Raw genomic sequence first — 115,287 nt, 5'->3', positions numbered from 1 at the left:
AAATTGTTTTAACTTCGCTTTGTTCTGCTACATCAGGCCAAAAATGTCGTAACCCTATTACCTTATTTGATGTCAGCTCATACGCTTACTGAGGCAAACTAAAAATATTCTCGCAAAAATGCACACTACAAAACCAGTCATGTAAAAACAGAACACATACTTTCCTATGATGTATGTTACGTCCTTCAATTCTTTGAACGACATGACTATAGGTACACTGTTAAAGCTACAAAATTCTAATAATAATGAAATATATTCAGTACTTTAATATATGTATAATATAACCGCATAAATTCGAAGTAAGAGAATATACAGAGCAGCCGTAGCACTAACAACTTACCTTTTCTCCTGTAATAATATCCAAATTGCATGCTGAACAGCACGCCCAAAGCAAATATCAAACTAAACCTACACAAATAGGCAATCCAATTTCATCGCGAAACGCCACTTAAAACAAGATGGAACGGAACATCACAACCCTCGGGATAGGGGCACAATGGCCACTCCAATATCAAGTGCAATTAGTAACGTTGATGTTGCATATAATTTATTCCAGCGATTCTTAATAGGAAATGCTTAATACAACAGAGGAATAGTTTATACGCTACAGGCCACGGCATTTTTAGCTCTTTCAAGACAGGCAAAATACAAACAAATTTTCTGAAGAAACCAACGTTTTTTATATCTACTTTTATTACTATTACAGTGCACTTCCTACAATAAACAGTGAGTATGACCTCTAGAATATAGAGCTCATAAAAAAACTGATATTCCTAAATTGAGAAATATCTGAAACATATTTCGGTGTGCAATATACGGACATCACAATCTTAGTTAAGAATAAAACAGCTTCAACTGAACTGAGGTGATTCCACATTATGTCAAATGTTTAGATTACAACTTAAACTAAGAGTACTTTTGCATAAAACAAAGCACTAAAAAAAATTAAATAAGTAAAATAGACAAGTTTGGTTAAAGCTTTGAGCTTATAAAATTAAATAAGCCCGTTTTCCAACTTCACGTGGGCGTTCTTTGGGTGGTCGAACACATTTGAGATTTTTAAATACAAGATGCAGATTGGTTGAAGGCCCGCCAAAAAGAATTGCAACAACAAGACATAGTATAAAAGTCATTGCGGCGTTCGCAATCATAACACACATAAAAGTAAAGTTTTCACTTACTAACTCTTCCCCAAATGTACTTCTTGCACAGCCACGGCGAGTCCTCTTCGCCGTCGACCGACTCCAAGTAAACAGGCATTGTGACGTAACTAGAGGGGTGGTACGTCACCGGTGACGCGACACGATGGCGCTACCTAGCGCGCATCTTAACTCGTGAGAAATAATGGATTGCAAAAACCTAAAGCGAAAGGTCTAGAAGAGCAAAGCAAAGCGTGATGATATCTTACGAAACGACTTCATGTCATAATTGGCTACTTTCTAAAAATGTTACAGAATATCGCTGATAACGTCCTATACGGTCTAAACTTAAGATGTATTAAAACAAACGCCGCAAGGTCAATGTTTAGCGTCGATATTACTTGCTATACAATTATACGAGGATGTTTTCCTATGTTCTTATCAATTCGCTGAAAATAGTAGCACAAAATTGGATCTGTTATGGATAAATTAACTGTAATTACCAGCCTGTCAAAAGCAATACTACAACAAAAAGGCATAGACCTCTTTACCGCCTGTTTTATCTTAGCTAAAGTGTCAAAGGGTCTAACTGCCCGAAACAAACAGTTAAACTATACAGCAGGTAAACACAACGGCTAACTTGGTATAAACGACTGAGAAAGCAGTAATTTTCACCAGCATGCAACATCAGCAGCTGCCTACCACTACGTCGGGCAACAGCGCTACAGTATTCGATGAGCTCTTAACTGCGGCTTGAACGCATTGTTCTCCGGTCCACTCGACAAATTTCCAAAACCCGGTTAAAGCGAGATCATTCGCTGAAAGAGAAAGTTTTCCAGATCAATTGTCGGACACTGGCAAAATCGAAAGTCTTGCGATGACGATCTACATCGCGTCCGCACGATGTCACAATGGAGGGCCCGTGACGTAACAATGGCGCCGGCGACGTGAAAGTGTCAGGATTGTTGTTTTTGGTGTCTTTTGTGCATTCGGATTTCGCGATTCGCGCCGAAGCCACACAATGCACATGAGCAAAGTGGAACACTTGTAACAGCGCGCATTTACGCGCGAAGGTCATTTCTTTCATATAATCCTTCGGCAAAACGCTGTCCTTTAAACGGGATTTAAAGTTTTCATTTCAATCGGGGGAGAAATTTATCGGGATTTAATCGAATTTACGCGACAGCGTTGTAAAATGAAATGCCTAACCTGTATTGTAATAGCTAGAATCATCCAAAATAGCAGATTTGTGTTTTACTGTTAGGCATGTTAAATACTCACATATAAAAACACGTTTAGGTTTGTCGTCAGTGCACAGTTTGAAAAGCCAGTGCACAGTTTGTACCATCAGATTTTTCGGTAGACACAAGGACGCAACAAACTACAAAATGCTGTGAACGCGATGGCTAACATTGGCCTCACTGAACCATGCATATTTAAAAGCTAAAATGAATCTATATTATTTTAGACACATCAACAAATTTCGAGTGATACAACGTGTAATAGAGTAACCGTCAGTCATTGGATCGTTTATGAATCAAAACACCCAGAACAAATCAAATAACGAGAAATCCTAGAATGTAGTTACACCACAGAAAACTTTTATAAGGAACTATTGCTATTGCTTTTTATTGGGTTCAATCTAACATAATTACGATAAATCGGGGCATGATAAAACAATACAGAGCGTTTCCAGTTGCTCTCTATCACCATCACGCGGAAACGCCGAACGCGAGTAAAGACGGTTATTTATAAAGTTTCGGAAATGCAGTGGCGATTCGAGACTCAAAAACCGCATCAAACGAAAGCATTAAAGCTAAGGTGTTCAGACGCCACTAATCCACGTCTACACAACACTAAAAATATACAAAGGGAATACATTTTGCAAAAAAACATCTACAAGAGACAAAATCGTCGGGAAGAAGATTTATTTGCTCGCGGATCTAAACGGTTTGTACAGCGACGGCGGCGCGGCGGGCGACAAAAGCCCGCTGACGCAGACAGCGACATTTCGCACTAAAATTGCCTAAAAACACAACACGGCCGCCTTTGAACAAGGCTAACAAACCGCGGTCGCTTGTAGAAACATGTGGTCGAGGGTCGGGCGCCTTCGGTGCGAAACAAGAAAGCGGTTTCTCGGGCCGCTCCGTTGCCAGGGCAACGCTAAGTGACGCTTAGGCCCCAGCTAGCGATGGTCGAGCCAGGAAACGAAAATGTGTTTTCTGCGCGGCGCCTGAAAAGCTACCGAGACTTGCAGTGGCACCGAGGCCACTTTGCCAGCGATAATCCGGTTTGAAATGGGTGTTTTCGTCGTACTATACCCGCGCTTTATTTCACGAAAGAAGCGGTGTGTAGTATGCGCCCATCCTTTAAAGTCAACGGACCACCTGTCTTTGCCTTTTCAGGTTTTGTGCAGCTTTTTTTCGAATAAAACGCGAAATTATTGGCGGCTGAAAATATATGCCGGAGCAGATTTGCCAAGGCTCGCTGAAAGTATAGATTTCCTACTAACATGTTATGCTTTCCAGATCGTAACGATTTTCCTTAAAACAAACACATTTTAGCGATCCACAATTGAAAAAATATTTTCTAAAAAAAAATCTAAGGAGTTAGAAATCAACCTGTCTATTTAACAACGCAAAATAAACAGTTTTGCCGAAGTACTTAAAACTCTTTGAACAATCGGATATATGCACAGTCCCGACTTTTCTATTCGCGTTATAGAAAAGTCATAAATAGTTTGTAGGTTTTTTATACACTCCCACGCGAGCTCTTAGCTGTAGATGAAACTGCCGCTAGAGTTTCCCATTTTTGTTTGGCGAACCATACCGAAAGTGGCTTTTTGTTGTTGGTAAACCATATCATTAAAGGCGCTAACAATCCAAACACACTGGTTCGCATCTCTTACCATTGATCGGTTTGGCGCGGATTTTAGATTCCACCTTGTTCCGGTCGAATCTTCGCTGTCGGACGACCGCCGCCTTCTTTTTAATGGTGCCGAGGTGAACCGCCTTTGGGAGTTCGTTCATGTGCGGAAACAGGCTGGAGGCCAGGTCAGCCATTGAGGTTGATTGCTATCACGTCGACATACTGTTTTCCTTTCACTTTCGCATCGCCCTTTGTCGTTTAATCGATTTCCTATTTTATTGCCTGGTTAAATTTAAACAGGTCGAAATTAGACGCAGAGTATTGAACATTGGGGGGCAGTAGCTGGTTCTTTTTTAAGCACTGTTTGTTTTAGGCAAATCAAAAACCACTGCAATTGCAACAACTCGGCGTAATTAATGATCACCTATGTCCTATATGTATCGGCAATACACAGTAGTGCATTTTTCTGTATAGCATTTATGCTTATCTTTTGATCTTTTTTATAGCATTCAAAACCTCAAAAAAGTTATCTGTATACTTCTTATTTTGATTACTGTATAATATCATTTTACTACCTTTGTAATTTTTCGGCGTGATATTCGTTCACTTTTGTTATAAACTAAAATTTAACATAACTCTACCACAAATCACTCGTGACTGACACTTTTCATTAACAAAATACTACGTCGATTTTTCAAACGCTATACTGTTTTTCGTGTACATGAAGCTAATGCTACCTTGATTAGCCCTGCTAACTGAACACCCGCTTGCTGGTAACTAAAACATGTACACCTTAGCAGTTAGCAACGATAAGGCCAAGTATAGATGCGCGCGTCAAGAAAATGACATTTCATCGAAGGCGGCAGCGTAATACTTTCTTTACGGTTGCCCGCACTTCTGACAAAGGTGATTTTATTTGGAACCCATCATTAGGCCACGCGCCTGCATAATTTATCATCGGCCGTCGCGGTATTCAGGTATCCATAACACCATCAGTCCATCACGGTAAATATTGGGCAGTATTCAGTTGTGGTTGCCCTTTTGATGTGGCTGGCGCCACCAGAAATGTAATTGAAATTGAATAGACTTGGAGAAACGAACAAGCGTACACTTCGTCTACCTTGCCGGCTGATCTAAACAGTACGTATTCCTGAGTTACAAAAATGTTTTTAAACTATACCTTCTGCTCTGAAATTATGTCTCCTTCTCCCTCTTAATTTAAGGTAAAATATAAATTTATTTTGTATTCTGAACTTAAGCCTTACTGTAAATTGTCCTCGAAAACTACCTTACCTTAATACAGTAATGTCTGTCACTTTGAATAAACTTTCGGGGGTTGGTTTAGTATTCTTGCGGATCTGTATATTCTTTCATAAGTCTAACCAAACCATAAGTCAGAATTTATAAATCTGCTATACTCTGCTTTGTGGTGAAAGAACAATGGCCTATTCTTCAAAAGAGCGATGCAGCAACGTAAGGCTAAGCAAATATCAGAAACGAAAGGCTAGAAATTACTGAGATTTCAATGCTCATTAAAAAGCTAACTGACACCAGTTTTACCGCTCATTTAAGGCAGAGACGCTACCCATCGCCAGTGAACTGATAGGGCGGTTGCCAAGACACAATTGAATTGTTGTACGCGAAGACACATTAAAGGCTGACATTTGCGCATATAGGCTCATTTATTTGCACAGCACCTCGGCCGTAGGTACCAGTCGAGCGACGCGTATTCGAGACACGCCACGAAGTAATCGCGCCGGGCGTTGTGAGAGTTAGACGGCATAAAAAACGGAAGATTCTCTCTGGTCGAACATTAACCAGTATTAACAGGTCGGACGCCAAAGCACCTGTAATGGATTGCAGCCAGAGTAGACAACACTTCAAGTCGAGAGGGCGATCGTCACGTTCTTAAAGATAACAAGGAGAAAAATCAGTGAAAGGGGCTTTAAACTGCATGGTTGGATAACTGGCGGTGATACTGTAGGCTTGCGGGGTTAAGTTGTTGGCTTTGACGGCCCTGGTCAGATTTCCAAATTTAAGGACATGTCGAATACCAGCCTTTTTTAATTGGAAGCCATCACAAAGTTCAAAACGAATATTTTGTAACTGAAAAAGCAAAAACAATAACCTAAAGCAGCGTTTCTTAATCAGATAAATGGTTCACCCCGGGGTCGATAAAATTTTTGCAGGGGTGAACCAACCAAAAGGGGTGAATAAGGGTGAACATTCAGAAATGAATGATAGCTTGCGAGCAGGGCGGATATTCCGGGTGTTCAACCTGTTCAGTGAAATATAGACGAGATAGTTTTATCATATCATGAGACAAGGGTAAATGAAATCTGAAGATAGATGCTAGGGGTGAACAAAACTAAAAAAGTTTAAGAAGAACTGGCCTAAAGGTCAGCGGTCATCAAACATTTTTCATTAAAGGCCGGACTACCGCAAGGAATGGCGGTCGCGGGCCGGATAACTGTAAATATTTGCAGATAGCGGGCCGAATATAAAAATTTGTCTTAACCTTATATGACTTGATTATTTCACAACAAAGCAAGAAAATAAAATTAAGATTGACAGTAGGCGATATGAAATTGTCGTTTAGTGTCAAATTTTAACATATTTCAGCAAAGTTTGAACATTTCGTCATATAAAGTGGTTATAACCGTATTTAGGGATCATTTAAAAATAATGCCTCAGGCCGGAAAAATTTAACCGAAGGACGTGGTTTAATGTTCCCTGACCAAGGCTTTTGTTGAAACTTCTTCAGTCAACTAAGAGTTGACAAAACGAAAGAGAGCTTTTTAACCATATATGAACAAACCAAGGAAACTTTCGAGTCTGAAAGATGTAAGTTAAAGACGTAGAAAAGACCCTAAAGTCAAAACATAATTTGTGCTGTTTTTGTCTATTAAAATTCGCTGCAAAATCTTATCGTGAGAGATCGAAAACAAATAAGGTAAGAGGGTAAACACAAATCTATCTTTGTGCAGATACTCATTCTGGTCTGTAAAACAAGTATAGATGAGAATTTTTATGCAAGTCGATGGAAGAGTAATTGCATTGTGGTCGTTGTTCCATTAATTTATCAAGGTCTAATTGAAAAAAAGTATATATAAATAAATCAATAAGGGAGGCTGTCACGCATGGCTGGGGCGTCTATCGAACAACGGAGCATCCAATGCTCACAGAAACAAATACCCCAGTGGGTGGCGCTGAAGAGCATAAGCAAAGCGATTCTTAACTTCGAGCAATCGCCTAATTAATATTGAAGTTTGACGAATAGCGATTCAGACCTAAGTGGCCACTCAACGGGGTAGCGATAAATTTGAAAAGTCCAATAACCTTAACATTTCAACAGGCTGCCAATTGACAATCGCGCATATTCCGTTAATATGCCGAGCACCATATCGTGTTGTGACTCGAATGATAAACATTCCTGGTTATCAGAAAAGTTGTTTTCAAAAGCGTGCTTGTCCACAATATAAAGACAACTTAAACATTGTTTAACGAGTTGAAGTTGATTTTCTGTGGAAGATAACACATAAGAACAATACACCTTGAACAAATCATTGTGTAGTGAGTTTTATTGATTTTAAATAGATGCAGCAAACATAATGAAGATAATTCAAATAAAATTAAAAATTTTTACCTAAGCAAATTCGACGACACTTTTGTTTGCAATTATATATATTTTAATGACTCTTGGAGATTGCAATATGAGATGGCAATACTACTTTAAACACGGAGGACAATTAAAGTCTCATTCCCACAAGAATGAGTGGTCAGAGCGATAACCTTTTGTCATCGGAGAAAACATCGCTATTATCGACCCTTGTAAATACACGACAAAACGGCAAAAGCTGGGCAGTCACGGCAACAAAAATCAGATTTTACGGACTTTCGGTCGCTTGTCGAAGGTGCCAATATAGCGCGATAGCATCGCCTAAAACCTATTATGATCGTTTAGGCCAATATGGGCCAAACTTACCTGACCAGCGTGAAATAGACTCTGATTTTAGCTTTTTTGTTCAGCACCTCTACGCTTATGACAATTTGAATCAATTGCAACTATTTACGCCAAAATTTCGCTTTACATACACACATGAAAATACACTTCGAGGAATTCAAAACGATTCAACCTGAAGGAAAAGTTTAAGAACATAAGCGCACATTTTAACCACAAAAAGGGGATTATTTTTAACTTTTAAAGAATTGGAAACGAATACCAGGACTTTGGTACAGCCCGACAAACGTAATGGAGAAAACCAAGCAAGTACCCGTTTGTTTCAGGGGTAGGCGGACTCAAGAACCAAAAAAACTCCATATGAATTTACATAAGGTAAAAATGCGCCACGATAACTAGCCGGCGAATAAATACTGCAACGAAAACAAGATATTTCGATAACGCTCGTACTACGCGCCATGCCAAGCCAACGCGTCGCCCGTGGCAACAAAAAAAATTCTGACCGTCATTGGCCACGGGGCATGGAGAGAGGGCCACTCAACAGTACATTGAAGAGCAACGCCGCCCGACCCTAAGCTCAGTCCACTGTTGGTTCGGTTTATGCGCGATTTTCGGCGCCATTGTGCGCCAAGGCGATCCGCTTATCGGGTTTGCTTTTGTAAACTTTGCGCTGCTTTTTCTGCGGCGCGAGTTCGATTGTGGACATGTGCAGCTTTTCGCGATACTCGCCCTAAAATTGTGCGTATTAGCGGGCGAGTGTTTTGCTTATTTTGTTTTTTTTATACACGAAATTAATTATCAACGTATAGGACCTTTTCAGTGGATTATATATTTAACTACTTTCTAAAAGAGAAACAATGTCCATTATGCTGCCATGAGCAGCTTATTATTTTAGGACCTCCTTGAAACACAAGAACATTGTTGTTAAGGGATCAAAAAAATTCCAGCAAAGAAATAAATAAGAAATTTCCGACCAGAATGCATTTGGGTAAAGAAGTAGATGCATGTCCAACGAGTCATAGATTTTATAAGACGAAAAGAATATTTTTAAGAAGAGATTTTTTCAGTAGCATAATTATGTTCCTCGTAAACCCTAGTTGTTACGCATTTCACAATTTTTTTTTTCGTTTTAAATAAAGGCTACCCGTTTAAAACATACCAATCGGATGCTAAAACAACAGACGTTTAAACTTTATTTTCCGTGTTAAGTTTATGTGCTGTCAATTAGGGCGCATGCTTGTATAAATTGGCGACGCCCGAAAGTGAAGGTTCATGCAGTGGTCCTCATGCTTTTATAATTAGCGTCCCCCTTTTAATGCGTCACGGAATGTTGCAATTTAGAGGTCTCTGAAGTCGTATTTAAAAATAGTAATTTTGTGTTAGACTGTTTATTAACTGAAATATCAAGTAATCGTGGGCCTCCTATATGGGTCTGAACAGGTCACTTAAGAAACCCTAGTTTAAATACTTTACATACAAATATGTTTTTTTAACATAAAATGAGGGTATAAAAACCGAGAAAACCTATTTACAAGAACCCCAACAGATTTCAAAAACATTTAACCGTCAATAAATATAAAAATACCTGTGAAGGATATAGGAAGTTAAAAAAACATTGGATTTTTAGGGTTGAACTTAGATGAAATGTAGTGTCGATCTTTAGGCAAAAATCAACAGCATATAGTAAATTCAAACAGAAGGTAGTGTTAGAGTCAATTTCATGAGCCAAAAGTAATCGAAAGCCAAGTTCGGCGACAAGACCCGGACAACGTCGGATGTCTGGAGTCTATTCTCCGCCTTGTGTGCAATACGCCGAAGTGAAACAATGGAAATCGAGCCCTCGAAAACGGCTACAATAAAATTGGACGGGACACTTGACGTGGGCTAATCCCCTCGCCATAAGTTGTGATGACGTAGCACACGGACAAGGGCCTGATTCAGGGCGAGACCGGTCGCTATGGCAACGCGGCTAGCAAAAACAACAAGGTGATGACCGCTCGCTGTTAAAAGGCTGGCGTTTGGATTTCTGGCGACAGCCGTAGTAAGTTTTGCGATTTAACGGTCACAGCAAATATACAAAACCACGAGATTTTTCCCTTGCGTAGGTGAATGTCATTCATCTATTCTATAATACAAACTTTAAAAGAATTAGAAATGAATACTTGGCCTTTGGTACAACTCGACAAACGTAATCGACAAAACCAAGCAAGTAAACTGGCGTTTAATTTTGGCGACAGCCGTACTAAGTGTTGCGATTTAACGGCCACAGCAAATATACAAAACAACGAGATTTTTTCCTTGCGTAGGTGAATGCTGTTTATCTATTCTATACACTGACAATTTACGGCGGTTTACAAGAGCCGAGCGCCTTTCGTATTCGCCTGTCGTTGAACAGCCGGCCTAACCTTTAAATAAGTTGTTATAATCACGATCAAGCAAAATCGGCATAACTTGGTTTTCCAACCTTGGTAAAAAATATTACACTGAGCTGATGACCTACAAGGAGATTTTAGATTAAAAGATACACATACACATGTGTTTAACAACTGTGATCTAGTCCGTCTGAACAACCATGATCTAGCTTTTCTGTGACTGGAGATTATTAGAAAATTAAAATGCAAGTCGTTGGTATCAAAGTGTGTGATTGCGCAGAATAAGAGTGCCTAATTGGATGTAGTGTGATTTAGTATGAAAACTAGTATTGCTCTTAAAACAATATATATATGTAAATATATAAAGGTGTATGATAGTGGTTCTCAGCCTTTTCATGAGTGGTGGACTATCAACACAATGTGGCACCTCGCTAATATTTTAAAAAATGTACGCTTATGGCCCCCTCAAGACTGCTCCGTTTAGCCACACAGGAGACCTTTGTGTGCAATTCATTGATTCAATCGAGCTATTTTTCTCACATATCAGCTTATACGAAGTGTTGCGTTTAAAAAAATGTAAAAAAAAGCCACGACCCGCGATAGTACAGTGAAGTAAGATAATAAAAAATAAATTTCAAACAAAACTTTTAGAAAAGTTATTTTTCGAAGGTGTAATATAGAAAATACAGGTTTTGTTTGCCAGCATTTCCAAGAACAATTGTCGACAAAAAGGCGATAAATCGTGCAAGCCTTCACCATATCAGCTCGCAAAGTGCTTGCACAGCCCAACAGTCAAGATCACTCGTTTTAATAAGGCGATGTCCAGGCTTTGGCCTGAGCGGTGCCATAATAGACCAGATGGGCGGTGGTTGAATGGCCACTTGAGCCATTGTCTTGTGCCAATTGAGGGGACGTGGCACAATGCTACAAGCGCAAGGGTCTACGCGTCTATCTTCTGCGGTGGCGTTATGCTTTCGCCTTTTCGAGCTGGAAAGAAACGCTTTATGACTGACATATTTCTGAATTCCTTTTAACAGTGAAAACACGCTGCCTCCGGTTAAAAACGCCTGCCTTGTTTCGACAACTAAAACAGTAACGTAATCGCAATAAATTGATAGCGTTTGTTTGGCTGAATAAACTAATTCACATTTCCAACAAACTCGACTCGGAGGAGAATTGGAAAGGTTATTACAAATCCTATAAAGTCAAGATATGAAAGCTACAGAATTTTAAAAAGTTCTGAAAAATATATATGATGTCACAATATAGATGAGTTTTAAATCCAGTTTAACTCGATTTAAAAAAAAAACGTGATACTGTTTTCAGACATTTTATTTTTTTCTGCTGTTTTCTGATCAATAAATCTGAATAATGCAAACTTATAGTGAATATAAACATTACTGGTTTCCATCTAAGTAAAAAACAGTTTTCAATTTATTCCCTATGACAAATTAAAAGTTGATTTCAACTTGCTTGACAGAAAACTCTGCCCACACTCGAAGGTTTTTTCAAAAATAAATTAAAACAAGTTTATTTTGAAAATGAAAGACATAGCAACAACATTTTCTGGCGAACAGATTCCATCGAAAGCACGAATCAAGAACTCCAGGAGATTCAGTTGATTTGAAAATGCTTAATGTCAGTTCAAGAGAAACTTTTAAACACTAAGCTAACACTACAACTTACGCAAATGTCCATGCTCTGTGTACATTCCATACTTTATTCTTTGAAACTTTTCGAATGATGCACAAACGTATGACTCTCCATCTTTCAACTCTTCTATATCCTCAATGAGGGTTCCACCTAAGTAATGCAAAAGGTAAGTAAAAAAAATATTACAACCAATCAATTCAGATTTTACACAAAACGTTTACACCGAGTATCTTACATGTTTTCATATATAATAAACAGATATATAAGTAGCTTTTCCGCAACTCTTTTATAAAATATGTTGTTTTTTTTTAAAACATAGTTACGAAATAAATAGTCAAAACCAAATCATACCAAAAAAATCAATTCACAAACAAACCAATGTAATGGAAATAAATGCACAATATGTAAAGTGGTAAAAAACAAAACTAAAAAATTTCAAAATTGACTTCAATACATCTTGCACACTAAAATAAACCAAAAGAGCCTATTGTTTTGTATCCTTAGCTTAGCCTCTCTGTTATAATGAAATTAATTTTCCTTATTATTTCTTTTATATTTAATAATTTTACAAAAACAAAAGCAAATATTGTTGACTTGTTTTTGTGTTTTAATTTAACAATGCATTTCGACTAATCACAGCATGCTGACACAAATCAATAGTGAAGTGATAATTCGATAAAAATCAATTTTAAATGTGAGCAAAATATTCCATGCAGTGACAACTTATTTCCACTTAAAATTAAGAACATAAATATTAAAAAAAAAATAGTAAATAGCAAAAAAAAATTTTATATATAGGTAGCCGTTTTTCATAATAAAATATGTAGCCAGTTTCCAGTTCAAATTAAAACAATTACAATTAAAACACAAAACAACAAACAGAAAATCTGTAAACCAAACTTAAGTGCCCAACAAACCTCGTTAGCTGTATGCTACTGGAGTATATATTTTGTGGCAGAATGCTTTCAAGATAAAAAGTAAGTTAAAGAAGTCAATATGGTAACAAACCTAAATAATACTTTTTTGTAATAATATAATTAAAAATAGTTAATATTTATAGTATTCCTGTACTTTTTTTTTCACTACAAAGCTAAATGATTAGATTTGGATTTACTTTGCTATTATCACAATTTAAACTAGGCCATTACTTAAAGAATGGATCAAAGAATTAAAAGTATTGTGAAAATCTCGTTAAAAACTGGAAATTATTTAAAAAAAATACAGGTCATCAGAAAGATAAGTTCTTTGAAAGGGTCATATTTACTTAACCTTACTATTTTACATACCTATTGGAGTGTATATTTTTCTTACTCCGTATGGCAGGGACATCGATTTTGATAAATCTGACAGAAGTTCTTCATAGTGCAGATAACGATGAGGAGTGATATGCAAAGTTTTACCCTTGAAATATCTGAAATACCACAAACAAACTTTTTAAAATAATTTATTTTGGGCATAATCTCTATGCATTTTGTTTAGTTTGGAATTTGCTGTTACTATGATATATTTTGCAACTTGGTTTCCTTACATTGCACAGTTAAAAATTATGCAACAATAATTTTTTAGAAATAATTTCACGAATCAGTTAACGAAAGTTGTACAATTTACTCTACAAACCACAAAATTATTATTTTAATGGCCTGCAAAACCCTCAAACATACAAAAACAATTAAAATAATTTCACACCTGTCTCCATTCTTGTAAAACATAACAATCCGAGGCCGCCTTAGATCTCTGTACCTGAAAATATGATAATGTTAAAATAATGTCAAACTTTAGACACGTTATTTTTGCTTTTCATTAAGTGAATAATTTTACAAGAACAAAGAGTTAAAAAGTGATTGCATTTGAAAAAATATTGAAATTTATCATGTTTTAAGTTTTCAGTTATATCTTGACCCTGGCCAATCTGCATTCTGTGGCTGGTGGACCTCAGAGATTGTTAAATCAATTTGTGTAAACACCTGAATTAGTACATTGCGCATCTAAATTCAAAAAAAGGTTTATATAATTCTGCTAGAAATCCAAACATCAGGTATGCGAACAAACATGATTGCACACCTAAATGCAAATAGTTTTGTTGGACACATAAGCTTTTTGACAAGTTACATAAAGTGCAGATCAGACCCTACATGTTGTTTATCTTGTTTTTTCAACATTACGGTTGATATTTTACAAAGAAGCAAAAAATATTTGTGCATTTGTATATATTTTTCATGTGCATCTAATTTGGCTACTAACCTGTCATCTGTTAGGTCTTGTAGCTCTTGCGAAATTGCACTTTTGTGAAATGGTTTTCGTGCCATGCTTTGTACCATAACACATCCCCGCATTGCAGCCAACTGCAAATTCAGCAAACCACGCTTGTAGCTAAAATAAGATGTAAACAAAACACATATATTAGTGATTCTTTTGGCACTGATAAAGGCATCTACAATATATTCTATGTAAACTCTGAATTGACATCATAGGCCTAAGGTTTTTGCAAACTACTAAACCAATAATTATGTAGCATGTTAACTGACTGGGACCTAGCCAAATAGCCTTGAAAATCTTTTTTGTAGGTGCATAGTTGAAACATTTATACTTACAATTCAATGACAATTAAACAATTTTTATAGGTTGTCAACTAAATTTTCATTTTAACTATTACTGATTAACCTTTAAACAAAAAAATCAAGGTTAAACATTACTTCATTGATTAATAATAATATTCCTGCGAGGGAAATGAGCGCTGGTCTTGAAGTCTAACCTATTTTTGTCTAGGGGTTTATATTGCTGACATTATTTGGGTTAGGGTGTGAGTTATGGTTTGGGATTGGGGGTAGGTCAAGTATTATTACTATATTTATTCTCTCATATTTCTTTCTTTCTTGCAATTTCAATTTTGAAAAATTATTTAGTTACTGTAGAAAAGTGGTTGGAGTCTAGACCAGTGTCAGGAAAAAACACCTTAATTTTACAAGTTTTAATAAATTGATGCTTCCCTAGCTTTTCTTATAAACAAATTGCAATGAGTTTTATATGCTATCTTATTCTTTTATTACAGCCCAAGGAACTGACATTGATCTTCATTAATTAAACTAAACCTATAAGTCCATGTCAAACCTAACCTAATCTATTGCAATTTGATAACCTGTGCCCTTAGCTTCGTTCAAACTTTTGACTTTGATCGTTTCTTAAAAGATTCGACTAAAGGTTTAAAGCGCGCCGCTGTGTAAACATGTTTCTTGATACGATATAGCTTTGACACTAATGATTTGCACCAAATACATCGTTCAATTCGCATACTTATCTTCTTGTTTATAACTGAGATGAAAAATAAACAAACTATGTGTCGGACTTCTGTGTAGCAACCGCGATAACTTGGTCGCCACCGTGCGGATTTGGATTTAGCGCTGTCACTATTGTATCGACTCGACAACAAATCTTGTTATAACTGTTGTTTATTTAACTTAATATTTTTTCCCTGGTAACATTTTACGCCATTTGAAACCAATAAATAACAGTTGTTTATGTTTCTATGGGGCAAACATGGCGTTTAATTTGTGAACTGCGCTCTTCAGTGCTCAAGTGCCGTAACCATGGGTGAACATCGATTACTATGGGCCTAATGAATAACTTTTGTGTTTCGCACAGTTTAGAGTGTTTAGAACAATGATATTATAGTATTATTGGTCAAAGAACGAATAGTTTTTAACGTGCAGATATTTGTCCTAGCTTTGCAATAAAGTTTACGTTTTAGCTCTTTGTCAGTAGGCTAGTCTAACACAAACAACCAGGGGAACCTGTTGCCAAAGATCTTGTAGTTACCGTACCATGTTAATCGTACTTTTTTATATTTAGGTCATTTCATGTCAATTCATCAGGCCAAAAATTGGTAATAATTTTCGTAGATTCGTAAGGTCCCTATTGTGCTCATATTAAGCCCACCAGAAAAAGTAATTGTCGTATATGTCAGTTTTATTGCATTTTTTATTTGATATGACTTCCAATATGACTTCCAATAAGGGCTACCATATTTTCAGCACCCAAAAAGAGGACATTTGTTTGCCGGCAAGTAAAACGAAAGTAGAATTGTTACTTTTGAGTTCAATGATGTTTTATGCTGCTTTTCGGGATGTTTGGTTGTTTTGGGATTCTCGGGTTAATTTTCGATAGGAAATTTGGTGTTACTTGCTGACTCGATCGCAAATATTGATCTATTAGTTGCGAATTTTGCTGTTGGCGGATACGAAGAGAGTTATAAGTAACGATTTAAAATCCTACGTTTTAAAGTGAATAATCACATGCCTTTAGTTTGTTAATGGGATCTTTTACATGTGTGGTTCGGTTGTAACTTTTCTGGCGCAATGTTTGCAATAACGACCAAGAACAGGGCTGGGCAATTATTTTTAACCGCGGGCCGTATGAGAAACTTAAAATGTTGTGGTGGGTCAAAAGCAGGATCTCAAATACACGTAATATGACGTCATACTCTGACGCTATAAAAAAATAAGCTAATGAACTTCATATTACGTTTTGAGTTGTGCGAAAATGTGCAATTTAAGTCAAAATTTAAGAAAGCCAAAAGGCATCGCGCGAAGACGAAATTGGTACTAAAAAAAAATTAATTTAGAATTAGAGGGGGGGCATGACACATTGAGCACAGATAAAAAATACACATTGCTTGATATATTAACGTTTATGAAGTTGTGGGGCACGTTGACCCAAAATTTAAGATTAAAATAGCCTACGTAAAAATTTCGCACAAAAAAACGTAAAATGTTTTTTTGGCTCTTTAAGTTACCGATGTTACTTGCGGTACAACGGCCATATTGCAAAGACGATATAAATCGGGAGAAACACACAACATGGCATTAACTAAATTTGGTCAAAAATTGTGAATCGGTATAATGTTTAAGAGTTTAGAAAATGATCGGTATATCGTTCATATTTTAAAGACGGAATACATTCGACAGAAGCGTAAAATATATATAAATATTAGACTAAGTTTGTTAAACTTTCGTTGGAGATAGTGCCTCAGTGCATATAAGACGCTATTTGTCTGTAAAGATGCCGACAAATCGCGTGGAACACTCAAGAAAGACAGAAGACATTCGCGCAAATCGCAAAAACAGTTTTCGTTTTAGTAGGCCTGTTATAAACAGGCTTAAAATACAGGTTTTTATACTGTTTGTTTGTTTTAGCATGGTTATAAGTACGTAAAAGTAATAAAGAAAGGGTAAAACATAAGATTTTAAATTCTGCAAAATGCCAAAGCCAATGCTCGAGAGCAACTTAACCAATTCACTCATTTAAAAAACTGCTAACGTGGTTGGATCCACAAGTTTGTGCTAAGTATGCCAAAGTAACGGTTGCAGAGCAAACACTTCTTCCATTTCCGACTACATATTTAGTTGAATGTGGTTTTAGGGACATTACAGATATTTTGACAAAAAAAGAGGAACACTTAGGCCTGTATATTTCAACAGGTGAGACATGACCACCGTGCTATCTGACTCCACTAAATCGAAACTAAAACAAACTGCCATGGCATTTCAAAGTGCATACTGTCAGGTCGCTTATATATTTATTGTACATTCACATAATTCAGCGTAGCTCGCTTTCAATAAAATGGCTTACAGTGCAGTAAAAACACGTGTTGCCAGTAAGGAGCACATCGTTGACTGTAGTTTTTTATCCAGCAGTAGCGTGACACTATATAGCACAAGAGCGACTGCGATGGGGATTAATTGAGTTGAAATGCCGGCTGGATTTGCCAGAACGGCCACGAAAGGAAATGAGTATCGAGGTGAAATATTTAACACTTTACCAGGCGAACACGCTATAATTACAAGCACAAACAGACATGCGTCGTTCCTCTACATCTTTTCCCTCTCCCTGGAAAACGAAAAAGGTCTCGAGCATTTTGTTGGGCCGCGCTTCTTCTTTAAAATCTTTCCAGGATCCGATCACGAATCGACCAGCAAACGCAGAACGTCGTAAATTCGTGCAATATGGAAGCAGCACGAGTTGGGAATCGTGGCGTTCAATAGAGCGAAAAAGGTTTATGAATTACTTGTCTTGGCGGCAAACGGACAATTCCAGGGGTAGCTGATTGTACGACACGATGCAAGTCTGAAATGGTACTTAAAAGGCACAATAAACAACAATGCAAAACACTTTTGAATAGCCTATAATGCAGAAAAAAATTATCGTCTTAAAACGTAGTTCGAATTTCAAATCGCAAAACTGAAGTTAGTTGCTTAGAGTCTTTTGCTCTAGAATACCAATTAAAAGGGGGTAAGGTGTTAATCTCAAAAACGCGAAAACAAATTACATCGCCTAGTCCTCATAAGATGGGTTCCCTAAAGCAGACATAATAACCTTGGCGCAAAAGGTTATTCTAGAAAGTTACCCTCTGCATGCTAGTAACTTCATGTGGGCTATATGACGGTTATCTCACACCGTCTGAAAGGTAAATGAGGCATCAAAGGCCTTAGCAATCATGGGTTTATAATACCCAGAGCATTTTCGCTTGCAGTCACAAATGAGATAAATCTCGCGTTATGTTGGGAATAGGCAACAAGGTTTGGCCTTCTGCTCTGTTTTCCTTCTTATAAATCATAACGGTTAAGTGACGCAGGAATTTCAGACAAAGTGATCAGGTTATTTTGGGTGAGATATAAAACATTAATCACCATAACACGTGACCAGAGACAGTAGCCGCAGTGGCTTTGACACTTTTGAAGTAACGACTTCTGTAAGTGCTGGTTGAGATAGAATCTATCCGTTTATTGGTTTTGAGATTAGATATCAAGAGAGGTGTTTGCAGTCAACCTCGATCGTAATATTTTCACCTTAAAAACTTTACCAAAAAAAGGGCCATAATTTCGCAACAATAACTATAACAGTCTTGCGTAACCACTAATTTAAAGCGTCAAACGATTTTTCTCTGCATTACGGCTAATCAAATATCAAATTGACAAGCAATAACGCTGGCATAAACTTGTCAACAAACGTTTCAACAAATCATAACTGATCGGCGTAGCTTAAAAATACTTACAAGCGAGAAACTGCGCTAGCAAACCAAATTAATACATACTTTCTATACAACCTGACAGTATGCATAAAATTTAAATTAGAAGGGTTTAATTGCTTGTTCATATCACGTCGGGGTCACCAATGTATATTTCAACAGGTGAGACATGACCACCGTGCTATCTGACTCCACTAAATCGAAACTAAAACAAACTGCCATGGCATTTCAAAGTGCATACTGTCAGGTCGCTTATAGATTTATTGTACATTCACATAATTCAGCATAGCTCGCTTTCAATAAAATGACTTACAGCGCAGTAAAAACACGTGTTGCCAGTAAGGAGCGCATCGTTGACTGTAGTTTTTTATCCAGCAGTAGCGTGACACTATATAGCACAAAAGCGACTGCGATGAAAAAAAAAAAATAATTGAGTTGAAATGCCGGCTGGATTTGCCAGAACGACCACGAAAGGAAATGAGTATCGAGGTGAAATATTTAACACTTTACCAGGCGAACACGCTATAATTACAAGCACAAACAGACATGCGTCGTTCCTCTACAGGCCTAAGATTTGCAAACGCGGAGATCTTCCGGCAAAACTGACATGCTTTTTTAAACATGAATCTCATGGTTCACATTAACAATGAAAACGCTTTGTAAATACGTTGTGTAAATTTTATTCAGTAAAATTGCTCTTTGCATTTTTCTATTGCTTTATAATCGTACCCTACTTTTGTAATGTTCACTATGTCGCTATAACGAAGAACGAATTAGCTGCGCAACTTGTGGTTTCTATAGTGGCTTGAAAATGTAAACATTGTTAGTTGGGTGAAATATTTTTTTCTGTTTGTAAATGGTTTTGCGTTTTCTGTTCTTTTTTAAGTGCAAAATAAACTTTACATGAAAGTCACAACAAAGATACACTGTGACTGATTACCAAAATGGTCTATCGTGAGTCCTGTCTGCATTTAAAAGTTGGGCGCTGGTCTAGAATCCTACCACAGTTATGAAATCGTACGCCACAACAGCTATTTTTAATTGTAAATTCAATAAAAAGTCATCGGGTAGTGAGTCTTAACTATTTTTCAGTCGATTGCAATTAATCATAATGGAGTCACCCTGCTGTAAAAGAACAATACGTAGATAGGATTCTAGTCCAGCTCCCAAAAACTTAAATAAGGTGCTGTAACAAATATTAAATTTATAAACATACTTCTGGTCTAGCATATTCCTGAAAGGTTTCACACAAAAATCACAATCCTGTTATTGGACTTTTAATACTTTTGTTTTAAGAGAATGGGTAAACATGATAAAATAACAACAGTTTTCCCAAAACATACACCACAACAGTCCAGACCTAGGCATGTACACTGCTGGAAAGTATGGCAGATCTCGCGGGTGCACAGCCGAAAAAATCCGTGTGACCGGGTGCAACAAAGGGCAAAAAAGTGCACCTCGGGTGCACTTTATGATTTTAGGATGCATTCTGTATTGCATACATTGCACTGTAAACATATTCCGCACAAGCGTTTTACATATTTTGGGTGCAGTTCAAATTTTTTCGGGGTGCACTTTTAAAAGGTTGAAAAAATCTCACGGGTGCACTTGCCATACTTTCCACAGTGGGTTATGTATACACCACTTAGTAATAATATATTAATTTACCTACTTAGTTGACATCCAGATAAATAAGTCTTTCAATTAAACTGTGGGCTCAACAATTTTTTGGTTTCACAAGGCAATATTAGATTTCTTGTCCTGATTTTAACAGGAAAACTGATTATTGATTTATCTACTTTTGGGGTCAATAGCCATGTGCCGCCAAAATATTAACATTTTTTCAATCTGTGAAAACACATTTTGTATCAAACAGAAGGTTCATTCACTCACTATAGGTCTTTAGCTATATTCAACTTAAAATGATTTTGTTGCTGGGTCCGACTGGAGTTGGCAAATCTACTTTGCTAAAACTGCTATCCAACTTTCCAGACCTGAAGCAAAAGCAGTCAACTGGGTTTGAAGAATTGCCCTCGACCATTCCAACGGTGGGCACCAATATCTTAAATCTTAATCTTGGAAAGCGTAACATTGTTGAACTGCGAGAATTAGGTGGCGCCATGGCTCCACTGTGGAAGAGTTACTATACAGACACAACAAAAGTCATTTTTATGATTGATGCATCAAATGCACTTCAGGTCTCTGCTGCTTCAGTTCAAATAAAAGAGATATTATGTCTGTCTTTGCCTACATTAGTGGTACTTAACAAATGCGATGTTGCAACCACTATGAGTATTAGTGAACTGAAGTACCTTTTACAATTAAAACATTTGCTTAAAAATCTCCAATGCCAAGTGACTATTGTGGAGCTGAGTTGTAAGGACAAATCCGGGCTTAATGATGTTTTTAAATGGTTAAAAAAGTCTTAACAAGTTACAATTTGAGATCATTACCAACAGTATAACACACATTCCCACTGTGATTGTTATTTTTTTTAATATAACGTTCATCTTTGAATTTGTTGAAAATGCAGTTTTATTTTTTAGTTTAATTTTATTTTTATACTGCTGTACCTGTATGGCATGCACTTTTGTATGTATGCCACGTTTTTTTAAATTTCTAGGCATTAACATTTTTATTAAAACATCTGAAGTTGTTTACATTTCTTGTTTTCTTTATTCCAAAATTAATTTTAAACATTTTAATTTTATTATTGTCTAGGCCAAGCATCCACATATTTAATTCTAAAAAATTGTGATTCAGTGCTACCTTTTCGTGTTTTTATTTTTTGCTTGAGGGGCACCTTAGCTCCCACTAAGTCCTTGGTTAAAGGAAAATTCATATTTGGGTACTCTACCCTGATCCTAGGACTGTAAAGTCGAGGTGCTTGGTTAAAGTAAAATTCATATTTTGTGATTCTGCCTTAAAAATAAATGGAATACCAAGTCACTTATTGGAATCCAAAAGAATAAACTAACCCAGTGGAGTCTAACTATCGACTTCGCAGCACGCACTACCTGTTGTTGATAACTTCTAAAAATTCATTTTTGACCTTAAATCCCGTTTCAAAGTTGAGACAGTCACTAACAAAACTAACCGAAATAGATACTAAGTTTCGTTTGCTTTAATTACCGCTCAAAAAAATAAGGCGCTGCTTTTTCGCGCAGTACTGTGTGCGTGACAGGCGTTGGACATTTGTTTCACGCAAATCAGGCTTTCTTTTAACTATGACAGAAAGGCGTTGGTGTCGCCGCCGTATTCGTTGTTGGCGGCGTTCAGGGCACGCGCGTTGGCTGCCACGCAGTAGTCGCGCCCGGCGTTGTTGTCCCAGTAGACGGCGGCGTTGCACTCGTAGCGCACGCAGAAGTTGGCCTTGCGCGCGCCGTCCGGCACCTACGGAAAAATGGTAAAAAACAAAAAATATATATTTTTCTAATATCTTTGCCAAAAAACAACAACAGAAAAATAAAGGAAAAAAAGTCCGGTACCGGAAAGTCGAAGTCGAAGATGTCGATGTGCTCGCTCTCTCGACGCCGAAAGAGCCCTTCGAACTCGCGCCAGCTCTTCCACGAGTCGAAGGTGACGCGAACCGCCACTCGCTTTTCGTAGGCCAGGTTCACAACGTACACGGTGCCGATCACCTGCGAGCGGGCGAGGAACGTGTAAGTCAGGGCTACCTAACTGGCGGACCTTTTCAGAGTTGAATCCGGTTCTTATCTGTCTTACTTTGCAATGTGATTTGACGAGTTTTGCTTGGCAAACAGTCGCTGCTGTTCATTGGAAACCCCTTTCTAGTAACGGACATTACTGAATTCTCAGTTGAAGCGAAGGAAATGTGTAAACTATATCGTATTACATTTTGTATGACTGTAAATTATTTCATGGGAGTTATAAAAACGGACTAAGTAAATTTTAAACTTTTGTAACTAGGCCTTTGCTAAAAATAGTTTAGTAGCCCAAGTGCTCTGTATCGGAGACGGGTTCTGGATTTTTGCTTGGCGGCATGACATTTTTTTGGATGACGTCACATACTTAACAAAACTGCACTTTATGAAGTTTATGAGTTCACACGGCGTAACATATGACATAGTATATGCATGGCGTCTTTGGGCTGAATAGATTTTCTTAAAACTGACAAAATATAGTTAAAAAGTTCGCGTTTTTCTATTTACAAGGCAAAAGTTGACGAAAAATATATTTTTGGGAGGCGGCATGGCCAAATTAATAGGGATCACAGCCTAATATATGCCCACATCCAGTTTTTTTTTAAGGTTTGGTTTGGGTGACCGCTAAGTAGTTTTAAGAGACCGCAAGTGTTTCATTTAAATACCATAAAATAGCCATAAACAAAGTGTGCTTGTTGGCTTCTGCTTGTTATGTTTCCACACGTAAAAACTGATCATTATGCGCCATAAATCAGAAATAAACATTGACGAATATCGAAGGTGCACTTCTTTTGTGAATAACCCTTTGATTCAGCTGTTAGCTGTACCTCCACTTATTCTTTTTTCCGGACGTGAACTATTGATCGTAGGCTATATTCGTATTATTGACAAGACATAGCGAGAAACAAGCATTACTTTTCTACTGTAGTTACAAGTCCAAATTTTGGGAAACCGCTGGAGAAATTTGGGGGCATTTAAAAAAAAAAAAACACCTTAAAAAAACACTGCCCACATCTATGATTTGCCTGAAAAATTACTTAACCAAGCAATAGAACGTTTTAATTTAATTGTCAGGTGATTGTTTGAAAATGAATCCGTCCCGGGTCTTTTTGCATAAAATGACTTGTAGCGGACCCTAAAGTTTGATATAAACTGTGGAGGGCAAGAATCGTACTTAAAAGGAAGTGCTAAGCAAGTGCTTCCCAACCAGTGGGTCGCGAACCATTTCTAAATGTTATAGATTTCTATTAAACCGGGAAATTATTGCATTATGATTACGTAACAGTTAGATGTGTTGTGTCGCATTAACTATTTCAGTACGTACTCCAGTAGTAAAGATGCAGGTTTTATGTAACTTTTTATTTGTTTAGTCACATTGTGGGTCGCACAATAAAACTTGAAAAAGGTTGGGAAAGCACTGGTCTAAACTAAGTTTATTTTGCATTTTTGTTCTTTTGCGATTGGCGCACCGCTTAATTTAAAAGGTATTGTATCGTTGTTTTCAAATATACGACATGCGATTTCTTTCCGTGGTATTCCTCACCTGAGACTTGTTGAGCCAAACCAGGTGCAGAGATACGTTTTGGCCCCACAAGGTGCGCATGAAGCTCCGGTAGTTATTGGACGGCTGCGGAAATAGGAGAAAGTATTTTTCATCGGGAGGAACATTCTGGGAAGCTTCGACCGGATAATGTGACGAAATGCTGGAAAAAGAACGCCGGATGACGTTTTCCGCAGCGTCGAATTCTCGAACCTGTAAAAAGACTAAACTGCTGCCGTGTGTCCTTTTGCTCAAAAGACGCCGAACTTCAATTTTTACAGGGGCGCTTACGATTTTTCGCTAAACATGACGTCACAATAATTGGCCGTTTAAAAGAGTTTACAGCGAAGTGGTGAAAGTGTTTAAAAGTGTTTTAAATTCAGGGCAATAATTGACTAACTGTCGGAATTTATGTGGAAATAGTACCTCCAATCGTATTCGCTTTAACAGAAATAAAAAAGTATTTAGCATGAAGATTATTCAATGTTTTAGGACTGAGCATTTTTTTCCCATTCGGGTTTTTTGACAGTGTTCTAGATACGCCTGAAATTTCGCCCATAAATTCGCGCAGGTAAAATGTAATTCCTACATTGTTGCAGTTTGTTATTTGAAATAACTTTTTCAGCCTAGAGTTCAACAATCTGCTTTCCAGCGAAAAAAAAATTACCGGTAAAGGCGTACCGGTAAGGGTTAAGTCATTAATAGTTATCTCTTGGCGCCGTTTTGTTTAATGATACGAAACCGCGATCAACTAAAACGAAAAATAAATTTACCTCTTCCAAGTCTAATCCTCGTGAATCGGCGAACGAGACACTTTTCGTCCTTTTACGCTTTTGGCGTTCGCTTCTGCTGCTGCTGCTGGTATGAACCATAGATTCCGAAACGCTGGAATGCAAGACATCTTCTGCGAGGTTTTCATTCGAGTGCGACGTTTCAAAATCTGTCGGTAGTTCAGCAACGCTCTTGACCAGTGAGGACAATTGTTGCTTTATTGACATTCTCGCCTTGCCAACAACGAATTGGCATTTTGGTTGTCTTTCAAACAGGCGGAACTGATTACGACTGCCAGAATGTTTTGCTAAACATTTTCTTGTCTGGTTTCATTGACATTTCCTTACCAATAAGTCAGCAATTGTTCTTTAACAAAGGTGACAATCACATAATTTTAACTATGCTGCGTTTAATATAGCACTGAAGTGCATTTGTAGGTGAAAAGGAAATTCCGGTGGTAACATGTTTAACATTGCGCTAAAAAAAAACAGTTTTAATGCTTGAAGTAACTCTACAAAAATGAAAATAACGACTACACAAAGCGTTTGCCTTGACTTTTTATGTTCAGTATTTGCGTTCCTGTAATAAATATTTACTGGGTAACTTATGTTGATATTATAGGTAAAATTCAATCATGGTCTTTCAAATACAAAATAGACATTTACTTCAAAAAGCCAGACCACCTTAAAAAGTTATTAAAACTGTTATAAAGGCTGGTTAACCATCAAGCAAAATTAGCTGGTTATATAGCCATCTAGCAAAATAAGTCCAGTGTGCTAAGGGCATATGAAAAAAAGCCACTAGGCCTACATGATTTATTCAGGGAACAACCTTTAATGGCGACGAAAAAGTCTTCAATTACCTGTATTTAAAATCATGCACAGTAAATATACCAAATGTTTAGCAAAATAACGCCCAACAAAGTTAAACCTATATAAGTTTGTTTTTTAAGACTACCAACATGTGTTACGTCGTTCAGGTATTATATACAAAGTGCAATGTTCATATGAATCAAATTATATTGGCCATGCAAACCAAATGTAATCTGCAACTATATACGTACCTGTACCAGGACATGACGTGACCAGGTAATCGTGGTCACATAATAGGCTTCCAATTTTAAGATCATTGCGACTGGCGTCGACTATTAATAAAGGAAACTATTATGCTCCAAATTAAAAGCTAAATTGTGATAAAAATTCCAATAAACGACTATGTTAGCGCTCGCCGCAGTTCTTTTTGCACAGTTAAATATATTTCCTTGGTTTAACGATAATTAAGTTAATAAAGTTCAACAACAAAAAATTGATTCGATCAGCGATTGTAAATCTTAGCAGTTGATCTTAACAGTCCGGCCGGCGATGTCTACAGGCCTTAGAATAGATGTTTTTAAACCTTTTCGCATTGCGGACCCCTGATTCTTCCTTGAAATAATGGCGGAACCGCTCTATGTTAAAACAGCGAAAATTAAAATTATACGGTACAGATTACTTCAGTTTGGTACTCATTCAAATTGGTACTCATATAACTATAAATACGATGGTGGCCCTGATATAAATTAAAGATTAAGCAAAGACGTCGCTGAGGTACAATCAGCTGCACCGCAACGGGTTCATCCATCTGAAGAACTTAGGTTACTGTATACACATCGAACAACGCGGCGTTTATTAGCGGGTGCGTTTAGCTACAGACACTTATAGATAAACCACGAATCCCAATTGTTCGTGGTGTTAGTACGGTTGATCCGAAATGATTCAATGAAACTTCTTTTGTGATGTGAGGTTCCCACCTTCCAGATTCCAGTCTAAGATTTTCAAATTAGATTTTTAAAAGTAGATCAATTCTATGTGATAGATTTTCAAATTAGATTAATTCTGTGTGGAAGTCCAACCGCAGGCTTTTTTAGAGCCGACTGGGATGCCTTTCGTGGCGGATATATGACACTTATGTTCCAGTTTTATCCTTAATTATTGTTTCTCAGGTTTAATTAAGCATTTAGGTGAGGATAACCAATTGTCAAATTTCCCGGCTGGTTTAAATATGCTGAAATATTGTGGATGTTTAAAATATTTTTTTTAGCCAGTAAAAGCCCCAATCGTCCGAATGCTTTTTTAACATTTTAAAACAGAGTGACGTGCATTGTTTTGGTGCCAATCTGCCGACATTTTTGTTTTGTTGATTGTTATTTGTGGTTAGCAAAAGTAGTTTAAATCGCCATATAATTACTAAAAGGTGCAAGCGTAAAAGAGCGATCCTGTCGAATAGTCACTTCCTTTACCCAAAAAAGTGATTCATGCAAGAGAAAAAAATCTCGGTTGAGGAAAAGCTGTGGTTTGACAGTGATAGAGAGGTAGACCAACCTACACGACACGTGATATACGATTTTTGCTGTTACTGTTTCTATCGGCAACTGGCACGAACAAAAATAAAGTTAACCTTTTTGACTGAAAGTCTTCTAAAAGTCCTCATTCGGTCATAAATTTGATGTTATTGTGCAATTTTCGATTTGCACACTAATAAAATGATTAACAGAAGATGGCGCTATTACGCCCAACAATTACCACAGTATGATTCGCATGAATGACATGTTTAGAAACAACCATAGCTGAAGGACAGGGCAACTTGCAAGCTTGCTGCTCAACTATTATTAAAGCAGCCAAGTGAAGCAAAATTGTAATTATTATAAGTAGAGATGCAGAAAAACGGAACTGGTCCAGAATCGTACACCACATTTTCGTTGGGGGATTATCATATTGCTATCATAATTGGCATAGTGTACAAGTTAGCGTTTGGATTCCGGTGGGTCAACAGTTGGTAATATATTTATTCTCTCATATTTATTTATGTCTTGCAATTTCATTTTTGACTACTCGTTTTGTTACTGTAAAAAAGTGGTAAGATTGTAGACCAACGCCCAGACGTTAAACACAATCATAACTGGCTGGTTTGATGCTTAACTATTGAGCTGGACAAATAGTCAGAGGCACTTTCTAAAGCTATCTACTCTTTTAACAAGTAAATCATGATTAGGTAATAAATCATGAAAATATAAAAATGAATTTAATTACATCACAACATTGCTAACCCCGACCATAATCAAAAACTACCCCTGAATCAGCAATGCAAAAGCAGCTGAGCAACTTATTTTGCCCCCTGCAAATGTATTTGCAATTCTAGCTATTTCTCGGTATTTTTTATTGTTTTAAATGAAGCTTCAACGTTTGTAATCAAACATATTTATTTAAAATAGGGTTAATGATTCAATTAAAATTTCCACTTGCCAAAATGCTGGCCTGCTGTCTGCAAATATGCTTGAATAATCAAGTCTTTTGTGGTAATATTAATTTGTAGCCTTCATGGTTTTAAATAGCAAATGATTTTTTGTTTGTACTCATTAATTTCATATTGTACCATTCTATCTGGATTTGCAGTTTAGTTCAACAATAGAAATCAGTAGATATAAACTCTTTACACTGTTTCAACTGAAATTAAATTAGTGTTACAATTGAAATAAACTTGTGTTAATCTCACTTGAATTGCACTGTGAGCTGTTAGTTTTGTATTCTTTCCTAAGCAGTTTCATGGAAAGACTGCTGCTTACCAATCTGGTAAAATTTCAAACTTTCAAATACTTGGCCGCAACAAGAACCATTCGTACTGTTTCAACTTTCAAGCCTTCTGTTTTTCTCAATGATTTGCAAAGATGTCACTGTTGTAAATTGAACAGCAAAAGAATATCGGACATGGCATCCTCAGCAAACACAACAGACCTCGAACCCCTCTTTGCACATTTGGACACTCCGCATTTTAAAAAGCTCTTCTCGCCTGGACTGAAGTTTATCCAAGAGCTCTTCAAGAAAAACAACTTCGAACTTCGCCTATGTGGCGGGGCCGTTAGAGATCTCCTGATGGACAAAGAGCCCAAGGATATTGACTTGGCGACAACGGCTACCCCTCAGGAAATGCTTGAAATGTTTAACAAGGAAGAGATTCGTCTCATCGCTGAAAGTGGGATTGCTCATGGTACAGTGGCCTGCCGTGTGGAGGAAGAAAATTTTGAAATCACAACTTTACGAATAGATGTTTCGACAGACGGTCGGCATGCGGAGGTGGAGTTTACCAAGGATTGGCAGTTGGATGCGTCACGTCGCGACTTGACCTTTAACTCTATGTTTTTGACCTTGGATGGTGATCTAATTGATTACTTTAATGGCAAGGATGACTTAAAGCATTTACGGGTACGCTTTGTGGGTGATGCAGAACAGCGCATTCAGGAGGACTACCTTCGGATATTGAGATATTTCCGATTCTTTGCACGGATATCACCGAGTAATGCAGAGCATTCGCCCGAAACCCTTGCCACAATCCGCAGAAACGCTCATGGTTTATCTCAAATCTCTGGTGAACGGATTTGGGCTGAATTAAGTTTAATCCTGAAAGGTAGGATTGTTGGCGAAATCTTTAGCACAATGAGAGACTGTGGTTTATTTAAATATTTTTCTTTGCCCGAGAGTGGAGACACCTGCCGATTTAAGGAAATTTGCCACCGTTGCAGCCACCTCTCAATGAACTACATCACCCCTCTTGCCTCCCTTTTTCAAACCACGGAAGAACTTTTGATTTTTCGCGAAAGGATTCGTCTGTCCAATGCAGATTTTGACATCCTATTCTTCATAGTGAGCACCATGCCAAAAATAACTGTGGGGCCGGGCAGGTTGGATGCCTACATGGACATACTTGTGCTGTGGTTTAGGCAAGACAAAAGGGTTACTTTCTGGATATACGAGTTGCTGAAATTTGTGGGTGACATTCAGGCACTTAACTATTTTACTAACATAAAAGTTCCTGTCATGCCTTTAAAAGGTGGCGAGATAAAGCAAAAAGCGGGCCTAAAGGGAAAGGATATTTCAAATGCGTTTGCAATTTTATTTAACATGTGGAAGGAGAGTCGATATAGTTTGACAAAAACTGAGTTGCTAAACAGTTTTGACGAAAACACAGATTGGGATGATTTAGAGAAAAAGTTTCCCCACACTGATGACATGCCTCTGAGACTAAAGCGGAAACGAAAATAACTTTGGTTTATCAAAGGAAATCGTTTAAATGTTGGAGTATTAGATGTACAATAACAAATTTTGGTTGAAAATCTCAGCTTAAGCTATCCAAACTACCGATGGTTATTTATGTTAAATTTATTGTTGTAATTTGCTATTGGCAATCTTGGTAGAGGTTAGAGCACATTTTTTCCTTGCAATTTTAGTTCAATTTGTGTAAAACCTTTTTTTAAGTTATTACCTTAAGGAATTAATCTGTGTCAGGAGTTTCTGTTTCTTTCTGTTCCAATTTTATCAAGTTTTTATAATTTGTCAGAATTTGTTTTTAGAAAAAAAGAAATCTAAAAATGTATGTACTGATTACAAATATAAAAATATTTATCCTAAATTAGGCCGATTTTATCATGAAAGACTTGAACCAATTGCGAATCAGTGACCATTTAACGATTAAAAACATTACCTGTATAATGTATTAAATTACATAAATACCTCCTCTTTTAAATTATTTAATATGAGAATATGTTTTTAAGACATTTTGTCATTATAACTAAATAAAAAGTTAGCCAAAAATAAAACAATATATTAAGGAGCCTACTTTGTTTTGTTTTTTTACGGTGACACTTTTTGTTTCAGTTTTTATATTTATAATGATTGTTTTGTGAAGTACAGTCCACGCAATTTTACTAGCAATATTTTTGTTTGCAGACGTCATCTTATTCTTAAATAAAAATCACCCTTTAAGCAAAATGTCGGCTGGATGGTCGAACATAAAGTATAGGCAGGACATGCCGCCCCCTGGTGGCTATGGAACCATTCCATATAAAAGGAACCTGATCAGTCGTGGTCCAAGCGGCTTTGTGATTTGGGGCATTGCCGGCAGCATCTTGCTTGCTGGCATCCGTAACCACAAGAGCCAAAGCAAGCTTTACCAGATGGGTATAGAGGAAGACATGGTCGGTGAAAAGTGTCTCATTCCTCTTCTGGAAGCAGAAAAGGATCGTCATGTGATGCGCAGGTCCAAGGAGCTGATCGAGTCAGAAGCACTCCATTTTGTCGGTTCCGGCCTCAGGCCCGATCACATCCCTGGCAACATCAACGAGGAGTACCACGCCAAACGCTGGCAGCTACCCTCCCTTAACCCCCACTCCCTCCTTCCCAAGTCAATCTACAGGTGGTACCAGAACAGTCAAATTCCAAAGGTCGGACCTTGAATGCGACCATCTGTAATAATTTAATAGAACTAAATTTTTCTATTTCTTGTTTATTGTTGCGGTCATTAATCTAAAAAAAATAAAACAGCCTTTTCTTTTTTGATCTTTCTGGTGATCTGTGTTTAAGTTTTACGAAATCTAAAAACAATTTGTGGTCTTTGAAATATGCCTGTTGAAATGTTGAAATCTTTAACTTAATGTTATATTTTGGCGTGTGTTGTAGACCAGGTTTAAGGTTAATAATAACAATTGCCATGAACCCATTATACACTGTGCCAGCTGTTGCACTTAGCATTTGGTATTTCTTTTTTCGTCGATATGGCGGCAACATTCAAACATACCTCATGAGAAAGAAGAATAACTTTGATGACTCATCGTACTATACCAAAGAAGTCAAGGTGTGTTTAGCATAAGATCCCATCAACATGAAGTTGTTTGTACTAATGAAATGCAGTTAGGCAATTATGTCATTATAGTTGGTTAGAGCCATGGTCCTGGTGAGGCCTGAGGTTGTGCGTTTATACCTCACTGCAGGCTAGTTGTTTTTCTAGCCTGCTTTTCATCATTGATTGACTGATTCAGTTGGTCTTTGCTTTTGGTTTAATATTACTAAAAAATACAATTTAAATAAAAAAATGGCTAAAAAACTTGTATTATGAGCCTTGCACATATCAATTTTAACATTTTTGTGATCTAGTAATAATGGTGTACTTTTTTACTAAAAGAGTGTAGGTCGATCCAAATGATAACTATATTGACACCTCTGTGACATCAGAGTCTTTTATAATTTTACTACTTAAAGCAGTGGTTCTTAACCAGGGTTCAACGAGAACGTCCTCTGAAACACAAATGCTGTTATTTCAAGCTAAATTTGAACCTTCCTCATTTGCCAAGGCGCCATGTAACCTATTTAATTGAAAGTTTGCCAATTTAACCTATATAAATGCAAGTTTGTTATTTGAATACATTCTTAGTTTCAACTGCTGGGAGGAAAAAACGAATACTGAGCGAAAATTTGGGGTTAGACGAATGCTTGCAGAATTACATAGGGGTTTGGCAGGTTACCAAAGGTTAAGAACCACTGACTTAAAGCCAATCCTATTCAAATGAGAAGTTAGCAGATATAATCTAGTTTCATGTGATAAAAAATAAAAATAGATCTAGTAAGCTAAGTGGTATAAGGAATGCCTAATGTTTTGTTTTATATTAGGTTCCAATAATGAGAGGAAATTTTATACGATTGTTGGCCAGACTGACTAGATCTGTAAGTATTATGACTAATTGCAAATTTTAAATAGGCATTAACTGTTATTTTAAATGTTATTTTTTTCTTAACTTGTATAGTTGTTTGGTCGTCTATGGCTGATGGACTACATGTGTTCTGAAGGTGGTATGCGTCATTTTCGACAGACCCACTTTGAAGAAGGCCCAACCTTTTACCCCCTGTCTGCATTGGAAAACAATAACGCCAAACATTTGGATGCCGACAAGGTTTCTAAAAAAGACATAGAACATATGCTTCGAAATGCAAAAAAATCAGGTTAGCAAGTTTCAGTTATATTTATTTTTCGTCAAAAACCAACATTTGGAGGTTACTTTATTAGTTTATTTAAAAAAATACAGTATACCTTCTATTTTTATTAATATTTTACATTTATTAAATTATGTACCCTTCAGACTGTATGTTACAGTTGTTTAAAACAAAACAGAATTGCTTGTACAACATAATTAAGGACTTCGCCTTTACAAGAATTATCAAAAACATGATGCTTGAGTTTTTTAAAGCTCTTGAGTTTAAATATTTTACTTGTTTGCAGGAAAGTTTTACTTTAACACAATTGACGAGTATGTGTCACTGTTTAAGAGTGGAAGTGTGACACCAACGCAGTTAGCAGAAAATGCCATAAATACCCTCAAAGAGATCCAAAGGCTCAATATTGTTGTCAAATACGATTTTGAAAATGTCAGAAAGGTAAAGAAATTATAATTTCATAGTTTCTAAATTCCTTATTACCAGTATGGCAGGAAGCTGGCGACTTGGCGACTATGTCGGCCGAAGAATCAGACAGAAAACCAAGGGAATTGTCCAAAAAAAAAAATCAAAAAAAAAAATTATTAAATTTAGATTTTTTTTTTTGATTTTTTTTTGATCGATTTTTTTAATGATCGATTTTCCAATTGAATTATTTTTTGTGGCATTCTGAAAAAAAGTACGAATCACATTGTTTAGCGGGGAAAAGCCAGTGTTGGGCATATGTTTATTAGTTCAAAAAGTACTAAATTTCGATAGAACTGTTGTGCAGTTATACTTGATTTGGCAAATACTTTAAAAAAAAAGTAATCATAAGTTAAAAAAGTAATCATAAAAGTAGCGATTACTGTTAAATAGACAGGTATGATATCGCATGGGCATAACGAGAATGTACTATATGCCAATATGCCATGCTGTTCCATCTAAGGCTTAAACTATATTTTGGGCTGTTTTAATAACGTGAACGCAAAAAATTTTCGCGCTTCGCCCGACTCTTAACTGTATCTATTCAGCCAAAAGGTAAGCTATGGCATGTTGCACTTCACTATGTGACTCTAATTTCGGCAAACAATTTGTACTAATTTGGATTATGACACACTGTTATTTTATTAAAAATTACTCCCAGTTTAAAACAAAAAAAATTATCCCAATGTTAAGATTTATTTTCTCGCTTTTCAATCTGACTTGCTGCATGTGTGCACATAAGCTCGTCCCAAAACAGCATCTATGTAACAGTGTTAGAGTAAGAAAAACAGACATGTGCACCTCCAGGCTGTACTTCAGCATACCCCATATGTATTTCTTTGTGTCACAAAAAATTTTGCGCCTTCAGCGCAACTTTTTTCTAATTCATTTACTTCTTAATAATCTTGTTTATCGCCTAAACATGGCAAGGTTGATACATTTCTTTGACAGACACATCATTTAAGTTTAGGGACACGACCAAAAAACCGAAGACTTTAGGCCAAAAATGCTTGTCACCAGAAGGCTGGCAAGATTCTGCCAGCCTGCTTATTACAATTGTATTTTGCAGCTTTTGAACATTTTAGGAGTGCTTCTAGATCACATGCTACATCACATATAATAATTCCTTCACGTTTGTAATCAATAAGATGCAAACATAAACAAAAAATACACTGATCTAGATCATTAGTTTCTTAACTTCCGTATCACTATCACGTATTATTTTTTTAAACGAGAAAAAATAAAAAAACGATCCTACAGTATTTACTAAAATTCTAATGTATTTTAATATAGTATCAAATGTATTACTCTTAAGATAACTTACCATAATTTATCAGTAAGTGTATTTAAAAAATATTGCTAATACCCCTGATTACTGGTCTAGATAAAGATAGATTTTATTTTTATTTCCATTAAAATGCTGTTTTTCTGTTTAGATGGCCGCAGCATCGACTATCAGGTACAAAAATGAAACAACGCTGTCATCAATTGATGGCATACTTGTTGTTGTTAAAGATGAATACCCAGTGGTAAGAACTTATTGTAGCGCGGTTTAAAACAATTATTAGAAATAACCCTAACCCAACCCTAAACCTTTTTAAGAAAGAAGTTTGAAAAGCATCAGTGAAAGATTCTAGTTTTGTCTAAAAGAATTCTTCAGTATAAATTAAAATGTTTGTATTTAATAATAAAAGGCGTTTTTTAACATCTCATATTTAGTGCCACACCGGACACAGACTCTTACGTTTTTGCTCTTCTGAGCTGTAAAAATGAAAACCTCCTACTAATGTAACTTAAGACGCAAGTGCAATAACGTTGCATGTCATCAAACTAATTAATAATCTTTACCTACGGTGCAGGCAAATATGACTGTAATATAACTGTTCAGGAGGGTCTAACCTGCTGCAGCGGGACAACGTTTCTGGGCCCCGATAAATGCAAAGAGGACTGTGCCCTGGTCTCCAAGCTGAGACAACTGGGAGCCATTGTGTTCGGTGTGGCGAACATGCACGAGCTGGGAATGGGCACGACCGGCAACAACATGAACAGGCAAGATGTGGTTATTATCCTGTTTTTAGTTTTTTTTTTTTAATGAGCAAGAAAGGTAATATGCGTCTAGGTTGAGAAGTTTGCTCGCAACGCTATTCTACCTGTCTTTTTGTGTTTTGTTTTCATTATAATTAGTGAAGTTTCCAACCGTTGTTTTTTGCTGCATTTATTTCGGTGCTTTATTTCTCATCTGTGTTTAGATAATTTAAATCAATCGGTAGCATTTTTTATCTGTTTCGACACTTTAAACCACCATAAACGATCAGTAGTTATTTTTTTTGTTGCACTGAATATGTGATAATGGATGTCTCCTTGACCCTTGCAAGTTAAATGTCGACCATATTTCCTGATCAGTAACAGCAGAATACTCTAGCAAAGCTAGCAATTTACGTCAGACACTATTAAAAGATATATATATTTCGCCAGAAAACGCATCATCAGTATCTCTGAATTAGCAAACTCAACTGTATAAGTATTAGTAAGATACATTAAAAGATAAATAAAAGAATAAAGTAAAAACGTAAAAAATCATAATATTGTAGTAGCATGCATCCAACATGTATAACCCCAGCTATATGTAAATGGAAATGCTTGTATTGCATCTCCTCAATTATTCATTTCCTGCTGCGGGCCAATTAAACCTGAAGCGTGCATTTCTTATTTTTCTTATTTAATTTAAATTTGTACAAAATAAAACGATTTTTTTCAGAGGCTACGATCGTTGTCACAACCCGTACAACGAGGATTACTTCACTGGGGGAAGTTCGTCTGGATCTGCCGCTGCAGTCGCTTCTGGGATTGTTTCTGTTTCGCTCGGTACAATATTTATTATAATTATTATTGATGGGTTATTCCCAAATTGGAAAAAAAAAACATTTAAGCAGGAAATATTAACAATATAGAATATTGTATATTTTATATTTATGTCCTATATCAATCGTAGCCAAACTGCTGTTCGTCATTTAGTTTTATGCGGCTCTCACGTTTCGGTTGTATTTATGATTTTGAGGATGCCCGCTGTGAATGCTTGTGTGATTATTTTTTTGCATATTTTTACTACTTGAATGCAAGTTTGTTAGACGTTTTGCGAAAAACTTGTCAGACTTTCCAACATATGTCTTAAATCGTGTTAAAAAAACACACCTTTCAACTTTTTGTCTATTTCCATGTCTGAATATAACGTGACCTTCCCTTTGTACTTTGCGTAGTGTGAAAAAAAATGATCAGCAAGATATATTTTAATGTTGTAAAATAAATAAAATACACAAGCAGATACGTGAACAACCACTATGATCTGTTATTTTGTTATGATTGCGAAATGTTCGTTAAACTACCCTTTCTACTTTTTCGTACTTACGCGTAAAGCCCTTTCACCAACATGTACCGACGAATGACGTCGAAAAAAATGTCCGAACATTCGTTGAGTAATACCGCGATACTCGGCGCCGAGTCGAGAATTTAGAGTGTAACCTCATTAACTAGCGTGCCTGACAACAATACTAGTCACTTCGCAGAAGTCTGAAAATTTGTGGTGTATCTAACCCTAATCAACGTTTATTTGGCAGCGGCCATGCAATGTGTATAGACTTATAAATGTATATTAGATGACTGAAACGTGCATAACACAGTGCATATTGCGTGATCATCCAAGTGTTCTTGGTGTTTCTCGACGTGCACCGCTCTGGGCCTGTGTAGCTCAGTTGGTGAAGCGACGATCCCGGTATGACCCGAGGTCGTGAGTTCGAACCTCACTGCAGGCTAGATGTTTTTTTTTTCTGACACTATAATCCCGATTAGGCGGTAAAACCTTTTCGAAAGGCTTCCGGTGTATACATAAGGTTTGTCTAATTTTTGGCAAATTAGAAGGATGATGATCTTCAATATACACTAATATTTCAATTAGGCCTTATTGGACCTCCTAGAACTAGTTCACGGCCCCATAACCCCTGTTCTAATTTGTTATTGACGTTTCATTTAACAGGAACAGACGGCGGAGGTTCGGTTCGAATCCCTGCCGGCTTTTGTGGCGTTGTGGGTCTGAAGCCGACCTACGGGCGAATGTCGACCGGTGGAATGGGGAAATTCGCAAACACCGTTACTCACCCGGGTACGTATGGCGTTGGTAATCGTTACGGAATTCCGATATTAAAACAGCTTTTTTTACTGTCCAGGTGCGTTTTTGCCGCAAAGCGCCTGAAATTGTTGGGTTATTGAATAAAATATAAGTAAATTTTTTGATGTATTTCTAATAACTCTTAAACCTAGTAATACTACTTGTAATACTACAACTATATATATTAATCAATCAAAAATAGCCAGGAAATGTCGCCGGTTTTAAGGAGTGGTGAAAGGTATTTAGCTCGCGATCGCTCTTTATTTATTTTTTGTGTTTTTTTGTTCTTGTATTTTTGGTGTAGATGTGCATTTGTGTTACTAATATTCATCTAGAGACACAATGAAACAACGGCGATAGAAAGAGGCGAGATTAAGCGATCGCCTTATAGACTAACGCTAAATGTTGTAATATAGACCAGTGGTTCTCTAAAATTTCAAAACAAATTTTGCGGACCGGTGGACCTTCAAAAATCAAAATTAACCCAAAAATGTAATCCGACAAAAGCATGCAACTAAAAGTCTTCTTAGCTTTTACATGCAACTAGTCTTAAATTTTAAGACGTAAACGAGCTGTAGCCCACTTTTAAACTGTTGGGCACCACACTTGCAGCATTGTGACGTATGATAGAGTCTAAAATAGACCATTGACTCTGTGTTACGTGACAATGCTGCAAATTACGGAACTGGCGAAGCTCTCAATTTGACAAGCCTTTAACATCTTGCATTTCGCAATTGAGATATAAAATTGTAATATATTGGGCGGACCGGCTGGAAAGTTGACGCGGACAGGCGGTTTAGAACCACTGATATAGAAGGAAACGCCCACTATCCAATAAGACTACAACTTTATCAGTTTTTATAGCCATAGGATTTATGCTCTAAGTTGTATATTTTACGTTCGTATGTTCTCCCCCAGGTCCTATCTGCGGTAATGTGCGAGACGCGGCGGCCATGTTCGCCCTGCTGGCCGGTCCCGACCCCGAGTTCCCCCTCAGTCAGATGCAACCCCCGGTCCAGCTTCCCCGCTTTGAGGTCGACCTGATCGGTTTAAAGATCGGAATCGACCGGCGTTGGTTCAAGGTAGCGCATGCGACTCCCTTTAAACTTTTAAAGCATTGGTTCTTAACCGGTGGGCCACAGAGCATTTGGAAAATTGATAAGTTGGTGAATTTTTTAGTTTTATTCGTTTAATTCTTCAGTTAGTTTTACAGTACACTCTCAAGCTCCGCATTAACAGGTGCGTTATGTGCAGGTTATTATAAAATTAAAATATTCTTCTTTTTTCACATTTTGAAGTTATTTTTGATCTCTTGCCCATTTCAGTTATGTAACCAATTTAGGCAGAAAAAAAGTGAGTCACGGAATATTTTCTAAACGAAAGTGGGCCCATAAAAAAAAACGACCATAAAACGGTTAAGAACCCCTGCTTTAAAGGGTGCGTGCTGTATAAGGAACAGGCCAGGTTGAGTTCGTTTACAAAGTAAGCTTACCACTCTATGCACATGTGAAAAATATCAGCCAATACATTTGCATCACGGCTTTATGGCCATGAAATTTTCCGCCTGCGCGAATCAGTACGGAAAAGTTACCGCGTCTTTCTTTTTTTAGCGCAAACGTAAAACTTTTTTTTTCAACCTTTTCTGATACACGGAACACTTATGCATAAAAATAATTCTGCGGGACACCTAACGAGAGTTTATTATAATACGTGAAAAAAAACATAACAAGTATTTCTTCACTTTCAGTTTTTCTTAGTGCGATATCTGTTTAAGTGTGTTGTATTTAGGCAACAACAACCCAACAATACAGTCCTATTATTACACTTTTTGAGCCCTACTATTTATTGAACAGTCATAAATGAGCAAAACAAAAATTCAACTGGTGATGACTTTCATAAACAAAAACAACTGCAATTGTGTTAAGCCAGTGATTTTCGACCGGTGTTCTATGGAACATTATTCCAAATATTAAATTTCTTGCGAAACACCGGCTGAAAACCACTTACGCAGACTAATTGTTTGTTAAGGCGAACATATCTATAGGAAAGTTTGTGTTTAAGATTCAAACCGGTTACAGTTTTCTACCAGCATTGTAGTTACAGCCAAACCTAGTTTTCCAAAAAGCTAAGGATCGCTTTCACGAAATTCCTTACGAGCAAATTCATGACGTGGGATGTTTATACTTTTATTTTAATAACACAAAACAAAACACATTTTTTTTTTAAATGTAAGGAAATTGTTTTAAAACATCCTGAAGCCTGATTTGTGGACTACATTTCCATTATATATTGATATTCCAGTCATAAAAAAATACCAACTATTTGAAGTTGTCGCGATTATATAGGGGCAATTAAGCTTTTTTCCTTGAAGATAAATAACAAAAGTTTTGCTACTGTTTACACTTCACACGATTGGTCGGCAAACTTTTTTTTTCAGGGCCCAAAATGCCTTTCAAGAGCTATAAAAGGCTTACTACGTGAAACGAATGACGTTTCATCGAACAAAACTTTGTGTAGAGTTAATAAGTCACACGACGCAACATACCATAATATGCAATGCATTGCGTATAAGGGCTTAACAGATTTAATAAAGAATAGCTTTGGGAGGGTGCACAACACAGTTGTCCTATAATGCAAAAACTGAAATATTAGAAATATCTCGCGGCCCACTAAACATTGCTTAAAGGGCAGGCCCACATTTGGGTTGCGGCCCACAGTTGCCGACCGCTGCTTTTCACCATGGGCACTCTTTTGTTGGACTATGCGCGATACTTGAAAGAGAGCACAACCTATGGTTTGTGTTTGTATATTTAAATATAGTTTATTTTCGAGTCATTTTCATATTCCAATTATTCTTGAATAAGTTTTAACGAATCGAAAGTAACTAATAAGTTTGTGTATAAAATGTTTGGAATTATATTGTATGCCATTTTAGGGTTATCACAAAGTCTTAAAAGGCCTAGTAAATCGACATCGTCTTGATAAAGACGTGTCGATACATCATCAATTAATGTACTGTATGATCATCAGTTAAGCCAGTGTTCTTGCAGAAAAAATATATATATATATTCAGAGTAAATGCGACCTTATTTTTGCCAGATTTTGAAGTTTGTTTTTTAAAATTCGACAAGTGTGGCGTTCCTGTTTTTGACCTGTTCCAAGCAGTCCTTCCTCCAATCGTTTAAATCAGTGTTTCTGTTTATACTATATCGCGATCCTAATACTGCCTTAAGTAAAACAGCAAAGCTCTGAGTACCCGACTTTTTTCTCTATACTTTTTGTGAGCTCCAAATCTGCAAAATAGAAGACATTGGAGCTTATTAGTTCGAATTTCAAAAAGAATATCAATGCTTTACTATTACTTGCTAAATTTCCTAAAATTTGTTGAAATCTTGCACAGAACCATTCATAATAAATATGACAATATAAATGTAGTTTAGTTGGCGACCTAACCCATGGTTTAAATCAGGGATTCCCAAACTATGTGTCGCGGCACACTAGTAGAGTATTTTTATTATTAATAGGCATACACGCAAGCATTTTAGACTTAAATACGCACTATGCATTACAAATTAATAATATTTAGACATTTACTGTGTTAAGAGCGATTGTAAAATTCCTCTATTGTTGTTCTGTTAAAAGTGTGCCGCGAAATATTTAAGATTTGTTTCGTGTGCCGCGAGCCAAAAAAAAGTTTCGGAACCACAGGATTAAATACTTGTAACTGCAACAAAGACCGGCACGTTTTAATAAAAAAAACTAACTCTTTCTTTACGATTCCAACCCAGGACTGCACGCCGGACGTATTCGGCTCTTGCATGGCCGCAGTGGGACACTTGGAGCGCTCCGGAGCGGCTGTGGTCGACGTTGAAATCGCCGAGTTGAACGAATGCCTGGTGGCGCATCGCATCACCATCTTGAGCGAGATGGGAGCGTCGGGCGGTCTCTACTTCGACAAGTTTTACGACCAATTGGTGCGCTTTGTGGTTAAATGATACACGCACGACTGGGAGGTTTAGTTGTTTTTTTAATGTAGAGGCAGAAACCGCTGTTAGACATCGGCGTTGAACTTCTTTGAAGCATCCGATAGTCAAACATGTTTTGGCATTACTGGCTACGCGAAAATATTGGGCACATCAGTAATCTTTAATATTGTTCTTGTAAGAATAAAATACGGATGACCCGACAAACCGAAGTGTAATGTATTGCAACTTTTTATGAAAAAATACGAAGTACACATTTAACATTTTCTTAAACTTTGTCCATTTAGATTAAAACGAAATCTAGCCACAAAAAACATGCTTATTTTGGTTACACCCTTTCGACTCGCTCATCAACCTTTATGAGTGCCAAAGTATCTTTTCTTTTTACTCTTAAAAAACGTTTGGTTGGCTAGTAACCTTCATCATTCAAATAAATGTATTTACCGTATTTTGAATTTTTAACTAGCTCTTTATTTTTCATTTTCCAGTTTTCAAAAAATGTTTTGGTTGGCCCTAAAACCACAATTTGTGCAAAAAAATCTTTGTCTTGTATGATAGCCACACACTGAGTTATACCGAGCCCCGCTATTTTTGCGCAGACCTACCAAAACCGCATTCTAATGCAAATGGGCCACCACATCTCGGCGATCGACTACCTGAACGCCAACAAGCAACGCACCCGCATGATGGCAGTAATGAGGCGCCTCTTCGAGGGGGTCGACGCCCTGGTAACCCCGACCGCGGCCCACTGCGCCCCCAAAGCCCACCCCGGCGAGCTCAAGTACGGTGCAACGAACGCGAACCAGGACGTACGCAACATGAGGTAAGCGCGTGACAGAATTTATGGGAGGGGAGATTTTTTGAAAACTGTGGTTTTGGGCGTTTTCGAGTAAGTTCCGGTACCCAAACTATGTTAAGAAATAAAACTGTGGTTTTAACCGTTTTGTAATATGATTGTAACTAAGAGCTAGTTTTTGTTTATAGTACGCCAACCAATGAAGACCTCAATTTTATGACCTTTACCGTTGTGCGAACAATTAAAAAAAATAAACTGTCGGCCGTTTGACTGGTGTCTTTTATAATGGGGAGATTTTTAGGCTAATAAAACATCGGTGTTGGTCGTTTTCGGGTAAAGTACTAGAACGGAACTGTAGGCGTGATTATTTTTTGCTTTGCAAAAAAATTTTTTATATGGGCTGGAAATTTATTTTCGAGACATATCTTGTTTTTGCTCTTATTCTTTTTTGGTTGTGATGGTTTACTTGGTATGTTTCATTTTTTTACTCGTGTGCTTGTGTGCCACTGGTCATCAACAAAACTAGCGACGGACGACGTTAAGACACTAATAAGTAATGAGTAATGACTAATGTCTGTATTAATTTGGCAATCCTCATTAGGGTTATTTTCGCCTTAAAGTGGTTTCAATTAATTAAAACACAACTCACGCTAATGACGTTTACCCATATTCCAAAGGTACGCTGCACTTGGAAACTTCACCGGCATTCCAGCTATTTCAATTCCAGTCGGTTACAATGACAACGGCCTGCCCGTCGGTTTTCAGGTAAAGTTTTCGTACCTTGCAAATACAGTTTGCTATTTCTGTTTGTTGTATTAAACCTGTTTCATATTGAAATGGTTTCGATACGAAATTGTGGTTAGCATTACTTTCGGTACATGTCAGTTTGCGCTTATTCGTTTATTTGTCTGGTTGTAGCTGGGGTTTCCAACCTTTTTACGATGTCGTACCACTTGGACGCTTTGTACTGCCACGCGTACCATTTCTTGCAAAACAATTAGTTTGAACGAATCGTATTTTTAGCTTATAACTAGCATTATTCAACTCTATTTGTAGCTTAAGCTATGCTATCTATTAAAAACAATAATTTACCATAATTAACGCCCACTGTCCCACAGCGTTATACGGCCTTTCATAGCAACTGTGCTTCATGTTGACCATTGACATGACCTGTATTTTGAAGATCGTAATGACACGAAACAACAAGAATAGTTACGTAACAATGAATAGGCTTTTTGGAATTGTAAACAAAAGCAGATAAACAAAACATAGCATTGTGAAATGTTTTTTTTGTTTTAATATAACCTTTGTAGCTTTTTTTAGCTGCTGATTGGTTCAGAAAATTATTCATGCCGCTTTTTACGAGCAAGCAGAGTTTGGGCACTCAACATTCGGCACCTTATTATTTATTTTTTTTGGTCGAAACAAACAAACAAAGAGCTGCCAGCTGTGCACAAAACATGACGTCACCTCTTTTGACCTTTTTGTTTACTAGGTGATGTCGTCATGGTGGCGCGAGGACACCGCCTTCCGAGTTGCTGAGTACGTGGAACGTCACGTGGACCTCCAGCGCCCCCAAGTGTACCATGACCTTTGTCCCCGGATCGCCGAATAGGGGATTCACCTACCCGACCGTTTTAACCCTCAAAAGCTTGTACCACCCTGCTCATATATTATATAAGTTTCTTGATCAAGCTATTGTGATTTCAGGCATTACCCAACCCAAATGATATGTTAACCGCTTTAAAATTAGAATTTTTGAAGAAATGTTAACAAATGCTTTCCTATGCACGGTACACGAGCGAAGTTGACTTTATAAAAGACATTTTGGGGTGACGAACATTTTTATGACTGTGTTTACCCGACCGTTTTAACCCTAAAAAATCTTCTACCACCCTGCTCACATATTATATAAGTTTCTTGATCAAGCTATTGTAATTTCAAACATTGCCCAACCCAAATGGTATGTTTACCGCTTTAAAATTAGCATTTTTAAAGAAATGTTTAAAAATGCCTTCCTATGCACGGTACACGAACGAAATTGACTTTATAAAAGACATTTTTGGTTGACGAACATGTTCAAGGCTGTGTTGATTGCAAACAACCACATAGCAGATGACTGCTTTCATTTTTAATTGAACAAAACAACATTCATTAATAACGATAATGCCTAAAAGAACAACAACAACAACAAAAAACAGTTAGCCTCCAACCGCCCGTACTATTTTGTCGTAAATTTTTATCGTTGTCACTAACGCCATTTAATTGCCCTTTAATAATTTTATGGTTTTATTTTTTACTTCCTGCAGTTAATTATGCAAAAATTGTATAATTATGCAAAATTGTAATTGCGATCATGGTTTATTTTTAAATCAATAGGATCGCCATGTTGCTTCTAACGTACTCTGCTTTTCTATAACTCTGGGACAGGGACGGCGAACAACAAATGTGACCCTTAAAATTATGAAATTATACAGAGAATATATAATTAAATGTATGTTATTCAGGGATAAAGGTCCCTTTAGTAACCTATACAAAAAAAAAGTTTCGCCATTCCTTTTTTCTAAGAAGTCATTTTCATTTCTTATAGCAATTGCTCAATGTCAAGGTGTTCCTAATTTTGTTACGACGTACTAAATATCGCTTTCATATAAATATATGCATACAAATATATTCATACATTACTATTAACGATTTAACAAAGTTGTGCTTGTAATACGCTATTTTAAATTCGTCGACTGCTGTTGTGTCTTCTATACTCACAATTTAAGCGGTTCATTTATGTAAAGCAGGGGTTCTTAAACGTTTTAGGCCGCCCTCACATAAACTATAAAATAGCATTGGAACGAGCAAGAACAACTACCAATCCAACACTTAATGGAATTTGCTTCAGTGAACAAGGCTTGGTTATGAAGTCACCTTTATTCTTTCAAGCCAGCGCGGTCAAGTTATATTTACTTCGGTCAGAAGCAATTCGTTTCATATGGCGGGCCTATGTTGCAGAGGCTGGTCGAGGTTCTACTTGTAATCAGTTTATGAATCTTTATTTAAATAACTTATTTTGATAATATTTTAGTGTCCGATTGACTGGACTGCGAGATCGATTACCTGGAATATCTTCGTATTTGTATAACGTCATTCGAGCCAAATATCTTAAGACTTTGTAATAAAGTTTCGCATTGATAAATTAGGCTAATTAGTAATAAGCACACTTTTTAGATATGAAATCAATCGCCATGTTGCTTAATGATGGCCAGTGAACATTTTTCAAACATAAATTTGGTCCTTTGTTCATAAAGGTTGAACGCCTATGCTTTTGGAGTATACTTACGCCTTATATTATTTTACCATCTGAAAGGCTTTACAAAAATCGTGTAAACAAACTCAACACGGAGCGTAAAAAAGTGATAGGAATTGCTCATCATATTGGCCATATTCTAAGGCTGTATGAAAAAATGCATTCACTAAATAATTTGGCGAAACTTGCATTTTGTAGTCCGTGTCCACTGCGTTTTGGGCTTTGTAAACATAGAAAAATTAAAAATATTACGCAGGGCCTTTAATCTGAAAACGTTCGCTTGCCATAATGCATATAACATATGGACTATTTTTTATTTCATCTATGGCACATAAAATAAGATCGCCGTCCAATAAAATGGGTGACTTTTAACTCCTCTCGTGGAAAGCACAAATTCAAGGAATTGACGAATAATTACGCTTAGGTTAAAATTCACATTTGTGAACATAGACGTAAATCTGTTTTACATGTAACGTCAGTATCCTGATGAAGACGAAACGTCGATATATTATATATTCTGCTGGAAGAGCAACATTCCGTTATATATTATGCCTGGCAACAATAGCTTATTCATAGACGTAAAAGTTGGGATATCAGATGTCAAACAGCGGAAATCAATTAAACTCTACGCACAAACTATCAGTATTTCCGCAAAACGCTTTCTAACATACCTTTACCATCAACGCAGTCTGCTGCTATGCCCTAAAACGGAAACAAACAAGGCAACACAACGGCTTCGCAGTTTATAAAACTCCTGTATTTTTCGCCGCGCGCGCATTTCTAAAATATCTTGGGCAGCTTCACTTCTTTGACGAATCCTGGACTGAGCGGGTTAATGGCTCTCGTCAACTGGCCCATGACCAAGTTGGGTGAGATGGCGCCCGGTTCAGCGCCGGGCATTCCCCGGTGTCGGTCGAACTGCGGGCGTCTGATCTGCTGCTGCTGACCGGGCTTCTAAAGCGACAAAACAGTTCAGGCTGCGAGAAGCGTTTTTAGAAACAAAATTAAAAAAAAGCCTAGGCTATCGTTTGACAAATGCCTTTTTTACACAATTATTATGGCCTATTCGAGTTAAACATTTCGTACAAGCGGCTTTTTGTTATTTAGATTTAAACAGATGACTTGTCTGACGTTTGAGTGTTTTAGTGAAAAAAATGAATTATTGAGATTATGTTCCCCAATTTTGTAGAAATCAAACTAATAACTTACACGTTTGTATTTTGTTGAAAACGACGCTTAAATATAGGTTTGTTTCATTAGTTTTGTCACTGCATCTAAAAGGTCACACTACTAACATAATTATACCATGAACATGCTGTTGCTGCCAGGCATTGTTTCAATTGTACAATTATTGTTCTTCCGGCAAAATTTTTTTGAAGTGCCAACGTTTCGATCACCTATTCAGGCAATCTTATTCAGGGCAATATAACTGCAACTAAAGGCCATTGGCACTGTAATAAAAATTTTGCCGGATGAACAATGTCGAATTGGCATAATTGTACCATGTTCGGAATATGTGTCGTGAGTTGATTCTGTAGCTCGCTGAGCGTCATTTCCCTCGTTACTCCTGAAATAAAAACATACGGATTATACACCAAATAAGACCAATGAGGCTTTGTTTTTATCAAGTATAGCTTTTTTTCACATCACAGTCGGTTACATATCGACATCACAAAAGTCGCATGTTCACTTAATAGTCTACTCGGGTAATAATAAAGCAAAAAAACGGCAACAAGAGTAGGGGACTTCTTATGTCGAATAAAGAGTCATATTTTAAACCGGCAAACATTATCGGATCGAAATCAGACGCGTAGGCTATCTATAGTTTGGGGGCATGATGATTTTTTGAGAGATGGCGTATCAAAGTTATGTCATACCGCGACGTGGCAAAGTTATATTTAAACTTGACGTCATAAAAAGTAACCGTAAGAACACCAAACATTACGTTTTAGACAGGACAGGTGTTACTTTCAATACAAAAGCTATAACGATATAATCGATTTGCTCAAAGCGTAAAACGCCTTTATATGTTGTAAGTTGCCCAAAATTTTAATTCGATTTTGCGATAAGGCGTAGAAAGCCTTTAAGCAAAAATAATTTTATCAATATGGGCTAAGACATTCTAGCAACATAATAAGATTCGCTTAGCTAAAATGGGCAAAAATATAGTTTAAGCGGGGCCATGGCCACGTGGCCCAATAGGTCGAACCAATACCAAATTAGTAAAAAGCATTCAGCCATGCTTGTGATCCTACTGAAAGTGTTTTTCACATTAAAATGTATTTTTTATTGAAAAAACAAAAAAACATTGCTTTTCACGTTTCAATTTTATCAATGGTATAAGCTACTGTATATTGATAATACCGCGCTATTTGGTATGAATTGCGGACGGCCGTACTTTTTTCCTCAAATATGTCGGGTGTCGAAATTATCACGTTATCTAACATACATCTCTAATTTCTGACGCTGTGCCTACAAGAACCTTTGATTTTTTAAATACGCCCTCTTTCAACGGCATTAACAACATTTTGTATAGGCCTACTTAAAGTCAAATTTAACTTCAGTGGTTCTTACTTGGGTCCTGGTAGGATTGTGATATCGGGATTGCGGCGGTGCCTGTGCGATGTATCAGGTTTATGGCGGTTTGCGGCTTGCCTACCGGTGTGTAGGATTCCTTTTGGATTGGTGCTAAAAAAGAGATGCTGTTACGTACATCTTATTGACTATAACAACAACGGGTAAAAGTGTTGCATGATAAATGGCTATTCTTTGAACTGTACCATTATGTGATTTGCCAGCATTTCAAAATCAATTTTTTTTTTGTCTAATGGTGCTAAAGTATAAATATCGGTATAACTTATATCTTAGTATGATAACCTTTTCGAAAAAAAGCTTAACAGCAAATGCAGCTAAGTTAGCAAATCAATTAAGCCCTATGATTCAAACCTTGTGCAAAATAAGTTTGTATATAACTAACAAACGTTTTGCATTTAAGAATCTCTTAAAAGAAATAAAGAATCGATTTAGTGAACATTATAACAAAAAAGCCAGTAAGACAAATATGTTTCACTGCGTGATCAAACTAGACCTTTCTAATTTTTGCAAACGTTCAGCAAAAAAATTTGTAAAAAAGAATAAGAACAATGTCACAAAAAGCAAACGCTAGAGTGACGTTCTATTTGGCATAGTTATTTATTCTCCTCACACTTTTAACCCTTATGTCAGTGGTTCTCAACCGGGGTGCCGCGCCACCCTGGGGTGCCATTTCTAATCCCCAAGGGTGCCGCGACATATTTCTTTAAAATTCTGATTTTTGCATAACTCTTCAACTTTTTGTGTAAGATTATAATGGAATAAATCCAATTAAAACTTCCTACGTTGCGTAGAGTTGATGTGTGTTGTTCCAGTTCCGTTTATTGTGACATTTGAGTAAATTACCTATGGAAAAATCTTATAGGGGTGACACAATATTTATTATTTCTTAGGGGTGCCGCTATCCATAAAAAGGCTGAGAAACACTGCCTTATGTTGTAGATCCAGGGCAACTTACAGCTCTTGACGACCATTCCCAGTCCCCGCAGTTCAGGCTTCAGCTTATTGCGTCTGGGGTGTAACAGGTGAAAGTCCCTCTGCTGCCCTTGTCTTGTCGTCGCCCGGCCTGCTACTGAAAATAATATTAGCGTAATATATATCGTGATTTTATATCTTCATCCGGCCCTTCTATATTGGCATATTATTATATCATGTTATCGAACAGCGTAACGGACTGCTAAAACCTTTTCTACAGTCACAATTAACTGTTAATCTAAAATATAGACAGAACATGAAGAAAAAATGGTGTACAAATCTACTTATGTTATTTAATCCAAACAGACCGTTTAAATAGTCGGGTTATTGAGAACTATAAATTATAGAGTACAGTATAACGAGAAAACAATTTAATAGGTTCACCATTGTTAATCGCTTCGAGCTTATATACATCACATTGCTTTTAATTTTGCATCGGATTTTTAAACACAGTAGAAAAAGTGGAATTTCTGGAAAAAAAAAATTTTTTGCTAGTACGCCGTACCAGTAAAAAAAATGTTATAAAATGTTATTTGTACCCAGACCATGTCCCTTTTTACCAGATCTTCCCTCCATCTCCTAAAATGTATTTAAACTTGGGCTTTAAGTTACACATTTGTTCACTACAACGAATGATCATTTAGGTTTCATAAGATTACATGCTTTAGAGCAGGGGTTCTTAAACTTTTTTTACCGCGGACCCCTAAAATTTTTTTTGGCCTTGCGTGGACCACGGTAGGGAAAAAAAATTAAAAAAATGACGTCATAAATTGACGTCACAATACAAATAAACTTAATAAATCTGCTTATTTCGGTCCAAAAATGTGAAAGTGAAATGGAGTCTAAATGCTTACAGTGCAAATCCGTTTAATTACTAATTAAAGCGTTTTCTTTAAAAAAAATTTAAACTTTTTAAATGTACACTAATATTTCAATTAGGCCTTCGTGGACCCCCTAAAACTAGTTCACAGAACCCCAAGGGGTTCACGGACCCCAGTTTAAGAACCCCTGCTTTAGAGGTATCGTTATGACGTAACTTACTGACTTTTCTCTAAAAAATTTCATGCGTTTCGGTAATAAAATTATTTTACTTTCACCCCCCTGGGGTTAGCTATGCTGGAACGCGATGGTACGTATTCAAAGGCGTCTTGTGGGTTTCAGTCAACACATGATCTTAAAACGTCGAGCTTTTGCTGTTAACTTCAAGCCAACAAGCACCTTCGGTGGTTGCCGGCTTTCCGTTAATGCTGTGCTTCTTCCTGTTCACTCCAGGCCCGCCGCCATGATCGATGGTCGCGTGGCCAAATAAGGACAGCGGCCTCTGCTGGTCTTCTGCGTTTCCAGCGTTGCCAAAGCTCAGGCCGTGTTTTCGCTTTCCCATCATCGACTTGTTGGTGCCGGCCTGTCGTCCCAAGTTCGCACTTGAAACCGCTGCAAAGACCAAACGGTGGGAGGTTTGTTAAAAGGTCAGGAATTTTTTAGTGTTGTCGCGTATTGCGAAGAGGTACGAAACAAACTGCTGAGTATTTTTTTGTGATTGTAGCCTAAAGATCAAGTGTGTTGTAAAACCCTTTAAAAACTAGAACTTGTAGTTCAACTCTGTAATTAAAAGTAAATATACGAAACTTTTTTGTTCACATTTTTTATCAAATTAAAAGATAATTAATAATAATTTTTCAAATCGAAAACTAAACCATATCCATTTTTGGGGTTCGGTATCTTAACTAATTTATTAGCTTTTGTATCACGCCCGTCTTAATAACTTAGAAGCAAGTGAAGTGAAATACAGTCTCTGCTATTTACGGTCGAAAAAAACTATTATGAAAATATTGAAAATAAGTCTTTTAACAAACCGTAAAAAAACATTTTTATACTTTAGCCTACCCCATTTTAATATACATATTGTCCATTTATGTATGTAACATATAATAGTCTTGTTTAACTTAGTTAAGAACTGCGTATCACCGATGAAATTGCCTATTAAGCCAACGGTATCACCAATTACGAAAATGGGATTTTAACGTCGAAAGAAGCTGGGCGTGCATTACTTTTTGTTAGCAAATTTGAAAGTTTTTTATAGTGTATTTTTATGTGTTTATTCTATGTATGTTTCCAGAAAGAACTACACAATAGGACCAAGGTAGTTGTAAGTGACTTAGGCCCAACTGACAAACCGCTTTGGAGCAGACCGTTTTTTTAGACACAAAAAAGACATAAAGCATAAAATACGAAACTAAGCAACACAGATTAATTAATGGTACAACTCTGTTAAATTTGAATCAAAACAAACGAAGACAAACCAGCAGCATTGCCTTCGCCTCCCGCCTGCTGATTGGCCGCCGATATTGCGTTACGCTTGATCGGGCTCATGTCCGTGCCGCGTTCCGCACGAGTGATCCTGGCCATGTAGCGCACCGACGACTCGACCTTGTTCTGAATGTTCCGGATTACTGGGTCGGTGTTAGGTATGAGTTGCTTCACCTCCAATCTCGGGTCGTCGCTTACCGAAGTGTGTATGTCACTGTAATCCGCATGCTGCAAAATACAGGTGGAGCTCCTTGTATTGTTAAATGTGAGTATAGTTTTAAAAAGGACTTAATTTTTTACCACAAACTGAATCAGGTATGCAAATCTGTGATCAACTGTGAACTAGGCCTATTCTTTCTAACCAACGATAGCGGGGCCTTTCGTGAAACACACTGGAAGTCCTCGGGACAAATGGTATTTACCCCGGTTAAAGATGTAGGCCTATTGCAAGTTTAGCAAAGCTAGAATACCTACAGCCAGCGGTAAGCTATGAACTTAAAAATCGGATATAACGAGCGAAGACCTGACATAGATGGACTATTTGATGTTATCTCCTGAAGTATTCTGCTGTTTCCTTATTTTTAAGTTCTGTTTAAAAACGTCAATCGGTTTGCCTGACACATAGGCGTGCATATTGTCGTTTATTGCCAAGAACAGCGAATACCTGTTTGGCCACTTCGCTAATATACACGTTCATGGCGCCGTGGACGTTGGCTCGCATCGAGTCTTCTACCACCTTTAACTTGCATCGAATCTGCGAAAAAAAAGTTTAAATGATTATTAAACGAAACTCTGACTTTATATTAAACAGAATATTATGTTTCGCAATGGTCACATGCGCTTATTTATAGATGAGAATACAGTCCCACGACTACCAGCGTGTTTTGTTTTTGACTGCATGCCTAAAATTCTTACATCGACAAATCTCAAAGCGGTAAAATCTTTAACCGAACAGGTTCCCAGCGGTAGGGTGTACAATATTTGACATTTTATTTTAAAACCCATACTTGATATTTTGACAAAAAACTAAAGCGATCCGATCCGCTACCAAATTACGTCATTATTATGCTAAAATTAAGAAAAATAGATCGAATTGAACCGTTCAAAGGTAAGTTATGAGCCAAAAAACTAGCTTTATGACAATAAAAAGATTAATTATGTATAGGTCGTTATTTTACACTTAGTTTAAAGTATAAATCTCCCCGTTGGTTCCAAAATCATGGCTTGAATACATTTATTAATTCGGCATCGGATCGGCAACGATACCACCCTATAGTATCTGTTCAGTATCAATACTAATATATTTGGTATCGGTATCGACTCCGATCCGATATTATCGTTTATTTCCAGTCGTAGCTAATCCAAACCTGTTCTCCCAAGCTCATGTCCTTCCATTCCTGGCTGTGTTCGGAGCACGACAGGCTCATCTGTGACCGGCTGCCGGTTTTCGCCCGGCCCTGAGAATAAATGTCGTCTCATTAAACGTTGTTGCGAACAAAATGAGCAGAACACCTTGCAGCGCTAAAGGAACAATAATGCCACCTAATGCGCCAAAGGCTGGCGAGCTTAGGCTATAGACTACGCAAAGTGTGTAACCAGTTTTAGAGAAAATATGTTTTTAGTGTCAGCTGTATAATCAGAAATTTCTTTTGAATAACAGAATCTGCCTGAATCAGAATGGTGAAAACAAACGATTTTGGTTGCACATCAATAATAAAGATTGAGTTCAGAACTTAGTAAACCGAAAACCAGTTTGTTTAAATTGATTCATTCGATGCTTTTTATAGCGAAATATATTTATCATATTATAACATTTAAACAAACTGATTTTCGGTTTCTAAGTTCTGTACTTGGTTTTATCCTTATCTTTGATGTGCAACCAGAATCATTTGCTTTCACCATTTTCGCTGCAAAGCATTAGAATTAGTTGAAGGGCAGCACAGTTTTTACGATTTGTCTAATAGCAGTTTTAAGGTTAAAGTGGAATATAGGTTTTACTGCAGTAAAACGTACAGCGCTAAGAACCCATAAAATGGGAACCTTGCGCTAGAATACATAAAAATCGTGAAGCACCTTGGACCCCCAGTCGAACCACCTGTTTTAGAGCAAAACTCCGATATTCTACTCTAGGCCTTTAATTCGTTTTAATAGTAACGAGATTGATAACATTGGCATGTAAATAAATACCCATACCTTATCCAGTTTGTTTTGCACTTGGCTGGGAAGCGAACGTTTTATCGTTTCGTTTGCTTCGTTCATCATCCCAGTTTGACAACCGATCACCGCCTGGATTTTGTTCACGAACCCCGACACGTGCTTGATCATACCTTCCATCTGGTGAAATGGCGTCGTTTAAGCAAGCGCGTTCATAAAAGGTGGCGTTTGATTATTATTGACCATTTTTACTTCAAGGTTGTTTGACAATTTATTTTCTGGAGCATAATCGATAATAATCATATTTAGTCAATTTATGAGGCATTTAGAATATCAGTCGTTAAGAAACAACTGAAACATAAGAGTGGGCTCACCAAATAACAAATAAGTAAATATAGATATAAAGGCAAATTCAACTGATTGTTTTACAGACTGGTTATGGCATTTATAGCGAAATATATTTCTCTTCAATAGTTTAGTAAATGATTGACTTGGGGTATGCTTTAGAAACGTTTAAAGAATGTTTAATTCATTTAAATGTAGTAATTTATTGCGGGTGGGGCGGTATATTTAAATAATCAATAAATCCGGACAATTGAAATTAATTTCGTTTAAAAATTGCTGCGACAAACGATTTAGGTAATATGTGCTTTTGTTTTTATTGCCTACCTCGCTATGAATAGTTTTGATTCCCGCCAGGTTATTTTGCTCTAGAATCTGAGGGTCTTTTCCCATCAGCATTTGTTCAGTCAATTGCTGAACGCTGCTCGTTACCTGCGTGGTAACACCACATTTAAAGAGAAGAACACCATTCCGTCCCGGCCGCAATTGCGCTCTTTGGACACAATATTGACCGCGAAAACGAAGCTATGTAGCTTCGTTTCGAGAAGCGCAAAATTTCAACTGGTCTATTCTGTGTTTAAAGTTAAGCAAAGCCGTAATCTAATAACAAATGGCGATGAAATACCCGACACGAAATCATGTCGTCCCTTGCTTCACGCAGCTCGTCTATCTGCAAAACAGGGTAAAATGTAGCACAAACCGCAAACAAAACAGTGGGGTCAGTGCGAATTATAACAAACTACTACAAAGGAAATAGGAAAATGATTACAATTTACTACAAGGGAGAAAATGTAATCATAACCTTCACGCAGGTAAAAAAGTATTATTTTAAGAAATAAAACCGTCCTAAACCTTTCGCTTCTCGTCGTTTTCTTCCTCGTCGTTTCCTTTCTCGTCGCCTGCTATTTGGTCGGTAGGTGAACCCTTTTATAAAGACAAGTAAATACTATGTATCATTTTATAGAAGATATCGCGAGACATGTTGTTTCGATGTCACAGTAAACCGTAAAATCAGCGATTACATGAGCTCAACGTCTTTCATAACTTGTTGAGCAAATTATCGTCCAATATAGGACATGACTTAAAACATATTTTTGGTTTGAGAAGTATTGCCTTTTGAAGGCAAAACTTAAATATAGCTTAATATAAATGACTTTTGAAGGCTACAGGTTGTTAACGTTTTCAATGTTGTATAGTCAACTTTGGCGGTACACAAAAGCCCTGTATATATATAGAAAAAAAATATTTTTTTAAATCAGCCTCTGAAAGAAAATGAAAGAAACCCCCAAAAAACAAAAAATAAAGCCCTTACAGAAAACATCCGTATGTAGTCGTTCTCGCACGTCAGCCCGTGTTCCAGCTCGGTGACGTCATCGGGCTCCAGCTCGGTCATCATGAGGGCCGTTTCGCTCCAGTTGTCACCCAGCTTCTCCTGCATTTTGCGCGCCGACTGGTAAAGCTGACGACGCTCCTTGGCTACCAGACGTAATAAAATAGAAACCATCTAAATATATTGAATGGGGCTTATGAAGATATCAAATTGTGCATAAAAAGGTGCAGAATTACCTTGAACAATGCTTACAAGGTCACTAAGGCTTTGCAAGCTTATTGCTTTATTTTTTTTTTTTATCTATCGAACCCTTTCTTTTTCCTTGAAATTATGGAGAAAACATGGCTTATTATAATAAAAAAAAATTCTACAATACCAACTCAATCACCGTACACTTAAGATTAAACTAAGTAGAGAACTGAGTTCACAGAAAATAAGTTTATTAGGTGCATCTTGCTTTATATTTTGCTGTGTTTTTAGTACTGATGATACTTTTAGGAGCGAAATATATTTATTATGTAACAAACCAACTGAATTTCGGGTTTCTTTATCTTTGATGTGCAATCAGAATCGTGTGTTTTTCACAATTTGTATTCAGGCAGATTTTGTTATTCGAAAGAACATTTTGAATATCACCAAAAAAACACTGATTGTCCACCGACGACAAACAAATGCAATCGACCGTAACGTGAATATTGTAGGAACGTCGATTGTTTAACACTTTAAACTGTGGCAAACGTTAGGCTTGTAGCTTTACAAAATACTTTTCAAATTTCCTAAAAAAGTATTACGGAAAACCTTTTTTAAATTGCAAAGCCGGAACAGGGTCTGCCTGAACTGTCTGAGACCTGGTAATCACAGATGGGACTGTGTCTTTCGCCACGTCATCTGTTTGCGTGTTCTATGATAAAATTTCACGATGATAAAATGTCCTTTCTTTAAGAACATGTTACATTTCTAAGATTCATATAAGTCACTAAAAAATAATTATTATCTTTAAGTCACTACAGCCTTTAGATGATACTGTTGAGTTTGATGCTAACAGCTATAGTGTTGTATTCACTTGAGTCTATGACTTGACTTAAGTCACTGTTTTTAAATGACTTGACATGGACTTAAGTTATTTAGACAAATGACTGGACTGAAACTTAAGTCATTTAAAAATATATTGTTTACCACACTAATAATGGCAGCTACATAAAAATATATTACTCACTCTAAAAAAGTCCATCAATTTAACTACACATACCTTGGCCATCAAAACCTTGGGAGAATGCTTTGCGATATCGTCTTTCATCTGTATGAAAAGTATTATTAACCACACTGACTGACTATTAAGCAATAGTTTGAACACGCACGTGTACTGTTCTTTGAAAGATGGGTAAAACAAACTCGATTTTATAACTGTACTGTTAATTAATCTTTTTTAACTACTGGCATTACAAAAAGGTAGGTCTTTAAAGAGGCTTGGGTTCCATATTAGTGGGCTTGTCTATATAGAAATGCATTAATCTAAACTCACTTTCTCTTGTGTCCTAAAATATATAAACGTCACGCGGAGGATACTCTTTACACACAAATACGTAAAAAAATATATTCGAAAGAAGCCATGAAAGTTCGATTAGCTTTCTTCTATATTCTTTTTATTTGCATGTGATTACAATTAGAACTATATTGCGCTTTAAACCTGGACTAATAAATTTCGTATATTTTTTTTATCAACAATCCAATATTGCTAATAACGTTTTAACCAGGGGTAAAATAAGTAAATTTTTTTACCGGACATATAAAAATTTTCAGCCCAACGTCGCAAAGTTACGCCACACCGGTACGTCATACACTCTAAAACAACTCATTATAAAAAACCTGGGGTTATCGTTTGATGTCGTGCACGAATATATAGCTGAAATCGTAGTTTATATTATTGAGGAGATGGCGGGATAGCCTAGTGAAAAAGGGGCATGGCCTTTTAAAACAACATTTTTTTACCGTACCGCGTACCTGCACTATTTTACCAAAGCGCCGTTTCGGCAGGAATTTATATAAATGGAAAAGTTTATTAATTAAATATAACCATAAACTTTGACAAAGCTATAAAAGACACAAATCGGCACAAACCTTGGTCACGTTCTCCGTCAAAACCTTGTTTTCCAGTTCTATGCCGGCGAGTTTGCTCTTGAGTATTTCGACTTCCAGCTCTCTTCCCCCGCCGGGGCCGTTGTTAGGGGTGGGGGGAGGCACCAGGCTGGTCATCCTCGTTCCGGAATCCTTGGTGCTGGGAACGTTGGTTGACCTGGAAATAAAACAAAAAGTTCACTTCTGGGAGTGAAAACTGAGTTATATTCTTGAACGTGGTGCGAACAGCGGTCTGTTAATATATATACGTGCAGAACGCTTAAAATGGAATTGTGGCAAAACAATTAACTTGACGAGACAATAAAATATACAAAATGTGTTTTTAATTGTATGCTGTTCGACATGTTTAGGTTCTTACTTCTTACGCTATAATTTCCATTAAGCCAAATAGCAACTGGCAGCGAGTAAATCGTTAATACAGGAATTTCAGCCATGAATTGCGATGCAACCCACCGATCACCACCATGGAAGGTAAATTTATAAAGAAAAAAGTAGTATAGGTTTACATTGAATGGTGAAGCTTCTTCACGCGAAAGCAAATTTTTGCCTAATAACCTAGAAAAAATTGCCTTTTAGTTTTAACTTTATCGGGTATCGGTGTTACAATAAAAAGTTAGGTATCATATACATACCTACAGGCATCATTTATGCCTAATCAAAACAACAACCATTTCAACAAAAAGAAACGCTTACGAGGTGCGCTTGCCAGAGCTGCCCGACTTTTCAACGGTCACCGGTTTGTAGAGCGACTCAGTGGGGCAGTAGGTGCTGTTCTTGCGGAGTGCGTTCTTAAGTTGCTGGATCTGTCGTTGCTGTTCGTCGACCAGTTGTTCCTTTTCCTTCAGCGCCCAGTTGACCACCTCCAGTTTCTGCTTGACCGAGGCAAAGTGCTGCGATTGCAACACGCCGTAATAAAAGAAAGCACAAAACAAAACAGCGATGCACTTCGATGGTTTGCCACCCAAGGCCTATTACTTAAACGTTTGGGTTACCACTTAGGAATAGGATCTTACTATAAATCTATAAAGCAGTGCTTTCCAACCAGTGGGTCGCGAAGCTAAATGTTACACTTTTCTATTAGATCGGGGAATTATTGCATTATCATTACATAACATTTATGTAACGATGTAACAAATACCTTACAATTAGATGTGTTGTGTCGAATTAGTACGTACTACGTACGCCAATAGTAAAGATGCAGATTTTATGTAACTGTTGAATTTTATTTCCAGTTAGTTGCATTTTAAATTTTTGCTAAACAAGAGTTAATGTACATAGTTTATTTTCTCAATAACTTTATTTTCATTCATTTGGTCATATATCATTGTGGGCACATTAAAACTTGCAATAAAACTAGATTGCGAACTGAAAAAGGTTGTGAAGCACTGCTCTAAAGGACCGTAATTTTTTCGCTCTCTGTTTAGGGCCGAACGGTTGTAGTTTTTGGTCGGCATTAGGCATCAAAGTTGTGATTTTTGGATCTTGAGGGTATGCATGGGCGCCCCATTTGTAGGCTTCTTGACATTAAGGCTGTTTATATGGTACGTGTAGCCTCAAGCAATTAATGTGGAATCCCGGTTCATTCTTGTTCGTGAAGCTTCTTCAGATTATTTTATGGTAATATTTGTTAACAATGGAGCATTTATTGTTGGCAATAAATTTCAAACAGGTAAATTTAAACACTTATTTGTAGAACCTAATAGCTATACCTACTATTAGTGTACATTTGAGCAATCTATTTTTCAAAGACATTAGTAGGCTATAGTAAAAAATAAAACGTTTTTCCACTAAATAGTCTTTATATAATTACACATTTTTTGGACCGTAAACGGCAAATTTCTGAAGCCTGTTTGTATCATTACGTAAATTTATGACGTCATCTCTGAAAATTTCTTGCCCACGCTGGTCCATGCGAAGCTAAACATATTTTTAGGGGTCCGAGGTAAAAAAAGTTTGGGAACCCCTGCCTGAAACAATAAGGCCGTTTAAATCCCCTTACTATTAACGAAACATCCTACATGTTTTTTTCTTTTTTTCAACCGCGTATAGTGAAGTATACAATTTTGCAAACAAAGCCATGCAAAGGAAATTACCTGCTCCCGCTCCTTTGCTTTCCCTGCGTCCTGTTTGTTCTGCTGCGCTGCTTTGCTTTCCTTATCGCCTCCTGCGGCCAACCTGTTTTTCTTCATGGTTTCGATTTCCTGAATACAAATGAAACAAAATTGTGGATGATGTTATCCCCGAAAATTGGATTTCAAACTTACTTTTGTAGATTCGTATTAAATTATTCCACCGAGGAATTCTACAAAAGTGTTAAGCTTATTCTGTTAACTTTGTTGCTACTTATATATGAGGAATTCTACAACTTTGTTGCTACTTATAAAGGTATAGCAACAAGGAAAACTGTTAACCTAATGAATTTGCCTCGTTTATAGCTACTTTAGAGAAAGTTGCAATAATAATCATGATAAGCTTTGCTGAACTGTTATGTTTGGTCCCTTATCGTTAAGAAAAACTGATACAGCCGTAAAAGATTTAAGACAATAGCAAATGTTTTTGTACCGATTGAAGCTTTTTATTTTGCTTTCTCTCTGCGAGAATCTCGTCTTTGGTCAGAAAATGATCGTTCTGAAGCTTTTCGTAGTCGCCATACCACTGCTTGACCAACTGCGCAAAACCAAATACAATGATGGTTAGGAACTATACTATTAAAGTCAAGAATTAAATACTAAAACTACCTTGTCAACTTAACCCTTAATACATCGCATAAAACTCAAATCGTCGTGATTTGTTTAAAAAATGCGTAATAAAGACAAAAAACATATATTAAATATTTTATATGCCGAAATTTGACGATAGATGCTTTTAACTTCGTAACAAAGACTGCATTGTGATAAAAGGAGGGTTAACTCCTGATCTGAAGCCTTTGAAACAAACAAATATACGTACCTAAGCACTTTTACGCTGTACACTACCACAACCGAGCACCCTATACTTACGTATAGCCATAAAGCAGGTGTTCTTAAACTGGGGTCCATGGACCCCTTGGGGGTCCGTGAACTGATATTAGGAGGTCCATGAAGGCCTAATTAAAAAACTAGTGTATACTTAAAGTAATTAATTTTTAAAAGAAAACACTTTAATTCAAAATTAAACGGTTTTGTACTGAATGTATAGTTAGACTCCATTTAACTTTCACATGTTTCTGACCGAAATAACAGAGTCATGAAGTCTATTTGTATTGTGACGTCAATTTATGACGTCATTTTGGAGCATTTCTTGTCTACCGGGGTCCATGCAAAGCAAAAAAAAAGTTTAGGGGTCCGCGGTAAAAAAAGTTTAAGAACCCCTGCCATAAAGGTATAATAAAATACATAGCCAATTATTTTTCTGAATTTCTGACTATGTTAATTATACAGCACTCTGAATTAATTCTGATACAGCAAAAGAGTAAAATGTAATGAAAAACAGATCCTCCGGTAATTATATTTCTTCTTCAATGTTTGGGCCACCTATTCAAGTCGCCTTCTTCATCAGGGTGAATGACATCAACCCTCGCAGTACAATGTATGGTTTGCCAACGTAGGAGAAGAAAGATAGTTACCAGATGAACTGTTTTTAATTAATGTTATGCCTGGTAGCAATAGTTGATATAAAAGAGTAAAAACGTTTAAACTGCGCATGTTCGTTTTCATCGCATAAAAAAAATATTCGCCGGAAAAATGTTTTAGCTAAAAGCTCGTTCCTTAAACGAAACACCAGCAGTCCACGAGCAACATATAGCAGTGTTGTAAACAAGTCATTTTGAAATGACTTAAGTCCCAGTCAAGTCGTTTGAAAAATAACTTAAGTCCAAGTCAAGTATTTTTGCAAAAATGACACGTTAAGTCCCAGAGTCAAGTCTCAACTGTTATAGGATTAAAATTGGTAAACTCGTCCGATTATAACAATAATTAAAATAAACAAAACAACGCAAACGCAATATACAGTAATAAAAGTGTTTAATGTGCAAAACTTAATGTGCACGAACGATAAATTTTTGTAAAAAACACTTAATTTAAGTCCAAGTTATTTGACGAAATGAAGTTCAAGTCAAGTCATTTGTTCAAAAGACTTAAGTCAAGTCAAGTCATTTTGGTCAATCGACTTAAGTCAAGTCATTGAAAAACCGTGACTTTAGTGCACTCAAGTTAATTGACAAAAAATGACTCACGTCCAAGTCAAGTCATCTGTCCAAAATACTTATGTTAAATCAAGTCCTTTTGGTAAAACGACTTAAGTCAAGCCACGGCTTTTAAAAACAGTGACTTAAGTGCACTTAATTCAAGTCAATGACGTCATTACAACACTCATATAGAACCAGCGCTCACCATCTTCTGCTGTTTGACGCGCTTATCCAGGTACTCAATATCCTTGTCCTTCTCGTCGAGCTGCAGCAGTATATGCTTGAGGTTCTCCTCGAACTGGTGCGAGTGCGCCATGCCTTCCATGCGTGTCTTCTTCAGCAGGTCGTAGATCTCGGTGGCTGCGTTCTTCAGGTAGGTGAACTCCTTGCCACCGCCTTCTTCGTTTCCCGCTGCTCGAAAATACAGTGTTTAAAAGATAATGAATTGTTTGCGAACTAAATTTGTTATTTGCTATACTTCTAAAGTTATTTCTGACCTAACAGGTCACTTTTTAAAAATAATTTACACTAATATTACCTTGCACGGGCCCACTACTTTACTTTTGGCATAGTTTACGGTTTACAACTGTGAAACAGGAGAACAGTAAATGCCTAGAGCAGCCTTTCTTAACCTGGGTTAAATTTACCCCAGGGAGAAAATTTTCTCGTTTAGGGGAAAAATGAGTTATCAATTAAATTATCCACATCAGTTAGCCGGACAGAAAAATTGTGCCAGCTGTAGGTATTGGTAGCCTATACTTTCCTAGTTCGTATCAACCGATAATTCTAAGCTAGCCTAGTAATCCATCGACTCTTTATTGTTTAATGTCGGTAGCGTTAGGTTTCGCTAATTAATACTTTTTTTAGTTTACTGACAACATCTTTGTCTTTTAGTTACTTCATTTGTCGTATTCAAAAAGCAAGGGCAGCTGTAGCATTGAATATAACTGATGTTTTTTTCTAATAAATGAGCACCATTTTATATATTGGGGGTAAATCTGATATTCATCTTTGTTAAAAGGGTAAAACGTACAAAAAAAGGTTAAGAACCCCTGGCCTAGAGAATACCCGAAGTCCAATACATTGTCGGTAGTCGCCTAAAATATAATTTTGGACGTACGTATATATATCTCGGGTCACTTTAGAACCACGTAGGCGTTTAAGGGTTAAAGTGCTCTGAAAACAAAGTTGTCAATCAGTCTAAACTTCGTCCGTTGTTTTTTTGATATGGCCATTAGCTGGACAGAACCTGTTGTTTTGTTTGACGTGATCTTGCTGTTTATAAGTTTGGCTTCTTGTCATCATTAGCTAGTCTTAAAAAGACCCTTATATTGTGTCCTATACTGTAAATAGGACGAACAATATTTCAAAAAGGACATTGCCGCGTTTTAAAAAAGTGACGGCTGGATTAGTATGATCCAAGTGTATACCGCATTCGTTTCTGTACTGCCGCGGTAGAGAGTTTAGGCTACTTCATCTAGAGTTGGGATTTACTGCTTTTCAACTATATAGAATAATTATGTTATATCGCTAATTCATTTCGAACAGAATTTTTGGTTGATTTTATTCAAAGAACAACGCAGAACTCATACTGTATACTATTGTTAAAATCGGACCTAAATTGAAATGTTTATTGTGCGGGCAGGTATTTAAGAAGATTAGAATTGCGCTGCTAAAATAATGATAAAGCTAGAATTTGCGCGACTGTAAACAACATAAAAAATAATAATATTTCGCGGGCCGCGAACTAAGGTTGCATGGCAGTTTTTAAGGAAGGAATTTTACAAAGTTACGTTACGATATAACGCCGTAAAACAGTTATTCGTAAAAAAAACGTTATTCTCCAGTGAACTTATTAACACATTGCGTTCATTTAAAAAAAAGCTTGAAAAACATTCGATATAAAAGGTAGCGCGTTAGGTACATGAAATAAATTCGCATACTGCTCGAAATTATGGAATTTATAGACTAATTTAGCAGAAATTGCACGGTAAAAATCATACTAAAAAACGTAAAAGATATGTATTTACGCATAGTTAAAGATGACAAGAAATATAGTTTGTTAGACCTTGGCCCAGTAACTCCATTTATCTGTAACCGCCCCTGTTTGTGACCACGTTTTTACAAACTCACTGTGCTTTGGTGCCGACAACAGTCTACTCACGTACTCCGGCGTGGCAAAAGTAATAAACACGTTAATCCACTCTGTTCGACTTTTTATTAAACAACTGATTTTCATTTTAAAGATAAACAGCTTTCATTTTAAAGATAAAACACCAATTTTTAAACTCTATTTCTCTTTATCTAACTATTAAAAAAAAACTTTCTCTGTACAGCATGTGTTGTGCTGTATGGCGCGGCAAAATGCTCAAATTGCTCATATTCATTTGCGCGGCGCTGTGGAGTATTTCGGACAAACATAATAAAGTGGTTGGGAAGGCGGCGCGATTTAGACGTCTCACGTACACGGTAGACTAGGCCGCTGCTTTCGCTGCGAGTTGTCGTCTCCTTCGATAGCTCAGTTGGTAGAGCGGTGGACTGTAGCGGCTTAACACCACAGAAATCCATAGGTCGCTGGTTCGACTCCGGCTCGAAGGATAATTTTTAATTTGACTTATACAAATGTTTTGCCGGGTTTGTCATCCGAAAATAATGGTAAATTAAGTTTTACTACAATATTAAAGGCACGTTTTTATCACAATTACCTACAACTAGACTTTTAATCAAATTACCACTGGTTACACATTTTGTAAAATTTGTTTATCTTGAAGTCAGGTTCGCTAAAATGATCAATGTTACTTCTACTAGAGTTTGTACAACAAACTTCATTTCAGCTCTTTTTTGTATATGGACTTTGATTTAAAGGTAAGAAACAAAATTATAAGTTTCATGTGTTAGAAGAGTTTTAACAGACTTTAGAAATTGAAGTTCGTTAACGACAGTGATCGTGTAAAGACTATAGACCACAATTAAAACGTAAATATTTTGAAGCAAAACTCCGCCTTAATCAAGATTACTGTGTCTGATGTTGGTGTAATTTTTTGTTTTACCTCAATTATAGTCACAGGCTAACCTTAGTAGTGTAAACCTTTTACCGTACGTGGGTGTTTCAATTTTAGCAGTGACTAAAATCGGTCTCTTTAACAAATTCAAAAAGTCCATCACTATATAGCGATTGTTGTCACCACCTATACACGCGCCCTTGATAAGGTTACAGACATCTCATTTCGTTTGGACCAAAATAATCCAAATTTTGATGCTTTGGGTCGCATGAATACAGGTTAACTGAAATGACTGCCATTTTTCCATACCGGTATTTAAAGGACGCGATTACTTTTAAGACGAGATCTTGAAACGTCCGAGTTCGCATGCGGCCGACATGCTATTGTTCAACCTTTAACGCAACGACCAAAAAGTACTGGAGTCGCCTGTGAATCGTAGTAGTTCTGTTTATTGTTTTGGGTTGAGTGTAACCCACAAAGCCCACTGTAACAGCCCTTAAGGTTGTGTTAGGAACTTGAAGACCTAAAATATCGCCTATCAACCTAAACCGGGCTGCGGAGTCGGGGTCGGACTCGTGACTCGAGTAAGATTATACGTGAAACTACCCGAGCCCCGAGATTGACGTAGCCATGGACAATTCGAAACTGATAAGGTCGCAAATTGTAAACTATTAAGGTGAAATTGCATAATGCATATGGTGTAAAATTTCCCAGCAATGTATTGTGGGTGGGTCCAATACATGACATCCTTATAAGTTGATGAATATTATTTTAGTTACGTAAACAAATATAGAAAGAGTCGGAGCCGAACACGGAACTTGACATATTCGCACAATTGACCGGAGCCCTGACCTAACCGACTTGCTTGGAACATTCGTTGCCTTAATTTGCACTTATCCTTATGGTACACGGGCTTCCCAATTTTTCTACAGAGGTTTGTCACTGTTAGCGTTTAACCGACTATGGTCACACAACGCCTGGCTGTTTAACCACTTTACCTTGGCTGTGGCGGCGCCGAAACTCGTCGTCGAGTACGTCTTGCTTGAGCTGCATGCTCAAGTTCGTCTTCTGACGCTCCAGGAAGGCGGTGTCGTCACCGTGACGTTGCAGCTGCCGGATCTTTTCTTCCAGCGCTGAGACGCGCTTAAAGTTCTGCTCGATCTGGTCCAGCGAGTCCCTATATACGAACGAGGAGAACATTTTAGTCAGGATTGTCTCCTTGTATATGGATTAGCAATAGGCGATGTTGTGGTTAACGCAATTTTTGTAGAAATTAGAACGGTGGTTTACTCAGTAGATGATCTGTAAAGATTCAAAACTGTAACTTTTTGGAGAACGTTAAAAAGCTTGGCTTGTTTTGACCAGCTTTCACTGAGCCGCCCGGCAGAGCTTACGGCCGAGGTCGGGAGTTCAAACCTCACCGCAAGCTTGTGGTTTTTCTAACCGGCCTTGCTTGCAAAACAATCATGATTAGACCAGCTGATTTCGGTACTAACCTTTCGGAAGGCACGCCCTACAAATGTATGTAACTTCATACCATTATTAGCATAACGTTGTTAAAATTACGTGACAGTGTCGAAATTAAACTATTAAAAGGAACCCAAATAATAAAAGCTTGATATTTTTTTCTAACATTTTTTTTTACGTTTAAAAGTATAAACACGACGTAGTTTTACGCACAGAAAATGTTTAATTAAAAATAAATAAACTTAAGTTCATTAAAAAGATAAACAAGTGAGGAAACAAGGGTAATAAACAGTTTACGCATGATATACAGCAAGGCTCTTACTTTACGGCCTCAGCATCTGGTATTGGAGATTTGCTCGTAGGTTCATCGTCTTCCTGAAAAAAATCCGACAGTTTATTTTTCGATATCGGGTTTTAAAGATGGAATGTCCCATTATTCGGATTAAGCGCGATTTTCGATGCAAAGTGCCGAATCGATACTTATCCAAACTGATGTAGTATTGGCGCCGATTTCACGGCGAATTTCCAAAGCCTTTAGAACAGTGGTTCTCAACCGGGGGTCCGCGGACCCCTGGGGGTCCGCAAAACGTTTTAAGGGGGTCCACAAAAACTTATAAATATACTATTACCAATTTAATAAACGCTAAGAAATAACTAACGCTTGGTAACGTGCTTAATCACAATCTTGGTAAGTGATAAAATCACCATGTAACATGTTGTAAATCGCATCGAGTGTGACAAAAACAATTCCATTGTGATGTAACACAATAGATTGTAAAATGGAAGGCAGAGGAATAACAACAGTTCATATGTACTGGATTTTGATTTATTCTATCATTCTCAAAGATTTCGTCTAGCATTGTCAAAAACACTACCACGCATTTTAAGACTTGCTTCGGCGATGCAGCAGCAGAAATCACTTAAACGTGTCATAAAGTAAATTGGTGTTGTGTGTTACTTTACTCAACACAAGGTGCACTAGACCAGTGGTTCTCAACCTTTTTTAGCTTACGGACCGGTGAAATTTCAAAACAAATTTTGCGGACCGGTAGACCTTTAAAAATCAAAATCAATCCAAAATGTAATTACGACAAAAGTATGCAACTTAAAAGCAAAGACTGGAAACTTCAATTAAATTAGCAATTTTCTGCTGTCTTTCTTATATCATACGTTGTATACGAAAGTTTTTCACGTACAACTATCTTAAAGTAGAAGACTTCAACCACGTGTAGCCTACTTATAAACAGTTGGGCACAACACTGCTCATTGTAACGTACGGTCCAAGGTAGACAATTAACTTTATGTTACGCCACAATGCTGCAAATTACGGAACTGTCGAAGTTTAATTTGGTGAACAAGCTTTTAACACCTTGCATTTTGCAATTGAGATATAACATTGTAAATATTTGGCGGACCGGCAGAAAAGTAGACGCGGACCGGCACCGGTCCGCGGACCGGCGGTTGAGAACCACTGCACTAGACAGACATACTGATTTACTAAAAAGAACTAAACGCAGATATCACACCAGAAATATGTTAGGGGTCCGCGACCATTTGAAAGCATCAAAAAGGGGTCACCAGTAGAAAAAGGTTGAGAACCACTGCTTTAGACACAGTTTTGCGATCAAACCCAAGTTTTTCTATCTTTGAGAGCGATTTTCTTTACAATTTGAAACATTTTTACGATAAATACGAAAAATGAAACATCCCCATTTATAGGAGTTACAAACTTTTAATAACGTCTGGCCGCAAAAAATAGACCAAATTCTTCTGACTTTCGATCTTAGAGCAATAACTGTGTGTAAAACAATAACACCAAAACCAAAGTGGGTTTCGTTTTTAGTTGTCTATTTTCTACACGAATTCAGATATGTTCTTTATTTGCTTATATGTTGTGACACAATATTCCAGACCTAAGAATTTAAGTATAAGAGATCCTACCAAGTCTTCCATGTGATTTTCATCCATCCAGGTTTGCAAGGATTCAAGAAGCTCCTTTTTTCTCTCGCCTCCCTGACTTTCGTTCAAAAAGCGCAGCTCGTCGTTGCGCTGCAGCGTCATCTTGCGGAACTTTTCGAGCAGAATCGAAACGTTGATTCTGATCTGCTCGTAAATGTGCTTTTTTATTTGCGCCCGATTTCGTGTGTGTTTACAACCCTTAATGACTTTGCATTGACTAAAGCTATAAATAGGCAAATAAAGCAGCTATACTTGTTTCTGCATGAAACAAAAATAAATATTCAAGCTAGATAAATTTTAATAGAACAAATCAAAATTTTAATCAAAAAACAAGGCCAAAACGTATGATAAAATCGACATATTTTGCTGTTTACAGACGTTTCGGTTATAGCTCAAGACATGATCAGCTTAGAACATAGTGAAAATAAAACAAATAAAACACACAAAAAGAAAAGGGGCAATAACTAATAGGAAAATTAAGCGATGTTACAAATTATTTAGAACCACTATAAGTAATAAAAAGGCATAAATGTGCTGATGTCGATGTTGAGATCCGGTTTAAAATATTGGAACAACAGAGGCTCCAGCAAATGCAGTCGATATCTATCTGCCATGCCCTAACCCAATATTTCCGGTTATTGTAATTTACCAGAAGAGTGGAGTTTGCAAGCAATTGTGCACAGACCTCGATTTAAACGAGGATTAATGGTCTTTAATACACGTCTTCATGTTGCATTACGTTTGCCCTATTTTTCCTTTTCTGGTATACTGCCGGAGTCTACTCCGGTTTATTTGCCGAAAACGATAATAACGTTTGGATACAGCGCAATATGTTTTTTTTATCGAATTATATGGCATTGGTATTTTAAAAGCCGCGTGTATTACAAGGCAAATTGAAATTCTAGCACAATTGACATTTAATTATTTAGACTCGTTCATAATTTTGAACAATTCGTAATAAACGTCATTGAATACAACGTTGACAAACCATATCATCTTCGATGTTGAATAGATTGTCTTCGATATCTTTGACGAGGTAACCAGCTTCCTTGGCTTCTTCGAGCGGCGACGACTCGTAGTCTTTGACCGCCTGTGACAAAGGACAAGTCAGAGTTAGCAATCTGTTATTTTCGTCACTCTTTTAACTACGTTTTTTATTGATCTCTAAAACTGACGCAAAGAGTACAATATTTATAAATTTTTGGGTGGCTATGGCCCCGTGGCTACGCCTATGACAGCCACACATCCGATCCTTTTTTACCAAGGTTTTATAGCTGGGACGTCACAATTGAGGCATGCCTCAAATCATAGCTAAATCGTCCATCATGTTTTCCGAGAGAATTAGCGAAAGAAAAGGGCACGCATAATGCAGTGTATAGCACTTCTGTGATCTGAAGAGAGGCGCGGCTTGGCGCTGCCTCGCTTAGCGTATTTCAACTATTTTGACGGCGTAAACGCTTGATATGAATAACGCAACAGAAATAGAAGAAAAAATAAAGCACGATTTAGGTATAGAAACGTAGATTTAACTTTTGCTTGATATATCTTTTGCTTTGTTCATCATGCCTGGTTACCTCATGTAGAAATACTACCAGCAGCAAAAACATGTTACCATTAAAGTAAATAGAATATATATTTGTTAATCCCGGCCAGTTTGCTTTCAATTGGGATTAAAGAATATTTCTACTTGTACCCACGTCTAACCAGAAAAAGGCAATGACTACTCGAAACGCGCAGTTAGATGGGGATTTCCAAACAGGTTTTTTTACATGCCAACATATCCAGACTAGTCTACTTTATTTAACTTGGGCAAATAATAATATATAGGTCACTAGATCTTGACACAAACCTAAGTGTCTACCCATAAGTACACCACGACTTCCCAGATTACCTGTGCCCTCTTAACTTGATTTGAACTTCATGCCAGCCTTTGACAGTGTTTCTCGCTACGAAAATCGCGACATGTGCATTTTATTTTGTTCTAAATCGGCTTTTCTACTTGCATATCGAAAGAAACAAACAAGTAGGCCTACAATCATTTAGATTAGACAATTGTTTATCAAAGTTGGACACACGTTAACATTAATGATTCAGTTGTCGCAGACAATAACATATTTCATGAAACGCAATATGTCTGTTGTATTGGTGGATCCTGGAGAGGGGGCACCACACCATGGCCCCCACCCCAAACTACCTAGTTGACAACTTTTACTACGTAAAATTTTTTCACATAAAAGTTTGGCTACCTACTATTTTTTATTTAGTTGCCTAGTAGTTTCAGAGTTTGTTGTCAAGATAAACCAATAGCAAACAACCACTGCCACCTTGATGTTGGAGTTTTATACTTGGGACACGCCGCAACCCACAACGGCACAACATGCATTTATTGTTTAGTTTTGATAGTGATAAAGTACTTTTTCTCGCTTTGTGCGAGCATCTATCCGTTTTATGTTTTCGTCTGTATTATTTTTATAGAACACACTTATTTAAATCTAACACTTAATGCAAATTTGATTTCCCATTAGGCTACTGGCAAACACTAAAACTCTCGACCAGGAGCCCGGGAATCCTACATTACATCACAACAGCATTTATAATTTGGACGATTTTAAAAGGCCACAGGCCTAATTCGTACGGTCATCAATTTACCTTGTTAACGCGATCCTGAATCTCCTTGACTTTGTTCAGTCGGGTCGTGACCAGCGAACTGCGCCTCACTTTTTTTTCTAAGGGAATGGCCCCGTTCGCAAACTGGGCGAATTCAGCCGGGTTAAACTGCCTGCTGGCCGTCCTGGAACCCCGCCGCTTCAGCAAATGCTCGGTGGCCATTAGGGAGCCCCTCCTACCGCCCTGCTCCGCGTCTGGCCGCAGCATTCGCATGGACTTCTTTTTTTCGGACGTCTTTTCTCGCGGCGCCCTCTTACCGCCTCCCACCGGCTGCTTGTTCCTTATGTTCTTGCCATGCTTTGACGTTTCTTCTCCCGAAACTCCGAGACGCCACATCGGCGCCACACCGTAGCAAACCTTAAAAGCAAATTTCAACTGAAAAAAAAAACGACTGTTTCAGTCGTTTTAAAAGGCAAAGCAGGCGTGGGATTTTCTCTTGTGACGTAACAGTATATTCTTAGCAACATTGCAAGGTATGCTAAACATAATATTTAGTATGTTTTTAACCAAATCACAGCTGTTCAAACGGCAACCATTGGTTAAAACTTGCTGTACATTAACAAATTAGCTAACGAGCGTTCAAAGCGGAAATGCGTGGCGCGCGTTGTCAAAGTTACGCAAACGCAACGTTCGGTATGCGTCGTTACGTCAGACGGTGCCTTTCTCAAAAAACGCAAACATCTGTACGTGGGTTCTCTCTGCTAAAATGGCTGGTGGCGCAACCAATAAACTGGTAGCAGAACGTGTGAAAGAATGCGGCGTTTGCTCTTGGTGGATACACTACAGTTTTGCATTGTTGTTTAAACTAGTTGCGTTCGTACAGCTGTTTGTTTAATGCAGAAAGTTTCAGAGCGCACTAAAACCACAAGCTGTTTGTTTAAATATTGACACTAATTGTGTTGTTAGACTTGAAGTCACTTTCAGAATCATTTTAGAGTGGCAGTTGAACGAATGTGAACTTAAACGTGGGCTAATACTAAATTGGTCGAGAACTATGATAATTAGGACTATTTCAGGTTGTTCAAATTTTTAAGAAGAACAGTTGCAATATTGTTTCAAAATTAATCTTTATGAAGAAAGGCTTACTTAAGTTTTGTTTAACTTATTGTTATGGGACATAACTTACAGTGATGAAACTGTTGGATTATAATTGTAATTATTATTTTAAATACTGTATAATAAAAATCCCAAAAACATTGTTTAAGTTATATCCTTGCATAATATATTATAATGCATATAAGGCAAATAAGTTTAATCTTTAGGTTTGTCTTATAACAGGGAAGTCTCTGTTACTATTGGTGCTCTTAGTGGGAGATTTTACATTAAAATTGTTTATCCATTATAAATTGTTGCAACAATGTCTTACCCAGGCGGTCCACCAGGTGGTTACCCCCAACAGCCGCCAATGGGATATCCACAGCAACCAGGTAAGCATTTAGTTTTATACTTAACAGTTTTCAGATTAAATAATTGAATAAAGCTTTATAATACAATCAAGTTTGTGTCAAACTATATACCAAAACTTGGAAAGCACCATTGTCAAAAGCGTCGCGATTAATTTTTGACTACCAAATTGAGAAATTTTGACCTATAAAATTATTTTTTTTACAATTTTTGATGTAAACATAATATTTTTAACAAAACGTTGACCTATGGGAAATAAATTGATTAATTAATGCATTGTTTTGTAAAGTACTGCATTTTAATGTCTTGGAATTGTCATTTACTTGATTTTAAAGTTTTACTGATGATCCATTGAATGCAAATTGGTTATTATGCAAAATTCTTGAAAATGCTGAGTTGGTATTTTTGGCATATCAAGAATACAAACACCTATAAAACTGTTTAGGAAAAAAGACGCTTCTAGTTAATTTGGAGAGTTATTGTAAAGTACACAATAAATTCTGTTCTGTACAATTCCAAAATTAGACATACTCAACTATATGAAGCAAAAACAAAGTTTGAGCTGAGCATAATGCAATAAACTAGACCTGCGAGCTGCGGCTGAGTTCTGCTTGCTTAATTCTTGTGTATAACCTATGTTGCTCTAATGAAAAAATAATGCCAGCTTAAATATTGTTGTTTGTAATTCAAAACTGAATTTTTATAAAACCTAAACTCAACGACAATTTCTAAAAGCTCACTTAAGTTTGTGTTAGTTTATCTTTTGAAATTTGTGCATTTTGTTGTATATAATTCAAGAAATTTTGACTTAATCTGTAAATTTTAAGTCAAAACATATCACCCTAGTTATATAAATTTAGTTGAAATATTTTAAATACACTTGTAATGAGATCCAATTTTCATTTATTTAAATTTATTTGTTAAATTTATTTAAATAAATATTTAATGGTAACTGACAGCAATATAATTTTGTCAAATTCAGGTATGGCCCCTTCTGCCCCACCACACCCTGGAATGGCCCCAGCAAACTACCCAGTTGGCCCATCAGCACCAGGAATGCCTCAACCATACCCTGGTGCTCCCCCACCCTATGGTGCCCCACCCCCTGCTCCAATGGGGATGCCCCACGCTAATTACCCTCAGCAACCAGGATACCCAACACAGCCCCATGGAGCCTATCCCCATCAGCCCCACTTGGGTGGACCAGCCCCACATGTTTCAGGCGCTTACCCAGCGGGTGCTGGAATGGCAGCTGGTTATGCAATGGGCATGCATGGCGGAAAACATGGTATGGCTATTGTTGTAATTTACTTTCTTTCTCTTTAAAACTGCATATATAATTACATATATATATGTATGTAATCGAAGGAGAAAAAATTCTAATTGTATTAACAATTTCACTGTACTAGTGCAAAATAGTTAATATTAATCATTACAGAGTGGTATTTCAATGTTTCTTCAAAAACATTCAGGTTATAGGTACTAATATTTTAATAAGTAATTCAATTCAAAATTTTATACCACAGGGACAGCACAACCCTACTACAGTTATGTAAATTATAATTCTATTATTTCATATTCTCAATGACATAACTTATTTCAAAAGGAATTTATGTTATAGTGACACATTTTTCATTTCCCTGCCCTGTAGCCTTATACCTGTTAATTATTTTTTCTTGGTTCTACATGCAAGTCAACTTAAATTCTAGTCAAAATTAACATTAGGTCATTTTCTACATAATTTAGATAATAAATTTACATAATTTATCTTATTTTAATTAATATATACAAGTAAAATAAATTTCATCGCAGATCATCAAGTGAAGTTGGTAGACATATTGATTCAAAGCAATATTTTGCATACTAAACACAACTCAACTTTTTGACCAAACAAGCGTTTTTTGATGCAATTTACTAACAAAATCAATTAGGCGAAGTCAATCAAGACTTCAGTCTATTTATTTGTTTAAATTGTGTAGGTCAAGTCAATTAAAATTCTAACTGAAGTTTATAATTGTTTGTTTTTGGTGTACTAATTTTTAGGCAAACACAAAAAACATCACAAACACCACAAGCATGGCCACTCAAGCAGCTCTTCAAGTTCATCTTCATCTAGTAGCAGCGACGATGAATATGTAAATTATCATAATATTTATATAAATATATGTCTGATTGTCTTTATATGTGTCATACTGTTTTTGTTGACTGTTGAAAATTTTATGCTAAAAATCTATTAAGGTTAAATAGTTGAGAGCAAGATTTTTATAACAGGATTTAAAAAAAGGCAGTGCTTGCATGTAGAGCAGGGCTTCTCAAACTTTTTAGCTTGTCAGACCTTAAAAAATTCAAACTTATTCATAGCACACTTTCTCCAAAAAGTTTTATAGCACACTTTCTACAAAAATTTTTTTATAAATTGAGAATCGCCCTTGATTCATGGCAATTTTTTTTTAGAATAGTGTGAATTCCGAGTGTCACATGCTTAGGTGCATGTCAGTTGTTAATAAAGAGATTTTTTATTAAACATCTCTATGTACTTTAGGTGGCCATTTAGTTTAATAGTTTAAGCCAAATTTATTTTTATCAACTATTGCAAAAAAATTATACAATGTCTGCACAATTGCATTATTAGGAACATTTTTTAATATTAAGTTACACAAATATATCTACGCACAAAACATGTATGTCGCTTCAGCAATTGAACTTTTAAATGGCAAATAACAATATAGAGTTTAAGGATAATTCCCTGTCATAAATTGTGTTCTGTTGTTTTGAGCATGTTTTTGTGATAAATGATTTTTTGCCTTATTTAGAACTACCAATTTAACTTATATTTGGATACAGTTTTGCTACCAATGATGGATCCAAATAGGGCACTGGAATAGTGGATTCTTGGTGATGTATTGGTCAATACTGAAAAACATATGAAATTGTGCCAAATCTGTGTGCCTTTAAAACATTATCTGAAATTAGTTACAAATAATTGACACTAGATGAGATTAAGTTTTACCATTAACAAACCCAATTTTTTTTCTACTATTGGTCACCCCTTAGAAAATTAACAAATTGCCTGATAGTAGACAATTGGTTACTTCCAATCATGTTAAAAAAAGCAATACATATTTTAGTTTGATAACTTCCTTATTGTTACTTGATTTTTAGTTTTTTTACCTTTGTTACCTGTATTTTAAATTATTTTTTCGATTGACTGACTTACTCCCCCCTAGTAGAACACTTTAGATATCCAAGAGGGGCCTTGTAAACTGGAGAACAGCACTACTCATAAATTTTAGCTTAGTGCGGTAACATGAAATCCTAAAGCAAAAAATCAGCAAAGCTTGCAAAGCAGTATAGTGTTCACCTTAAACAATTTTTTTTTAAATAATAAAGACTTCTAGAAAAAAGTTACCTACCACATTATGATGGAGCAAATTGGCTAATATATTGTATAAACTAACTACTGTGTATTGGAAAATAGTGACTCGCTTATGCTTTACTGAATAATCCAGGTAATTTAATATAATATTGTTAATACTTTAGCACGGTTGTTCAAAGACTTTTTGCTTAAGAACAGCAAGGTTACCGGATTTAAGGGGTAAACTGTTTTTGAAGATATCTATTCCGGTATATCTACCGAGACCAAACGGAGTTAGCCAGCGCATTGGTGACAACAGGTGTGATCTTTAATTCCTATTATTTTCTCAGAAACATCTTCCAAAACACCAGAGGAAGCAAATGAAGAAAATGAAAAAGCAAATGAAACATGGACATGGTTATAAGCACTATTGAAGTGTTATGATGTAAGTATTTGACTCTGATTTCTGTAATTTTTATTTCTCTTGTTAGCTCTTCTTGCCTCCAATATAATTTGCTATGAAACAATGTCAACTTGGTACACTTTTATATATATATTTTTTTTACAACTAAAATCTTTTTTACAATACTAAAATATAGATTACTTGGTAGATATATATTATGATATATATTACACTGTTAACTTCTTTTTGATTAGTTGTGTACTTTTCAATAAAATCATTAATATAAAATTTTCTGTAAACTCGTATATAATTATCTACTGAATTAACTACATGTGACCTAAAAAAACCTTTTATACCGGTATAAGTAACTTTTTCACAGAATTTTATTTTTTTAGACATGTTCTGTCGTTGAACTCTTCAACATTCTGCTGCATCCACATTATTTTGTGCGAGTGCACTAAGAATCCAAATGACAGAAATATCAATTTGTTTCACTTTGTTATTGCAAAAAAAGCAAAAAAAGTGAAATATTTGTGTATATAAATGTATTGCATGCACTACCATATAACTTTTTAGCTATGTGTATTTCAATTATATATCCATATCCATATATATATATATATTTTTTTTTTTTTTCTAATCAAGTTTCTGTAATAGCAATTTTTGATTTGCTCGTCAAATGAGTTTCAGTTAAAATATTTTGTATTTTTACCATATTTTTTGTTAAAGTTACACACAAAAAAGATTTAGTTCTTGATTATAAGATTTACCTTTGCATTAAGGTATCCCATGCAACTAAATTCTGTATTATTGTTTAGTTAAACAAGTGGCATTTTAAATGCCATAATCCGTTTATATAAGTCACGGCATGTCAACACGGCATGTTTTCTGTTTTAATTCATTAGGAATTGTGTAAGTTGTTCGATGATAATTAAACGTGTAGTCATATTTCAGTTGTTTCTTGTTTTTATCATCAAAAATGAAAATGGAATTGTTAAGGGCATCAGATGTGCCCTTAAATAATGTAGCGTTAAGCAAAGGACTTGAGTTTCCGTCATTAATATGTCCGTTAAGCGAATTATTTTATTTTATAAAACTCTTAGACAAAAGTTTTCAAGCGTTCGCGAACATGAAACGCGAACTTACGCGAATTGCCTTTTTTCTTTCGTGGGAAAATTGCGCAAGACGCCAGTGCGCAACGACTCGTGTCTCCTTTTTCGCGTTGCATTATGGGTCAGTTGTGCGCTGATCAGTTGAATGTGATGGACGTAGCAACAACATACCGGTACATGATTTTGAAAAGCGTCACAAACAGACATGCACACATGTAAGGCACCAGTTCCAAGTCGAACGCCTAGTTCAGGGCCTGCTCTTGGCGACTGGCGGACAATTTTCTCAGTTTTAAGGCCGAAAAGTGCGTTTGAGAGGGAAGTTTAACCAGTTGGATTACGATGAGCAAGCTTTCGTTTCGGCCTAGGGCGCTGGACGCCACGAAGCCTATGCCCATTTATTGGAAAGAGGAATTATCAGATTTGCAGGATTATTCAGTTCTTAACAGGGCGGTGCCTCAAATGCCATCGGGGATGGAAAAAGAAGAGGAATCGGTGGGTCGCTTTTTATTATTTTTCTTTGTTTAAAAAAAAATTGCGCGTAGTATCCGCTGGGTGGCGATAGAGGTTACGGACGTTAGCTCTCACTTCGGCGGGAAATCGGCCTAAAGTCTTGTGGGGCGTTTGATAGAAAACCGCCGCAAACTGGCGAAAATTGCACAACTCCAGTTTTTAACATTACACAACGTTACTTTAGTACATAAAGAGTTCCTGGCGCTGGTCTAGAATCCTACCACAGTTCTAAAATCAACGTACAAAATTTGAGTTAGGGTGCGGGTCCAGATTGGAAACTTTGGATATTGCGCGGGGGAGATGTTTTGCAGCTGAAAAAATGCGCGGCTGAAAATAAAATTTCGACTTGAACTTGCGCGGCTGAAAATAAACCATCAGGCTACCGAAAGTTGTAAATTGCGAATTTATATTAAACTTACAGCGTTCATAGAATACTTCAATCACTGCGCAATTTGTGGTTGGTGTGCTGGCGCAGTGCGCAGGTAAATATTTAAAAAGTTGGATAGTGTAGCATTCAATATGCAATATTACTCGATATTGCCTAATTTGACGTCACTAAACACGTGACCGTTGTCCACTGATGCGTGACCAAATCGCCGAACTGTGCGTTTTTAGCGTTTCGCAGGTGATTCTATATGATGCATTATATTTTACGCGTCTTATAAACTAGCGTTAATAAATGTTATGCAACTTCAGTATGCGGCCCGCCAATTTTTTTTGTGCTTGTTAAGTTTCATACAGAAGTTTGCGCGGCTGAAGTTTTGCGCGTTTGCTCGAGTCAGATTTGCGCGGCTGAACACATTTTCTATAAAATGCGCGGCTGTGACCGCGGCTGAAAGTGCTACTGCGCGGGGGATAAATCCCCCGCGCAGGCCAAACTTTCCAACCTGGGTGCGGGTTAGCGTTCGGGTGTGGGTGGGTCAAGTATTATTATATTCTTTGTTTAATAATAATACTTGACCCACCTCAACCCAAACGCTAACCTGCACCCTAACCCAAATGGTGTTTCGTTGTGGTAGGATTCTAGACCAGCGCCGAGTTCCTATTATATATCACATTTTTATGATACTAAAATCCCTACCACCAAGTTCACCTTTTAGAAAAACGTTTTGCAGGTTTTTGAATACAACTAAAAAAGAAAATTATAATTTTAAGATTTTTTATAATAAAGTTATATGTAACAACAAATTATGTGAAGTTTAAAATTGTTTTACCTGACAGTGAAAATGGCAGTTTAATGTTGCAAAACTATTTTGTTTCAATCTTTAAATCCGGGAGCTAATGCAAGTCATATACATCCTCCCTCTGTACCATGTTGTTCTACACCCTGATTGCAGTTCCATAATTTTTGGACGCTAACTTTTTTTTGAGTAAAATGTTTTGCGACTTAAATGAGAGAATGCTTTTTTAAAAATATTTCTCGTTGAATGACATCGCTGTTAAGCATTCCTCACCGAAGATGTTTGGCCGCAAAGTATTGGGATGCAATTATGTTAAAAAAAGTAAATAAATGAAAAATGTTCGAGGCAACACAAAAGCTAGGCAACACAAAACCAAGCTTCCGTACCAAAAATCTTCATCTAAAGTTTCCCAACCTTTTGTACTATCGCCCCCTTTGGTTCAACAGATTCTTGTAACACATTTAAAGAGGAAATAAGGCTCTTGGTCCAAAAAACAACAGAAAATCTGTAGCTTGCAGAGTGTTTTACATAGTATAATTTTTAAACAATGTTTTTTATAAACGCCCATTAACACGGGTTTGTCACCCACACTTAATCAACAAAAGACTCGCACCTCCGTAACCTTCCACGTTGGGAAACACTACTCTATTTTCAATGATTGCTAGTATAGCAAGTGCCCCAAGCAAGATCAAATATATTCACATGTTTATAAAACCGGAATCAGCAATTTTAGTCTCTTAGTGTGCTTAAACAATTTCCACTAACATTTTTGTTGTTATTTTTGTTTTGATCATTAAAAAATTCCACACTTCATATACCTTTTCTGCATTTTGACAACATTGTAGAAGTGGTAAAACAAATTACAAAAATGTGTGCTTAATTGATGTACACAAAACGAAGTACACAAAGCCAGTATCATAAAATTGCAAGTAGAAAAAAAAATAATAATAATATGATTACAAGCGTAATTGCAGTGGTTTGTAAAGATTTTGAGGTCTTTATAATCTACATTGACAGGCCGGTTTCAACCCAACACCCATGACCTGTGCAACTAAATCTTTTGTTTTGTCCTGCACAAACATCTTTGCACCTATACACCTTATAACGTCATACAATAACACATGAATAAGCATCTTTAACCCTTGGACCACATGCCTGGATGGCCACATACGAAAACATTTGGCGTTTATCTACCAATCTACATCGTTAGTCAATTTCAGTCTGCCAATTTTTTTTTAATAATTAATTTAAACTGCCTTTCTATTTTTGGTCTATTTACACAGTTTTAAAATGACAAATTAGCTTGTTTATTTCAATGCATGAATGTTACAAGGGACGTGACAGTGTTTTACACAATGTGCGAAAAAATGTACACACAAAAACGTGCTATTTTTGTTCATCGAAATATTGAATGAGTAGGGCCATAGGCGCCAAACTTTTGAAAAATCCAAAAATTTTGTCGTCTACCTGTATTGTTTTTTAATTTACTGCAAGTTTTTTTTTACATAGCATTCCTCGCTGCGTTATCTTTAAAGTAGTGAAAGACATTTTTGTTTTATGTCCGTTGCAAGCTTGTGCATATTGAATGACCGAGCGTCGCAGCGTGCTTTAAGATTTAGGAATTGTTAAATCACATTAAACAGTATGTAAAATGGAGTTTGACAACCTTTTTCTGGACTCATGTCTATGCTAAACCTAAAATGTCTCTATGGGCCCATATTAAATTATAACTGACAAAAACGACTCTAATAAAATAAAAAAAAAAGCCAATTCATTAATATATTGGAAGTTGTCAACACTTTGATGGTTGTAGTTTCAGGGTACCAAGATGCATTAATTAAGGTTGCGCAAAGCGCAAAAAAATTTTATTACGTTTTCAAAATACCTAAAACAATATAAGTTAAAGCACTTTATATATGTGCGATTGGAAACTGTCCCACGCTGTAAGTTTCGCACATTATTTTGGTGAACCTAAACTGTGCAACTGGGATGGCTTATCTTCATTATAATTTTTGTGAAAATTGCACACTATTTACAAGTGTGGCTTGGTCAAATTCCAGGGCGTTTTAATGGATACGACATCATAGCATAGCGATTGTAATGGCGTCATAAATAATAAAAAAAAATCATCAGGAACAGCCAATTAACGGCCAGCAAAAGCGAATGTTTAGACGCAAAGCGAACACGTGCTTCGTCGAAACTCTTGCCAGGTGCCAGCTGCGAAACCGCTTAGTGCGCAATTGTTAACTTCAGGGGGAAAACGCAAACAAGACCATGAAATATATGTGATTCATTTTTGGAGATCCATGTTCGGGACTACGCTAAATTATAAGCACGTCTTTCGCCACCTGCAATACTAAACGAAGATCGTTTTTCCTAGGTGTTATTTGATTAGCACAACACCTGCGCCGAGCTGTGTGCCAAGTTAGCTAAAATACAAGCACTTCTTACACCAGGGGCCGGCAACTTTTTTCTATTAGCGGGCCTAAACCAAACTCAGAAAGATATTTGCGGGTTGTACAAAATGTTAACTAATAATTGTGTTATCGAAATGTTAGAACAACTGTGAATCAGCCGGGCCTCGGATCTATTTTGCTCTTAAAAATGTGTTTAATTACATTAAAGGAGACAGGAAAGTGTTAGAGCAAAGCGCGAAAAAAAAGCTTTTGTTTGGTTTAATATTAGAGTCCACTTGTCATCATCCATACTAATAATGAAAAGTGTAATAAAACTACTTTGAAGAAACGCCACTTCAATAGTTAATCTAGTTGAGTGTTTTTAAGCTTTTAAAGTGAGGGCACACCTGGCGAGTGTATAGGCGTGATTTTTTTTTTTTTTTTGGTAAACCGGCATTTTTTTGAAATTTCTTGCAAGTTTTTAATTGTAGAAAATATATAATAAAAAAAATGTTTAAAAATGTATGTCCAATATTTTTGAATACGTTTTCAGTTTGTCTGCGACACACTTGGCAGCCTTCCACGGGGCAACTGTAAAGAAGATTTAGTTCAAAAGACAGCATCAAAACGTAAACAAACCAGACGACGGACGTAGAAAGATAATTCGCGCGAAACATAAAATTACAGCGGGTCATAGCTCATAGGTTGCCGACCCCTGTCTAACACCAACGTCCAACATCTGATATCAACGCAGCAAACTCAACGTTTTTAGCGAGAAAAAAGTGGAGACCGCTTGATTTGTTGTTATTAGTTGTTGATCGCACACTTGCTGATCAACCAACACGACGAATAACGAAAGGCGAAAGAGAAAAATATCCCGTATTTTTGGTCGACAAAAACAAGAGTCGGCGTTTTGCGTTTGTTTTTGGTTTCACATTAGCTTAAGCCGCGTGACCCACAAAGCTTCGGGCGGTGAGTTGTACCCTGACAAAAACCAACAAAAAATGATAATATCACTTACAAAAAGGGGGGGGGGGGGCGAACCCCCACAACCCTGCTAAAAGTGCAAAATCCAAACCCTGATGTATATAAGAAGTCAAATTATTTGAATATTGTCAACTAATCTTTGTTTTTATTCGGTGGATGCTAAAATCCATAACAGTTTGCTCCAGTACAAACAAGATAGTTTGTCCATTTCCCCTGATATTTTTTGCAAGGTGACATCGAAATATATTTAATGAAGGTTTTTCAATTGTAATTGACAAAGTGTCACATGCTCAGAAAATGTCAAGGACAACTAATTGGCTGATTTTTTGAAGCGCGTCCAGGTTTAATTAGTGTTCTATTTGTCCCATTTACAGGAACATCATCTACAAAGAGCTATCTCCGTGCAGCAAGTCTATGGCGACACCAAAGTGATGGTTATTCCAGTTCCAGAGGCAGAGGTGTCATTAGAATGTTACAACAATTTCTACAGAAAGTCTTTTCGCATGCCCAAACATTACATTCACAATCAAGGTATTAAATATTTAATAATGGTAAAATGTTGGATTTCACTCTTTATGTTGTCAAAAGAGAGAGGAGATGTAAGGTTGAGATTGCATTTGGCTGTCACCAATGTAGGTGTAGTACGCTCCAAGCGAGTGCTGTTTGCCAATGTTTCCCCTGCTTGCCTGACTGGTGAGCGCTATATCTATGCAAAAATGGTTGTTCTTGTTCTTATCAAACCTACTGGACTTATATTAAATGCCCAAAACTACAATTATTACATAATTCTATGTGAGAACAACATATGTAGCCTGAACCCACCGACATACAACAAAAAAGAAGGTTAAACCAGTTGTGAAAAACAATTAGGTAGGTAGGATGAAAATTTGCAGATGGCGTGTCACAACCCCTTTGGCGAGTGCAAATTTTAATTTAATAATAATTCTGGGAAGTAGACAAAATGGAGTGGCCAGCTTTATGGCAAGGGATTGGCAAAGAATAGCTTTCAGTCAGATTGACCAGTGACCACACATATACTTGTTATAAAATGTATGTGCGGTGCCTGTGTTTTTGGGCGAATGAGTGTCAGTCAAATGGCATTGTGCGAGCAACTAACAGGTAATGGCAGTAAATTTCTTCAATGCAATTAGGTTGCAATTTAAGCATCCCATCCTACCTTTAAATAACATTCCATGCTGGCCTTCGACAAAATGTGCTAAGGGGTTACTCACCGTCAACTTTAGGCCACTATTAAGAGAGGTAATGTGCAGCGTAATTGTCAAGTAATAGTAGCGGATCACTGGCAGTAGTAACTTTGTATTTTTTGCAGCACAACTTTGACTGCATAACAAATACCGTTTGTAGTAAAGTAGAAATAAAGCACAACAATAGTTTTTTAAATGTAGAATTGCTGAAAGATCATTGTATTTCATTCCATTCCCCAATATGGGCAAAAAGTTTTCGCAACATGTATAATCTCTATTCTATTTTTGTTAACCATTAGGAAGATTAGTTTTTATCACAATCTACATAATTAATGGTTATATTATGATTATATAATCCCCATTCCACTACCATAAATAAAAGTTACATACATAATGAAAATATTCTAAGATTCAATATTCTGGATTCCTTACTCTTAGATCAGTGGTTCTCAACCTTATATGCGTTGTGGCCCCCTTTGATATGCTCTCAACCCTCGTGGCCCCCCTTCCCACTAAAATGCCCAGAATTGTATCTGCGTTTTTTCACTTGTTTTGCTTCTTCACCTTAATAACAAATACACCCATCAAAGTAAATGTAATTGACAAATCAGTCATTTTACTTTAAATTAAGATACACCAAGACGATTTTCTTAATTTTTTTTATTGCCCGCCACATCAAAATTATTTGCCCGCCAGATTAAACACACATTACGACGGACGGCGCTGGTCTAGAATCCTACCACAGATATTAAATCAACGCACATTGTTTGGGTTAGTGTGTGAGTTAGCGTTTGGGTTAGGGTGGGTCAAGTATTATTATATTTATTGAATAATAATAATACTTGACCCACCCTAACCCAAATATTGTTCGTTGAGGTAGGATTCTAGACCAGCGCCCGAAGGCCTTCTTGCTGAATAGTGGATACAAATCTCAGATAGAGACCAAAACTTAATTATTGCAATTTGGATTCAAATTTTAGGATCTGATTTTGAGTAATAATTATTGAACGACGTGCCAGAAAAATGCGTTAAACTTATAATACGCTACGGGTACAATTATAAATTAACTGGCAAGTATTTAAAAATAATGACACTTTGGTAGTTGGGTTTTGTAATACTACGACCTAGCTAGAGAGTGATGCCCGTGGCCCCCAGGGGCATAAGGGCCACGGTTGACAAACCCTGTTTTAGACTTTCTTGTCTGAGTCAAATCAGTCATTTAGATGTTCTAGTCCAGTGGTTCTTAATCTTTTATGCCTCGTGGCCCCCTTCAAAAGGCTTTTATCCTTGTGGCCCCCTCGATTATAAAAAGCCAGAATTTGTGGCAGGCATCATTCTTTCTTCGAGAATGCTTTTTATAACGGTGATTTTTGAGTTTTGAGGGTAGTAATGACTAGGGATGTTCAAAGTAGAATCCCAAGGTATTCTAGAATAATAGGTTTCGAATCTAGAATAACGAATCCAGAATAGCGAATCCTAGTATATTTTTATTAAATTATTTATCCTCAATTTTGTTTGGGGAAGGGATTAATCTTAATCTACCCTACAGGGCCCACAATCACAGCAATAAATCGCCCAAACAATTTGCTAACATGTGTACATTATAAAAAAATCTCCCATATGTTTAGCATTCTTAACAACTGTCATCTGAAGCCGTTCTGTAAACTGTAATATTTAAACTGTCCAGGTTGTTGCCAAAACTTTTTGCCAATAGTGAGTACAATGCAACACTGCACACAGAAGTCTTAAGCAATTCGGTCCTGTTTTTGAAAGTATTGTTGAGTCTTCTTAGTGCTTCTTTTTTGACTAGTCAAATGATGTACTGCAAAGAATACAAAGTTACTATTGATATAACGAATTCTTGACAATTACGTTGTGCATAACTGCATAACTTCGCTGAATATTGGCCTAAAGTTGACCTTAAGTAACCCCATAGCGCATTTTGTGGGCGGCCAGCACGTTTTGCAACGTAATATTACTTTTGCAACTTAACACATTTAGGGAATTTGCGAACTCCACACCAGACATTACATGTTAGCCTCTCGCCCAATAACGCTTGATTGACACTTAATTATTAGACGAACGTTATCGCGAGACGCGGTAATTGGTCGCCCAAAAAACGCTGACACTGCACTACCAGGTTACATTTAAAGCAAGCACTATAAATTGGTCGCCGCAGCGACAGGCCAACTTACCACACGCGTTTGTACAATTAGGCGCGACGGTCGGCGGTAAAACGTTAAATTATATCGTTTCCAATTACCCGAAATAAACGGCAGAATTGGATTCGAATCTCATCTGGATTCGAATCCAAGGATTCGATATTCTACTTTGAGCATCCCTAGTAATGACGCATTTGACATCACCACCGAGCAGTTCAGACACTTGCGCATAATTATGGCCGTCTCGTCTCGTCTAAGTTATGTGAAGCCAAAAGAGACGTAACTCTCGCACCATTTGCGAATTTTCGACTTTTAATAACACAAAACCTTGTTTAAGCTTTGTGTAAAAACGTATTCTCAATAGTAAACCTCTGAAAGTATGTGCAATTCAACTACTCGTCGTTCTTTTAAGCTTGCTTTGACCACTTAACACAATTAATTTTACAACAAAATTTATCAATGGAACAACAACAAATCTATCTCTATGAGACAAAATGGTATATCGTTATTTGACGTTTGTGAAAAAAAATTTTCAACTCGCTTGTACTAGTTTTGCTATAATTCTAGTTTGCGGTTTACAAAAGTAATTAAAATGCTGGTTAAGCGTTCCAAAAAACTAAATAAACTAGAAAAAAATAAGTGACGTAACAAATGCAATTAGGCGAAAGACAAAGAATTGTAAGTTTGAGGTCAACTATTGCAAAACTTCTCGCGAACAGAAGGTACCAACATGTAAGAAAAAATGCTTTACAATAGGTCAAAGAAGGTTTAACACTACAAGTTTGAGTTTAACTAAAAAATTAAAAATAGTGACACGGTTTTGCAATACCACGACGTTGAGAAACCCTGCTCTAGATTCAGAAGAGATTTTGCACTGTTCAAATAACATTACCAAAGCTCACTAAAAATAGTGGTTTTAAAATATCACATATATATATACATTGAGGAAAGAAACTACCAGCAACCGAGATCACACCCACCATCAACATGTTTTGTGTATTGTTGACAAGATTGCTGGGGCGTATGCAGAAATCCAAAGGGGGAAGGGATCCCAGATTTTCCCTGGATTTTCAACTTAGAACTGCTTGTGTGTAATTCAGGCAAAATAATGAACCAAGACAGTGAAATATGTGTGATTGATTTATCAGCAGTGCAGTTTCCTACGGAACCATAGGCACCAAACGTAGGTGTGCAGAGCGTTTTTCGACACCCTGGATTTCTTGCAAGGTGTCAAAACGCCCTGGATTTGGACCAAGTCGCACTTGTAATAATGTGCAATTTACACTTCAAAAAAAAAAATTTTAATAAAAATACACCATACCAATTGCAAAATTTAGGTTCACCAAAATAATGTGCGAAACAGGCTGAATGTTTTTTTATTGGCGGGACATATTATTTTGACAGCGAGAGACAGTTTCCGTTCGCACATAGACAAACTGCTTAACTCGCAAAATAATACGACACGCCAATGTAAAACATCCAGCCTGCAACGTTTTTACAAACTGGTCAGGAGGCCGTTTCCCGTATATCTTTTAGGTATTTTAACAACGTAAATGCATTTTTTGCGCTTTGGGCGAGTTTTATTAATGCATCTGCTTACCCTAAATCTACAACAACCAAAGTTTCGACAACTTTGAGTATCTTAATGAGTTCAAAGGTTTTTTTGCAATTTTAATACTGGCCCGCTGAGACATTTTGGATTTAGCATTGACACGAGTCTAGAAAAAGGTTGCCGAACTCCATTTACACACGGCGATGTGTGACGTAACAATTCCTAAATCTTCAACAAGTGGTGACGCTTGTTTGGTCAATGCCAAAGCAAGCTTCCAATCGCAGCCAACACAAATAAATTTGTCGTTTAAGTACTTTAATGATTCCGCAAAGATGAAGCCTATGTAAAAAATCTTGCTGGCAATTAAAAAATAATACAGGTAGACCACAGCAAATCGTGCTTGCCAGGTTTTTATGTATGTTACCACTTTGTCGGCAAGTATAAACACTTTACCATTCAGTAGTGAGAATAAATAATCGCGGACGTATTACATTGTTTCACTTCAATAAATACTGTTATGTTTTGCTAGTGATTCCTGAAAAGTAAGCATTTTGTACTGATTTTAAAAAAACGCCCTGGATTTTTGAAAGTTCGGCGCCTATGCATGGAACATATGTTGCATATTATGCAGTTTAAAACTTTGGCACCTGAAACTGGCCCACCTATTTTCCACGTTTGTCACAAAATCTTTTTTAGTAAAAGCATTAAATTATTATTTTGTCGTTGTATATACTTGTACAGGGCTCTTAAAATATACACAAACCCAATCAAATTTGTAAAAATCATGGCAGGATCTTGCACATCATAAACTTTGTGGCCCCTTTAACTTTGCCAACATTCACCTGACACCATACATTTTTAAACGGAAAGGTCAGTTAGGAGTAAGGCTCTCTACCTGGTGGCCAGGTTGCTTTATATTTATATTATCTTTACTAGTTGTTGGTTTTCAGCAACCACATATCCGTACAACTTAGTTTTCGTTCAATCAAGTCTTAAAGTTGTAGAAAAGCTTTAAAAATGTCACAATATAATGTGAAAACCAAGCATTTTTTGTCTTAATATTAAGCAACCACGATATGAGTGATCCTAGTGCAGGGGTGGCTAACACTATTTTGTACTTTTATCTAATGAAAAGCCAATGACAATTGATCACAATATGTCACTATATACAATGCTTGTGAAATATTTATATGCTACAGTGTGTTAAAAACAGCCATGTAGCATAAATTTTGAAAAAGTTGCTTTGATTTGGAACCCTAATAGTTTGAAATAGTAATAGAGCTTAGCATAAGTGATATTTTGTAATAGGCCTTATTGTATAGCCTAATGTGTTTGAGATATACACTAACCTTATGCTAAATTTTGTCCATTTTTATTTTAAACTACTTTTGTACATTACAATATGGCCAAACTGCAAGTATCTATCACAGTTCACAAAATGCTTTTGTTGAACCATAGCACAAGCACTGAATTCAATATTGGAACAAGAACAGCCCGACTACGATTTGGACAGTGAGGATGAACGGTGGCTTAAAGACAGCAAGAAAAGAACTGGCCTGGAAATAGCACCTTTGCAGTTTGAAGAAATGTTCGACCGATTGGAAAAATCATCTGGCAATCAGGTAATTAAAAGCCAACAGTTTACTCCACTATAAATGTCCAATATCATGCAGTTGTAGTTTCAGAAGCTGCCCGTTATTAGAGTTGATGTCATCTGATATCTAAATAGGAATTTGTATCAAGTGAACACTTTAATAAAACATATTTTAATTTTTCAGGACAAAAAAATTATGACAGAAGTAGATTTTTTTATTGGTATAGAACAAAAAATATATTGAAAAAGGGAAGGTTTTTTAGCTAAACTGTTGAAGTAAGTTTCCTCAAAAAGTTTTTGCAAAAAATACAAAAATATATTTTTATAATTCAGGGAAACTGAAAAGTACAGTAGGTAGGTCCATACCTTAATTTTTGGAGTATATATTGATCAAGCCATATTCAGTCTTCTGTTATGGCTAACTCGGATGAACTGTGTCAACCCACCATTTCCAAAGAGTATATATCAGTGATTCCCAAACTTTTTTTCTTGCGTACCATTTTGAGCTATTGTACAGTGTTCATGTACCACCCAATTAGGCCTACATCCGACTACAATATTTCAAACTATAACTATTTAGCATATAGATAAGAAAATGAGCATTTAGCTGTATTAAAGTTTAACAAATGTCATTCCAGGAAGACATAAAAGCCATAAATTATACAAAACACAGCAAATAGTTTTAATGCAATGTATGTGAGAACCAGCGCACCTCCGTGTAATAGAGAAAACAGGTGTAATTGGAACTAAGATTCTCCCAAAGACGTTTAAACAACCGAGTATAAAGGCCAGATGTTTTGACGAAATTTACTAGTTTGATCACTTGGTTCAAGCATAATAACATATTTCATACAAATACACATTGTGGAAGAGTTTCTCCATTGTGTTCAATAGCTATAAACCCGTACTTTAGGACTAGGTGACCCTGACTGCACTTTCGTTTAAACATGTTCCTAAATTTTTAACAAAAAACGACATTACAAATTACCCAATCTGAAAGTTTTAAAAGTTGAAAGTTTTTGCAAATTTATCAGTATGCTGAAGTTAGTCGCGTACCACCTGAAAGACTCTTGCGTACCACTGGTGGTATGCGTACCACAGTATGGGAACCACTGGTGATATAGTTCACATCAAAGTGCAATCTCATAAATTTCATGATAGTCATGCTGTGACCTGGAAGTTGCCTGATCCATATATTTCTTTAGATTTATAGCACCCAATTTAAAACAACCTGTAATGGCTTAACATAAGTAAAGTCAACAATAAACTATGTAGATCAACTTTAGTGAAGTTTTGCTTTTTTCACAAGGATCTTTGGCTAAGTTTTTATACTTTACCTGACAGCTTGTAACCTTACAAGAAGCCAAGTTATTGTTGAAAGAAGATGATGACCTGATTAAAGCTGTACACGACTATTGGTTGAACAAACGGACAAAAAAGAAGGGGACGCTCTTATTTCAAGTAAGTATCTATATTTGCAAATGGAATTTTTTTTATGGAAGAATATACTCAACAGGGATTATTTCACTATGTTAACTTTAATGTTTTTCATCTATATTTTTATTGTTAAAATTTATTTTCCAGGTTCGGCAGGAACGGCGTGATGGCTCATCCAGTAATGACAGTTATGTTGCTTTTCGGCGAAGGACAGAAAAGATGCAAACAAGAAAGGTAAATTACGTAATTGTAATTTTTTTTGTTTTGGTGTAAAACTATTTTACACAAATATATGTGCCCAATAAACTTAATATGTTACTAGATTAAAAGTGTGATTAAAGTATTTTTTTAGTTTTTTGAAAAATCGAAGTTCGGAATTACTGAATATAGTTTTTCCATTTGTCAACTATAAACTACCAGTGGATGCTTTAAATAGGTTATTTGAGTTATTTCTATTTTTACGTTCATGTTACTTGTTTAAATTGTTTATTTTTTGAATGAAAGTTTTGAGTTCGCTTTTTAACACTTAGTAAACATGGGGCCACTGTAACACAACAGTTGTTAATTGCAACTCAGAACCGGAAAAATGACGAGGCTTCGTACGAAAAAATGCTGAAGTTACGGAGAGACTTGAGTCGCGCAGTTACTGTTCTTGCTTTGGTAAAACGAAGGGAGAAAAGCAAGCGAGAGTTGTTGCATTTAACGCTGGAGGTCTTTGAGAAAAGGTGAAACTCCTCAATGTTTGTAAACACTTTACCAACCAAGTCTTTTGGCCCTCTTGATGTTTTATGTTTGTTTTTAGTTATACCAGGTCCAATTTATAACTAGAAAAACAAAACACAGGAGTATGTTGTAAAGCTTGACAACATGTTGTATTTTGCCCATTAAAGCCTCAACGGTTAATTTTTAATGACACATTTCTGAGGGTGTTTTTATTTGTAGTTTAACTCAGATTGGAAACTTTGGATATTGTGTGGGGGGACAATTTTGCGGCCCAAAATTGTACGACTGTAATAAAATTTCTGCTAAAATATGTGCGGCTGTAATAACACTATTTTTTTTATTTGCATAACTGAAAACGAAGTGCTATACTTAAAACCGTTAGGTTAGGGTGACAAAAGTTTTGCGGCTGAACACATTTTGTGGCGATTTTACACAAAATGCGTAGCTGAGTGGGTAGCTGCGCTGGGGATTAGCGACCTCACTTTGTAACTTCTAGGTTTAACTAGTATCTTGTCACATCTCTAGAGGAACACCAATGCATCTAATAATTTTCAACCTTACAGCCACAATTAAAAAACGTTGTGACATTTACTTATTTATATTCCAGGTTTCAAATGAAGGACTGGGATGGCAAAACCCTTCGCTCGGTTAAGAAGGAAATGGCAGCCCAGAAGGCACGCGCCCAGTTTTTTGTCCCCGGTTATAAGCGTAAGCGAAGGAAGAGTGAAATGATGTCTGGTCTGCACAAGCCCAACAGCACTTCCACTGTTCCATCCATTTCAAAGGGTGAAATCAAGCGGTATGTATCCGCTGTTTTATGGATGTGTTCTTTAAAGCCCACAAAATATTGCATATTTTGGCACCTTCGTAAATAATGTTAGAGGGTAGCTAGATAGAACACTACAACACATACAGAAGGCCATTTCTCCCCTTTTTGAAGGGCAGAGTAAAATTAGGAAGCAGTTGATGTTGAAACTCTAATGCATATTACTCTGCCACTATTGGGATTATGTTTTTGCGGTGTAAGACTTTTGTTTTATTTCAGTTGCAAATTGTTCACCAAGAGCTTTCTTATACAAAGTAGGTCACTTTTAGAAAATGATCCAAAAGAACCACAAAGGTTAAAAAAGATCTGAAACAACTTTATTAAAATACAGAATACTGAGGTAACACCAAAAACGGCAATATTGGTTCTGCTAAAAATTCAAACTCAAAGAAACTGCAAAAAGGCTTGCATATAAAATAACAAACACACACAAAAAGTACAGAATTACTCTATATTCCAGATAAAAAATATATAATGGTTACTACAATGATTTGAATAAAAAAAAACAGCCTGGTTTAATGTTTTAATCATGTTTGAAAGTATTTTATTCCAATGTATAACCTAAAATAGTATTGCTGGTTACAATAATGTGCTTTGATCTCCGTAGTCATTTTTATGACTTTTGATGTTGTTGGCAGCGATTCCTCATCATTGCCTAAAAAGACGAAAAAGAAACACTCGCGACAAATCGCCTTGTTTAATAAACTGGCGTCCTCCTCAGCAGTGTCTGGCAATCACCCGCAAGCAAACTTGACAAAGTTGACGAAGTTGACAACCAGCAGTCGTCAAAAACAACCAACCACCGTACGTTCTGCAAATATAATTTTTGGTTTTAAAACATTGTATTTTTTTATTGCTAAAAAAATTATGTCATTAGTTCTTAATTTTCTAGATTTAATTAGTATATAATATATATGCTTACCTATGATCTAAAATAACCCTAGAAGATTTATAGCTTAATTTGAAAGAACATCGACTTTTTAGTGTTATTTATATTAGTTACTTTAGCACTGTCCAATATGCTGTAGTAATATTGTAAAAGTTATGAAAAAAGTTGAGATTACTCGAATGTTGACTAGTTTTTCCATTATACTTTCTTAGTTGTCACCTAAAAAAGTTATTCAGCATCATTTTCTTTTTTATAGACCTTGGCTTCTGTCCGAATGTCAAGTTCGTTAAACAAGTCTCAATCGACGAGCACCCCGACGTACCAAGAAGTGGTTGACACCATGACGCAGTACGAGTTCCGTTCTTCAAGTGATGACGACGTAAAAGAACAAGTTAGTTTTGTCTTGTACAGATATTTGTTATTCAATTTGAAGAATATTATGTTTAACGTTTAATATATCAATGTATATATAAAAAAGTGAACTTAATGAAGTATGTCAATCACAAATCCCATGTGTAGTATACGCATTTTTACTTAAAACGTTGTTTTTGTTTACTTTACGTATATAAAAAATATGCACATAACATGCATAGGCAAAGTTATATTTCTAAGAGCCATCTTAAAAATGTCCGTCAGGAATGTAAATATAGTAATCATGTACCATCTGTATTTAGATCGTGTCAACCTTCACTTTACAAAGGTTAAAGCGATGTGGTTGCTAGATATGGCCTAGTTTATTGCAAAAAACTTTATATTATAAATGTCGAAACACCAATGAAATATGTCTTCGTGTTTTTTATCTGTTTTAGCCTGGCAGCGCAGCACCTTCCGACTCTTACGATTCTTTCAGAAGAAAACCAGGATGTGTTTATTATTCAGTAAGTTTATGCTGTCTAAGCACCACAAATAAAAAATACAATTGTATCGTATATAGTGGATTGTTACTATTTTCTTTTCACCCCTGTGATGATTTTCTTGCCTTGATTACCTGAGAGCCAAAACTGATTTAATGAGTCTGAGGGGTCTTTTAAAAAAGAAAAGTTAATTTTTTATACATAATATCGTCTAAATGTTTATCTAATAAAATGACATTTTTCAAGCCTCAGGAAAACAACATGGTTGGAGATTGGCCTTGGATGACTGATCCCAAACATCGGTATAACCTCACCACACTAAGAGTTCCAGAAAAGTGTGTCGGTTTTGCGCGGAGAAGGTAGGTTTACATTTTTGTATTTTGAAGCAAACACCTTATAAGCTGCTTAGTTTTTTTATTTATGTACTTAACATGATTTGGCACGAATGTCTATTTAATAAAATTAGCTGTGATTTACACTTTTTAAATATTATTCTTTAGGACTCGTGTGACAATGCTTATTTGGCGCTTAAAATATATATCTGTCTTTCTTTTGAACTACGATTAGTTTATACAACAAAACATGAAAATTGGCACTTGGTTCTCAGCCGTTGTTGTGTGCCCCCTTCTTAATACCTTGAGCCCTTCTCCGATAATGTTTTTCAAAAGTATTTGACATAACGTATTATATGCTTGTGTCCCCATCTCACACAGACTTCTCCGGTACAAACAGGGGCGGGCGGCGATTGTCATCATTAGGAAACCCTGGTCTTAACTAATGTTATTTACGGTAGTACCTGGTCTAAACTAATGTTATTTTATTTCATAGGATGGGCAGGGGTGGTAGGATACACCTTGACCGAGCCTTACATCCGTACGACCGAGATATACAAAAACTAGATCTCGGTTCGGGACATGAACATCAACCTCCTAACCAACATCTAAGAGACATTTTACAAGGTATTACAAACATGAAACAAATTTTGTATAGACAACATACGTTATAATAGCTACTGCCTTTAGATGTATCCTAAACTGTTTTAATATGTCAGGTATTAGTCATAGTTTTATTCGCTTGTTTGATTCGCTTGTTTGATTTAAATAATGTTTTTAGATTTCGGTAAACTTTGTGCCAGGTGAACTGTATAATATGTGCGTTGGCAATTCTGACATATGCCACTCCCTATGACTCATGGTGGGCCCAAAATAGTAACATCTTCGTTCAAAAGGAGAATTATTACTCTCTTTTATCTGAATATACACAGTGTATGTGTCGCCTTTGTCTCGTGAGTTTGATACAACGGGTCGTAAAGCTATCGAAGTGATTAGAAAACCCTGGAATAAAACCACTGCCCTTAGAGGTGTTAAACTACAAAACTTGATTGCCTGATGAAGTGTAATTGTGGTAAACTGTGACACAGTTTTAGTTTACATGGCAACTTTTCTAATAGCGTTTGTTTTCTTACGTCAGACTTGATTACGATCACAAAATCATCCCGATTTTATCTAGGAATGCCATTGCGCCCATTTCTGGTTGAATTAAAAATATCCCCACTTTTCTGCACATGAAAAAGAAACATACGAAAAAAATAAAATGTCGTTTATCCGGGCAAATTTTGTTTTAACAACAGAAACCTTCCTGTTAAAAATGCGCAATTCCCAAAATAAAGTGACACTGCGATCCTTTCAATATGGTAACGAGAAGCCTTCCATTGCTTAAAAAATGATTGAATCACTTTCCTACATACAAGTGTAATTTTACCCACGCGTTCCTTTCATAGATTAACTAAAGCTCCGAAACGTTTGTGGTTTACTGATTGTTTGTAGACAAATATTGGCATTTTGAATCAAAGAAGTCTCTGGCCCAACACTTGACAATGGCAAATGACAACAATTGACCTGGGATTTTCTATTCTTATACGTTGTTTTTCTGACTTGTTTTTATAAACGTTGCAATGTGATTGGGATGTTATTTGCAGCCTTCAAGTATTTTGTTAAGATGTTATTGAAAATAAAATTTTTACTTCTGTGAAGTTAGCTTAATCAATTGTGCTTGTGCAGAAATTAAAAAGAATCGTTGGAGGCACTTTCAGCCTTCAAACAGCCCTGCCCCAAAACTTCTGCCAAAAGAGGAGGAATATGAAAGTGATTGCGACTCCATTATTCACTGGAATTCACCTTTGTATCAAAACGATTTTCCAGGTAAAAACCCTTCTTTTTTTTAATTTATTAGGATTAGCGAGAAATTAGTTGAGTTTTTTGCTCAACTTTCGCCTTATGTTTGATGCAGATCCAACCATGCATAAGGAGACCAAGATCACGTCACATTCGACGTCACGAAGAAATTCCAGGTAAAAAACTTCCCCTGATCACTCCTTTCAACTTATCCGCAGGATTATGAAAATATATTTGGGACACAGTTTATTACGAAATCTTTTTAAGCCATTCGTCGTCGTTAAAAGAACCATATTTACGATTGTGCTGTTATAAAATCCTAGCGCTGTTATGCTAATGATTCACGTTTGGAAGCCACCTTTCTAGTTTCGAACGAGTAGCTAGACCGAAACCCAACGTAAATTCTCAAGAGCATCCCACAATTTCAAGGGCTAAGTGGAACTTGAAAATATACCAAGCGTCGCCTAATCACCCGGCTTTAATGCGTTGTTAAATTTTATGCATGGTAGCCTCTTATTTGTTTTTCAATCCTCTATTACAAAAATAATGTTAAGTTAAAACACATCCCTTTAAAAATAACAATGTAAACCTATCAAATACAGCGTAAAAGTATATAGCGACATTTATAGGGGTTTGTACGGCAATGTATTACTAAGTATTGCTCTTGCATCGTAATGACTACGATGATATTATATAAAAAAAACAATTCAAATTTGAAATATAAAATTTTGAAAACAAAACACCTAACGAACAACCTTTCTTTTGCTGTGATTTGGCAAAGATTGTAAATTTTCTAATTTGGATAGCATTCAGCCATTTTTTTCTTAACGTTGTCAACACCGAATTGGATTCGGAAACCACTTTATAAAAAAGCTCCAAACTCCAGTAGACATTTTTTAATAGCAAAAGCAGTCCCAACATTTCTGAAATCAATTCTATTTTACTTCAATCGCCAGGTTCTCGTCGCCAAAACACAAGAGGGCGGTAACGAGTAGATCGATCGAGCTCGACAAGTCGTCGGTGGCCTTCGCCATGTCGGCCCTGGTCACCGTGGCCACCAACACCACCACTGTGTCCCCGCGCAACAGCATAGGTAACTATTGTCACTCGTTTGTGACGTCACATTCAGTGTGCGTCGTTTAACATACGTCCCTGGCCGTATTAATCGTTTGGTTGGCCACTGCTGGCGTGAAAGCCGTGTTGTTGTAGGCAAGTGTTCAATGACTAGTTATTTATGTTTTGGTTCACACGCCACTTTTAGGACGTGTGCACTCATGTTTGCTTCTGGACACCCGACGACATATGACGTTTTACTGTGATAACATGATAAAAATTTAAAAAAGTTTATCCAAGCGAAGGCTTCGGGCGACCTGTTCTTTGAAATAAACAATGTATCATAACAGTTTCTGCCATATGTAAACACTATCACGAATTGGTGAAACACCCCGTCCTCCAGTCTACATAACTCTCTTAGCTGTCATGCTGGTCTTTTCTAAATATTCTCTTAATACCCATGTAACCAAATTTACAGAAGGCTTTTCAAAATTACAAAGAGAAAGCCGAAATCTGAAGCATTACTATTTTTAAAGGACCATTTAGCAATCATGTTAAACTGTCACCTGTATCACAAACGGCCGAGCCAAGTAACATTACTCGAACGTACGAGCCACGTAAGACATAACTAAAACAACTCTTCCTCCCTCCCGCCCAAAAAGGTGTATCACGTCTCACATCGAGCGGTCGTCTAGCCTCGAGCAAGCATCCCAAGTCGGCCTCCCTCTCAACCAATAGCGCGTCGCACCAGCACAAGTGCGTCACCTGCGGCGGCATCGTGCCCCTCTCCGCCACGCTCACCAACTCGCGCACCAGAATGACGTCATCCAACGACGGCGGCGTCCAGCAGAGGGCGCTCACCCTGTCCGTGACGTCACACCAGCCACCGAGGACCACTGTATTACCGAGCGGCGCGAACGCGTCGGCCGGCGCCAAATCGTCAAGCGGAGGCGCTGGTAGTCAGGGTGCCGGCGTCCCGGCGCTCATTAAAATCAGCAGCTCCGGTTCCGTGGTGGGTGGCACCGTGATCTACCCCCACCAGCAGCAGGGCGCCCGGGCCACCACTGCTGATGACGTAAGCAAGGGCGCCGAGCAGAACGCGTCGTCGCAAGTAGAGCGCAAGCTCGTGTCGGCCCATCGCGCCCAGAGGGGCTCGGTGAACTTGAACGTGAACTTCGCCCTTCCCGCCAACGTTCTTATTAAGAGCGAAGCGGCCAGCGGCGCCGGGGGAGGGGGTGTCGGCGTCAGGGCCACCCATTCGGCGCCCAATTCCCCCCGCGGCCCGGCCGTCGTCCACATGCTCCCGTCCGCCACCGACAAAAAGTCTTCAACCGCCAGCAACGCGAAAACCATCAGCCTGAACCTCGCCAACCTTATGACGTCAGCCACTTCGCTGCCGGTGACGTCATCGAGCTTGAACACCGGCAAGATCACTATCGGCGGAAACGTGTTGAAGAAGCTGGGCAGTTCCATTTACCCGATCCCAGGTTCGGCGCCGACGCCCAAGGCCTCGTCAGCGGTGGTGGCGTCGACCCCGACGGCGCCGCCGGGTTCCGAAAAGGGCGGCGCCAAGAAAGCGCAGCGCTCATCCGGCGCCACCGACGATGGCGTCAACCACACGGTGCAGATCGACATCGGGAATTCCCCGCAAGTGGTGGCGCCCGGACAGAACGCGATAGAGCGGATCGCGGTCACCGTGCCCACCAATAAGAACGCCAAGGCCTCGTCGCGGCCCATGGAGGTCACGTGAAGGTGAACTCCGGGCGTGACGTCATCGGGTCTAATATCGTTCGAGCGCTGAAGCTAGGGAGAGTTAGAGGAATGTTTGAGGGCAATTCCGAAAGTAGTAGTTGTCGCCGATCGACGCTGTTATTACGTCACCAGAAGCACCACGCAGCATGGTACATTGTATGACGTAATGATTTGTAATTTCCCATCTTTATCATGTCGGAATGATTGCGATTATGTCGTAATTCCATTTAAGTAGCTTACGGAGTTATTTTTAACAGTTGGGCCGCCAACTAGCTGGGAATTCCCCCCTCTCGCAGTGCTTTTCAATTCCGCGCATTTAACTAGGAAAGAATGGCCTTTGAGTTAATTTTAATCGTAGATTTATTCAACTTACTTCTTTTTCGATAAAAGCACGACAAAACTACGCGGTGAAGTAACAGTAACTATACTGCCGTAACTAGTTTTAGAACTTCACTTTGGTGCTTCTGAACCCTTTTCGACCACTCCAAAATAAAAACAATAACCGCTAGAACCCCAATACGTTTGGTTTTCTACAGACTCGCGTTCATTTAAAATATATATTGGAAAAATGTATATATTTATACATATAAGGTTTAAAGGCACTGTAACACCTGCATGTGCTCCCCATTCCCAGCCCTTTTATCCCGGCGGCCCTCACAACGCTAACATAGAAGTAATTCGAAAAAATAATATCGCCCGTCATTTGTTATTCGATTCCAATGCGGCCCGCGTTGCACTTCTGCAAACCTTTGTCACGATTCGTCTCCCCACCGTGTTTTTTCGGCTTGTCCGTGTCTTATGCAATCACTATACACCTACCCCGCACCCTCCTATACCGTTCGTAAGTACCATTTTTGTCACCCCCCTAAATCGCCCCTCACTTGATCCGCGCGCAATGACGCGCCCCTTGTAGTGACGTCATACGTGTCTTTGTATGGTTTCAAGGTCGACGACGTCACGACAGCTAGAAAATAAAGAAAAATCGAAAAGCTGTTTTTCTTTTGCGAAACCAGACAGGAATATGGACAAGAGAGTGGAGCGTTTGTCAATTTTTTTTAATAGCAAAACAGTTGTAGCAGTTTTCGAATGTCTTGGCAAAACTGAAATTTTGTTATATAAATTTTGGTAAAAAATGCGGTTACTCCGATACTACAATAAGAATACAGGAAGGGCAAATAGTTAGCATAGCATTCGTTGACCAAATGCACGACTGGGCATATTGCTATTGCTGTCCTAAGTCAAAGCCATTTAAACCCCCGGGAATTAATCTAAACCACTTTTGACAAGCAGTGTGCTTGCTGAAGTTTAATTAGTTGCAGATTGCACCCTGCCCCCTTTTTAACAATATGAAGATATTCCTAGTGACGATTTTATTAATAATTATTAGGAGCAATGCAAACCGAATATTTGAAAAAGAAGATATCTCCTCGCCCTAATGCACGTTAGTGACGACAATGACTTCGAATGGTAGCAAAACAGTATAGACTTTTTTTTTTTTTTTTTTTTTTTTTATTAGGAGCATTTATTTTATTACTAACAAATTATTGGTTTAAAATCTCACCAGCCACGGTGAAACCGTTGGGCACATCCACAAAAAGTTATCAAAAATAGGGTTTCCTTGGCATTTTGCTATGTTCCTACCTTGATGTTACCCATGGCAGCGTTTTTGTGATCTAATAATTGTCCAGTGTAAGTAAGTAATGTTTATTTTCCCTTGGCGCTGAAATTAAAATACACCAAATATAAAAAGAAACAAATTTATGCGCGATACGGCCGAAGCAGCGATGGGTCCAAGTGGTTTTCCAGTCAGCTGCACGGTAAGGTAAAAGTAAAACGTGAAGGTAATTAGTATGACGTTGGGTTGCAGACAAATAAAAAAAAAAACGCAAAATATTTTTTTGCCACTATGCCTCCTAATTTGTGTGTTGCTAAAAGTCTTATGTTAATGACAAATTGGACACACAGCTTTAAGGTAGTAGTCGAATAACAAATGCTATTATCAAAAATAAGAAGAAAGTGATCAGGTTTGATGCAGCCCAACCACGAAAATAAATCCGTCTCGTACCAAACTGGAATACTTACTTGGGTTGCGAAAGTATTAGATATTTTCTTGAGGTTAGCACTTATGAAATGTCGGTAGGTCTACACGTTTTGGGAAGGTCTATTACTGTCGGTTAGCCGTTGGGTTATGGACATCCTTTACACTTACAGCAGGACAACCTAGTCAAAGTCGGTTTAATGTCGAGTCAGACGTGTTGTGCAGTGCTAAATTCGGATCCTACTAGACAGCAGACTGTAAATCAAAATAGCATAGACTTGAATATTCCCACCTACGTTTTGTGGGTAGACAAGTCATACATCCATAGGCAGATTCCCGAATATCCACTCTATTTTAGTTTTGTGGATGGGAAGAATACAAATTATACAGGACATAGATTCTAAAAGAAAACATACGAGTTTACCTTAGTTTTTAAATTCAAGAATTTACAAAGAATCTCACAATTCCGAACCCCCTGCCTCTGGGTCCCCTGAACCGGTGGTAGATACGGCCCTAAATTAAAAATATAACTCCCTGTCACCTTTAGATATCAAAACGTGTAGACGCGATTAGGGTTGTTTAAATTTAAATCCCAAGGCATTCTATAGTAATGGGTTTCCAATCTAGAATAACGAATCCAGAATATCGAATCCTAGCATATTTTCAGTGATGTCACGTTTTAACGTTACTTTGTGACGTTATTTCCGAAAAAAGTGCCCTGCCCCTAACAGAAATTTCAGTGTTGTAAACAAGACATTTTGAAATAACATAAGTCCCAGTCAAGTCATTTGTAAAATAACTTAAGTCCAAGTCAAGTCCCAGTCCAAGTCATCGGTTGCCCAAGTCAAGTCCCAGTCAAGTCATCTTTTGAGCAAGTCAACTTCAAAAACCGGCAAACTCCTCCGATTATTATGAGCAACTCAAGTAAAAAATAACATAAAAGCAGCATATTACAAGCAAATTCTTTTATGTGCAAAGATTGGGATAAATAACGCAATTTTATAAATAATTGTGCACTCAAGTCAAGTCATTAACTTAAGTCATCACAACGCTGAAAAATGCTATATCCGCGCCTGTCTATGTTCTATTTGAAAATTTAAAAAATATGAAACATTATAAAGACCAGGTTGTTGCCCAAACTTTTTTTTTTTTTGGGGGGGGGCTAAATATTAAGTGCAATGCAACACAATAAACCTTGTTTTACATGCTGCAAAGAATACAAAGTTTTTAAAGTTCTCTACAAAGTTCCAATTACCAGTAATGCGTTACTATTACTTGACAATTACGCTGCGCATAACCTCGCTGAATATTGGCCTAAAGTTGACCGGAGTAAACCCCGTACTGTACTTTCCGCGTTTTTCGATGAAATGCTACTTTTATGCTGAAATATCTGTACCTCTGGCACGACACATTAGCTGCGCGTTCAATAACACATGATTGACACTTATAAGACGAGGTAATCGGTAAGTAATTTGATTACCAAGAAACGCTTTCACCGCACTACATGGCTAGATTTAAAGGAAGGACAGGAATTATTTCGTCAGCACTATAGGCTTTAATCCAAACTTGCCAACAGTGTACAAGTACAATTTAAACTCAACCATCCGCTATACAACGAATGAAGTAAAGTATTTCCAATTACCCGTTACAAACGACAATATTGGATCCGAATCCGATTCAGGTTCGAATCTAAGTATCCGATATTCTTCTTTGAACATCCCTATGGTCGTTCGTGTCTATATTCTACGTTTTTGTGCAACTTCCACCTCAATTACATTGGCTGGCAAGGCTTTTCAATTTTATTATTATGATCAATCACGTTTGCCTAGAGATTGCACATGAAAAAAGCCGAAAAAATAGATGTAGTAGTTTATCAGATATAAAACAACCAACAATCAAATAATCACGCATATTAAAAACATGAATTGAAGACAATCGTTAGCGAACTTTTAATCATATCATACTGTTGTAGTTATAAGGTGGAATGATTCTAAATTTGCATGCAATATATAAAATATAGTGTGTTACGGCCTAATTTGTTAGGACTGTAACGCATTATACGGAGGTAAAACCAACAAGTTACGACTCAGGTCTTAGAAAACTTAAAACAAAAGTTATATGGTTAGTTTGATATCTTAACAATGAATTTTACGCTATAGTATTTGTGCGTTATGCACAAAGTTGTACAAACGTCGAAAAGGTACTCAAGTTTGAATATATAAGTATTAAGTACATAATACTTTTCGGTCCCTAAGTTACAGATACAGTTTCCGGATATAATCATAAAAAAGAACAAAAATAAATAGTAACACAGTTCTAAAAAAAAGGTCACCAAGAGTGAGAGAGACCGATCACATTGCACTGGGAATTGTTAGAAGCAAAAACATGAAATTATAATTTAAAAATCAACACAGGTCGAGTTCGTCCACTGATTGGTCGTTAACGTGCGCGTCATTTATCTTGTCGTCCAATCGGAACGCGTCTTTTTGTTTACTGACGCCGTTTGAATGCGAATTGCCGATAGCACTCATATAGGGCAGGTCCTCCTTGTTACGGGACTTCCCCGGCGCGCTGTCGTCACCGTCCTCCGAGAAACTTGATGACGTACGATTGCGTGACGTCACGCTGTCGGATTTATACCGCATCGAGTCGGTGCTGACGGTTGAGTTCGACCTTTCGGAAGACAACTTTGAACTTGATCTCGAGCCCCATCGAGTGGTTTTCTTGCCCAAAAGTTCGGCACGGGCCGAGGCCAATTTGACCTTGGATGACCTCGAGTCAGATTTGGGGGCGTGTGATTGGCCGATTTCCTCCAATCCGGTGAGATGCGTGCGGGGCGGGTTAAGAGTGGGCGACACGGATTCGATGGAGTCCAGGTGGTTTAAGCTCGTCTGTAAGAAAAGTTACGAACGTACAAAGTCAATAACAATGGATTTTCCACCTGCTGCGTTGCAAAACAATCGCTACTGTTTTATACTAATATCAAATGCACGACTCGCAACTTTCAACTATTAAACAAAATTTTCAATATCAAAACTATCATTTCGTCTAAAATTACAACAGTTAACCAGAGTTTTTATAAACAATCAATCTGATATATTCCGTCCCAATATACAACGGTTACCAAAGTTTAAATTAAAAAAAAACGAACATCATTCGTTTCTATTTACAACGGTAAACCCATTTTTTAATCAAAAAACCCTAAGTTTATTAGTCTCAATTTTCAACGCCAGCCCAAAATACACAGGCATTACAGTACAAACCATCAGTACAGCGCTACACTGCTAATGGATAAAACTACCACCAACCGAGCTGTTGTTATTCGGGATACTAAGATCCGGGGGCTTTTCCTTTCTTTCGCTGTTCTGGTTCCGCTCCAGTGCGCTCGGGGAGTGGTCGCGAACCGGCGCCGTCTTGGTGCCGAACAATTCGCCCCTAAGTGATGTCAGTTCGGTGTTGCGATAACCGACCCTCTGCAAAGACGCAAACAAATTCCCTTCTCTGAATTGAGCGAACGCAAGTATACAGATTGCAAAAAAAAATATTCTAAGTGAGGTATACAATACCAAAATAGAGGTTTGTCAAAATATTAGGTGTTAAGTGTCGAGTTTTCGCCGATTTTACGGCAATTGTAAAAGCAAAAATCGTCGGTATGGCAGACACATCCATTCAAACGTTTTGGTTTGCACAGACCATCGTTAGTGTGCTGTAGCAAAATTAATCCAACATGGATAGTTACAAGAATTGAACACGACTATCTTTAAGGTAGACAAACACATAGAGACCCACGTTGTAATTAAACCAAATGCGCAGTAATATCTACAATGGATTAGGGTTAATAATATATCTACAATGGATTTGCACAGACCATCGTTAGTGTGCTGTAGCAAAATTAACCCAACATGGACAGTTACAAGAATTGAACACGACTATCTTTAAGGTAGACAAACACATAGAGACCCACGTTGTAATTAAACCAAATGCGCAGTAATATCTACCATGGATTAGGGCGAAACACCGTCCTAAATTGTCCAAAAAAAAACGTATGGATTGGGTTAGAGAAGTAGAACGTCCTAACTCCTAAGCCTAAGGTAATAAACTATTTCCACACAGGATAGATTAAAGGTAATGAAGTACAGGCTTTTTTGAAACCTATTAATTTGATACTTTTAAAGTCATTTTCCGCCTTTATTTTCCTTTTTTATAATAGACAGTGAAATATTCGAAGTAAGTTTGAATATGCAATAAAAAAGAAAAAAAAGTACGCAAATTTAAAATAGAACCCCCCTGGCCGGGTTGTCGTACCTGAATCGCCTTGCTGGGCGAGCTATCGGTGGATGACGTCATCTTTCCGGCTTTCGTCATCACCGAGTCGTGGCTTTGAAGCGAGGAAAACGACGAGGCGGCGTCGGATCGGTAAAGCGAGGCCTCGGAGGTTTTGGATGGCAGAACTAAAAGCGGGACGCGTGGTCTGCTCTCGCCTTCAATAAACGGAAAGGGTTCAAGGAAATGCGTTAGTCAAGTCAAGAGTTGTGGTTCTCAACCGGGGTGACGCGGCGCCCTGGTGTGCCATTTCTAATGCTCAAGGGTACCGCTAGGCATGTGTCGGATTTTGCTCAATTGGTAAGCTTTTTAATACAACTATATGTGTACGATTAGAGACCTTTATATCAAATGGCATTTTCCTCCAGGTTTAAGTTGATTGAGTTGTTCCAGATCCATTTGTAGGGACATTTCAGTAAAATACTCAACAAAATTCCAGTCGGGGTGCCAAAAATCTATTTATTATTTTCTAGGGGCACCGTTAACCATAAAAGGTTGAGAATCACTGCTCTAGAGCGCACGGAAATGAAATAGGCTTAGTGCGATTAAGGTACCACCGATGCTTCTTGAAGAATGGACTTGAGAAACAAGCGTCCAGATGCAAATGGCAGTCCTCAAAAATCTAAGTTTGCAGAATAGTCCTATTTTTTATTTGTCATAGGTTACCGGAAAAAAAACTTTAAATAAACATGTCTTTTCCTTGGTGAAAAGCAGATTTTACCCTGTGCGACAAAGATCTGATCTTGTAACTGTTGTTAATAGATAAAGTGGATGGCAGATCGAGTCGCGAGGGTGGGAGAAAATGGATAATTCGCGTGTAATGTTGTATTAAATTTAAGGAAACGTCACATACAAATTTTTCTTAACCCGTTCAGCATTTCGCAACTACGAAAGTGGGTTCGTGTTGAGCGCAAGCACACAAATACACGTAAATTTCTTCTTCGCGTGTCAGCGCGTCTCAAACGGTATATCAATGCGCTCTGCTAGTTTCTCATGTTTCAAAACTTACTTCCGACTCCGGAATCGACCGAACTGAGGCGGCTCTGGCGCGTCTTGTTGATCATAATCGGGTTGGAGTGGAACCTAAAAATAATCGCGTTTTAAGTTAACCTTCTTGCAGCTCGTAAGTTCCACTAAACGTAAGAAAATAGGATTCGTCGAAATTCAAAAAGCAACGTATCTAAACCCTTATATCAACCGCAGCTGCGGATAAACCGAAAAAAAAAAATATATATATATCAACCGCAGCTGCGGATAAACCGGGGGTCGGTGAGGAAAACAATTAAAACGTTTGACACTGGCTTTATAATATGACACTTCATGACGATTCAAAATGTTAAACTTTATCACCAAGTCTTAAAACAGACGAACATTACGGGAACAAAGATTAAGAGATATAAAATATGACGTCAATTTAAATAATATTGAACAAAAAAGATTTATAAAAGTGTGCGAGTCAGGCTACATTCGCCAAAATTCAACAACAAAATAAAATAAAACAAAAGCCACCCAAACGGGCGAATAGGAAAAAAAAAAACACCAAATATTTCTTACATGACTTTGGCGCCGAGCCGTTCGACGAGCAACGAGTGTATGTTTCTGAGGGTGAGGCGCAGATCGGACGTTCCCATGCCAAAGTAGTAGCGCAGCTGGGCGATGTCCTTGTTGAACAGAAAGACGCCGTACTCAAAAAGGAAGCGGTCCTTGTTTCCTTTCACGAACAGCGGAAACCTTTGGCAAAAAAATACGCACGTTCGTTATGAAGGCATAGGCGCTTGATGTTAGGGAGAAGTTTAGGCCTATAGGCGTGCTTGTGCTTTAATTTGTTTTGTTCGTATATCATTTTCCAGTTCGTATATAATTTTCCCTATAATCTCCATTACCATAAGTACTGACGGTGCCGCTTTGTCGAATAAGATTCTAAGCAAAAGCGTGAAAGAACGGTGTATAAAAAGTGAGTTCAGTTAAATTTCTAGTTTCGCGATGTCTGATTGCAAAAATGTCCTTAAAAATAAAATCTCTAAAACAAAAGGCGCAACATGGCAGCAAAATCGCACACCACTGCCCCCCTTACTACGATGAAAACTCACATGCGCTCTTTATCGCTGAGCTTGTCGGTGACGTGGTCCAGGATCAAGAGGTTGGCCCCCTTGTGGGTGATGGGGTAGCGCAGGGGCACGAGCAGAAACTGCGACACCATGGTGAGAAGTTGCGCGGTGAAGTTGAGCGCCACCGATGTCTGGGTGTCTTCTTTGCCTGGCAAAGCGGAAAAACAAATTTACAAAATAAATAAAGGTATGGTTTCGATAATTAAAATGAATCCGAAAGCCGAAAAGGTCGAGTAAAGTGACATCATCTTGATAAAGACGTTTTGATACGTACTTGTGTCATCATCAGTTAATGCGACCGAAATATGTCCAAACCTCACTCATATAGCGAAATTGAGTTTCTAATCGTTACAGGCATTAAGGTCGTTTTTTACAAAAATATGTATAGAAATGTTGGATTTTTGGTTTTTATGGTGTATGTAATGACTTAATACCAATTCAGACGAGAAGTAGTCCGTGGTTTGAGGCCATTTGGCCACAATACAGAGATCTGTATAAACGTGGTCAGAAATGATGGGTATTATCGAGTGTGGGTACACCCGGTTAATACGAGGCTATGATAAAGCAAATACTTACTTTAGGAATGTGGTATCGCCTTTCTATAAAGTCGGATACCACTCTCCAGCTAAATGAACCACTAAATACGGAGAGCAGCATGCGGTATTTATATCATGAATGATACATATGCATAGTTCCAATTCGTTTGTTGCTATTGTACCATTTAACCCATTTTGTTCATATGTTTTCCATTTATGTCCTTACAATGGAAACTATTCTTATCTCAATGGTTGAATCAAACTATTATGCCTTGGCATTAGCTAAATAGTGAACCGCCCTGTTTTGCACTGGTATATTTTAGCCATTGTACCGAAAAGTATTTCAAGTTTGACCTGTATTATAACTTATTATTTTAGTAATGTCCGAAACGTTTTGATGTGGGTTTAACTATTCATATCGTGTACGTTATACCAAAAAAAAAGGTTAAGTTAGGTCTGTTTTTTGTTTGTTTGTTCGGATGTAATCAGTTGGTTATCAATTTCTATCTAAAGTCAAAGCACATGTTTTATTTACAACGTCGGTCTCGTTTCACGTGGCTTAATCGAGTTGAAATTGATTTTTGTCTTGCTTCTCACTGTTTTGAAATGTTAAATGTTGCGGCACTATAAGCTGTGAAGTTCGTATGCACTGACAATGCTAGCCCTAATATGGCTGTTTGCAACAAACCGTTTAAATCGCCACACACTAAGTCTGATAACGACGGTTGAGTTACAGTTGACACTAGTTTAATCAAAGAGGGAAACAGTCTGGAAGAGCAATCATATTACTGCCTGTTTTCCTGTGACTGGTATACGGCCTAAAACAATAGACTATGGAGGCCAGTTTGCACGTGGTAACACAAACAAGTGGCAGGCTTACTGTGTAAATGCTCAGCGTCGGGCAGGATAGCACCGCAGATGGAGAAAACGTCGATTTGGTTTTCGTTTCTGTGAAGAAAAACAGGAAATACTTGGTTGGGACTGTAATCACCAGAAAGCAGTTCAGTTTAGATGGCCAGAGTGACAACTGCCAACATTTTTTTCTCAAAAAGTTAATGCTCAAAACACACATTTTATGAAAGCTGAAAAAACTCGCAACTAATTTAGAGTTTAAAAATTGTTTGACGCCAAACTAACTTATACCAGTGTTAATACCACATAACTTGAATGACAATTTTCTATTGTCGCAATGCACACCATAAAACTCGTACAATGTACTAGGTGATATATTTACATCAAACCTAAAATACAAAAATATGTTCCAACACCCTAAGCCAGGGATGGCCAATCAGTCAGAGACCAAGAGCTAAACTTCTTACTCTGTTAACTGCAAAGAGCCACACCTTACACATAAAAATAAATATCACCTTGTTTCTTTTTTTAATTACAAACACTAGTATACTTAAATTTGATATAAATGTTGCAAACTAACAGGATTGCAAATGGCTTTTTATTCACACCACAGGACTTCTTAAATAAAGACCATCACTGTCACAGTTTTAAATCCGTTGACTTGACAAAAGGAATAAAATCTGAGCAGGGTTGGATCCCGTAATTTTTTTTGAAAGGGGCGTGGTGAAAACTTCAAGCCATAAAAAAGGTGCGCAAGTAAAGCAGGCTAAGACATATTAGAAATTTCAAGGTGTTCCGCAAAAAGGCAAACTTCTTTAGTAAGGTAGTTCAGAAAGGAAAAAGGCACATAAATTTATATGCAACAGCCTAAAAACACATGCAACAGCTTCAAAACTTAAAAGTAACAGTCGCATAAAACTGGCTGAAGAGCTGCATGCAGCATGTGAGCCTGGTTTGATCACCTCTGCTCTTAAGCGGTCAACTTGCCTTTGCTTCATAGGAACTTTAACGATGGGAAAAATGTCGGAAAGCTGTGACAGTATGTTTTTCCTCCGGACGCCGAGCTGGGATCCAAGATGGGTCACGGACTCCCTGGATGAAATGTAGTTGCTGAAGGCATCACGATGTTGCAAAACTTCCCCTTCAAGCTCTTCTTTATTTGCATCAAGTGCAGCCTCTAAACAGCAAAACCAAAATCATTTTGAAATTAGCAACTGAAAATAGGATCAATATAAATCCCCTTCGGCCCACAAAACCAACTCTTTTTAATTGATCTAGGGTGGAGTAGGATTTGAAATGATGTTCATCTTTGATTGGTGAGTGAATAAGGAGAGTTATTTACTACAAACTGTATAAGCACATCAACATTGCCAGCATCAACCCTCCAAAACTAATTCATCTTTTTACTACACTGTTGCAATTTTTGTCGTTTATGTCAGAACTTTATTTTTTATGAAGGCCCAACAGATTTGTTTATTGCAAACAACCATTCACGTATACAACTTTACCTAAGTTTAATAAAATGACCAACAAATGAAATATTTATTTAAAGGTTCTGGTAGGCCATATATATACAGAATTTATAAATCAAAATACACCGTGTAGATGTTCACGATTACTCAAAAAAGGACAAAAGGTAAAACACTATTTAAGACCATCTATAGTTTGTTGACACCTAAGATAATAAACTTTGTTAAAATTGCCAATAATTTGCTTCATTGTACTACTTAAAACAACCAGCATCACAAGAAACACTGTTGGAGAACTAAAAAGCATTTATATACTTACTTGCATCATTTAAATGGTCTAGTCTTTTACTTGCTTGGACTCTTTCACTGGCTAAAATCTCTTTTTCCCGCTTGAGTAAAGCCTTAAGGTGAACAACCTTGTTTTGCATGTTTTCAAGGTCAACATTCTGTTAAAAACAACGTCTGAAGCAATATAAGAACAAAAAACTCTATAACAAATAGAGACATATATCAAATATATAAGCCAGAGTTTGTATCAAATAATATTGAAATATATAATAATGAAAATATAAATAAATACCAGCTGATTGGACGCTTTTCTTTGTTCGTTTAATATGACAATTCTTCTGTGATGGTCTGCAATTAATTGCTGCTTCTGTATCATGGACCGCCGATAAACGAGAAGCCTAAATAGAAAGACGACGTTAAAGTCAAGTTTCACTTAGTATAATATTTATAGGTAATAGTTAAAACATTTAAGCAGTAATAACTGGTTGTGAGGTAGACATGGTGTTTGACATACATTAGGATCTATACATGGCATTGTAGTAACATTTATTCATAACTGAAATGCACATCAGCTGAATGTATGGCAGTGCTGTCTTAGTTGGTCATCACCAAGCCATAACAGAGGTAGCAAGACTGACATTGTTTTTAGCAACCATGACTCAACATTGAACTCTTAACAGAGAACTTCACACACATATTTTACTCTATAAAGTCTACCAAGGATAGTATAGCAGCAATATTTATACTCTATAAAGGATAGCTTTAAATTACTAACTCAGTAATTAACCATTGCATACCAAACACTACATTTATTGTTGAACATATTGAAAATATTTGTCTTACTTGTGCAAAGCAGTCACACTGTATGACTTTGCTGCATCGCCCATGTCAGCCAACACTTGAAGTTCAAAGTCACTGGCAATGGTTACAGAATGATTGCTTGCATAAAACATACCACGTATGCCGATAACCACAGAGTTGGAATGAAAAGTCACTTTTTCATTAAACAGCTAAATAAAAAGAGACAAATTATATAAATACCATTCTGTTCATAGACATAAATAAATGTAACATGGAAATTAGTTAAATAGCTGAAGAAGGTCATAGAGTAGAAATAAATATTATCAAAAAGTACTCCATTTCCAAACTTCATTTTAAATCATATAATTTTTTTTTACAAATGTAAAGACCATTGCTTGATTTACCTCATCTCCAATGCATCGTAGCTGTGTTACAACCAAATTCCAATGCAACGCAGGAAGGTAGTGGTCCCCTTGACCAATCCATAAACGCACATCAAATTCTGCTCAAAATTATTAATAAAACATACACCAGAGTTTACCAAATAAAAGTTAAGTAAAATTGCTTTGCATATTTTTTATCTATAAGTTGCAAAATGATCTGTATATATTTATTAGGCTTTTCTTGCTGAAAAGATAATTTTATAACTTGTGCTGAAATATATTTAAAGTGTTACGCTTTATTTATTTTTATATAAAACTGAAATCAGTAACCGCAGTTGTAACAAAACTATATTTACTCCTCTGACCACAAAAAAAATATATTATTTGCTTTTTTTAATGTTGCATATCTTGAAAATACTTTTGAAATTTTGTTTAATTTACCCCAGATTCAATGCAAAAATAGACGTTTAAATATTGGGAATATATAAAGAAAAAATCCCCAGGGCCAATATTCACTTTATCAAAGCATGCTATGGTAATCACAGCAGCATATTGATCATACCAGGATTCACAATGCAGTGGGACAAAAATCCATACAAAATCTCTTGTCATTGTATTAAACTTGCTAAGGAAGTCAACCTTTATTTAATATTTTTTACATAATGGTGTGTACCTGAAATTTTGATATTTGGCTTCATTGTAATTTTGAAACAACTCCAAGTTGGGTTCTCACTGTAGTGTATCTTTTCACTCATGAAAACATTCTCTGCAAGCAAATCCAAAAACACAAATTTAAACATATTTTAAAGTTTAAAAAGGTGTGTTTATACTAGGGTTGGGCATTTGACCGGTCAAATAAAATCCGGTCACATTATCAAAAATGTATACACATTATCAAAATGCAATTGAAGTTTAAAATAAATCTTGATTTTACCTTTAAATAAAAATATGAACGTTTTGGCAGTGGCTCAAGTACAATGGTTTGTAAAACAAAAACAATTATTTCTTGACTATCAATAAAAATTTTTGCAAAACCATGCCCATCTTGCAAGCACTACTATAGCAGTATTGTAGTAATTTGTACCATTACTACAACCACCAAGTTAAGCCAACAAGTTTGTTAACGAAATTTAACAACAAGTAAATGCATCAATAAAAAAATATTTTTACTCCTCGTCACAACTTTTGTCACTATCTGAATTTTCTAAATCATCACCAGGGTCCACTGAAGTCCAAGGATTTGGTTCTTCTAAATTTCTAAGTAGCCTGAAATTGTGGTATACCCCAACTGGTGTTTTCTTTTATGACAAACGCGATTCATCATATACATGCATTTATTCTAAACTAAACAACATAAATCTACTTTGCTATTACAAACACTTAGTTATTAACCAAAGAACATGTGTTTGCATCAGGTAAACCCTACGATTTTATATTTTATTATTAAACTTATATCACAAAACAACCCTTAAAAAATTTACAACATTGCAATCCAATATGAGTATTTGACCGGTTAAATAAAGTGCGGTCAATTGGCTGTATTTGACCGGCCAATTGACAGGCTTGCCAACCCTAGATTATACACACTCGACACATATAATAATCTGATAACTTTATCTTCTCTTTAAGATCTGAATATAAGTGATTAAACTTATGCACAGCAAATTTAAGCAGTCTTTTTAAAACACAGTTCAAAGCCACAAAAAAGATTAATAACGCAAACAATACCTTCAAATCCTTGGCCAGCAGATGTACTTATTGTGAAGTAAATAAGTGGGTCAGCTTGTTTTATATTGGATGAAGTAGCATCAGTCAATGGTAAAGCAATTGTCAGATTCCTTATACCAAGAAGTGTTACATTTCGTAGGCGACGCTAAAAATAATATTTAGCATAGGCTTTGTTGCACTGAATATGTAAATAATAGAAATCACCTTGACCCTTGCAGGATAAATGTCGAACTTAATTCCTGATCAGTAACAGCAAAATACTCTAGCAAAGCTAGCAATTCAGGTCAGACACAATAAACAGATCTTAAAAGATATATACTTTGTTTTGTTTAATTTTTAATGTTTCTGACTTATTCTTATACTGTTGCGTTTGTTTTTATTTGATATACTAACGATGCCTTGATTGACGAAATATATATATATCAATAAGTAGCAAATATTGTCCCAAAATTCGAAAAAACTATATTAAACATAAGCAGCCTCGAAGTTCGCAATTTGCAAAATTATGAATTTTTTTCAGTTTCTTTTCTAAACGTGTAATTTTTATGTTATGCATAGGGCGGCATACAAGCATATTTAATACCTATCGCAACGTGGAACTGAATAAATCAGTATAAAAAGTGAAATACTGGAAGGTAGACCTTGCGCCTACCTAAGAATTGCTTGGCACCCCCTAGGACCCAAAGTTGTACGGCTTTTTAAAGCAACTGTGATCCTTATTGACAACGGACATGACCTGTATTTCGAAGATCGTATAATGGTACAAAACAATGGGAATAGTTACGTAACAATGAATAGGCTTCAGGATTTTTTTTGTAAAACAACAAATAAACAAAATCTAAAAGTTGTGAATCCAGGTTTTTAAAAACGAAAAACTACTCGTGTACCACCTGAACAACCTTGGTGGTACGCGTACCACAGGTTGGGAACCACTGTGTTAAACCATTGGCTACTGTGTAAACCAGTCTGGAAAGTATGCCATATTTCGACGAGACCTTGCGGGTGCACAGCTAAAAAAATCCGGGTGAACAGGTGTAACAAAGGTAAAAAAGTGAACCTCTGGTGCATTTTCAAATTTTCGGTGCACTCTGTATTGCATACATCACACTGTAAACGTATGCCGCACAAGCGTTTTACATATTTCGGGTGCAGATTTTTTTGGGGGTGCACTTTTAAAAGGTAGAAAAAAACTTGCGGGTGCACTTGCCATACTTTCCACATTTGAGTGTAAAGTATCTGAAGTGCACTTGCACTTGTTCAACAAACCAAAACCGCACCCCAATTTTCCCAAACGTTTTACTAGCGAGGTGCACAGTCACTTCAAATTTATTACTGGTGCACCAGACCTCGTTGACATTTGCAAAACTTTCCAAAATTATTGGTATTTAAGGTCACTTCAGTTGAAGTTTTCTATGGCAATTGTAGAAAAAAAGTACACACCTGTTGTAGAACTATTGGTTTTTGGCTCGACCGAAATACAAGTCCATTATCTGCTTGGGTTTCATGCTTCATTTTCTGATTAAACTGCTAAGTTTTACTAAACACTTCACATCTTGTAACAAGTATTCTGTTGGGAATGATACAGATTTAACACCATGACATCTGTTATTCAAAGCTTGTCTAAGCCAAAAGCATTTTCCAATAACAACAGTAACTTTATATTATCCGCAACGATAACTTATTTAAGGTTTACGTTGCATTCCAATTTTAAACTTAGAACAACAACGAATTGTAATCTTAACATAACTGTTATATTTTATAGATACACCTTGACATTTCTATGAAATAACAACACTATTGTAACTTAAAAATCGTGTTTACTTTGCAAAGTAGCCGTTTAACCAACAGGCTTTTTGGGAAATACGTTTCTTGGGAAAATTGTAGCAAAGTACAGTTGTGGTAAACCCGGGTTAAAAATATAGATCCTACTAGTGGCCAAATTCGACGACGAAAATAAATATCGCCGGCGGATTTAAGCACACTTCAAATAAAAAGCATTTGATTTAAAATTTCTAAACTGTCACCTGCAAAACCTTTGTTCCAGAAGTGCTTTGTTTTAACAATTACCCAGCAGTCCTACAAACCATTTAATCGGTGTTTAACACAGGTATTTAATTTAAGTATTCACTGTATTTAATTTAAGTATTTCACTGAGATATTTCATCCCCCCGAAATCTTGCAAAGAGAATCCATACCTTAATCATAATCCATTTTCTCTTGCAATCCATTATTTGAAAAACATACGACCAAAAATGTTCACTTTATTATCTAATTCTAATGAAATATTTTTTTAGCTTTATTATTCAAAGCTATGGGTTTCCCCCGATAAAAGCGTGAGCTACGGTATATCAAGCATGAGCTGGCATGTTACGCAACACACGTCATTTGTCCGTTTTCGCAACATCCGTATGCCGTGACTCGTGAGCGTAAGCGTTTTAAAATTCCGCTGTAATTTTTCACTTCATCGATTTATTTGTCATAAAGAACTTCGTTTATGTTTTTGCGAATATATGCCTTTGGTAAGACAAAGTTGTGCAATAAAAAAACTGTTGTTTAGTGAAAGGCATATGTGTATAACAACTGTGATCTAGCCCTTTTGAAGCTGC

General features: G+C 37.0%; 10 protein-coding genes and 1 non-coding gene across 12 annotated transcripts; 7 read left to right on the top strand and 4 right to left on the bottom strand.

Moving 5' to 3' along the window:
* Positions 1–12,800: 12,800 nt before the first annotated feature.
* On the bottom strand, positions 12,801–14,657 carry LOC146145377 (uncharacterized). Its single transcript, XM_083389420.1, has 5 exons — positions 14,585–14,657; positions 14,235–14,363; positions 13,680–13,733; positions 13,280–13,404; positions 12,801–12,955 (listed from the first exon to the last, which is right to left on the bottom strand). The coding sequence occupies exons 2-5, from the start codon at positions 14,324–14,326 to the stop codon at positions 12,915–12,917; spliced, it is 312 nt and encodes a 103-aa protein (XP_083245546.1). The 5' UTR covers positions 14,327–14,363; positions 14,585–14,657; the 3' UTR covers positions 12,801–12,914.
* Positions 14,658–20,898: 6,241 nt separating this feature from the next.
* On the top strand, positions 20,899–21,931 carry LOC146145376 (ADP-ribosylation factor-like protein 16). Its single transcript, XM_083390096.1, has one exon. The coding sequence runs from the start codon at positions 20,937–20,939 to the stop codon at positions 21,441–21,443; it is 507 nt and encodes a 168-aa protein (XP_083246222.1). The 5' UTR covers positions 20,899–20,936; the 3' UTR covers positions 21,444–21,931.
* Positions 21,932–22,239: 308 nt separating this feature from the next.
* LOC146145375 (protein phosphatase 1 regulatory subunit 3B-like) lies at positions 22,240–25,217 on the bottom strand. Its single transcript, XM_083390543.1, has 4 exons — positions 24,993–25,217; positions 24,223–24,432; positions 22,503–22,655; positions 22,240–22,407 (listed from the first exon to the last, which is right to left on the bottom strand). Exons 1-4 carry the CDS (start codon positions 25,215–25,217, stop codon positions 22,240–22,242), a joined length of 756 nt encoding a protein of 251 aa, XP_083246669.1.
* Positions 25,218–28,317: 3,100 nt separating this feature from the next.
* On the top strand, positions 28,318–30,750 carry LOC146145374 (CCA tRNA nucleotidyltransferase 1, mitochondrial-like). The gene has a single exon (XM_083389388.1). It carries the CDS (start codon positions 28,572–28,574, stop codon positions 30,063–30,065), a length of 1,494 nt encoding a protein of 497 aa, XP_083245514.1. The 5' UTR covers positions 28,318–28,571; the 3' UTR covers positions 30,066–30,750.
* Positions 30,751–30,753: 3 nt separating this feature from the next.
* Positions 30,754–31,479, top strand: LOC146145373 (NADH dehydrogenase [ubiquinone] 1 alpha subcomplex subunit 13-like). Its single transcript, XM_083389389.1, has one exon. It carries the CDS (start codon positions 30,791–30,793, stop codon positions 31,253–31,255), a length of 465 nt encoding a protein of 154 aa, XP_083245515.1. The 5' UTR covers positions 30,754–30,790; the 3' UTR covers positions 31,256–31,479.
* On the top strand, positions 31,453–44,759 carry LOC146145372 (uncharacterized). Its single transcript, XM_083389387.1, has 13 exons — positions 31,453–31,653; positions 32,466–32,519; positions 32,600–32,795; positions 33,073–33,227; positions 34,688–34,780; positions 35,140–35,300; positions 36,010–36,116; positions 37,282–37,407; positions 38,332–38,495; positions 41,202–41,387; positions 41,996–42,219; positions 42,870–42,957; positions 43,688–44,759. Exons 1-13 carry the CDS (start codon positions 31,453–31,455, stop codon positions 43,805–43,807), a joined length of 1,875 nt encoding a protein of 624 aa, XP_083245513.1. The 3' UTR covers positions 43,808–44,759.
* A 1,511-nt stretch (positions 44,760–46,270) lies between these two features.
* LOC146145370 (uncharacterized) lies at positions 46,271–71,516 on the bottom strand. Its single transcript, XM_083390542.1, has 25 exons — positions 71,505–71,516; positions 70,569–70,943; positions 68,908–69,009; positions 67,902–68,063; positions 66,283–66,335; positions 65,492–65,670; positions 61,697–61,902; positions 59,889–59,993; positions 59,420–59,527; positions 58,020–58,216; positions 57,309–57,483; positions 56,440–56,487; positions 55,173–55,364; positions 54,713–54,784; positions 54,486–54,530; positions 54,188–54,292; positions 53,558–53,698; positions 52,732–52,821; positions 52,029–52,118; positions 51,358–51,592; positions 50,276–50,488; positions 49,041–49,154; positions 48,065–48,178; positions 46,993–47,057; positions 46,271–46,444 (listed from the first exon to the last, which is right to left on the bottom strand). Exons 1-25 carry the CDS (start codon positions 71,514–71,516, stop codon positions 46,271–46,273), a joined length of 3,372 nt encoding a protein of 1,123 aa, XP_083246668.1.
* Positions 63,999–64,089, top strand: Trnay-gua (transfer RNA tyrosine (anticodon GUA)). The gene is given in 2 exon segments: positions 63,999–64,035; positions 64,054–64,089. It is a non-coding gene; the product is annotated as a tRNA-Tyr (tRNA).
* Positions 71,517–71,868: 352 nt separating the features above from the next.
* On the top strand, positions 71,869–76,350 carry LOC146145369 (uncharacterized). The gene is made up of 5 exons (XM_083390321.1): positions 71,869–72,013; positions 72,973–73,278; positions 74,034–74,125; positions 75,696–75,790; positions 76,144–76,350. The coding sequence occupies exons 1-4, from the start codon at positions 71,944–71,946 to the stop codon at positions 75,777–75,779; spliced, it is 552 nt and encodes a 183-aa protein (XP_083246447.1). The 5' UTR covers positions 71,869–71,943; the 3' UTR covers positions 75,780–75,790; positions 76,144–76,350.
* A 574-nt stretch (positions 76,351–76,924) lies between these two features.
* On the top strand, positions 76,925–99,154 carry LOC146145368 (enhancer of polycomb homolog 2-like). The gene is made up of 16 exons (XM_083389604.1): positions 76,925–77,352; positions 82,309–82,465; positions 88,312–88,475; positions 89,792–89,908; positions 90,032–90,118; positions 90,461–90,609; positions 91,215–91,406; positions 92,072–92,237; positions 92,579–92,713; positions 93,132–93,200; positions 93,423–93,535; positions 94,005–94,135; positions 95,237–95,377; positions 95,466–95,526; positions 96,307–96,443; positions 97,066–99,154. Exons 1-16 carry the CDS (start codon positions 77,200–77,202, stop codon positions 98,151–98,153), a joined length of 3,060 nt encoding a protein of 1,019 aa, XP_083245730.1. The 5' UTR covers positions 76,925–77,199; the 3' UTR covers positions 98,154–99,154.
* A 2,826-nt stretch (positions 99,155–101,980) lies between these two features.
* Positions 101,981–114,238, bottom strand: LOC146145367 (UV radiation resistance-associated gene protein-like). Of its 2 annotated transcripts, none has more exons than XM_083389925.1 (15): positions 114,122–114,238; positions 112,682–112,826; positions 111,627–111,719; positions 110,975–111,072; positions 110,613–110,779; positions 110,062–110,167; positions 109,801–109,927; positions 109,000–109,189; positions 108,041–108,108; positions 106,607–106,772; positions 106,071–106,247; positions 105,526–105,599; positions 104,499–104,674; positions 103,502–103,666; positions 101,981–103,084 (listed from the first exon to the last, which is right to left on the bottom strand). In XM_083389925.1, the coding sequence occupies exons 1-15, from the start codon at positions 114,191–114,193 to the stop codon at positions 102,599–102,601; spliced, it is 2,310 nt and encodes a 769-aa protein (XP_083246051.1). In that variant the 5' UTR covers positions 114,194–114,238; the 3' UTR covers positions 101,981–102,598. The 2 variants fall into 2 exon arrangements, 1 of the variants encoding a protein (XP_083246051.1); XR_014498707.1 differs by having other exon boundaries at positions 102,943–103,084; positions 103,502–103,694.
* Between the last annotated feature and the right edge of the window lie 1,049 nt (positions 114,239–115,287).

The sequence above is a fragment of the Ascidiella aspersa genome, chromosome 5 (genome assembly GCF_963924565.1).
Source record: "Ascidiella aspersa chromosome 5, kaAscAspe10.2, whole genome shotgun sequence".
In the NCBI taxonomy this organism is placed as follows: domain Eukaryota; kingdom Metazoa; phylum Chordata; class Ascidiacea; order Phlebobranchia; family Ascidiidae; genus Ascidiella; species Ascidiella aspersa.
Note: the sequence above shows the minus strand (reverse complement) of the source record. Positions and strands in the feature narration are given on the sequence as shown.

Coding starts and splice junctions, on each gene's coding strand:
- LOC146145377 (XM_083389420.1), bottom strand. CDS start 14,326: ATGCGGGGATGTGTTATGGTACAAAGCATGGCACGAAAACCATTTCAC. Junction 13,734..14,234: donor CAAGACCTAACAGATGACAG/GTTAGTAGCCAA, acceptor TCATATTTTCAG/GTACAGAGATCTAAGGCGGC. Junction 13,405..13,679: donor TTTTACAAGAATGGAGACAG/GTGTGAAATTAT, acceptor GTGGTATTTCAG/ATATTTCAAGGGTAAAACTT.
- LOC146145376 (XM_083390096.1), top strand. CDS start 20,937: ATGATTTTGTTGCTGGGTCCGACTGGAGTTGGCAAATCTACTTTGCTA.
- LOC146145375 (XM_083390543.1), bottom strand. CDS start 25,217: ATGTCAATAAAGCAACAATTGTCCTCACTGGTCAAGAGCGTTGCTGAA. Junction 24,433..24,992: donor GAGGATTAGACTTGGAAGAG/GTAAATTTATTT, acceptor GTCTTTTTACAG/GTTCGAGAATTCGACGCTGC. Junction 22,656..24,222: donor TTTGGCTCAACAAGTCTCAG/GTGAGGAATACC, acceptor GCCCGCTCGCAG/GTGATCGGCACCGTGTACGT.
- LOC146145374 (XM_083389388.1), top strand. CDS start 28,572: ATGGAAAGACTGCTGCTTACCAATCTGGTAAAATTTCAAACTTTCAAA.
- LOC146145373 (XM_083389389.1), top strand. CDS start 30,791: ATGTCGGCTGGATGGTCGAACATAAAGTATAGGCAGGACATGCCGCCC.
- LOC146145372 (XM_083389387.1), top strand. CDS start 31,453: ATGTTATATTTTGGCGTGTGTTGTAGACCAGGTTTAAGGTTAATAATA. Junction 35,301..36,009: donor ACCGGCAACAACATGAACAG/GCAAGATGTGGT, acceptor GATTTTTTTCAG/AGGCTACGATCGTTGTCACA. Junction 41,388..41,995: donor ACAAGTTTTACGACCAATTG/GTGCGCTTTGTG, acceptor ATTTTTGCGCAG/ACCTACCAAAACCGCATTCT.
- LOC146145370 (XM_083390542.1), bottom strand. Junction 65,671..66,282: donor CCAGATGCTGAGGCCGTAAA/GTAAGAGCCTTG, acceptor GTTCGTATATAG/GGACTCGCTGGACCAGATCG. Junction 48,179..49,040: donor GGGAATGGTCGTCAAGAGCT/GTAAGTTGCCCT, acceptor TCTCTTTTTTAG/CACCAATCCAAAAGGAATCC.
- LOC146145369 (XM_083390321.1), top strand. CDS start 71,944: ATGTCTTACCCAGGCGGTCCACCAGGTGGTTACCCCCAACAGCCGCCA. Junction 73,279..74,033: donor CATGCATGGCGGAAAACATG/GTATGGCTATTG, acceptor ACTAATTTTTAG/GCAAACACAAAAAACATCAC. Junction 74,126..75,695: donor GTAGCAGCGACGATGAATAT/GTAAATTATCAT, acceptor TTATTTTCTCAG/AAACATCTTCCAAAACACCA.
- LOC146145368 (XM_083389604.1), top strand. CDS start 77,200: ATGAGCAAGCTTTCGTTTCGGCCTAGGGCGCTGGACGCCACGAAGCCT. Junction 93,201..93,422: donor CAGGATGTGTTTATTATTCA/GTAAGTTTATGC, acceptor ACATTTTTCAAG/CCTCAGGAAAACAACATGGT. Junction 95,378..95,465: donor GTATCAAAACGATTTTCCAG/GTAAAAACCCTT, acceptor TGTTTGATGCAG/ATCCAACCATGCATAAGGAG.
- LOC146145367 (XM_083389925.1), bottom strand. CDS start 114,193: ATGAAGCATGAAACCCAAGCAGATAATGGACTTGTATTTCGGTCGAGC. Junction 111,720..112,681: donor TGCTGGCCAAGGATTTGAAG/GTATTGTTTGCG, acceptor ATTTGCTTGCAG/AGAATGTTTTCATGAGTGAA. Junction 105,600..106,070: donor CGGCTCGGCGCCAAAGTCAT/GTAAGAAATATT, acceptor GATTATTTTTAG/GTTCCACTCCAACCCGATTA.